The sequence below is a fragment of the Schistocerca gregaria genome, chromosome 4 (assembly GCF_023897955.1).
Source record: "Schistocerca gregaria isolate iqSchGreg1 chromosome 4, iqSchGreg1.2, whole genome shotgun sequence".
Taxonomy (NCBI): domain Eukaryota; kingdom Metazoa; phylum Arthropoda; class Insecta; order Orthoptera; family Acrididae; genus Schistocerca; species Schistocerca gregaria.
Window position 1 is genome coordinate 145102014 of NC_064923.1, and position 144179 is coordinate 145246192.

Below are 144179 nucleotides of genomic sequence, written 5' to 3' on the forward strand. Positions count from 1 at the left end.
AATCTTGTTTTTTCTGCCGGACACATTGTTGGAAGCGATCGATTTTACCGGGTTTTCTGTGATTGTTAGGGTATAAACAGATCCCAGTTGCGCTGTAGACGACACCCGACAAGAATCTCTATACTATTTTGGTACAGACGCTATGGGCCCTATGACCACAACATTTTGTTGTATACCTCGTATTGTTGTCACTCGCAAATAATGTGACAGCTCTAACCTGCAGAAGGGCACTAAGAGCCCGAAACCGGTAAAGAAATTAAATTTATTTTATGCAACCGTTTGCTTATTATTTCTTTGTATGCCACTACAGTTGCTGTCGATGTATAAAATACTAATTCCTGGGGTGTCTATGCTGCATAATTTCTTGCCACTCTGTAACGCAGTCCAAGTTGTTGCGTACGGCGTGATGTTCGCGATGGACGTCGGGAATGGAGAATCCAAACGTGCAATCGTCTCCTAAAATGTTTAATGCGATACGTGACGTCCGAACAGGTAATACAGTTTTGGAGATACCAGATCACGGCTCTTTTGACTCTGAAGTAGAAGATATAGATCATCCTGTGAACCGGTCAAACACTGACGGCCTGCACGGTGTAAGTCGGCAACACTACCTGTTGACTGCAATCGATCCCATGTGCGCATCAGTTCATTCTGACTCCGGAGACGACGTCGAGCAACGTTCCTGGTTAACAAGCCTTTTGCACATAATGTGACGATGCGGACGCGATCGGTGATTCCTACTGTCATTGCTGGTGTGGTGGATGTTCATTTTACACTGAAGCGCCAAAGAAACTGGTATAGGCACGGCGTACTCAGAGGTATGTAAGCAAACGATGCGGTCGGCAACGCCTATGTGAGACAACAAGTGCGTGGTGGCGTTGTTTTGGATCGGTTACTGCTACTACAATGGCAAGTTATCAAGATTTAAGTGAGTTTGAACGTGATGTTATAGTCGGCGTACGCCATCTCCGATGTAGTGATGAAGTGAGCTGCTGGGCCGTCAACATATGTCAGCGTGCGAACCATTCAAAGAAATATCATCGATATGGGCTTTCGGAGCCGAAGACCCACTCGTGTACCCTTCATGACTGCTCGACACAAAGCTTTACGCCTCTCCTGGGACCGTAAACACCAGCATTGTACTGTTGATGACTGGAAACATGTTACCTGGTCAGACGACTCTCGTTTCAAATTGTATCGAGCGGATGGACGTGTACAGATATGAAGATAACCTTCTGAATCAACTGTGCTGCTGCTACGGTCGCAGGTTCGAATCCTGCATCGGTCGTGGACGTGTGTGATGTCCTAGGTTTAAGTTGTTGTAAGTCTAAGGGATTGATGACCTCAGATTTTAAGTCCCATTATGCTTAGAGCCATTTTGAACCTCATGAGTCCATAGACTCTGCATATCAGCAGGGGACTGTTCAAGTTGCTGGAGGCTCTGTAATGGTGTGGGGCGTGTGCAGTTGGAGTGATATGGTACCCTTGACACGTAAGTAAGCATCCCTTCTGATAACTTGCATCCATTTATACACATTGTGCGTTTCGACTGACTTGAGAAATTCCAGCAGGACAATGCGACACCACACATGTCCAAAATTGGTGTAGAGGGGCTCCAGGAACTGAGTTCAAACACTTTCTCCGCCCACCAAATTTCACACACATGAGCATTATTTAGCATATCAGTGATACCTTGCAACGTGCTGTTCGAAAGAGATCTCCATCCTCTCGTACTCTTACGGATTTATGGACAGCCCTGCAGGATCCGTGGTGTCAATTCCTTCCAGCACTACTTCAGACATTAGTCGAGTCCATGCCACGTCGTGTTGCGGCACTTCTGAATGCTCGCGGGGGCCCCACACGATATTAGGCAGGTGTACCAATTTCTTTGGCTCTTTAGTGTAATATCATACAGACGTCTCTAATGTGTACCTGCTGGTGTGATACTTTAAACTGAAATGTTGGACTCCATTCGAGAATGGAGAACTGTCACGATATTTCGGCACAAAGTCTTTTGGCCATCTTCAGGTGAGTACAGCTGGACAAGTACTGGCGAATACGAGCTGAGCTCTGCTATTTAAAGCCAAATGGGGCTGCATTGCGCATGCCCTGCGCATGTACTGTTAGGCGTGCGCGTTCACAACTCCGTGCGCTGCGCCTGGCGCCCTCCGCGGTGAAAACTTGGCATTTCGATATCGGATCGATCTTCATCTTTATACGGTGATGGAATATATTCAAAGATTCGACACATTGCGTGAAAGAAGAGCTAGGCTGCTGAGCTCGTTGACATTTTTAGTAAGTTGTAGAGATAAAGGCATTATTCCTACTTTTGCCAGAATCGTGCATTTTTTAAATACTGCTGCTGCTAACAACATCAAACTTAAAGCAAGCATGGCATTGGTCAGAGAACGGATTCGTTTCAATCGGCGTGAATTAGATGCCGTATCAAAGGATATGTTCTATATACATCTGGAATTGGCAGCAAGATTATCTTCTCTGTCATGGGATTGGGTCGACGGTGTGACATGGGCTAAAGCAAATTGGAGCCACGACAAGGCTGTGACGAGGCAAACAGCCAAGATTAATAGACTTTCTACTCAAATGCAACAGGAAGCTCTTTGACGATCTGTTGTTAATTTGACAGGGAAAGATTTTGATGATGCGACTATGTCTGTGTTAGAAAAAGGCCTGAATTTTGCCCCCACACCTGTTTCACCGCCATTTGTAGACTTCGTCAGTGCCATTGAAGAAGCTGCACACCGTCTAGATACAGATAAAGCGTAGGAAGTCTGACGTGAGTCTTGTCGTGTGCTGACTAGAGGTGCACCTATGGAGAGTAATATCACACCTACGGAAAGGAGAGCTCTCCGTAATTTAAGAGCAGATGTGGGTACAGTTGTCTTCAAATCGGACAAAGGAAATTCTACGGTTCTTATGACAAAGGATTATTACGTCAATAAGATCAATGTTGTATTATGTGATTCCACCTATAACAAAATTGATAAGGACCCCACGAGCCGAGCTATGTAAAAACACAGCAGAACTCTTGTCAAATAGTTCTCTATCGAAGGAGGTCATCAAGAGATTGAAACCAGATAGTGCGGTTCCTCCCAGGCTATATGGACTGCCTAAGATCCATAAGGAAAACGTACCATTACGTCCGATCGTGAGCAACATTGGGGCAGCCACCTAAGACCTAGCTAAATTTCTGGCATCAATGCTTAAACCAGTTATAGGCAAATGCCCTCATCACATAACAAACTCTAGTGATTTTATCAGCCGTATTCAGTCTTTACAGCTGCAAAGTAACGACTTGCTGGTCATCCTGGACGTGGTTTCTCTCTTTACCAAGGTGCCTCTTGTAGGTTCATTGCACCTGATCGGTAACATGTTTGATACAGATATTACAACGTTGTTCGAGCATACTCTCTCTTCTACATATTTTACATTCAACAATGAATTTTATGAACAATCTGACGGTGTCGCCATGGGGAGTCCTTTGTCTCCCCTGGTGGCAAATCTTTTTATGGAAGATTCTGAAGAGAGAGCTCTCAACTCTGCTACTTTTAAACCGACAGTGTTATGGCGTTACGTGGATGACACCTTTATAGTATGGCCTCATGGTGTGGACCGTCTCCACGAATTTTTACATCATATGAATTCCATACATGAAAATATTAAGTTCACAATGGAAACTGAAAAAGATGGTTGTTTGCCATTTTTAGATGTTTTGGTACGGCGAAAGAAGGATGGCACACTTGGTCATTCGGTGTACAGGAAACAGACCCATACAGATTTGTATCTGCAAGCTACCAGTTGCCACCATCCGGCACAAACAAAGGGTGTCCTTAAAAGTTTAATCCACCGTGCCCATACAATTTCAGACGTCGACAGTCTTCAAGCGGAACTGAAACACCTGCAAAAAGTATTCCTGATGAATGGCCTTTCATCTAAGCAAGTGAATAGAGCTATGCAGTCCTACAAACGACGCAACAAGGAAGAAGAAGAGGTCTTCAGGTCAACGGTTTATCTACCTTTTAATGGGAACATCTCGTCACAGATAGGTAGAATATTGAGGAAGCATCAAGTTAGTCATATTTCGCCCTGCTCCTAAAATATCATCACTGGTGTGATCCGTTAAGGATGACCTGGGCCTACGTAAATCAGGTGTCTACAAGATTCCGTGTGATTGCGGCAAGTCATATATAGGGCAGACAACAAGAACAGTGCAGGAAAGTATTGTGGAACACCAGCGGCATACTCGCCTTCTACAACCCACCAAGTCCGCCATCGCTGAACATTGCGTTTCTACTGGCCATTCAATGAATTACTTTGATACAAAAATTGTGGCTCAAACATCAAATTTCTGGAGTTCAATTATAAATGAATCCATAGAAATAAAATTGTCAGACAGCGAGACTCTTATCAATCGAGATAGCGGTTACCAGTTAAATTCCGTTTGGAATCCCGTTGTAGAGAAACTTCGAGGTCAACGTAGTTATCGGTATAAAGATGAAGATCGATCCGATATCGAAATGCTAAATTTTCACCGCGGAGGGCGCCAGGCGCAGCGCACGGAGTTGTGAACGTGCACGCCTAGCAGTACATGCGCAGTACATGCACAATGCAGCCCCCTTTGGCTTTAAATAGCAGAGCTCAGCGCGTATTCGCTGCTACCCTACCTATCAACTCGTCCAAGTTCTGGTCAGCCTTCCGTCGCCTTACCGGAACTAAACCCTCCCCCTACTATCCTCTCCCCCATAATGATCACTCATTCATTGACACCCTTAGTAAGGCCAATCACTTTGCCTCCTACCTCTCCGATTTATTTTCCATCCCCGACGATCCCCAGTTCGATTACTCCCTCTTCCCGGATGTCCGCGATCAAACTGACACTGACACCTCTGTCCCTCCCCTAGCGCCTGGTTTCCAGTACTTGGACAACATTGCACACACAGAACTCAATGCCCCTATCACTACACAGGATCTTCTATATATTCATGGTGGTGTCTGTTTGTACTATATCGTGTCTCCATACCACTTTCGCGCAACGACGCTCTGAGCGTGTTTTTTAGGGAACTAGTTTGAACCTGGGACCTGTTGCTGGTAAGGAGACGCCAGACCACACATGACATGTAGAATTCAGAAGAGTTCAGTGAGACTAGCGATCATATAATCAAATGCTTAATGATCTCAGCGTCAGCTCCACAGCACTCCCTGTAAAAGAATCTTAATACTAACTAAATTTAGTGGAAAGGGTTCAAGGCTTTCCTATTTTTAGTTAGCAGCTAAATTAACGTCGAAAAATCAGTTAAGTTTAACATTGGTAACTTTATTCTACTCACAAAACATCATTTATAAATTGCACTATTGATAAAAGGAAATGTTTTAATACAGGATGGTAAAAACCAGCTGTGTTCAACAAAAATGTGAACGAATATTCCCTGAAAGGGTTTCCAAGTTCTACAATCGATCGAAGGATGACCTATGCCATATCACATCTATAATCTAGGTTTAATTTAAGTTTCACAAAAGAGAAAACTATCAAAATGGTCTACAGTGACCCTCAATTATCTTTAATTACTTATTTAACTTGTCGTAAATTACAGTGGCTGATGTGGCTTCTCAATAAATATATAAAAGAAAAATCATCGCGTTTCAGATCTTTTCTTCAAGTGGCAAATGTGAACACCATGAGTTTTAATTAACGATCGACACTAGTATTAAGCAAAAAGGGGGTGTAACAGATGAGACTTCTGCATTTATGAGTGAAGCCTTATGCGCTCAAAAATGCGGCATCGCGTGCGTTCGTTACCTTGTCGGTGTTTAGGCAGCGTCAGGGCGACAGCGGCCGCCGCACCAGCCATCCAGCTCGCGATCTCGAAACCAACTCTCTTATTACAATTTACCGAAGTTAGTTTAAAAAAACTATCTGGCTATGTATTCATCTCACCAATCATCGTCTCAATGTTAACCTTAAGCTCCGCCTACAAAAATTCTGTCTATCCAATGAGAAACGTTATACTTTTCGTGGTGGGGCAATGTTTTGAAAGTTTGAAACGTAACAGAGACGTTAAAAAGTCTCACGCTAAAACGTGCGGGTTGTGTAGTCATACAGGTAGTCTGGCGGTGTGGGTGTCCAGCCCCTCCCTTATCGTAGTGCCTTCTAGCTTAACATGGTTCTGCTCTCGGCTTCTGTCCTCATTTATCCCCTCCGAACTGCGTCGGTCTCACGGTGGGAAGGTACGACATGCCGTTTAGGCATTCTTGTGTTAGTCTGTGGTATTCCATTTACTCACTCATTACTCGTATTACTTTGGTTAATTTAATGTCACGATTTATTTGGAGCTATGTGACATACCACTGGATTTGCTTATCATGTTAGGGTTTTCATGTAAGGTGTTGGATTTGCCTGACACCTTATATATCACTACCCTTCTAACTTAAATTTTGCACTGAACTTAGACAATGACTGAATCGTTGTCTAAGTCAGTCAAAAATTATTCCGGTGTCTAAATTTTGTTGCCTACTGTTGAGCCACGTTATTCTGTTCTATTACTAATTTATATTTTTATATTCTTCCACATTATAATTAAAAATGACAAGATAAGAATATTTTTATACTATTATTAGTTTTTAATTATTTTCTTTCTTTATTTAAGTGTGAAGTTTGTTTTTTAAGAAGTTTGTTTTCGAAAGTGAGGAGTCTTTCACATCGATTTTCTTAGAAATATTGTTTTTATAAATGTAGTAATTAAGTAAAATCTGTTCCTAACACATTTTCTAAATATCATGTATAAGTAAAATGTTTTTGTTTCTAGACATGCATTTCAACATTGTTACACTAACAAATAAGAATTATTTCCAAGAATTGCTTTTACAAAGAAATATACATTCAAAAGTATTGAGATATTATCCTAACAAATGGTACAAATGTTTAAAAAAATTGCTTTGACAAAGAAATGTACATACACACATATTGAGGTATTATTCTAACAAATGGTACAAATGTTTAAGAAAGGGAAAACATCCAACAAGATAATTTTTTATTCCTTGTTTTTATAAGGAGAAATTAAGTAAAATATAATTATTCTTTTATTTTTATGAGGAGAAAATAAGTGGCGTATTGTTTCTTTATATACTGTCCATTTCAGAACTAATGACTTATTTTTATCGATAGTCTATTTTTTACTTAAGTCCATAGTCAATGACTGTTATTTTGTAGTTTATTAGCTGTCTGGTGTGCTTTACTTATTTGGTTTTTCACACGTTTCTTTTGCACAGTTCCTACATCACATAATTTGATTGCACACGTACACGCAATCCTATGAATGTTCAAGCATGAGGTTGGCGAATCTTTTTGCGCGAAGATGATGGACTTGAGCGAGATGGATGCGGCAAGTATTTGATGTACAACTTCGTTGGTCGTTCCTTGTTGGCTTTGCAAGTGTGTGTTGCTGTTGTGGAGGTCCCATAATGGAATGGAGCTATGAGTGCAGAATCTCGTGGTTTACTGGCTTTGTATGCGTGAAAGTCATCGTTATGTGTCGCTGAATGCGGTCGTTTTTCGTTTGTAATACTTCGCAGACGACTAGTTTACAATAGGATAGGGATTTTGGAAGGTATGTCGTCTATTCTTCACCCACCTTCTTTGTTAGTCTCAATCTTGCGAATCTTCAACTTCTGTTCTTCCCGCTTTTTCTCTGCTTCTTACTTGCTTCTTGGTTCTTCTCTGGGCAGGATATGGAAATATTTATTGATAACTAGTCGCTTTGAAGTTCTCCTCCTAGTAACAGTTTGATAAATTGTTTGGGCGCGTCATTTTTACTTTGCGGAAGTTCTTCTTCAGTTTCGTGCATCAGCGTGCTGTTTAATAGCAGTAGTGTGACTTTTACACATATTTTTTTTGCCAGCGGTGGCTTGCCCAAGCGGTCTTCTCGTCGGGCCGTTTTTTGCTCGCTCCGTTCATTCGGGGCTCGGAGACCCTTCCGACGTTCGCCGTCCCAACGCCGTCCCGCCGCGTCTCAGCAGGGGTCTTTCACTGTGCGGCGCGGCGTTCCATCCCAGCAAGGTTCCACCTAGCGGGCAAATGTATTGCCCACTTTCGCTACAAGGGCATTCTGTTAGTTTCGCTGTCCATTCCCTTCTCTCGACGCTCCTGCTATGTAGGAATCGTGTCTTGTTAATTACGTCCTTTTCTTTCTTGATACATCTTGCGTTTCAACTTGTGGGTCGTTGCATCTGGTCTTTGTTGGAGTTTTTACAATGGTTCTTACAAAAAGTTTTACTTATAATCATCTAACATATGTCTAGTATCTACTTGTTATACGCCTTCTTAAAAAGCTTTACAAATTTCAGCGCCCTTTCCATGTTACAATTCTAAGATATTTGGAGTCTTAAAGTCTACTCAAGAATCCTCAAATTCGTTTTTTATTTTTGTGTAGTGTCGTGGTGTATAGCATTTTAGTATTTCATGCTGTTAGACTATCTACGCTTTATCCCTTCACCTTAATCTATCGTACTATTGGTGTTATTATTGAAACTACTTTCTTTTTCCCGCCTTCCTCTCTCTTCATTCTTCTTTCTCCTGACGATCTTATCTGCAACATAATCTTGAAATATTGTGCTGATTATTTACCAATAATAAATTTAGTCTTCAAACTTTTTTATATGGCTCACATGGTGAAGTCCTAAGCTTCTGCCTGTTTTTGGGTTCATTAGTTCCACAGCATTATCATGAGCAATTCGGCTAATTATGACAGGTCCTTTGTATGCAGCGTAAAACTTATGTATTTTGTGTTTCTGTTTGCTGGAGAGATGGTGTGTTTTTACAAATACTTTCTGGCCTACTGAGAATGTTCTTTTAATTGCTGTTCTATCTCCTCTTTCTTTTCTTTTAATGGCTGCCTTTCTGATGTTGGAGAGTGCTGTTGCTATGATTTGTTTGTGCTGTCTATGTGGTACAATAGAAAATCTAACATTTTCTCTGGTTATGTTTGGGGTTCAATATTTTTATGTACAGTAACTGGAGGTAGTAGTGTAGTGCTATGTGGCATTTCATTTATTACTTCTTGAAAATCTTTAAGGTATATATCCCAAGTGTTGTGTCTTTTGCCTGCATATAATCGGCATAAAGTGCCTATGTCCTTCATAGATCGTTCTGCTGGATTTACGCTAGGTTTGTACTTAGTTATGTAGACGGGTTTTATTTTGTGTTGTTTTAACGTGTTCTGCCATTGCACTGATTTGTACTGTGGGCCATTATCGGAAATTATTCGTTCCACTCGACCTACTTGTCTGAGAAAATCTTGTCTAAATGCTTTCCTTATTGCTAGACCTGTTGCCCGTTTAATGGTGTCAAGGTAACATATTTAGAAGTAAGTTCCAAAACGACAAATATGAAAATATATCCAGTTTTGTGCGTGGGAGGGGCCCCATCAACTCTGTTGTAGCTATTTGTTTTAATCTTTTAGGGATTATGGGAAACATAGATGGTTTGGTTTGGAAAGTGACGTCTTTAGCCCTCATACATTTTTTGCATTTGACTAATACTGTTCTAATTCGTCTTTCCATATTAGGAAAATGGCTTGTTTGTTTTATTTTTAAAAAGCATTTCTTTGGTCCAAAGTGGCCACTACTGAAATGTGTATACCATATGTACTTATTAATAAGTTCATCTGCGATATAAATTAACCATTCATTCGTTGCAACATTTAGTCTAAAAAATAAAACATTGTTTTTTACGAGATAGTGCTGTCGAATGTCTGGAAAATCCTTACTTCTCCACTTGTGTTTGATTCCTAGTATTTCGGGATCCTTGTCCTGTTCTTTGCCTATGTTTTTCAATGCTGTCGTGATGTAGTTTTCGAAAGGTACTTCTTTCATGTAGTACATTGTAAACTGGTCTTCTGCTGCTTTCAAACCTATGTTTTTGGATGCACCCTGAGGACATCGTGATAAAGCATCTGCTAATACATTCGCTGGTCCTGGTATGTGTGTAATAGTGAAGTCAAATTCTTGTAGTATTAACATCCATCTGGCTAACCTCCCATGAGTTAGTTTGGCGGATAACAGAAATTCTAATGCTTTGTGGTCACTATATACTTTTGTTTTTCTTCCGAATAGGAAGTATCGAAAACGTTGGAAGCCCCATACAATGGCCAATGCTTCCAACTCTGTGACTGAATAGTTTTTCTCGCTTTTTGTGAGTACCTGACTGGCAAAGGCAATTGTCCTATATGATCTTAGCCCTGCCTGTTCGTATTCTTGGAATAAAACAACTCCTAAACCTGTTTTCGCGCTATCAGTGGCCATACAAAAATTTGTTGTTAGATCAGGATGTGCTAAAATTGGTGCTGTTGTTAGTGCGTTTTTCACTTTTAAAAATTCTTCATTGGCTTGTTGATCCCATACCCATGGCGTGTTTTTTCCAGTCAATGCACATAGGCGTGGTGTTGCGAGAGAGTCGATCCAAATAAATTTTTTATAGTATCCGGTGAGACCTAGAAATCCTCTGAGAGTTTTCTTATTATATGGAGTACAGAATTCTTTGATAGCCGTTAGTTTTTCTGGTTCGGGCATTACCCCTTTCTCGGAAACTATGTGTCCTAGAAATTGGACCTCTCGCCTTCCAAATTTGGATTTTGTTATATTTACTGTGACCCTATGCTCTTTCATGATCTGTAAAAACTGATTTAATGTGTCGTTGTGATGTTCCCAAGTGGGTTCTGCTATAATCACATCATCAACATAACAAGTAATTTTTTGTAAAATTTCAGGACTGAGTATAGTATTAAATCCCCTAATAAACGCTGCTGATGATATGTTTAAACCAAATGGAAATCGTTTAAACTGGTAACATCTACCGAATACGATAAATGCTGTAAATTTTCTACATTCTGGGGCCAATTCTATTTGCCAGAAACTACTCCGTAAATCAAGTGATGAAAATATATTAGCACTGTGGAAGTTTTGTATCAATTCCTCTAATTTTTCTGGGCGATCTGTCTCAGTGGTTATGATTGTATTGATCTGCCTGGAATCAAGCACTAACCTGATGCTCCCATCTCGTTTTTGTACAATATGGAGCGGGCTGTTATATGTGGAGATAGCTGGTTCAATAATATCGTCATCTAACATTTTGGCTATCTCCTGGAATACTTTATTCCTGTAGCTTAATGGGATTGTATAGGGTGGCACTCTAAATGGTTTGTGCTTTTTTACTTCAAACTTGTACTGAAAGTGCTTAATACTGCCAGCCTTAGGTAAAATACCTCTGCTTTATCTCGTAAAATATCCTCTAATTCTCTTTTACTGTGTTCCAGAATACCTTGAACTTCTTGTAATTTTTCGTCGATTTCTTTATGGACTTCTAACATGAGTTGAGGCGATTCCCCCTTTTGTGCATACCATTCTAATTCTTCATCCTCTTTATCTCGCATCATTCTTAATTGTTTGTTTGTAACTGGTTTTTCTTCTAATTTTAGCTTTTGCTCAAAAAGAAGTGTGATATTCCCGAATGTTACGCTACCTTTCCCTATATCTATTATCGCTCGTCTCTCATTTAAAAAATCTGCACTTATAATCAAATCTGCATTTAGTTTAGGTATAATCATGAAGTTGGCTTCGATCTTTTGACCTTGGCACGAAAGAGTTAACCTTGTTTGTCTCGTAACTTCGGCAGCATTGTTTCTAATAGGACCTCTTAATTTAATCTTACGTGCTATCAGGACTGGCAATTCCTCATTGGCGTTACACTGCATGAATAAATTTTCTGAGATCGCAGTCAGTTCACTTCCGCTATCAATTACAATATTGACTGGGATATTCTTTACCATGGCCTTCACAATTGGTTGAATTTGAAAGGGTTGGTTCTGTTCTTCTTCTTACATCAACGAATCCTCCACTGAATCATACATGAGTCTTTTTAGGAATTTCCCTTGTGAATTCGAACTTTCTGTAGGGTAATCTTCGACTGCTACTTCTCTCTCTTTTATTTCCTCTTCTCTACTTCTTCCTTCATTTACGCTATCTTTTACATCTTCTACTTTTTCCTCATCCTCGTCTATCTTCTCCTTCTCCATCGCTACTTCCACATAATCGCATCTAAATGCACTAATTATCGCTTCATAACTTCCTTCATTATATACGTTAGGTTGTGTGCCCACTCGTAACTTATTTTCAACTTCTGTCGACTGCGCATTATCCTCATTGAATTCGTTTTCCCTGGTTTTCATCTCAAATAGCTATGCAATACTCATTACTTCGTCCTTTCCTCCTACATTCGTTGTGCATGCCTCTGGTAATTCATCTTCCTCGTCAGTATTCTCCCAATTAATTTCGTCCCAACACGATATTTTTATTTTCTCTTCTTCGTTTTCATCTGGTCCCTGCGGATTTGTTTCTTCCTTCTTCTCTTCTCGTGATAAGATTTTTACTTCTCTGTTCAAGGTGCTGCAATTGTCCTGGGTCGGTGCGTCATTCTCTTTCGCATGGGCGCTTAGTTGTCAATCCGAACGTTTATCGGGTTTTGGTGGTCTTACCTCAACCTCTTCTATCTGCATTCGCTTTTCTTGTTCAGCTTGTTGATAGTGGTTTCAATGTTGATAATTTGTCGGTCTATTGGTTCTCCAGTACCCGTTCCGGTTGTCGTTATTCCCTCTGTAATAGTTGTTTCCGTTCCTGGGTGAATTATATTTATTGCCATATTCTCTTCTAAATCCATAACCGGTTCTTTGTTGAAATCTATTGTCGTTTCTTGGTGCGAAGTTATCACGTGGTTCGTAATTATTGTTTCTTCGTATTGTGTCTTGTGGATTCCACTGCTTTTTGCTTTCGTTTTCACGAACGCTTCGTCTTTTTCTTGCGTTATCTTCCGAAAATATGAACTCTAGTTCCCTTAGAATACCTTTAAATGCTTCGACGTCATTGCCTCGGCGACCTACTAATGATTGCTGGTATTTCAATGGTAACTTCATCGCGCATAATTTAATCAACTCTCCGTCACTGTATGGTACATCATAGCATTGATTTTTGTTTGCCATTACTTCGAAAAATTTCACGGGACTCTTCTCTCCTGAATCTTCAAAATATGGGTTCTGTATTAATCCGTACTTCACTCTGTTCTGTGCTTCGCTGGACCAATATCGTGAGAAAAACTTCTCTCTGAAATCTTCGTACGATCGGCATATCGCTGCAACATTCTGCATGGTTTATGCGACTGTTCCTGACATGTGTGCACATATAAAGTCTAATTTGTGTGCTAGCGTCCGGTGTTCTGGTAATCCTACTCGGAATTGATCAATAAAAGTTCTCCGATGTAATGAGTTTCCTTCGCGAAAGTGTTGAAATTTTCTGACTGTGAGGAAATGATCGTTGTCGTACTTGTCATAGTTCCATATGAAATTCTCGATTCTTCGCCACTTTTGTTTCTGATCATTTCTCCCGTCGTTCTTTCCGGTTGTGGTAGATCCATTGGATATTGTCAACTGTGACTTTCGCCTACCCGCGGTGCAGGCTGTCTGATTTCACGTATGTTACTTTCCGCCTGTGATTGGAATCGCAAATGCGTAATATCTCCGTTAATTGCTTGTTTTTCCGGTGCTGTTACAGATACGGATGTGGTTGCAGACTCAGTGCTTGTTCGATCTTGTTCAATACGCTCTTCAATGGTTTGCAACAACTCTGTTCGCAATTTCTGATATTGTCGCTTCGTTTGCGCTTCTATTTTAACTATGCGGTTATCATATCTTTCCAGCGCTGCTTTTGTTATACGTTTGTGTAACACACTGTTTTCAACAATATCACACACTGTACCTGCTGCTTGTCTAGTAATTACGTTTATCTGTTCCTTTAGTTTCTTGACTTCTCCCTGGGTGTTGTTACGTAATGTTTTGATCTCGTCCTGAATGTCATTACGCAATGTTTGTACGTCCGCTTGTACCTTGTCAATGTCGGTTCTCAATTGATTGTGACCTATTATTAAGTTTCCTATCACTTCTCGAGATTCTTTTGCCTCGTCTTCAATATGACTTAGGTGTAACTCAATTTTTTTGTTTTGTTCTTTAATATCACGCATTTGTCTCGTGGTTTCTGTATTCTGAATTTGAATTTGGTTCGCTATTTCTTTATTCTGCCTTGTCATGGTTTCCGTAATTTGTTGTAATATTTCTGCCAGATTGGTGGGTCCTATTGCCTTTCTTCCTACGTCCTACGCTCTGTGTTTTCGCCCAAGTATTGGTTCGCAACCGATTGCATTGAACTGTGCTGTGACACGTGTCTGCTCGCATTCCTTGTACTCTGTTGTGAGGGAGCTCTGATTACTTGTACTATGGGTTCTACGTATTCAATACGCAAGTTAAAATCCTCATCGACTGTCTCTCTACTTTCCTGCTCCTCTGTCGTACGCTGACCTAGGTTTTCTATGCCTCGACGTACATTATCCTCGTTATGGTGCGTTATATTTCCTATTTCTCGCGACACTGCATCGTCTGTTGTACTGTCCTCTATTCTCTGTGCATTTTCATGCTGGGTCTCTACCTCAATTCGGTCAAGGTCTCGATTTTCCATTGCTAATCTTTCCGAATCCCTTATTTTCTGTTTTAAAAGCAATTCACGCGCCCTACTTCGCGTCAAAATGCGCTCATACGATCTCACGCGTTTCATAAATTTTTTGTTCACAAGACTTGACACTACCAAGACTGACAATCCATTCACTTACTTGTTGGGACGGAACCAACTTGTCATCGATGTATCCGCCACCTGCGCGCTTGCATCGGAGAGAAAACTTAATTCTAACAATGTTCAAAACTCATAACTTAATTATGCTATTGTTTCTGCTAGACTCTTTTCTATTTTATACATTTTACTATCTATCACGGCAGCTACTGTTTTCGACTATGTAAAACTTTAAAAAAAAATTTTTTTTTCAACGAAAATTTATTAGCAGGATATTTTTCTGACCTACTTAGGCATGTCGTCGACCTTCAATCATGGTATTTTACCATCCTGGTAGGGTCGCCATTTTCTAAACATTCATGGTAGTGTCTGTTTGTACTATATCGTGTCTCCCTACCACTTTCGCGCAACGACGCTCTGAGCGTGTTTTTTAGGGAACTAGTTTGAACCTGGGACCTGTTGCTGGTAAGGAGACGCCAGACCACACATGACATGTAGAATTCAGAAGAGTTCAGTGAGACTAGCGATGATATAATCAAATGCTTAATGATCTCAGCGTCAGCTCCACAGCACTCCCTGTAAAAGAATCTTAATACTAACTAAATTTAGTGGAAAGGGTTCAAGGCTTTCCTATTTTTAGTTAGCTGCTAAAATAACGTCGAAAAATCAGTCAAGTTTACCATTGGTAACTTTATTCTACTCACAAAACATCATTTATAAATTGCACTATTGATAAAAGGAAATGTTTTAATACAGGATGGTAAAAACCAGCTGTGTTCAACAAAAATGTGAACGAATATTCCCTGAATGGGTGTCCAAGTTCTACAATCGATCGAAGGATGACCTATGCCATATCACATCTATAATCTAGGTTTAATTTAAGTTTCACAAAAGAGAAAACTATCAAAATGGTCTACAGTGACCCTCAATTATCTTTAATTACTTATTTAACTTGTCGTAAATTACAGTGGCTGATGTGGCTTCTCAATAACTATATAAAAGAAAAATCATCGCGTTTCAGATCTTTTCTTCAAGTGGCAAATGTGAACACCATGAGTTTTAATTAATGATCGACACAAGTATTAAGCAAAAAGGAGGTGTAACAGATGAGACTTCTGTAGTTCTGAGTGAAGCCTTATGCGCTCAAAAATGCGGCATCGCGTGCGTTCATTACCTTGTCGGTGTTTAGGCAGCGTCAGGGCGACAGCGGCCGCCGCACCAGCCATCCAGCTCGCGATCTCGGAAATAACTGTCTTATTACAATTTACCGATGTTAGTTTAAAAAAACTATCTGGCTATGATTTCATCTGACCAGTCAGGGTCTCAATGTTAACCTTAAGCTCCGCCTACAAAAATTCTGTCTATCCAATGAGAAACGTTATACTTTTCGTGGTGGGGCAATGTTTTGAAAGTTTGAAACGTAACAGAGACGCTAAAAAGTCTCACGCTAAAACCTGCAGCTGGTGTGGTCCTTTTAGCGTTATCGTGAGATCTATACTGTTCTTCTGGAGGGCTCTATCTTTTAACATGGGCTGGAGGATTGTCCTAATGTAACAGGCACGCTAAAAAGTCTCACGCTAAAACCTGCAGCTGGTGTGGTCCTTTTAGCGTTATCGTAAGATCTATACCGCTTTTCTGGAGGGCTCTAGCTTTTAACATGGGCGGGGGGGGGGGGGGGGGGGTGGTCCTTGACATACCTGAGACGCGAAAAAAGCCCCACGCTAAAACGTGCGGGTTGTGTAGTGGTACAGGTAGTCTGGCGGCGTGGGTGTCCAGCCCCTCCGTTATCGTAGGGCCTTCTAGCTTAGCACGGTTCTGCTCTCGGCTTCTGTCCTCATTTCTCCCCTCCGAACTGCGTCTGCCTCACGGTGGGAAGGTACGACATACATTTAGGCATTCTTGTGTTAGTCTGTGGTATTCCATTTGCTCACTCGTTACTCGTATTACTTTGGTTAATTTAATGTCACGATTTGTTCGGAGCTATGTGACATACTACTGGATTTTCTTATCATGTCAGGGTTTTCATGTAAGGTGTTGGATTTGCCTGACACCTTACAATCTCATTGCTACACTCTGCACCAAACACAACACCGCTCCTGGTCACGATCGTGTCACCTACCGTCACCTCTGTGAAGCTCCTGTCTCTTTCCTCTCCACCCTGGCCAGGCTCTACGATGTAGTCCTGTCCACCGGTTACTACCCCAACATGCGGAAAACCTCACGTATACTGATGTTCCTTAAACCTGGTAAACCGCCATCCGCCGTCTCCTCCTACCGTCCCATCAGCCTTACCGCGGTCTTCAGCAAGGTTCTGGAATCTATCCTCACCCGCTGCATCCACCAGCATCTCCGCCAGCACCGCCTCCTTCCCGTCACCCAGTGTGGCTTTCGGCCATCCTTCTTTTCTGACGACCTTCTCCTTCACCTCACTCATCTCCTTTCTGAACAACTTAATTCCCGTCGCTCAGCAATCTTCCTCTCCCTGGACCTTGAACGTGCTTATGACCGTGTATGGCATTCCGGTCTCCTCTTCAAGCTCCAAACCTTCGCCCTTCCCATTAATTACGTCCGTCTGATCGGCTCCTTTCTCTCCCGCCGTCCTTCCTACGTCACCATCCATAACACAGATTCCTACACCTTTTTTCCCTCCGCCAGTGTGCCCCAAGGCTCCGTCCTCTCCCCCCTTCTGAACCTTCTCCAGTTTGCCGATGATACCGCCTTCCTTGCCCTTGCTCTTGCCCCCACCCTGCAGCACTCCCAACACCTTCTCCAATTCCATCTTGACCGGTTCACCATTTGGTGCAACCAGTGGTTGCTCAAGGTCAATCCCTTCAAAACCCAGGCGATCATTGTAGGCAAAACCACCCCTTCCTTCCGCCTCCTTGATTTCTATCTCACCGTCTATGGCCATCTATCGCCCTCACCCCCACCCTCAAGTACCTTGGCGTCACCCTCGACCGTCGGCTCTCCTGGACCCCACATCTCCAGACAATCCAAGCCAAGGCACGCTCCCGTCTCCATCTCCTCAAGCTCCTGTCAGGTCGTACGTGAGGTCTGGACCCCTCCACCATACTCCACACCTATAAATCACTCATCCGCCCTATCCTTTGTTATGCCCATCTGGCCTGGATCTCCGCCCCCCTACGTTTTATAAATCCCTTCAAATCCTTGAACGCCATGCTCTCTGCCTCACCAATCACTTCCGTCTCCCCTCCCCCACATGGATCCTGTACGATCTCATTCCTTTCCCCCACCTCATCCTTTTCCTTGAAAGGATACAGATCCTGTACATTCCCGCAAACTCGACCCGCCTCACCCGCTTGTCTCGCCCATCCTCTCCCACCCCCGCCCCCCTGCCGCGCCTGTATTCCCACGTCCCACCTGGTCTCCATCTCTCCACTCTCCTTACCCTCTCCCAAGGTGGCTTCCAGCAGCTCCCCCTCCCTGATGATGTCCTCCTCCCCTCCATCTACCCCTCCTATCAACTTTGATCCTCCCTGCCCCCACTTCCTGTGGCCTCTCCTCTTGGCATCCTCCCTCCCTTCTCTTTCCTTTTCCCCCATCCCCTTCCTCCACCCCTCTTCCCCTTGGCTCCCCCTCTTCTACCCTCCCCCTGTCTCCCCTGCCCATGGCATCGTTTCTCCCTTCTCCCTCTCCCTCTCCCACCCATCCCCCCTCCTCCCCTCTTGGCAGGTCCCCAGACTCATACACAGTTAGTGAACATTCGCGCGGCGGAGATCAACGCCTCGTGTTTCTGTGTGTGCCGTCGTTTGTGCCTAAGTGGTTCAGTGTTATTCGTTTTGTGCACCTACGACAACTTTCGTCTATGTATGTGTTCCGGTGCCTAAACAACTTTGATCTTGGACTCTACGCCCATGAACGGCTCCATGTATTTTAAAAAGTGTTGTCCCCGTTTATATGTCCACCATCTATTCATCTCACATTGTCATCATTTCTGTCTTGTATGTTTCTCTGCGGCCGAAGAGCGGGGTAGTATGCTGCTGCAGGCCTGCCTGTAAACAGGTTTAAAATAACCATAAAGGAAAAAAAAGCGTATTCGCCAGTGCTTCTCCAGGTGTACTCACCTGAAGATGGCCAAAAGACTTTGTGCAGAAATATCGTGGCAAGATGTTACTGACTTACAGCAATTCTCCAGTGTTGTTATGGAATAAATAATTATTCCTTATTGTTTTGCAAACTACAAGAAAAACACCTTGTCTCAAACAACTTATATATGGCAGGCAGAATGCTAAGTTTTTATTAAAATGTATTTACGATAAATGGTATGCAGGTTTGTTGGAGCAGACCTCCGGGATGCCTGGTAACCCACACTTCCACACCCATAGCAATGGTCATGACGGTCGGCAGAAGGATTAAAGAGAATAATTCTAGAAACTCAGGAGAATTTTAAAACAAATTTGGTTCGCACATGGCATGATAACTAAACTGTCACAGTACTTCTAATAATAAGAACGGACTTGATAACTCTAGAACACTTCGAAGGATTTCAAAGAAGGAAGGCTCATATTTTTTTTAGTGCCTGACAGGCATTCGTGAGAGACCTAAAGCGTTCCTACATCTTGATCGTACGGTTCTAATGAGTTGTGTCTCCATTATTCAACATCGACACCGTACAGTACGTAATAATTTCCATAAAAGGGTAAAATGTCTCTGATTTCACAAACGGCGTTGACGTTGCTAAGACAACTTAGTGACAGTCGTAGCTTAATATTGAGTAATACTCACAACTCTGTACCAGACTAAGATTTGAATCCCAGTGTATGCAGTGGTACATGAATGCGAGTTTTCTATATACTTGAAGGACAAAGGTTCTATCTCCTTACTCGAAAACTGTTGCGTGCTAAACTGTTTCTATACTGTACGCAACACATAATGTAAAATTTGTTCATATCGTTCCGTATTCAGTGTTTTCTTAAGCACAGCAGGGGACCGAACATCAACTACGTGAAACACTACCATGCTGTAACACCACTTATATACTTCACTGTTGCCACCAAGCACGATGACTTGCAACTTTCTCCAGGCAGTGGCAAAATACAATGTCTGCCATCGGATTGCCAAAAGGTATAGTGTGATACATCACTCCAAATCACGCGTTTACAGTCACTCACTGTCCAGTGGCGTCTCTCTTTACGCCTCAAGCCTCGCTGACCACTGATTAGGGAAATGAGTGGCTTATGAAGTGCTGCTCGGTCACTGAACCCCATCGTTTGTAACTGGCTACGCACAGTCATTGTGCCTATTGGACAGCTGGTAGCACTTTGGAAATGATGAGTGACTACTTCCGCTGATAACTAATGTCTTACAACCGCCCTCCTCCATGGCCAATGGTCCCTGTCCATCCGGTAAAAAAGGTCTGCATGATCATGGTTTACCTGTCATTGTTCGACTACGGTTCCACTTCACAATAACACCACCAGCATTTGACTTTGGTAAAATTTATTATGGTTGATGTTCCTGACGAATCAGCTAGCTGAATGGTGTCAGGGAGCTGTGGCATTTAGGTTACTTGTATTATGAATCTAATTTCCAGAAAGATAAGTCACCTAAGTCGCAGGAGCGCTTTTATAAAGTTTGGAAGGTAGGAGACTAGATACTGGCCAAAATAAAGGTGTGAGGACCGGCCGTGAGCCGTGCATCGGTAGCTCAGATGGTAGAGCACTTGCCCGCGAAAGGCAAAGGTCCCGATTTTGAGTCTCGGCCGGGCACACAGTTTTAATCTGCCAGGAAGTTTCATATCAGCGCACACTCCGCTGCAGAGTGAAAATCTCATACTTCTGGTACTTTCTGTATTTAAATGGTGTAGTAGCAATTTAAAAGTCTACTGACAGATTTTGTGGATGTTGATCTATGCGCTGAATTTTAGTATACTTTTTATCGTGTTTTAAAATTCCTCCATGTCATGCCTGTGTATAAAGCATTACTATTTTGACATTCAACTTCGTATGCTCCTGATTCCTGGAATTGGTCCCTCTTGATTGTTTGTTGTCTTACGTTTAAATGGACGGTTTCCAAATTTTTGTAGGCTATGCTATTTGCTAGCCCTGGTTTTTTGGTAATTTTTGGCAGTCTGTGTGTTAATTTGTGTTAGTCATAGTGCACACTCTGAAACTTTTCTGTGGGATGTTGTCAGTGTGTTTGTGTATAGTACATGTTTAGTATTTGGGATTTTAGTGTTTTTCTGCATACTGGATAGGTTGAATGTGTTGAATTTGTTACACATTTCCGTTTAAATTTTTTGATTGCGTCTGTGTACTACATGTGTATCACAACCATTGTTCTTAGCTATTGGTATGATTTTACTTACTTCTTTTCATAGTTTCTCTTACTGAATGACATCCTGTTTATTCACTTTGCTCTATATAACTAACGAAAGTGAAGGTGTTACTGAGGTGTTTAAACAATTAAGTTCAGTTAATTAATTATTCAGTATTGAAGCTGTCAGTTGGTGGGAAGGGAATTCGAAATTCATCAACGAAGTTCGTCAAATAAACGTTTCACTGGCAGTAAACGAAGTTTAAACTGTAACTTAAGGTAATTTCTCCTGGACATATTCCTTTCCTCTCCGATTCTGCGTACAACCTCCTCATTCCTTACCTTATCAGTCCACCAAATTTTCAACATTCGTCTATAGCACCACATCTCAAATGCTTCGATTCTCTTCTATTCCGGTTTTCCCACAGTCCATGTTTCACTACCATACAATGCTGTACTCCAGACGTACATCCTCAGAAATTTCTTCCTCAAATTAAGGCCGGTATTTGATATTAGTAGACTTCTCTTGGCCAGAAATGCCTTTTTTGCCATAGCGAGTCTGCTTTTGATGTCCTCCTTGCTCCGTCCGTCATTGGTTATTTTACTGCCTAGGTAGCAGAATTCCTTAACTTCATTGACGTCGTGACCATCAATCCTGATGTTAAGTTTCTCGGTGTTCTCATTTCTACTACTTCTCATTACTTTCGTCTTTCTCCTATTTACTCTCGAACCATACTGTGTACTCATTAGACTATTCATTCCGTTCAGCAGATCATTTAATTCTTCTTCACTTTCACTCAGGATAGCAATGTCATCAGTGAATCGTATCATTGATATCCTTTCACCTTGTATTTTAATTCCACTCCTGAACCTTTCTTTTATTTCCGTAATTGCTTCCTCGATGTATAGATTGAAGAGTAGGGGCGAAAGGCTACAGACTTGTCTTACACCCTTCTTAATACCAGCACTTCGTTCTTGATCGTCCACTCTTATTATTCCCTCTTGGTTGTTGTACATATTGTATATGACCCGTCTCTCCCTATAGCTTACCCCTACTTTTTTCAGAATCTTGAACAGCTTGCACCATTTTATATTGTCGAACGCTTTTTCCAGGTCGACAAATCCTATGAACGTGTCTTGATTTTCTTTAGCCTTGCTTCCATTAGTAGCCGTAACGTCAGAATTGCCTCTCTCGTGCCTTTTCTTTTCCTAAAGCCAAACTGATCGTCACCTAGCGCATTCTCAATTTCCTTTTCCATTCTTCTGTAAATTATTCTTATAAGCAGCTTCGATGCCTGGCCTGTTAAGCTGATTGTGCGATAATTCTCGCACTTGTCAGCTCTTGCCGTCTTCGGAATTGTGTGGATGATGCTTTTCCGAAAGTCAGATGCTATGTCTCCAGACTCATATATTCTACACACCAACGTGAATAGTCGTTTTGTTGCCACTTCCCCTAATGATTTTAGAAATTCTGATGGTATGTTATCTATCCCTTCTGTCTTATTTGACCGTAAGTCCTCCAAAGCTCTTTTAAATTCCGATCCTAATACTGGATCCCCTATCTCTTCTAAATCGACTCCTGTTTCTTCTTCTATCACATCAGACAAATCTTCACCCTCATAGAGGCTTTCAATGTATTCTTTCCACCTATCTGCTCTCTCCTCTGCATTGAACAGTGGAATTCCCGTTGCTCTCTTAATGTTACCACCGTTGCTTTTAATGTCACGAAAGGTTGTTTTGACTTTCCTGTATGCCGAGTCTGTGCTTCCGAAATCATATCTTTTTCGATGTCTTCACATTTTTCCTGCAGCCATTTCGTCTTAGCTTCCCTGCCCTTCCTATTTATTTCATTCCTCAGCGACTTGTATTTCTGTATTCCTGATTTTCCCGCAACATGTTTGTACTTCCTCCTTTCATCAATCAACTGAAGTATTTCTTCTGTTACCCATGGTTTCTTCGCAGCTACCTTCTTTGTACCTATGTTTTCCTTCGCAACTTCCGTGGTGGCCCTTTTTAGAGACGTCCATTCCTCTTCAACTGTGTTGCCTACTGCGCTATTCCTGATTGCTGTATCTTCAAACGTATCTCGTCATTCCTTACAACTTCCGTATCCAACTTCTTAGCGTATTGATTCTTCCTGACTAATGTCTTGAACTTCAGCCTACTCTTCATCACTACTATATTGTGGTCTGAGTCTATATCTGCTCCTGGGTACGCCTTACAATCCAGTATCTGATTTCGGAATCTCTGTCTGACCATGATGTAATCTAATTGAAATCTTCCCGTATCTCCCGGCCTATTCCAAGTATACCTCCTCCTCTTGTGATTCTTGAACAGGGTATTCGCTTTTACTAGCTGAAACTTTTTACAGAACTCAATTAGTCTTTCTCCTGTTTCATTCCTTGTCCCAAGCCCATATTCTCCTGTAACCGTTTCTTCTACTTCTTCCCCTACAACTGCATTCCAGTCGCCCATGACTATTAGATTTTCGTCCCCCTTTACATACAGCATTACCCTTTCAGTATCCTCATACCCTTTCTCTATCTGTTCATCTTCAGCTTGCGACGTCGGCATGTATACCTGAACTATCGTTGTCGGTGTTGGTCTGCTGTCGATTCTGATTAGAATAACCCGGCCACTGAACTGTTCACAGTAACAGACCCTCTGCCCTACCTTCCTATTCATAACGAATCCTACACCTGTTATACCATTTTCTGCTGCTGTTGATATTACCCGATACTCATCTGACCAGAAATCCTTGTTTTCCTTCCACTTCACTTCACTGGCCCCTACTATATCTAGATTGAGCCTGGATAGATAAAATTTATTTTGAAACTGGAAGCCTGAGAAAAGAACTAGTGTTAAGCGTAGCTGAATCAGTATGATAGAAAAATAATACGTTCATTAAGATCAGCGTGCGAATTGAAATATTGTAAATAGCCTGCATTAGACTTCCACTGAAGGTAATACTTCATACATTTCACGAATACTGGCGCATTATACATTATTTAGATAAAACAATAATCCAAATTGGAATATGTGTCTAACTATTTGGTGCCAAAAGGACAAAATACATTTATAACCCCGTCAAATAGTACTGTAATGTTGACTTTAATATTCGCATGTGTTACGTGGAGTCCGTTCTGCATACTAACGAACTGTATAACTCTCTTGTTCTTATTATTGACGCTCCAGCGGTAACGATGTCACATACATCACCATAACAATGATAATGGCATGGAGTTTGACTGGTACCAAATAAAGGTTGTGTGTGTGAAATTCTATGGGGCTTAACTGCTAATGTCATCAGTCCCTAAGGTTACACACTGCTTAACCTAAATCATCCTAAAGACAAACACACACACCCATGCCCGAGGGAGGACTCGAATAAAGGTTAATTCGGTAGGATTTCGTAATTCTATACAAATATTACTTTCCTTAAATATTAGCGAGCTTGGGGATGTCGCGTGCATACGTACAGATAAACGCTGAAGAGATCCGAAGAAAGCCCTCAATGACCTAAATCGACAGTTAACTGTATTACATAGCAAGCGTGACTTTTAAAGAAGTTATGAGGGTCAGATGTTGGAGATGAAATAAAATTTGTGAATCGTAGAAGCAGCATTTCTTTACACCCTTACTGTATGACTTGATTCTCAGTGATGAAGCCTGATGTAAATGAGCCGAGCCACTATGCAAACACTGAAATTTCAGTTCACACAGTCTGCTCTTGATTTCAATGTAGGCAAGTTTCATTGCACTTTGCCGCCACAGGAGCACTGAAATGGTGTGGGCGGTGAACGGACCAGTGAATTCCGAGGAGCTGCTGGCTATTTGGCTGCGTGATAACGAACCGGAAGGGAAGGGCAGAGGGCAGAGGGCGGCGGCCAGGAAAAGCCTGCTGGATCGTGCCGCACCTGCTGATTCGCAGAACGGCTCGCTTCTGCTTTCCAGAGGCACAGGTTACCCATTGCAGTCGGAGTAACTGCACTGAAGAGAGAAACAACTTATATTTAGAATTTAGCGAAATGTCTGTTAAGGTACACTACCGGCCATTAAAATTGCTACACCACGAAGATGACGTGCTACAGACGCCAAATTTAACCGACAGAAAGAAGTTGCTGTGATATGCAAATTATCAGCTTTTCAGAGCATTCACACAAGGTGAATGTGGCGACACCTACAACGTGCTGACATGAGGAAAATTTCCAGCCGTTTTCTCATACACAAACAGCAGTTGACCGCCGTTTCCTGGTGAAACGTTGTTGTGATGCCTTGTGTAAGGAGGAGAAAAGCGTACCATCACGTTTCCGACTGTGATAAAGGTCGGATTGTAGCCTATCGCTATTGCGGTTTATCGTATCGCTACATTGCTGCTCGCGTTGGTCGCGATCCAATGACTGTTAGCAGAATATGGACTCGGTGGGTTCAGGAGGGTAATACGGAACGCCCTGCTGGATCCCAACGGCCTCGTATCAGTAGCAGTCGAGATGAATGGCATCTTATTCGCATGGCTGTAACGGATCGTACAGCCACGTCTCGATCCCTGAGCCAACAGATGGAGACGTCTGCAAGACAATAACCATCTGCTCGAACAGTTCTACGACGTTTGCAGCAGCATGGAGTATCAGCTCGGAGACCACGGCTGCGGTTACCCTTGACTCTACATCACAGGTAGGAGCGCCTGTGAGAATGCACTCAACGACGAACCTGAGTGCACGAATTGCGAAACGTTATTTTTTCGAATGAATCCAGGTTCTGTTTACAGCATAATGATGGTGGTATTCGTGTTTGGCGACATCGCGGTGAACGCACATTGGAAGCGTGTATTCGTCATCGCCATACTGGCATATCACCCGGCGTGATGTTATGGGGTGCCGTTGGTTACACGTCTCGGTAACCTTTTTGCTCGCATTGACGGCACTTTGAACAGTGGACGTTACATTTCAGATGTTTTACGACCCGTGGCTCTACCCTTCATTCGATCCCTGCAAATCCCTACATTTCAGCAGGATAATACACGACCGCATGTTTCAGGTTCTTACGGGCCTTTCTGGATACAGAAAATGTTCGACTGCTGCCCTGGCCAGCACATTCTCCAGATCTCTCACCAATTGAAAAGGTCAGGTCACTGGTGGCCGAGCAACTGGCTCGTCACAATACACCAGTCACTATTCTTGATGAACTGTGGTATCGTGTTGAAGCTGCATGGGCAGCTGTACCTGTACACGCCTACCAAACTCTGTTTGACTCAATGCCCAGGCGTATCAAAGCCGTTTTTACGGCCAGAGTTGGTTGTTCTGGGTATTGATTTCTCAGGATCTATGCACCCATATTGCGTGAAAATGTAATCACATGTCAGTTCTAGCATAATATATTTCTCCAATGAATACCCGTTTATCATCAGCATTTCTTCTTGGTGTAGCTATTTTAATGGCCAGTAGTGTAGTATACGAGTCAGTAGCTATTAGCTTTTATTTTTAAAGTTTCAGGCTGTTCTCCTTAAGAATACTAGTGTCGAGATGTTAGGGCAGAGTGAAGGTGTTCGACATATCAAACCTCTTTTGTGTGAGAGTTAAATGGTTACTGATCCACTATACTTATTGTCAATAGTCGGCAACTTTTGTTCATATTTTGTTGGTATCGATAATAATCAGAACTCTAAAAACCTGGTGTTTCAAGACAGCTACGGCACGTGCCACCGCAGCTAACAAGAAACGGTGAAATTGTTCCATCACTAAAGACTATAGGTTCTAATGAGTAGGATGACACTTCATGTAAGATTATGAAGACCATTATTACATTATATAGGTGTGGTCAATATCATGACGTACTGAAAGGCTCATTCGTGAAACCACTTTATGTTGACAATTACTGTCCAGTTTCTTTGCTACCAGTGTCACCAAGCGTTTTTGAGAAATAAATGTATAGGAGGGTAGTGGCACATCTTAATACACATAATTCGCTGTAACTCTCTCAGTTCTGTTTGAAGAAAGCAGTAGCCACTGAAAATGCAGGGTAGTCTTTTGTGTGTGAACCTATAGCAGGGCTAAACGGTACTCTGAAGGTAGTGCGTATTTCCTTTTATTGAAAAATTAATTTGATTGTGTGGACTTTTGCATAAGCTGGAACATTAAATTCAAAAATCTTCAAATATGTGTGAAATCTTGTGGGACTTAGCTGCTAAGGTCATCAGTCCCTAAGCTTACACACTACTTACATTATCCTAAGGGCGAACACATACACCCATGACGGAGGGAGGATTCGAACCCCCGCCGGGAGCAGCCGCAGAAAAATTAAGTGATCATGTAAAAAGTCGTCAGTGGTTCAATTCACTCTAGGAAAGTAAGAAGCAGAACGTTGTCCTCAAGTGTCAACAAACAGTGAAGAGATTTGAATCTACTTGGGGTCACGTAAAGTAACGGGAAGGAGGGGGCTGATGTCACAGGGCTCTGCTCTGTTTCCGTTTCTTTCCTCGATATACGTTAATGCTCTGGCACTGAACATGACAAATTACTCAATAGTTCTCATTCTAGATAACACAAGTAAACCTCTGTAGGGTAACAGGTATAAATGATGTAACTAACAGGGTAGTCAGTAACATCATCACGTGACTTGTAAAGAACAAGTTAACACTTATCTGCAACAAAACTCAATGCGTATCATGAAACTCTTGGAAAAGCGTAAATTTATAGTCCCATTCAGGTCAAAAAGTCGGTGAAGCCGAACAGTTTATGTTATTATGACTGATGGTAGGCCGCGCGGGATTAGCCGAGCGGTCTGAAGTGCTGCAGTCATGGGCTGTGCGGCTGGTCCCGGCGGAGATTCGAGTCCTCCCTCGGGCATAGGTGCGTGTGTTTGTCCTTAGGATAATTTAGGTTAAGTAGGGTGTAAGCTTAGGGACTGATGACCTCAGCAGTTAAGTCTCATAAGATTTCACATACACATTTTTTTGAACTGATGGTAAACAGAACGCTTTCATGTAAGTATCAAGTTCACGATATTTTGCAGCAACTGAATACTGCTGTCTTTACTATAAAAATTACTTACACTAACGCTCCATCTGAAACACTGAGTCTAGTTTACCTTGATTACTTTCCCTCTGTTATCTCGTACGATGTTGTACTTAGAGGCAGCTCTGTGCACTAACCGAGAATGTTCTGAACCCATAAGAGGACGAACTTAACGTATGCAGTTGTTCAGGTGTCTCTGAATTCTAACTCTGTCATGCAATTCATATGTTCCACATGGGATTTGTTGTTGACAATACTCACTCATTCAGGAGAAACAGCGACATTCAATTGACAGAGCACAAGATCGTAAAATGGTATTCACACAGACAATTCCACAAAAAATGTGTGTGCTATTCAGCTGATTTCTCTTTCAATAGGCTACCTGCAGAAGTGAAAAAAAGTGCGATCAACCGCAAATATTCATATTCAAGTTAAAGTGTTTCCTTGGGACACAATCCATCTGCTCTGTTCAAGAGTAGTTGAGAATTTTTCTTGGAATGTTTTATTTATTCGTATATTCACAGGATTTTTTGTTTTGTTAATTTTTTTACTGGTTTCGTTTGCAAATTTTCTAATCGGTGCTCTGTAAAATTTTCTCATAGGTGTTCTGTAAACTAAGTAGCGACTCGTTCTATGAGCCAGAAGCTTTGGCTCACACCGTCCCACATAAACTGATAAATATTCATAAACACGTGATATGATGCACTAAGAGAAATAGTGGACTAACCCCAACCTTCCTCCAACAAAGATAATCAAGGCAGAGCGATACTGGATTTTGCAGACATATCCTGTTCCTTACCAGATAATTGTATGTTACAAATTTTACCTTCTATCAGTATTGCATTTCTCGTAAGTGGATTATACATCCAAATTACATCTCGACCCTTAAAATTCACATTTTTATGTGGGTTAGTCCAATTTTTAATCACACGTAACGTTACTTTCAGCAAATACTCACTGTTGCAATAGGTGTACAGCCTCGTTCACAAAATGACTTCCATTTACTTTTGGATTCAGACGTATTTCAGATTGTGTACTTTGCAATCCGAGTATTAAAACATCGACATTGGAAAAGAAAGTAAAGTAACATACACGACACAAATGAGTAAGCAAACACAATGAGGAATGAAATACAAAGTACTCATTGAAATAACTGCAAAATAGCAATACTATTGTAGGGGAATAGGATCTATAGTTTGTTTACATCATTGAACAGCTATAAGAAACAGTGTCATGAAATAATGCAGTTACAACAACCACAAAAGTTTCCACAATCTATTATTGCAGATCAGAATCTTCACTATCAAGATAAGATACGAGCAACATATTTGCCGGCTTTGCAACAGCTGTCCTCAGTTTAAAAAAAAATCATGGTAAACTAATGGAATGAAGTCAAGCAGAGTCAGTAAACCTTTCTTCTTCAGTTCACTCATTGCACTACCTTCTGGATACAGCCGTTCCAACTCCTTTAAAAGAGTTGATGTCGTCTTCGTCACATTGGCTTTATTAAATACCTTACCTGTTTCATTGTAATATTTAAATAGTATATCAAAAAGCAGCTTTTCTACAAATCGTAGCCACTGGATACTAAGCCTCTCTACTTTGGTTTGATCAACCGATATTTTGCGGTTCCTAAAATTGCTTTCAAGCGTTTATGTTTTAAAAAAAGTCATCTTTACCCATGTGAACTACTTTGAAAGGCTTTTTCTTCCTAGTAGCCTCAATAATCTCTTTCCAGCGTTCCTGGAATGTAAACGTTTTTTAAATACATCTTTTGCTTTTCGATCAAGCCAAAATCTTAATCACAAGGTAAATACAAATGACCACTGACTAAAAAATTGTGATCAAATTCGTTTATTATGTAAATAGGATTGGGAACTATGTAGTGGCACGTAAGTGAGAGTTTAATATTCGTATTTCGATCTCCTCACTGATCCGAATACATAATTAACCGGGAAGATTTCACAAAAAGCTTCACATAGTACAACAAACATGAGGACCTCTAGATGCTATCGACTCGTTCCAAAGAAACATGCGAACATCATCATTCCTTACGTCATGTATAGTGAGGCAACAGGTCCACATTAGCGTTTTGTAATAGCATACTCCTGTTGTCAATACAGGTATAGGCAAAGTATTCATCAGGTCAAATGTTATAACTGTAGCATTGTCATTTGATTTAGCAAGCAAAGTATCGTTCTTCAAGCCTTTAGGTGCACACTCAGCTTTCCTCAAATGTTCGTCTTCCTGCGAGATGTTCGACCTGTCGTTTGGTAAGGCCATTATTTAAATCACTAAAGAATTACATTTCTTACATGAATTTTAAATAGGTGGATGGGAAGATGAATTAAACTGTTCATTGAAGGTTTTGCGAAATACACTCCTGGAAATGGAAAAAAGAACACATTGACACCGGTGTGTCAGACCCACCATACTTGCTCCGGACACTGCCAGAGGGCTGTACAAACAATGATCACACGCACGGCACAGCGGACACACCAGGAACCGCGGTGTTGCGGCAGCATTTGTGCACCGCCACCGTCAGTGTCAGCCAGTTTGCCGTCGCATACGGAGCTCCACCGCAGTCTTTAACACTGGTAGCATGCCGCGACAGCGTGGACGTGAACCGTATGTGCAGTTGACGGACTTTGAGTGAGGGCGTGTAGTGGGTATGCGGGAGGCCAGGTGGACGTACCGCCGAATTGCTCAACACGTGGGGCGTGGGATCTCTACAGTACATCGATGTTGTCACCAGTGGTCGGCGGAAGGTGCACGTGCCCGTCGACCTGGGACCGGACCGCAGCGACGCACGGATGCACGCCAAGACCGTAGGATCCTACGCAGTGCCGTAGGGGACCGCACCGCCACTTCCCAACAAATTAGGGACACTGTTGCTCCTGGGGTATCGGCGAGGACCATTCGCAACCGTCTCCATGAAGCTGGGCTATGGTCCCGCACACCGTTAGGCCGTCTTCCGCTCACGCCCCAACATCGTGCAGCCCGCCTCCAGTGGTGTCGCGACAGGCGTGAATGGAGGGACGAATGGAGACATGTCGTCTTCAGCGGTGAGAGTCGCTTCTGCCTTGGTGCCAATGATGGTCGTATGCGTGTTAGGCGCCGAGCAGGTGAGCGCCACAATCAGGACTGCAGACGACCTAGGCACACAGGGCCAACACCCGGCATCATGGTGTGGGGAGCGATCTCCTACACTGGCCGTACACCTCTGGTGATCGTCGAGGGGACACTGAATAGTGCACGGTACATCCAAACCGTCATCGAACCCATCGTTCTACCATTCCTAGACCGGCAAGGGAACTTGCTGTTTCAACAGGACAATGCACGTCCGCATGTATCCCGTGCCACCCAACATGCTCTAGAAGGTGTAAGTCAACTACCCTGGCCAGCAAGATCTCCGGATCTGTCCCCCATTGAGCATGTTTGGGACTGGATGAAGCGTCGTCTCACGCGGTCTGCACGTCCAGCACGAACGCTGGTCCAACTGAGGCGCCAGGTGGAAATGGCATGGCAAGCCGTTCCACAGGACTACATCCAGCATCTCTACGATCGTCTCGATGGGAGAATAGCAGCCTGCATTGCTGCGAAAGGTGGATATACACTGTACTAGTGCCGACATTGTGCATGCTATGTTGCCTGTGTCTATGTGCCTGTGGTTCTGTCAGTGTGATCATGTGATGTATCTAACCCCAGGAATGTGTCAATAAAGTTCCCCCTTCCTGGGACAATGAATTCACGGTGTTCTTATTTCAATTTCCGGGAGTGCATATGACCAGATTCTGGGTTCACTGTTTCTTTGCAATATAATGAATACATAATACTGATATTTAAATCAGGTGCCAACTACTTTATACTCGATTTGTGTATGGCTTAGTGACTTTCATACGCTGTAAATTTGTCCACAAAACACTTCACTTCAGCTACTTTATCTGACGGTGTTTGTTTGCAGATTCACATCGCCCTCGTCGGTCCAATAGAGCATTTGCGCTACCACCTTTGTTCTTCAATATTCTGTCTATTCGTCCTGCGGATACTGCAATTGTGCTCTCCTCAGCCTTATTTTTATTTCGGTCATTAAAAATTCGAAATTAAAGTGAGAAAAAAATTGACCTTCTACGCCAAGCCCTTTTCTACTGGCTTTAAATTCTATTTTTTCCTCATTGGCTCCTATACGTATTGTGCATTACCCGCACTTCTGCATAACATATACATTTTCTCATAAGGATTACAGCAATTGTCTTAAGGATTTCCTTCCATTACCAATCTCCCTCTGGTGACTTTACCTGTCTTTAATCCTAACAGACTGCCATCTTTCAGTTACCTAATTTTATTTAGCGCATTTCTGTACCTATTCTCGTTATTGACGTGGAAGTATGAGATATCAAGCTAGTTGTGGGATAAATCTAACATTTAAGTGCACTCGATAAATCCCGGATTGCATAAATGCTATTTTCAAAAATATGGCAAGTCTCCAGTCATATAAATTCTACACACTAACGTAAATAAACGTCTGAATGCCACTTTCCCCAATGAATTTAGAAAATCGGAACGAATGTTATTTATAACCTTACGTACTTGATTGTAGATCCTACAGAGCTCTATTAACCAGGACCGTAACATCATTTCACCTATCTCCTCCGTCTTCCTCCCATTTATAGGGAACCACAGTGAACTCCTCCCGCACATGCACTCTGCCCTGTGTGTAACAAAAATGGCTCTGAGCACTATGGGACTTAACATCTATGGTCATCAGTCCCCTAGAACGTAGAACTACTTAAACCTAACTAACCTAAGGACATCACACAACACCCAGTCATCACGAGGCAGAGAAAATCGCCGACCCCGCCGGGAATCAAACCCGGGAGCGGGCTGTGTGTAACAGAGGGACCTCTTTCGCACTTTTAGTGTTTATTACTCTCCTTTCAAATTCTCGCAAAGTGGTACTAGCAATCGTATTGGTTGAATTTTAACTGACTAAAAGCACGCTACAAATATAGTAATTAATACTTACATCAGTTATGACGATTATGACGATTACCAGAGATTACGCGACAGTTATCATTCTTTGATAGGAGTCTGTTCGTGAAGAAAACATCAGCATTTACTCTCAGATTGTAATAATTATCATAAAATATGTTGCCCAAAACTTCGAGCACGAAAAACTCTTAACTACGTGCGGGGGATTAAATAATAGTCTCGCCACTAAAAGTGGCCCTCTACCGCTTACGTAATACTTGACAGTGAATTGGTTGTGTATACACTAGTCGCTTGTATAGAATCAACGTAGTAATTTGGGTCAATGTGTGCACGTGGCAGTAGCGCGGAAACGAGCTACCGTATTTGGACGTTACCATGAGAGTGCCGAAATGTAGTTACTGTATTTGTTTGTGTGTCTACGTGGACTGTCCGACGTGAGTACAAATAATGGTGTATAACACGCTGCTATGTAAGGCAGATTAAAATCGTGGTGGCAAGACAAGTTAACTGTCATAGACTGGGGGAGGATCCTCAGCGACAGCCGGCTTAGGACGAGATGGGAATTGCAGCTGCAATTCCTTCTTAACCAGTTTCGGGCGAATACTACGAAGTGAATAAGATGAACACCTGTGGATAGTTACCACCACAAATGTGATTCCTCGGAGTGGCATAAAGATGCGCCAGCAGCGGTGGCCAAACGGTTCTAGGCGCTTTAGTCCGGAACCGCGCGATTGCTACGGTCGCAGGTTCGAATCCTGCCTAGGGCATGGATGTGTGTGATGTCCTTAGGTTAGTTAGGTTTAAGTAGTTCTAAGTTCCAGGTGACTGATGGCCTCCGAAGTTAAGTCCCATAGTGCTCAGAGCCATTTGAACCATCTGAACACAGAAACAGAACAGTAGCAGAGTGGAGGGGAAAATTATGAAAGGCAGCGACTGCACCTACGGCCCAAGGAGGCACTGTGTGCAAGGTATAGCTAAGGCCTAAAGTGTTTTTTCTGTGACACACTCGCTCAGTTTACCGTCAACATTATCCACTCTTCCAGAATGAGATTTTTCAGTCTGCAGCGGAGTGAGCGCTGATATGAAACTTCCTGGCAGATTAAAACAGTGTGCCGGACCGAGACTCGAATTCGGGATCTTTGCCTTTCGCGGGGAATTGCTCTACCAACTGAGCCACCCAAGCACGACTCACGCTCCGTCCTCACATCTCTACTTTTGCCAGTACCTCATCTCCTACTTTCCAAACTTTACAGAAGCTCTCCTGCAAACCTAGCAGAACTAGCACTCCTGAAAGAAAGGATATTGCGGAGACATGGCTTAGTCACAGCCTGGGGGATGTTTCCAGAATGAGATATTTCACTGTGCAGTGGAGTGTGCGCTGATATGAAACTTCTTGGCAGATTAAAACATTAAAACGGTGTGCCGGACCGAGACTTGACCTAGGGACCTTTGCCTTTCGCGGGCAAATTCTCTACCAAGTGAGCTACCCAAGCGCGGCGCGCTCCCCGTCCTCACAGCTCTACTTCTGCCAGTACCTCGTCTCCTACTTTCCAGACTTTACAGAAGCTCTCCTGCGAAACTCCTGAGTGAAAAATCTCATTCTGGAAACATCCCCCAGGCTGTGGCTAAGCCATGTCTCCGCAATATCCTTTCTTTCAGAAGTGCTAATTCTGCTAGGTTCGCAGGAGAGCTTCTGTAAGGTTTGGAAGGTAGGAGATGAGGTACTGGCAGAAGTAAAGCTGTGAGGACGGTCCGTCAGTCGTACTTGTGTAGCTCAGTTGGTAGACCACTTTCCCGGGAAAGACAGAGGTCCCGAGTTGAGTCTCGGTCCGGCACAATGTTTTAATCTGTCAGAAGTTTCATAATCACTCTGTTTATTTCAATGTACTCGATGACCAATTGTGGTCCTGTACTCTACATCTTGATGACGAGCGTACTGTGAGCACTCTGGTCTTCCTGGATACCACAGAATATCAAATGTCTCGTACTATTTGGAACGTCTTGTGAGATGTAGGAACCAACACCCCAAGAATATCGTAGCTTTACGTGACCAGATCAGCTTGAGCCGGATGTGACACACCTAAAGAAACTTCCTCACCGAATCAAGGGCGCAATAAGTGTTACACGTTATTGTTATGATTTCTGCGTATGGGAGGGGGGGGGGGGGCGGGGGAGAGGTGAATGCGTTGTAGTCCGCGGTTCCTTGCTGTATAATAATGGCGCAACCATGTGATATAATTTTCTTTTACAATGTTTTCCAACGAAGAAGCTTCGAATAATCTGTCTTTGTAAATTCTGGAAGAAACATGAGCTATCTTGACGAACCAGTGAACCGAGATAATGGACAAGCATAATACGAATTATGTGTCAGATATTTTCCACGAACAATACGAGACTGGAATAGAAGGGAGAACCGATAGAGGTACTCAGGGTACCCTCCGCCACACACCGTCAGGTGGCTTGCGGAGTATGGATGTAGATGTAGATGTAGATGTAGATGTTTTGTCATATTTATATCAAACGTAAGTATTTCGTCAAGACGCGCCGAGTAGCAGTGAGGTCTAAAGGCGCCTTGCCAAGGTTCGCTCAGCTGCCTCTGTCGTAGGTTCGAGTCCTCCCTCGGGCATGGGTGTGTGTGTTGCCCTCAGCGTAAGTTACTTTAAGTTAGATTAAGTAGTGTATAAGCCTAGGGACCGATGACTTCAGCAGTTTGGTCCCACAGAAACGTACTACAAATTTCCAAAATTTCTTTCGTCTACAAAATAGTTACATTCTTTATTCCAGAATGTTTTGTCACGGTGGAGCCAACTTGTGAAAACTGAATACCAGCTTGGAGAGATATTTGATTTCCAATATTTTCAGCAACATGCTACACTGCTACCCTGAAACGTCGAAGCGCTGTCGCCATTGATGTACGTTTTCAGGACTGTATTTTCGACAATTTGCTATTGATTCGTGATTGCGTAGCAAAGGGTCAGTCTTACGGACTTTTCTCTCCTCTATATATACATAAGAATCACCTCTATTAATAATCGAGCCTCCTCCCACAACTTTATCCATTTAATCTGATACCACACAGCGGTAGCGGATTACTAAAAATTTCTTGGAAATAGGCTTATTTCACATTGCCAGCGGGCGACGGTGGGTCCCAGGACTTGTCCTCGATAGAAAGTGTGTGGGATCAGTTTGGAATTTAGCTCCGTCTTAGTGCCAGTTGCAAGGATGTTAGGGACCTGCTGGCCTGAGGTGAGGATACGCTGGCTTTCTCATACATTTGCCAAGTGAATCCGGGCACTCTTGCAACTCAGAGTGAGTTAATCGTTATACTGAGAAGCAGACTCGTTCTACCAAGGTCCTTGAAATATGACTCTATTTTGTAATCAATAAAGTACCATCACGTATCCTCTCAACATGTTACGATACATGTCATTTCTTCCTTCCCCTCTTCTGGGTGCTTGATTACTAGCGTCTGCCATGGTAGTTTGGTACATCTTATAACACTTTTTTGTTTAGTTATGTATTTCTTTGATCAGTGTTATAACTTTGCAAAACAGGTCGGCATGTTCGCTGTAAAATATGTCTATAAACCTTTGTCTCCTTTAATGTAAGTTCTTTAGAATTTTGTATTAAATCCAAATGGAAATTCCTGTCATCACACTACAGATTTGATTCCATGTAAACAGTTTTCGATGAAAGGACATGCATAAGCTTAATATTTTCGACTGGCACTAGCGGTCACAAATTCTGTTGAAAGCCATCGAAAATTACTTGTGCAAGGGAGATTGGGAAGGGATGTGGAAGAACACACACACAGACCAACAAGGATGAATCCCTAGGGAAGGTGTGCATAGTACCCATAGTATGTCACTGGAAATATAATGTAATTACTAAACATTTTACATTAAAATGGGCGAAAACACTTTCTTCACGTACGCGTACACCATAATTACTTTACCATTGCTGTGGTACGTTATGAGGTTGTGAACCACTGAGGGCGACGGCGGGACGAAGCCTCTCCGTCGTTTCTAGGCTGAAGTTCGACAGATTAGTCAGGAAGAATCAATACGTAAAGAAGTGTGAAGCGGTAGTACTAAAGGTTGACGAGATATGCTTAACGTCCTCTGGGGCTGAAGATACAACAGTAAAGAATAGTCCCGTAGGCAGTACAGTTGGAGAGGTATGGACATCTCTCAAAAGGGCAATCAGAGAAGTTGGAAAGAAAATCTCACGTACAAAGATGGTAACTGTAAAGAAACCCTGGATAACAGAAAAAATACTTCCGCTGATCGATTAAAGAAGGAAGTAAAAAAAATGTTGTGGGAAATTTAGTAATACAGAAATACAATTTCCTGAGAAATGAAATAAATAGGGAATGCAGGAAAGCTAAGACAAATTGGACATATGAAAAATGTGTACAAATCGAAAAAGAAATGATAGTGGGAAGTACTGATTCAGCATATAGGAAATTCAAAACAACCTTTGGTGCAAAGAAACGCAACAGTGGTAACATTAAGAGTGCAGCAGGAATTCCATTGTCAAATGTAGAGGAGAGAGCGGATAGATGGAAGAATACACTGAAAGCCTCTCTGAGGGGGGAAGATTTGTATGATAAGATAGAAGAAGAAACAGGGATCGATTTAGAAGAGATAGGGGATCGAGTATTAGAATCAGAAGTTAAGAGAGCTTTGGAGGACTTAAGATCAAATAAGACAGAGGTGATCGATAACATTCCATCAGAATTTCTAAAATCAATAGGGGAAATGGCAAGAAAACGATTGTTCCCGTTGGTGTGTAGAATATATGAGTTTGGCAATATAGCGTACGACTTTCGAAGAAATATCATCCACAGTTCTGAAAACTGCAAGAGCTGACAAGTGCGAGAATTATCGTGAAATCAAATTAACAGCTCATGCATACAAGATGCTGACAAGAATAATATACAGAAGAAACGAAAAGACAATTGAGGATGTGCCAGACTACGATCACTTTGGTTTTAGGAAAGGTAAAGGCACCAGGGGGCCAATTATAACGTTGCGGTTTGTAATTGAATCAAGACTAAAGAAAAATCAAGACACGTTCATAGGATTTCTTGACCTAGAAAAAGCGTTCGACAATGTAAAAAGGTGCAAGGGTTTAGATATTCTGAGAAAATTAGTGGTAAGCTATATAGAGAGACGGGTAACACATAATATGTACAAAACCAAGAGGGAATGATAAGAGTGGACGATCAAGAACGAAATGCTTGGATTAAAAATGGTGTAAGACAGGGATGTACTCTTTCGCCCCTACTGTTCAATCTCCGCATCGAAGAAGCAATGATGGAATTAAAAGAAAGATTCAGGAGTGTAATTAAATTTAAAGGTGGAACGATATCAATGATACGAGTCTCTGATGGCATTGTTGTCTTGAGAGAAAGCGAAGAAGAATTACATGATGTGCTCAATGGAATGAAAAATCTAACGAGTACAGAATATGGATAAAGAGTAAATCGAAGAAAGACGCAAGTGATGAGAAGTAGCAGAAAAGAGAACAGCGAGAAACTTAACATCAGGATTGATGGTCACGAAGTAGATGAAGTTAAGGAGGTCAGCTACATAGGGAGAAAATTACTCAATGACGGACGGAGCAAGGAGAACATCAAAGGCAACTGGCACTTACAAAAAGGGCATTGCTTGCTAAGAGAAGTCTCATAGGTTCAAACATATACCTTAATTTGAGGAAGAAATTTCTAAGACTATACCTTTGGACCACAGCATAGTATGATAGTGAAACAGAGGACAGGATGATAGGACATCAATTGAGACATGAATGACTTCTGCGGCTGTAGAGGGAGCTGTAGAGGGCCAGACCAGCAGAGGAAGACAGAGATTGGAAGACATTTAGCAAATAGATGAGGACGTAAGTTGCAAGTGATTCTCTGAGATGAAGAGGTTGGCACAGAAGAGTAATTATTGGGGAGACTCATAAAACCAATGACCACCCCCCTTCCCCAAAAATAAAGGAAAGAAAAAAGACATGTGTCGCCAGCAATGTTTTTTTTTTTTTTTTTTTTTTTTTTTTTTTGACCTAGACGTCACTGCGAAAGTAGCAAGTTACACTACTGGCCATTAAAATTGCTACACCGCGAAGACATGCAGATGATAACAGGTATTCATAGGACAAATATACTATACTAGAACGGACATGTGTTGCATTTTCACGCAATTCGGGTGCATAGATCCTGAGAAATCAGTACACAGAACAACCACCTCTGACCGTAGTAACGGACTTGATACGCCTGGGCATTGAGTCAAACAGAGCTTGGATGGCTGGTACAGGTATAGCTGCCCATTCAGCTTCCACACGTTACCACAGTTCATCAAGAGTAGTGACTGGCGTATTGTGACGAGCCAGTTGTTCGGCCACCATTGGCCAGATGTTTTCAGTTGGTGAGAGATGTGGAGAATGTGCTGGCCAGGGCAGCAGTCGAACATTCTCTGTATCCAGAAAGGCCCTTACAAGACCTGCAACATGTGCTCGTGCATTATCCTGCTGAAATGTAGAGTTTCGCAGGGATCGATTGAAGGATAGAGCCACGGGTCGTAAAACATCTGAAATGTAACGTCCAGTGCTCAAAGGGCCTTCAATGCGAACAAGAGGTGACCGAGACGTGTAACCAAAGGCACCCCATACCATCACGCCGGGTGATAAGCTAGTATGGCGATGACGAATACACGCATCCAATGTGTGTTCACCGCGATGTCGCCAAACACGGATGCGACCATCACGATGCTGTAAACAGAACCTGGATTCATCCGAAAAAGTGACGTTTTCCATTCGTGACCCAGGTTCGTCGTTCAGTACATCATCGCAGGCGCTACTGTGTGTCAAGGGTAACCGCAGCCATGGTCTCTGAGCTGATAGTCCATGCTGCTGCAAACGTCGTCGAACTGTTCGTGCAGATGGTTGTTGCCTTGCAAACGTCCCCATCTGTTGACTCAGGGATCGAGACGTGACTGCAAGATCCGTTACAGCCATGCGGATAAGATGCCTGTCAGCTCGACTGCTAGGATACAAGGCCGTTGGGACCTGTCACGGCCCGCATATCGTGGTCGTGCGGTAGCGTTCTCGCTTCCCACGCCCGGGTTCCCGGGTTCGATTCCCGGCGGGGTCAGGGATTTTCTCTGCCTCGTGATTGCTGGGTGTTGTGTGATGCCCTTAGGTTAGTTAGGTTTAAGCAGTTCTAAGTTCTAGGGGCCTGATGACCTAAGGTGTTAAGTCCCATAGTGCTCAGAGCTATTTTTTGGATCCATCACGGCGTTCCGAATTACCCTCCTGAAACCACCGATTCCATATTCTGCTAACAGTGATTGGATCTCGACCAAGGCGAGCAGCAATGTCGCGATACGTTAAATCGCAATCGCGATAGGCTACAATCCGACCTTTATCAAAGTCGGAAACGTGATGCTACGCATTTCTCCTCCTTACACGAGGCATTACAACAACGTTTCACCAGGCAACTCCGGTCAACTGCTGTTTGTGTCTGAGAAATAGGTTGGAAACGTTCCTCATGTCAGCACGTTGTAGGTGTCGCCACCGGCGCCAACCGTGTGTAAATGATCTGAAAAGCATCTTCTTCCTGTCTGTTAAATTTCGCGTCTGTAGCACGTCTTCTTCGTGGTGTAGCAACTGTAATGGCCTATAGTGAACATATTAGCTCCTAAAAAATTTCAAATGATTCGGCAGGTTTCTTTCGTTAAAGAAAGGCAATAGTTGTTGTGCGTCCAAGGCATGATGTGCGAGGATATTCTAGCCGCCATTGCAGGAAGTACAGAAGACACAAACGCACTGCGTCATCCAAATCTAAAGGCTATCCATAGACGTAATACATGCGAAATGTGTAATAAAATTTGTTTTATATAGGAACGAACCTTCAGTGGCCGGCACTGAGGCACCACAACGAGATTTCAAGCTTGTGCAACTGCTAACATGTAGTCACATTGTCCTCGTAGCAAGCTTCTGCACCTGGTAATATGTAGTCACATTGTCTTCGTAGCTAATTTCTGCAGACGAAGTACAGCTTTAAGAAAAGAAGAAGAATAAAAAACTTTGAGTGTGAAAGGATTAATAAGTTTGAGCAGTCTGGAACATTATACGGAGAGACTTAATTTTCGCAATTTCTCGAACACGGCAGGCAGTCAAGTGTGTGCGCTGAAGCTCTCTGTCAATTAGGTGCGATCAGTTGGCGGGGCCGCCACTAGGCGCGCTGCTGCTGCGGCATAATGAGACACGGAGCAATTAGTGGCGCGGTCCGGGTCCCAACTTCTTCCAGCTGCGTGGCGGCGCTCGCCGCCTCGGCGGAGTTTTAATTCCCCCGGTCTCTTTTTCTGACTGACTCGTTCCGTCTGGCAGCATTTAGATAAGGAGCTTCTCACAGTTCTCGAATCTCCGGCAAACTGTCCCAGAAAGTGAGGTGCAGCAGAACAACTCGAAACTTTGGTGCCAGCCTTATCATCGCAGGATCGTTCTGATTTGATCACTACGTGTTTCACCTTGGTCCTCAATTTGTTTACGTCGCAGCCGTATAACAATTTTTCTGAGAGATGCTGATACCAGCAATGGTCATATTTAATCTGCAGAATTCGTTCAGTTTAATAAGAGAAAAAGACATCGCTGCCCAATCGAAATATAACAACTGTGAACTCAAATTGCTGCTTATTTAGTTCTCGCACATACTATAGTGACTGATCCTTGGGATACAGTATAATTTTCCTTAAATATTAGCAAAGGGAATTGTGTGGCATTTTACTGTAGCGTTTTTGTCATTGGGTGGAATACGTAAGTTTTTAATGGGTTCAAAAGTTATGCACTGTTAGCCATATACAACACTATATTTAAAAATTTTAGAACAATGTTTTACTTCAGTAAGGGGATATTTAAAGTATTTTTCATTCTGGTTTCAGATGTGTTTTTTATGTATTGCGTCGATATCTTATACATCATCTAGAGTTAAATCTGCTGTCACATTTTTCTTCTAACAGGAAATTCGTTGCAAATTCCATTGAAAATAAGTTATTTACTTTGTAAGATTCTATACAATCACATCACACTTCATTAAAGTGACAGTCATATATTTTCTCTTAAAAATGCTAATAATGATTACAAAAACACAACACATGTCTGAAACTAATTTTTCTTCTCCGATTTCAGTGCATGAAGTTCTTTCTGACATGGTGCGAAACTTCGCTTCCATCGTTGTCTCCCTCCACCAGTGCCATCCTACTTTAGCACAAAACAATTTTCAGCGATAAATTTGCATTCCACCTTCCCGGGCATCTTTTCTCCATCTACTTGACGTCCTGGTAGAATAGTTCTCCTTGTTCTTCACTGATATCACCTAGTTTGAAAGCGAAAAAAAAATCAGTATGAATGTACAAAATGAAGCTTCACAACTCTGCCAAATCTTACTTTCATAAACGTCAGAAACACTATTTTAACGAGGGTTTCATAATTGGGATGTTTGTTATATGAAGCACAAGCCATTTGTACATTCAAACAAATTGTCTTTTATTGAATTTTTGACTTGCGACCCCACAAAGATCTCGTGCTTCAGTTCTTCACAAGATACTTTGGAAAATCATGTTGCCAATTACCGAATGCTGTCACCATCTTATGGAAGAGCTTTAGTAAACTGTTTCATTAATCCAAATATGATGTGAAGAGGCAGTAAAAGTACCTTGCTTTGCTGAACAACTGGTTCACCAATTAGTCACCTTCCAATGCTTGCCTTCCGCTCGGCAGCACTACTCATACAGCATTTTTCTGGTAGCCGGGTTAATGACCAAGTAACATATCAACTGATTTAAAATACCCACGTAATGTACGATAACGTTTTACATGATTCACGTGTTATAACATAGCTTTTATATGTCAATAGGTCTCCTTTGGTGCACTGAATGTAAGGCATACCCTGTGTGGTGCCCAGGTTTAGTATTGATGACCATGCCTTATGCCAAAGTTCGCGTAGTAGATATTTTTCACGGACTGTTAGTGCAATACGTTTGGTTTATTCAGACACTGGCGGGCATTTATCTCTAAGAAACTGCAAAGCTACATTTAACAGCACAAATATAACACAGCAACACTAAAGCATGTCAACAATGGACTATAAAATTCCTACCTAACACCCAGCTCAGTGTGACAAGTATGGCCGCCCTCTCCATCTTATTAAAATAAAATTTCCCTTACATGCAATCAAATGACTGACTGTCGAGCTTAGGTTTAAATGCAAAAATGGAGTTTACTTGATTTGTGAGAAAAGCAGTACCTGATAGAAAAGATAGAAGCAGATCTGAAATCAGGGAAGAGAAGTAGTTCAGGAACAGTGCAGAATGCAAACAAGACAAACCATGCTGCATAGTGTTTGTTTGTTTGTGTGTGTGTGTGTGTGTGTGTGTGTGTGTGTGTGTGTGTGTGTGTGTGTGTGTGTATGTGTGTTTGTGTGTGTGAGAATTCCTAAGGGACCAAACTGTTGACGTCATCGGTCCCTAGACTCACACGCTACTCTAACTTATGCTGAGAACAACACAGACATCCATGCCCGGGGGAGGACTCCAACCTCCGACGGGAGGGGCCGCGCAATCCGTGACATGGCACCTCAAACCACGCTGTCAATCCGTGCGGCGCTGTATAGTGTAATAGTATTGATACTAAACTGTGGGTTTTATTCTGTCGCCGAAGGGTAATTATAGACTAACAGCACTAATGATCCATATGAAGTCTGTAGTATCAAACTTTTTTCTAACTTCCTATAGCAATGTACCTGTCACTTAACCATTTTTTTCTGCAACTGCTTTAATTTTTCTGTGACGTGATGGTATAATATTAGTAAAAGAAACTACAACATATGATGCCTGTTCTTGAATAATGAATTCCATTAATTTCATACTGAAACAACGCCTTGATCTGCCCTTCATGCCCAGAGTGATCGTTGAAAGAACATGCCAAGATTGTCCTCTGTTTCACCTCGCGGCCGGTCGTAGTTGAGTGTGTCGATCCCATCATGAAGACATAAACTTAAAACTCGATAACGGTGTCTATACGAAGATGATTACGTTAAGTGTGAAATCCACAAATGTATTCGTTTCCGAGCTATTTGTCATAACTGCTTAGTTACACAACTTAGTACCGATTGCACAATCTTTGTCAGTCACGTTAGACACTTCGGAGAACAATAAAATGAACACAGTTATTGCCTATAATGCACTCGTAATACTCACGCATTTCTTGCAACCTCAAAATGAATTTTACATTCGTGACATTTTGTTGATTTCACGCGCACTCCCGACTGTGACAACACACCGTTCTCTCATCTGTCCCTCGGTGACGGTCGTCAACTTCCCCATTTCTCCAGAGTGCGATCTTTAAAACTATCATGCCGGCGTCCCTTTTCGAGCTTTGTATCAGTGGAACTTCCAGCTGTGTATCAGTCTCTCATCATATGAACCCACCACAAGGGTTCACAGTAGCAGAGCACGAGCTTCTCACGTTTCAGTTTAACGAGCACAGTATTCCTTGTTTCGTAGTACTGTTGTGACGATAGAGTGCAATCGACCAGGCATTGCGTTCAGGGGCAAACTAAGGTCTTAATCCACCTTACTCCACATGTCACAAATTTGAAATAAAGTGCATTGATAAAAATATGGGGTGATAAGCATCTGAGTATATACGGTCATCCGCCTGAGAGCCATCTGGCGTATTGTATTTAGTTTCAGTAGATATTTGCAATTTCGTCTATGAAGTGTGCAGCTGGAATAATACCAAACACATACTCGTTATCACCTCTTTCATGGAATACCCGGTGCCGACGGAAAGCATCGGTTTGTTTCCCATTACAAACAAAAGTTTAAAGGGGAATTTTACATGTCCGTTCAATATAGCGGTCACAAATTAGTCTAGTGCGTTATTTGTTTTATCGATATTTATGAAGACAGACATCAAAACACTGAGCAGCGCTGATGCATGATGGCAGCAGTTTGTGTGTACCTCAGCAGCGCTGTTACTGCTGGAGTAATACTCATCCTGAGTGTTTTATTGTCCCTGTTCATAAATTTCGATTAAAAGAAATATCGCACTACACTAATTTGCGATCGCTCTATCGAATAGGCACGTAAAATTCCGCTTTACAACAATAATAGGCGCAACAAATTTTTGTTTAGCAGATAACAAACGGACGCTTTCCATCGGCACTGGGTATCACACGAAAGACGTGATAAATAGTTTTGTTTGGTCTGGCTATTGCTACACTCTCCAGAAACGGAATTTAATATATCTGCTCAAACTCAAGGGAAAGAACGTCTAACGTATCTAAGGAGGGAAGGCCGGGTCTACCAGATATACATTGCCACCGTGAATACTCAAAACTGAGTAACTCCTACGCAGTCAACAGAAGGAGAGAGGTGTTTTTTCAGGTGTTTCCATTTTTGTCAATAATATTTTATGAAACCATCTCTTCTACTGAACAAGGGCCCACAGCTCTCAAGGTATACGTTTTAGAAACCAAGTTTTCTCTCTTGGGTTGGACCGTGCTACCACCACTGGAAGTAGCCTATTTTACAATCCAGCATCAGCAGTTCCGGAGCACGTGTTCCATTATATGAGGTATGATAAGGTTTTCGGACCAGAGTACCTTACGTCAAATTTATTCGTGTACCGTTGTCCATCATTGCAGGAAATCTACAGCGTCATCACGAAATAGCACTGTATATTCCGTCAGCACTTGTCATACAAACTCTATGAAGAGTCTACAGAAATTTGGTACACTGTAACAAAAGTTTCTGTACGATTCGTTTCTTCACTGCATTTACAGTTACCGTCATTTCTCTTGAGATTCTGTTGTCCTTTTTTTCGGCCATCACGCACTTATGTTTTTCAGTATTTTACTTTCATTTTTCCTCGATCCATTTTCTCAACATATCACATATACTCTTCTACTGGATTGAAGGTTTGGGGAAGTAAGAGTCGCAACGGATCTCAGCTTCCCATTTCCGAAAAAATTCTTAATCTTAGTTACATTTTTACATTAAGATGAACATTCACTATATCACTGAATTCTAGTAGTTGCCTAGACACCTTAATTTTCCATTTTATCTATTTAGAACTGTCTTCATGCGTAATTCGTTCGGCGGAAAGCAATAAAAATTATTAGGGCCACAGATTAGACTACATTGATTATCTATCTTCCATGCTTTCCAACTTTAAGTTAACTAGCGAACCTAAAAACGAAACTGTTACTTTTACGGTTTATAAAATGCAGAAGGAAGCAATTCTATACTTGGATAGGACAGTAATTTTTAATTTCGAACCCTTTTATAAAAGATGGTCTTTAGTACCTTCATAGCATGATAATCATTCATGTATTGTGTGCGAGACAGAAACATTGAACTATAAAAAATTTAGTCGCCGTACATCTTCGATTTTGTATGTGCTTCCTCTGAAGTTCCCTTCGCTCGTGAACTTCACGACGGGGAGCGGAGCTTGGTTACCTCGCCCCAAGAAATCTTTCGCCTTTATTCCACTTACTCGTACGACGTCCAGAACACGTGTGTCTATCCAGGGTGCTCGGATCCAGCCTCCGTACAACGGATTCCGTCGAGCAGGAGGCTCGTCGAGTGTGGGGCGGACGACGAATGTGCTGCAAGGACTACCGAAAGCTTGCGCTACCGAACACTGTAGCATTCTGCAAAATTTATTTGCCGGTCGGCGCCCCAGAGCCAGGGACTTTTCCTTGCGAACGGTTCCCTTTTTTCAGCACTCTCGCATTTTAAGAGATTGGGTGCGCGCTTACCGTTCAGTGCGCAGCCGGGGGCACTACCGCGAGCGGAATATTAATCAAGGAGCCGGGCAGCGTCAGAGGCGTGAGAAAGCCGGCGGCTGCAGCGTAGTGGCCACTGCCTGCGCCGCGGGTCTGCCTAACCGGCTACTCCTGGCGCGAGACCCGCTTCTTCCACTGCCTTAAAGCTACCTCAGTAGTGCCGCTATATGTAATTCCACATCAGAAATAAACGTTTACGCAGCCACAGTTCTACAATATATTTGCTGGTAAAGAGAAGACCTGTCCTGGGTGGCAACATCGGCGTGTGGTATAAGGACGATGGGTAGTGCTACCCGACCACGATATCATTGCACTCGGCCTGCCATGGCAATTGCTGGAAGCATGTAAACAATTATTGTGGTGGCTAAGAAAAATTCATTGCACTGTAAATTCCTTTAGGAAATTGGTGCTTATACTATGAAGTGGTTTAGTCGACCGAAGGTCCCTCACTCCAAGGTGAAGTGCGATTGTGGTGGACTAATAACAACATATATTTCCGTATCCCTATAGGTGCAGTATTGTTTAAAGGCACATTTGCACGCTGAGCAGTTATTTAGGAAAAATTCGTAGTTATAAGTTGAAAAATAAAGATACATTAAAAAACCACATATGAAACCCACGGCTATGCAAGTATTGCCTGAAGCCGCTGGAAAACAGAGGAAGAATTACGATCGTCACATGACGAAAGTATAGGTGACTTTTGTGTGATAGGTCCTGTGCAGATCCATCGTGGGTGACACACCGCCATTAACTTTGTATTATTCAATATTTTATTCACCAGTTGCAATCACCGGCACTCGTAATCACACGATGTAAGTGTATTTTTAAACTAAGTTTCTATCTCTGAATATAATTATTACTAATCGATTTTTTTTCACTAGTTATTTGTAAGATGGTTGAGTGTCTTGGATTTGCAAAGCAAGGATCTGTAAATTGAAAACATGGTCTTCCAGCAGGAACCATCGACGTCTGCGTTTGCTGATCTCAAATACGAAGTCCTATATAAAAAATAGAAGATGAATCTGTAAGAGCGCGGTCATAATTAACATAACGGACAAAGATGCCTTGCCCAAGCACATAAAAAAGCAAACTTTGTAAGATATAAAACATAATTAATATTATATACTGTTATCTTTCTTCTGTGTGTGTAAATTTCAGATGTGAAAAAAACCATTTATAGTTATAGTTAACACTGCAAAATGCTAAAAGTCTGGATTCAGTAGCATACCAATTAAATGTAACCTGTCTGTTTTGTCTGTTAATATTCCTTTGCCATTAATACGGCAGAAACTGATTGTGTGGACTTAACAAAGTTCTAATTAAGCAAGTGGAGATGTTTGTTAATTGAATAACGTCAAGGAATCACCATCCTCCAAACACGGAGAAACTAATATTAATATTTTTCCATCATTCATTCACAGAAAGATACCAATTGAATGCACAATTTACCTAAATAATCTGCACATTATTTTAAAAATCAAATCAGTTGGCCTTCATTCAAGCTACATTGACTCTCTGATACATTATAACAAGTTTGTGCTGGCACATTTTACTAACAAAAATTTTAGAGAGAAAACAAAGAAGAAATATATAAAACAAAAGACATAAAAATAAGAGACATTCAAGAGAGATTAAAATTTCTGTCAGAAGTGGAATCTAAGGGACTGGGGTGGTGTTATGAGGTTGTTTATGTCCAAAGTGTCACATATCTTATTTTATGATGTAATATGCACATCCTAACAGTCATTATAGTCGCTTCTTGTGTTTCCACTTGATAAATGCAATATTCACTACTGTCAATAATTGTCCACCTAATTACTTCTTCTTTCCTTTTATTACGATGAGGGTACTTATTATTTTCTGCATCCCTGGGAGATCTGTAGCTGGCTTGTGACATGCAAGTTAACTTCGAAGAATCTTATTGGGAACTGAAAGTGGCCAACAAGCAGGTATAGGACAGGGAATTCACTGCGTCGATACCCACAAGCAGAGAAATGGGGCGGGCGGGGAAGGGCTGTTTTATTCAAAATGGTTCAAACGGCTCTGAGCACTATGGGACTGAACATCTGAGGTCGTTAGTCCCCTAGAACTTAGAACTGCTGAAACCTAACTAAACAAAGAATATCGCACACATCAATGCCCAAGGCAGGATTCGAACCTGCGACCGTAGCAATCGCGCGGTTCCAGACTGAAGCGCCTAGAACCGCTCGGCCCGGCGTTTTGTATAAATTTCAGTGTGTGAAGTGCTAGGAGGAATTCTTTTTAGAGAGATAAATATTCCGAAAAGCCGTGTGTAGCAATGAGCGATGCGGATGTGGGAGCAGCCTTCGTTGGCGATTGTGTCACAAAGGAATTTCCGTTTATATCTGAGTAACAAGGGCTCTGACAGGCTGACAATAACTATTTTGGTCGAAGGCGGTCTTTCCCGCCTGCATTTATCTGCAGTCCGTTTGGCTGGCCAGGTTTACAAACTTGTCATATACTGGGAGAGATTTTCTGCTTCCTTATCTGCGCCAGCCCACTATTGTTCAACCACGACGAAATCTTTGAGAGTATGATTTCGTTAAACTTTTTTGTACAAGCATTATTGGTCAGAATTCACAAGATCTGCTGTAACTGTCTGGCTAGATCCAGCTATGTTTCGAAGAGTAAAGGCAAAGGACTCAGGCTGCCGGGAGATCAATGAGTACATATTTACTCGAGGAGCGCGATCGAGAACACATTTCGCTTTAAGCAGCTCCAGATAAAGATGTCTCAATCTTAGAGGTGAGCACAGAGAATGATCTAGAATCAAAATTTCCATCTATTACTGTCACCTTCCACACTCCCACTCTTTCGGGGTGTAAAGCATGGGCTGTCTGTGCAATCACTCAGCCGAAGGGGATGTGTGGCTAGGTAATTTACTTCACGGTTCATTTGTGCTTCCTTAATGTTCGCCGACAGCTAGTTGCAACCATCATGCAATTTGCTAATTCTCTTGGAGTTCATACTTGAGTTTCAGGGGTCATTAAACCACAAACAATTTTCAGAGCCATTGGCTGTATCAGTAATAACATTGGCTGTATCAGTAATATTAGTAAACGTATTCAGTTGGTAATTCATTGTTTGATGTTTTATGACAGTAAACCTAATTGTTGTAGGGACTGCTAGTTTCCTTCGTAGTTAGATGAGAAACTCCGTTAATACATCCATTTGAGATATGGTACCTGTACTTCCGTGTTTAACTGGACCATCTCGTAGTTTTCCTTCAGTAAGACATTATCCGTTGTTCGACATTGTTTCTCTCAAATTTGCATTTACTGTAGTTCGCCAGGGTTCGGAATTCCTGTATCTTGTATGTATGCTAAACTGCTCAACAGACACCTCACAATGGGAACTGGAGAATACACCGATTGGTGATGTAGCTTAAGGTGCCAGCTATTTCCCAGTAAATACTTTCACACGAGTGGAGCCGTCGTACTGGAGATGTTATCCGCAAGAGCCATATGAGATCGCTACATCTACCTTTCTTGATTTTTTTTTTCATTTTTTGAGTCATCAGTCTTCTCACTGGTTTGATGCGGCCAATCACGAATTCCTCTCCTGTGCGAACCTTTTCATCTCAGAACAGCACTTGCGATCTACGTCCTCAATTACTTGCTGGATGTATTCCACCCTCAGTCTTCCTATACAGTTTTTGCCCACTGCAGATCATCCTCTCCCTTCTCCTTGTTACGGCTTTCACATATTCCTTTCCTCTGGGATTCTGCGCAGAATCTTCTCCTTTTCAGTCCACCTAATATTCAACATTCGTCTGTAGCACCGCACTTCAAATGCTCAGGGTCTCTTCTGTTCCGTTTCCCACAGTCCATGTTTCACTATTATGTAGTGCTGTGCTCCAAACGTACATTCTCAGAAATTTCTTCCTCAAATCAACACCTGTGTTTGACACTGGTAGACTTCTTATTGGCCAGGAATGCTCTTTTTGCCAGTGCTAGCCTGCTTTTGATGTCCGCCTTGCTCCGTTCGTCATGGGTCCATTAAAATAGGGCCACATTAAGAATGGTGAAGTAGTCTAGTGCGTGAAGCGTAATATTTCCCCGCGGTAGGCTTTGTGTTCGGTACTAGGTGCATGGTAATCTTTCTTAATTTTGTCGTTGTCAACGTACATTGCCGTAGAAGCCTGCTACTATCAATGAAGCCTAGTGTTTGCTAGCTTGGTTTATAGTTCCAAAATTAGTGACTTAATTTCTCATCCAAGTTTTTTTAAAAATTAAATGTCACTGTGACTTAAGAACAATTAACTTTACCAATGTTTCTATGACGATTATGACTCTAAAATAATGTGATAGCTGGGTGTTGTGTGCTGTCCTTAGATAATTTAGGTTTAGGTGGTTCTAAGTTCTAGGGGACTGATGACCATAGATGTTTAGTCCCTTAGTGCTCAAAGCCATTTGAACCATTTGAGCACTAAACATAGAAAAGTGCGAGGTCATCCACATGGGTGCTAAAAGAAATTCGATAAATTTTGGGTATACGATAAGTCGAAAAATCTAAGGGCTGTTAATTCGACTAAAAAACTAGGAACTACAATTACGATCAACTTCAATTGGAAAGACCACATAGATAATATTGTGGGGAAGACGAAACAAAGGCTGCGCTTTGTTGGCAGAACACTTAAAAGATGCGGCAAACCCACTAAAGAGACCAACATACGAGTAATAAACAACTTTTGCATACCTGTACGTCTTAAATATTAAATCACTTGGACTTTTTTCTTTTTCATACGGTTTGTATCCAACTTAGTGAAAGTGATTACAAGCTGTCTTTCATAATAGAGTAAAAACAAGGGAATAAAAATGGAAATTATTTAATACCGAGACAGAACACATGCCCCTCAGCTTACCGGCTTGCGATCCTACGTACTATGCTATCACGATGTTTTACAAGATGATATCATTTTAATATGTAGTAATCAAATGCATCTCGTCGAAGTTTCTCGAATGACGGCCCGCCAGGGTGAACCTCTTAGGGTAAAATCCTGCGAACCCTAAATTACTTTACCATTCAGTTCACTGTCCAGCACACATCCTCGATCCTACGCCTACCCTTACCAGAGTGCCTTTTCTGCCTTTAAAGTACATTTCTACGCGGCCTATGCTATGTATTTTTCAGAAGGTTGGTATTTCCTTGTTCATAATAGCGCAGAAATAGCTCCAATATCACACATTTATCCTTCATATTAGTCGTTTGCATATTGCTGCTTTTTTGTTGCTATAAATCATTCAATTCATATCAGGAAGGGTTCAGGGTAAGATAGCAGGGATCTTAGACCACATTATTATTGATTCCATTCTCCAATATCCATACTCGACCCCACGACTTTTCTCGTCACAATAATTGTTTTATCATCTACTTTCTCTGCTTTACCATTCTTTATAGCACATTCTGTTCCTTTCTCAGCCCACACTGTCACTGCTTTCTCCTTCTCATTTACAACTAGCTTCCGCTCTCAGGTAACAATGCGCATTACTTTGACTGGGGCGTCACTGTACCTAGCCACGGGAACATTTTATTAATGAACTTCAGTGCACAAAGTACGATGCAAATAACATACAGAAGTTCGTAGATCAGAACTGTTTCACGAGGGCTTTGCTATTCAGGGAGGGCTTACCTGGACAATGGGAATGGTATTCTGTTGCCACACGGTTCCCATGAAGTGTCGATCGGCATCGGAAACAGAGTCTCACCTTTTTCGCGGCTGTCCTACAACACGTCTGCTCCCTGACATCGCCAGTCTACCTACGACCTATTCACCTACCTCCAAAACCGCAGGCCTTTGTTCAGTAGCTGGCATCGGAGAATCACCTGCAATGTATTTTCCCACATTCACAACCCAACTAGCCTTGAAGGTGCGCTCCTCCTTCAGGAACGACTAAACGTCGTGTCTCTGTTGTGAAACCTGGTGTGGTCGAGTTTCTGGGATGCCTGTGACGGACGTTAACTCCATCTTCTCCAAGAAGTTTCAGCTTAATAGATTTTTTTCTAAGGTGGTACTTGCGCATCTGAAGACCCAAAATGCTTTACATGAAGAATCCTAGGGTTGACCATGGATCGAACTCAAGACCTTTGGATTCGTTGTCTGTTAAGTTACCACATTTTTATAGTTTATGGTTTTTAATTTTTTAAATTTTTTCAATCTGGAATCTGTTCAACTTAAAGTAAAGTCTTATGTAATGAAAATTATACTTCCTCTGTAATGAAACTAATTCGTTCTTTCATATAGGTATTTAAGTTAAGTCCTTTCTTCATGGATGGGAAACTCGCTGGAACACAGTGGTGTTTTGTGTTTAGAGCACAATATAGTTACAAAAATGGAACAAAAAATTGTCCTAATTACAAGAAGGTTTAAGTATGAATGTACGTAATTCCTTACATGTCTAAATTTGTATTTAGAAGTAGCAGGTACGAGATAAAACGTATGTAGGCGTTGTATGTGACGATAGTTCCTTTGTTGTCATTCCGTGTCTGTCGTTTTTTTTTTCATGTTTTCCCCTGTTGTTTTTACGTCAGATGAACAAATAGTAAAACTGTGTCTCTTGTCCATTTCACCTTAGCATTGGCCTAATTTTTTTAACACGAAAAAGGCTTATTTACAGTTCGCGATATAGATTCAGCTGCATAGAGTGATAGGTAAAGTATTTACGTGTACGCCGCTATGGAATGAGAACCACAAAATTGTATACCGATCTATGATCAAACATTTCAGCGTCTCGCAACATATATGTCTAGCTACTAATCAAATCAATATTGGAACATTAACTGTTCGTACCGTAATCTGTAAGAACATTTAAGTAATGGTCGTTCTTCGGTACTACAGCTTTACAAATAATATGAACAGGAGAGCACTCAGTTCATTTTACAATGAACAGAAAAATGCAGATGATTATAATTGTTAAGACTACTTTTAGGGTAATACAGACTCTTAAGAATAAAAAAAAAAACATTGGGCTGAGCAGTCAAAAACAAGAGAAACAAGTTTTCCTCCACTCAATCACAAAAGGGCCCCTTAAATTCCGTACGATAGGTTTCAAACAGTCCATTACCCACACATACATTCACAACTGAAGAAATCACTTTTAATAGAAAAGGGCCTGCCAACATTTCACATATTCACTTAATTTCCATTTCTCTCGGTGAATAACATGCCATTTCAATCTCGTGCATATGATTCTGCATGTCACGACCTGCGTTCGTTATCGAAAATGTGCTGACAGACTTATCACTGTGGTCAAATTTAAAGCTATCGTTGGTGGATCTGACTATACGGTCGCGATTGTCTTTATACACTGCGCGTATACTCTTCCCGCGGCATTGTCAGTTTGAATATCTAATGCACATAGTATCATTACTTTCCATTACGCAGTCGAAGTCTGCCTTCATTCGGTGGGCCCGAGGGTTTGTATGCCCTAGATGTAATATTTCGCTCGCCAGTCTTTCCTTGCAGCTCGTGAAACTCCATGGTATGTAAGACAGAGATTTGTGTAATACCACAGCCAGCCCGTCTTTTCATACGGTTTCTTTTTTGTTTTCTTTTTCTTTTTTTGCCGTATCTGTTTTGAACAAACTACTGTTGTTTTGTGTTTTCACCAAGAGCATTGTGAAGACGGTCTCAGAACTGTTGGTAGCGCTTTCACTTTCCACGGATCCTTCCATCATGGTACCTTCATCGGACATAGATCCGTTGCCACATGTGTTTTCTCCGTAATCAGAATACTTAGTTTCACTGTTTCTACAGACACTAACGCTTATTGTCATCTTCACATCCTCTTCCAGTTCCAGAGGCACAGTCTGCCGCTTCTGTGGCCGTACTTTGGCAGTGACGATGATAGCAGTAACGTCTATTAACGTACTTCGATCTTTTGCTGGACCGCTCTCCATTCCGTTCCCTCGCTCAGCGTCGGTAGTTTCAGCAAAGCTTACTGTCACCTTCGCATTCTCTTCCACTTCCACAGGCGCATTCCGGTTTTCCTCATCATGACTCATTAGTGATGCTGGTACCAGTCCTGTTGGATTACTACATTTATTGCTCCGTTCGGATCTATTGCTGGCCGAAGATAGAATCAATAACTTCCTCATTCAAATTTCTTCCACTGTCAAGCCCTGATGTACCCACTGAGGGATCATTCCACCCTGATTGAACAGTTGCGTGTGCCATTGCGTCAGGTCGACTTTTCTCAATACGCAGTTGTGCAGGGCTTTTATGGTCACAATTTGCCTCAGATGTTCAGTGGAATTGCATATTGGGGTATGTGCGATGCTGGTTTTCATACACTACATGTGGTCTATGGCCGCATGCAGTCACATCAGAGGTTATTTGTCTTCGTAATTCTACTTTAGCTGTTCTACTACCACTTAGTTTGCCATGCCAAAAGTTTTCTGACCACACTTCTCTGATACCGTAAACCGTCCCATATAAAACAAGCATTCTTCTGATCTATCCGAGGAGCACTTCGAACGGTAAGTTACAGACTCCCATAGATCGCTAAACGCCTGCCAACAGATCCATAATTATGCTTAAATTTTAGCTGACATTCGTGGTCATGACTAGTCGATTACAGGCGTCGCTATTTACACATTTGACAGACACACTGTTCACATTATTATAAGTTTAAATACCTACCACCTCCACATCAAGCAACTTAACATCATTAATCATCCATCTCTGGATAGCGACAGAAGCAGGTCTTTCGGCTTTCCATTAAAAATTGAATTTCAAGGTTTCCCTCCTAGGGGGAAGACATTGTATTCACAGTTCAACAGACACTTCCCTGCGGCAGAAAAGACACTCCGCAGTAAACAAACTCTCTGCTGCACACAGTTGCACAGGACATCCGCACGTGACGGCGGTCAAGCATGGACTTCTTTATTCGACATTTTTCGCATCAACAACCAGTGCTAAAGGTGAAAGGAAAGATAAAAGACGGAAGAAAATCCTAGGGTTGCACGAGGATCGAACCCGAGATCTTCGATTAGCAATCTGTCTCTTAACGACTTAAGCCCTAACTCAACGAGCCAGTGTGGAGGTGAATAAAAAAAACTCAGTATTCCTTAAACACTAGTCATTTGAATTATTTATTGTTAAGTCAGGCAGAAAATAGTTTTCACATGTGTATAACATTCGCCACACGCGCTCCTTTAAATGCGCTTGTCCTGGAGCCGTTATTATTGTGAAAGTGTGTCGTTGTTTGAATCATAAAAGTGAGTAGTGCAGTAGGCAACATACGGCACATGTCTTGTCCATCTTTGATATCTAGAATACCTGCTCTTACAGTGCTCGATGGGCTGACTGAAGAGAAACTTAAATAGCTTCAAAAGGCTGGAAAGTGATATTCCAATAAGCGCGAATCGTGATGGAAATTATATGCACCTACTTTTGTTCCTGAAACACGAACAGTTACGTAGATTAAATCACTTAAGGTAACACTTTGGCTTCTCTGGTATCACATGTAGGCCCTTGTTTTAAATAATACAAGACTGATCAGTAGGTTAAATTCACTTTTATGAAGAGTTAATTGTTTATTGATTGCCTCAAAGGAATGATACGTACGGTTTTCTTATTTAGTTTCGACTCACAAACCATGTTATTTTGTTACGATTGGTTTATTTAATTCGTGAGTAGTTTGAAAACTTTTCATTTCTAATGTGGTGTGCTATTATCTACACTAATCACTAATATTCATAGTGTCTATGTAAAATTCCCAATTTCAAATAGCTGATTTTTGATTATTCCTATGAAAGCCATATTGTACCATTGGCAAATGATTCATTGTTGCTTTGTAATGGTATAGGAATGGGTATCTGTACGCAAGTCACGAATCTTTGTTCTGGTATGGCTATGTCGCAGTGTGTTTTTCATTTTAGTTTGCTGAAGCGTCTAGTACAAAATTACATTGTCGTGTTAAGATCTTACAACGTCAGGTTATGGCATCACACTCACAGGTTCCTGTTATGTTGTCTGTCCCTATCGCCACCTAGCGCTCTGTCTCTTAATGATATCGCCTTTCCATTCTTTCCACACACGTAGAGTTTCTTATATCAATAACATTAGCAAGCAAACACGATTATTCTCTAGATCTAAAATTCACCATGTCCTAACCCAACGTATTGTCACACCCATCATCAGTAAAACCTGTTTTTGACAACTATCTCCAGAAGAGCAGAGATGTAGATGACTCCCAAGTATAAGAGACTCTCCCAAGATGCTGCTTACATTGCACCAATAGCTGTTCAGGGGACCTTGGTTGGAATATTTAGGGCTTCGACAGATCTTCATGGATATAAAGGCCAGAGGGTTCTAGATAGCAAGTGGAGTACTCACCATGGACCGTGCTCACACATCTTGCTTGGGATGACAGTCAATATTAGCTGGCGAATGTGATCTCCAAGAAAGGACTCACCGAGAAATAGGTCAAGAGTGCCTGCCCATTGTTCGATTCTAGACCGCGACTAGAGGATATTCCCCAAACAATAGTACTATCCTTAGAGAGATCTTCAACAAATTTGCTGCTCATTCGGTAGTATAATTCATGGAAGAGCAGAAAGATGCTCATTGGGAAACAATAATGTGGTTATGAAACAGACGAATAGATACAACTATATTTCGGCTGTTTGCCATAGTTATCACAAGACAACGTCTGCCTCATAGCTTCTTACACAGTAGCAGTTGCTGAACTATGGGGGCAGTTATGGGACTCCATAGGTCGTGGATTACTTGGGCGGCGAGCTGATCCTTTGTGAGACCAAGACCAGTGACATGCGACAGCTATTGACAGTTACCTCCTTCACATCAAGTTGCATGGTTCCCAAGTCCTTCTCACAAGGCATCGTAATAGGCATGAGGGATTCGGTTTTTCTGGATTTCCAAAGATCATCCGACTCACTACTATATTAAGCCTAATTTAGGGTATCAACCGATACTGGTAGGCAGGACACAGCGTTGTATCTTGGATGGATAGTTCTTGAAGCATTTCGAAGTAACTTCAAGCATTTCCCAGGGAAGTATGTTGAAACACTTGCTATTCATGTTTTGTGCTAATAGACTCGCACACAGTATTAATATTAACCTCAGAATTTTTGTAAATGATACAGTTTTCTGTAATGAAGTAATCTAAGAAAAATAGTCCAAATAGCCTGCGAGATAATAGTTTGACTGAAAGTAGCGCAAAAACTGGAAGTTTGCTTTAAATTTTGTTTAGAAATTTAAATTATGTACCTCACAGAACACAAAATCTTCCCTCAATATTGGTGAACCTCAGTATGAGCCTGTCAAGTAAAATACACTCCTGGAAATTGAAATAAGAACACCGTGAATTCATTGTCCCAGGAAGGGGAAACTTTATTGACACATTCCTGGGGTCAGATACATCACATGATCACACTGACAGAACCACAGGCACATAGACACAGCCAACAGAGCATGCACAATGTCGGCACTAGTACAGTGTATATCCACCTTTCGCAGCAATGCAGGCTGCTATTCTCCCATGGAGACGATCGTAGAGATGCTGGATGTAGTCCTGTGGAACGGCTTGCCATGCCATTTCCACCTGGCGCCTCAGTTGGACCAGCGTTCGTGCTGGACGTGCAGACCGCGTGAGACGACGCTTCATCCAGTCCCAAACATGCTCAATGGGGGACAGATCCGGAGATCTTGCTGGCCAGGATAGTTGACTTACACCTTCTAGAGCACGTTGGGTGGCACGGGATACATGCGGACGTGCATTGTCCTGTTGGAACAGCAAGTTCCCTTGCCGGTCTAGGAATGGTAGAACGATGGGTTCGATGACGGTTTGGATGTACCGTGCACTATTCAGTGTCCCCTCGACGATCACCAGAGGTGTACGGCCAGTGTAGGAGATCGCTCCCCACACCATGATGCCGGGTGTTGGCCCTGTGTGCCTTGGTCGTATGCAGTCCTGATTGTGGCGCTCACCTGCACGGCCCCAAACACGCATACGACCATCATTGGCACCAAGGCACAAGCGACTCTCATAGCTGAAGACGACACGTCTCCATTCGTCCCTCCATTCACGCCTGTCGCGACACCACTGGAGGCGAGCTGCACGATGTTGGGGCGTGAGCGGAAGACGGCCTAACGGTGTGCGGGACCGTAGCCCAGCTTCATGGAGACGGTTGCGAATGGTCCTCGCCGATACCCCAGGAGCAACAGTGTCCCAAATTTGCTGGTAAGTGGCGGTCTGGTCCCCTACGGCACTACGTAGGATCCTACGGTCTTGGCGTACATCCGTGCGTCGCTGCGGTCCGGTCCCAGGTCGACGGGCACGTGCACCTTCCGTCGACCACTGGCGACAACATCGATGTACTGTGGAGACCTCACGCCCCACGTGTTGAGCAATTCTGCGGTACGTCCACCTGGCCTCCCGCATGCCCACTATACGCCCTCGCTCAAAGTCCGTCAACTGCACATACGGTTCACGTCCACGCTGTCGCGGCATGCTACCAGTGTTAAAGACTGCGATGGAGCTCCGTATGCCACGGCAAACTGGCTGACACTGACGGTGGCGGTGCACAAATGTTGCGCAGCTAGCGCCATTCGACGGCCAACACCGCGGTTCCTGGTGTGTCCGCTGTGCCGTGCGTGTGATCATTGCTTGTACAGCCCTCTCGCAGTGTCCGGAGCAAGTATGGTGTGTCTGACACACCGGTGTCAATGTGTTCTTTTTTCCATTTCCAGGAGTGTATATACCTTGCCGCAACAACTGGTTTTAATATAAAAAGTAATGGACTACCAAGGTGCAGTTGTAGAGAAAGCAAGTTAATTAGTAGGATTCAAGCAAAATGCAAGTAGCATAAAAAGAAGGTAGATCTTCAAAAACTCCATGCACTACCAGTTAGAATATCGCTCATACGTATGAGTGATATTTAATTTATAAAAAGATAATCTGGACGCATAATCAAAGGCTCATTTCGTCTACTTCAGAGAAATATTGGAAAACCTGAACAAATGGCCATCTGAAGAAAGCCCACAAAATGCTTCGAAGATTACGAACGACGATTATGTGAGAACTGTAGGATGTACTACAGCCCTCTATTCATCTTTCTTGAGACAGGGTAGACGAGATTAGACTTATTGCAGCGAAAACAGAGCAATTTAATTCTTACCGTGCGCAGTGCACGAATGGAATAGGAAAAAGCTCCAATATTGAAAGCACCCAAGTCGTGCCTTTCGAAGGTGTTTGCCTTATCGTTGTACATGTAGCTGTACACTACATCACTTCCTACGTGATACTTTTTTTCCGCGAAAAGCAGCTAACCGTTCAAAAAACAAACTTACTCTACTATTCACTCATTTCTTTTCCCCATGGCAGCAATGGGAGAAGCACTTACGATTACATGAATGAACATGGCGTTTTACTTCTCATTTTCTTCTGGAAGGAAAGTTAACATACGGAATTCATCAGAGACACTTAGTTTCAGGTTGGCAGCCCAGGCAAGAGGTCTGTGCTAATTTCAGAAGAACAGGCAGCCGGCATTCCAGAGCGAGTTGTGGCCGCAGCTGTCGTCTGCAGCACTGCAGCCGCTGCGTCTGACAGTTTGGGCCACCTCGCTGGTCGGGTCTGGAAAGCTGGCGACCGCCTGTCTCGAAAGTCTGACTGCTCCGAGCCGCTGCTCCCAATTCTGTATTCACCGGAACTGCATCCAACACTTCACATTCGATGAACAACACCGATGTCCTCGAATGTTACAGCAAACTAACGAAAGAATGTCGCTGAAAGAAAAAATAAACGAAATAATTGGCGTAAATTATCAACATTATTATCATCATCTGCCTCAAACAGAATAAAAATACACATGTCACGCGGCTTTCGTACCTGGAGGGCGGCAGCAAGCGACGAAATAAAAACGATTCACTTTTACTACTGAGAGGTGGAAAGGGATATTGGACTATCGACAGAGGAGGCAAAGAAAAAGCGGGAATTCGTTGGTTCGAACTTGAAGGAAATCCCTGAGAGGAATTGGGAGTGCGATTTGACATTTTATGCATTAAAGATAAAGTTAAACCCTAACAAAAATAAATAATCAAAATTATTGTTAACAGTTATAGTCAGTCTGAATTTCCTTTCTTTGCTGTCGTGTTGTTGTTGTGGTCTTCAGTCCTGAGACTGGTTTGATGCAGCTCTCCATGCTACTCTATCCTGTGCAAGCTTCTTCATCTCCCTGTTCCTACTGCAGCCTACATCCTTCTGAATCTGCTTAGTGTATTCATCTTTTGGTCTCCCTCTACGATTTTTACCCTCCACGCTGCCCTCCAATACTACATTGATGACCCCTTGATGCCTCAGAACATGTCCTACCAACCGATCCTTTCTTCTGGTCAAGTTGAACCACAAACTTCTCTTTTCCCCAATCCTATTCAATACTTCCTCATTAGTTATGTGATCTACCCATCTAATCTTCAGCATTATACTGTAGCACCACTTTTCGAAAACTTCTATTCTCTTCTTGTCCAAACTATTTATCGTCCATGTTTCACTTCCATAAATGGCTACACTCCATACAAATACTTTCAGAAATGACTTCCTGACACTTAAATCTATATTCGATGTTAACAAATTTCTCTTGATCAGAAACGCTTTCCTTGCCATTGTCAGTCTACATTTTATATCCTCTCTGCTTTGACCATCATCTGTTATTTTGCTCCCCAAATAGCATAACTCCTTTAATACTTTAAGTGTCTCATTTCCGAATCTAATTCTCTCAGCATCACCCGACATAATTCGTCTACATTCCATTATCCTCGTTTTGCTTTTCTTGATGTTCATCTCATATCCTCCTTTCAAGACACGGTCCATTCCATTCAACTGAACTTCCAAGACCTTTGCTGCCTCTGACAGAATTACAATGTCATCGGCGAACCTCAAAGTTTTTGTTTCTTCTCCGTGGATTATAAAACCTACTCCGAATTTTTCTTTTTTTCCTTTACTGCTTGCTCAATATACAGATTGAATAACATCGGTGAGAGGCTACAACCCTGTCTTACTCACTTCCCAACCACTGCTTTCGTTTCATGTCCCTATACTCTTATAACTGCCATCTGGTTTCTGTACAAATTGTAAATAGCCTTTCGCTCCCTGTATTTTACCCCTGCCACCTTTAGAATTTGAAAGAGAGTATTCCAATCAACTTCGTCAAAAGCTTTCTCTAAGTCTACAAATGCTAGAAACATAGGTTTGCCTTTCCTTAATCTTTCTTCTAAGATAAGTCGTAAGAACAGTATTGCCTCACGTGTTCCAGTGTTTCCACGGAATCCAAACTGATCTTCCCCTACCAGTTTTTCCATTCGTCTGTAAAGAATTCGTGTTAGTATTTGGCAGCTGTGGCTGATTAAACTGATTGTTTGGTAATTTTCACATCTGTCAACACCTGCTTTCTTTGGGATTGGAATTATTATATTCTTCTTGAAGTCTGAGGGTATTTCGCCTGTTTCATACATCTTGCTCACCAGATGGTAGAGTTTTGTCAGGACTGGCTCTCTCAAGGCCATCAGTAGCTCCAATGGAATGTTGTCTACTCTAGAGGCCTTGTTTCCACTCAGGTCTTTCAGTGCTCTCTCAAACTCTTCACGCAGTATCGTATCTCCCATTTCATCCTCAACGACATTCTCTTCCATTTCCATAATATTGTCCTCAAGTACATCGCCCTTGTATAGACCCTCTATATACTCCTTCCACCTTTCTGCTTTCCCTTCTTTGCTTAGAACTGGGTTTCTAGCTGAGCTCTTGATGTTCATACAAGTGGTTCTCTTGTCTCTAAAGGTCTCTTCAGTTTTCCTGTAGGCAGTATCTATCTTACCCCTAGTGAGATAAGCCTCTACATCCTTACATTTGTCCTCTAGCCATCCCTGTTTAGCCATTTTGCAGTTACTGTCGATCTCATTTTTGAGACGTTTGTATTACTTTTTGCCTGCTTCACTTACTGCATTTTTGTATTTTATCCTTTCATCAATTAAATTCAATATTTCTTCTGTTACCCAAGCCGTCGTCTTTTTACTTACTTGATCCTCTGCTGCCTTCACTACTTCATCCCTCAAAGCCACCCATTCTTCTTCTACTGTATTTCTTTCCCCCATTCCTGTCAATTGTTCCCTTATGTTCTCCCTGAAACCCTGTACAACCTCTGGTTCTTTCAGTTTATCCAGGTCCCATCTCCTTAAATTCCCACCTTTTTGCAGTTTCTTGACGTAGTTACTAATAAAAATACAACGTTATTACTTCTCAAAATATTTATACTATTTTAATATGTATATATATATATATATATATATATATATATATATATATATATATATATATATATTGAGGTAAATACATTGTTTGTTCTCTGTAAAAATCTTTCCTTTGCTAACTATGCCTATCAATAGTTAATGCCTTCACGAGTTAGAATCTTTTATTTAGCTGGCAATATTGGCGCTCGCTGTATTGCAGTAGTTAGAGTAACGAAGATTTTGGTGAGGTAAGTGATTCGTGAAAGGTATAGGTTATGGTTAGTCAGGGCTATTCTTTGGCATGGATTATTGAAAGGCAGATTGCGTTTGGTTAAAATATTGTGTGTCTGAGTTCGTTGAGTTTTACTCGGTTGTTTCTGTATCACATAACGTAAGAGTTTTACCAGTTTTTGAAAGGGAAGTTTCAAAAGCTCAAAATCCCCGATCATGTGCAATATGCCGCCACCTCTTCTTTTGGCCCCGAACGCATTAGGAGTGATTTAAAATGGAATGATCATATAAAGTTGATCGTCGGTAAAGCAGAAGCCAGACTGAGATTCATTGGAAGAATCCTAAGGAAATGCAATCCGACAACAAAGGAAGTAGGTTACAGTACGCTTGTTCGCCCACTGCTTGAATACTGCTCAGCAGTGTGAGATCCGCACCAGATTGGGTTGATAGAAGAGATAGAGAAGATCCAACGGAGAGCAGCGCGCTTCGTTACAGGATCATTTAGTAATCGCGAAAGCGTTACGGAGATGATAGATAAACTCCAGTGGAAGACTGCAGGAGAGACGCTCAGTAGATCGGTACGGGCTTTTGTTAAAGTTTCGAGAACATACCTTCACCGAAGAGTCAAGCAGTATATTGCTCCCTCCTACGTATATCTCGCGAAGAGACCATGAGGATAAAATCAGAGAGATTAGAGCCCACACAGAAGAATACCGACAATCCTTCTTTCCACGTACAATACGAGACTGGAATAGAAGAGAGAACCGATAGAGGTACTCAGGGTACCCTCCGCCACACACCGTCAGGTGGCTTGCGGAGTATGGATGTAGATGTAGATGTAGATGTAGAACGCCATCCATTGCCTGCTACGCGTGGAATGTTTATTGCTGATCTGATGGCCGCATGTTGGGCCCTCTGCTTTTTTAAATGGTCCTCCCTTACCAGAGTATTATTATGTACTGACTCACTGAGTGGTCTTCAAGCTATCGCTTTGTGTTTTTCCATGACCCCTTGGTCTGTTAAATTCACGACCTTCTCGCCGATCTTGGCGTTGCCGCTTGCTCAGTTGATTCCCCTTGGGTTCCCAGCCATGTGTGTACCCTGGTAAATGAGCTTGCTAAACGTATGGCTACCTCCCCATTCTCCATGGGCGGGTTTGCAGCGTTACGTCAAATCCCTTTTTGCTGAATCGCGGGCCCCCTGTTGGGGAGATACTCGATGTGATAAACTTCCCTCAATCAAGAAAACTCACACCACGTGAAGATCCTCTCTCCGTGAAGCCCAGTGGAAATCTATGAATCTACCATCCTGTGCTGTCTTCGTACCGGAGACATACTATCCTTTATATTATGCAGTGAGTCACCTCTACCTTTGTACACTCCTGAAAATGGAAAAAAGAACACATTGACACCGGTGTGTCAGACCCACCATACTTGCTCCGGACACTGCGAGAGGGCTGTACAAGCAATGATCACACGCACGGCACAGTGGACACACCAGGAACCGCGGTGTTGGCTGTCGAATGGCGCTAGCTGCGCAGCATTTGTGCACCGCCGCCGTCAGTGTCAGCCAGTTTGCCGTGGCATACGGAGCTCCACCGCAGTCTTTAACACTGGTAGCATGCCGCGATAGCGTGGACGTGAACCGTATGTGCAGTTGACGGACTTTGAGCGAGGGCGTATAGTGGGTATGCGGGAGGCCGGGTGGACGTACCGCAGAATTGCTCAACACGTGGGGCGTGAGGTCTCCACAGTACATCGATGTTGTCGCCAGTGGTCGGCGGAAGGTGCACGTGCCCGTCGACCTGGGACCGGACCGCAGCGACGCACGGATGCACGCCAAGACCGTAGGATCCTACGCAGTGCCGTAGGGGACCGCACCGCCACTTCCCAGCAAATTAGGGACACTATTGCTCCTGGGGTATCGACGAGGAACATTCGCAACCGTCTCCATGAAGCTGGGCTACGGTCCCGCACACCGTTAGGCCGTCTTTCGCTCACGCCCCAACATCGTGCAGCCCGCCTCCAGTGGTGTCGCGACAGGCGTGAATGGAGGGACGAATGGAGACGTGTCGTCTTCAGCGATGAGTGTCGCTTCTGCCTTGGTGCCAATGATGGTCGTATGCGTGTTTGGCGCCGTGCAGGTGAGCACCACAATCAGGACTGCATACGACCGAGGCACAAAAGGCCAACACCCGGCATCATGGTGTGGGGAGCGATCTTCTACACTGGCCGTACACCTCTGGTGATCGTCGAGGGACACTGAATAGTGCACGGTACATCCAAACCGTCATCGAACCCATCGTTCTATCATTCCTAGACCGGCAAGGGAACTTGCTGTTCCAACAGGACACTGCACGTCCGCATGTATGCCGTGCCACCCAACGTGCTCTAGAAGGTGTAAGTCAACTACCCTGGCCACAAGATCTCCGGATCTGTCCCCCATTGAGCATGTTTGGGACTGGATGAAGCGTCGTCTCACGCGGTCTGCACGTCCAGCACGAACGGTGGTCGAACTGAGGCGCCAGGTGCAAATGGCATGGCAAGCCGTTCCACAGGACTACATCCAGCATCTCTACGATCGTCTCCATGGGAGAATAGCAGCCTGCATTGCTGCCAAAGGTGGATATACACTGTACTAGTGCCGACATTGTGCATGCTCTGTTGCCTGTGTCTATGTGCCTGTGGTTCTGTCAGTGTGATCATGTGATGTATCTGACCCCAGGAATGTGTCAATAAAGTTTCTCCTTCCTGGGACAATGAATTCATGGTGTTTTTATTTCAATTTCCAGGTGTGTAGTTGCGGGCCTGCACACATATTTTGTAGGACTGACTCCCCCTTTTGGTCTTCCGCATCAAATACATCCCCCCATCTTTCTTGCCCTGGGTGTTAGTGGACGACCCTTGCGTCGTTACATCTGTCCTCGGTTATCTTCATGAAAGTGGTCTGCCCTCTCAGGTTTAAGTACCGCAATTGTCCTCTTAAGAACATGCATTTCCCTCTGAAACCGGCATCTCTCTTTTAGCGTGGGAGTTGGTTGTGGAGGACTCGGCCTTACTTTCACAACAGCGAAGTTCTCTCCTATCCCCCACCCCCTGGTCTTTTTTACTTCTGTTGTCTTGTCTTTCCTTCCGTTTTCTTTTCCTCTTCTTGTGTTTCCTTCCCCTGCTGTGTCGCGGTCATGGTATGATGTGTGGATCAGGACGGTTCAGCAACAGTGCAGACTCCCCAACGCGTGTAGCTTCTCAGGAGCGCCCCTGCTCTCGCCCCCCCCCCCCCCCTTCCACCTCCTCCTGTTCTTTACTCTTCCTGCCATCCGGATGCTCTTTTTACCTCTTCGTCTGCCCGTTTTCATTCCTCTTGCTTCCTTGGTTTCTGCCACCTTGGATCATGGAACCCATTCCCTCCCCCAATCAACTAACCGGCCAACCAACCTATTATTTACAGAATCGAACTCCAGTGTATAAAAGAGCTTAGGTTTCTCATTAGTTTACAAATCAGTTAATTAGTTAAATATTCTCCATAAAGGAGAAGAGGTTAGTAAAAGTTTGAGATTAAGTTAAAGTCATTTGGAAGACGCTAATTGTTGTTGTTATTAGGCACTGGATTACTATCATCTGGGTAATTTTGCTCATTTTAAACAAAAACTAGTTTTGGCACATTTTAGTATTCGTCTCGTCACAACTTCTATGTATCATACAATGATAAAATTTGACAATTACATTCAGTGATGTATGTGGATACTGTGCGCAAAGTGTGTTGCGAATGGAGCTAATGGTGATGGAGGACTAAATTACTACATCACGCCTGATGAACAGTGACAATGTAGTAAGCGATAAACTTTTTTCGTTTGCTCAATTTGTGGAGGCGGCAGCGAGAATAAGTTTCTTAAATATTTGAGATTATGTGTAATCTTTTAGCATGTCACTAAACTCCCTCTCTTTCAAATGCTGAATGAATATGACCTTGGTATTTAGACGCGATCAGTTAAGTTGCCTCAAGATACATAAGCAGTTGCTAACTGTATAATACTTCTCTCGCTGTTATTTCATTTACTATCAAAAACAGTCTCATTCACAATTTATTTATTAGGGTGACCGGTTTCGATCACGACTGTGGTCATCTTCAGACAAATGAATAATGACGTCCTTCTGCTGGAGAATCAGTACTCCAGCAGAATGAGGTTCATACTCATTGGTCTGAAGATGACACAATAGTGATCGAAACCGGTCACCGTAATAAATAATTGTGATGAAGACTGTTTTTTATAGTAAATATTTGTAACACTTTGATCACTGTTCACTCAGACAACGTATTCAAAAGTAATTATTCTCTCACTGTGTTCAAACTTTAACATAAGAATATACCTCTTAATAAGTACCTGTACATTATCACAGAACTTTAAGTTTTAAAATTCTGTCAATAATTATGTGAAACTTCGTAAATAAAAGTTTTTGGGCCCTGGAAACAGTTTGATTGGCAACCTGCTGCCGGCACTAGCCGTTAAGTAATACAGAAAATGTTGCTAACTCAAGCAGGTACTTCAGACACGGTTTGCAAGTGGGGTGTTATCAATAACAGAGCACACCTTTCACAATTATCTCCCTGTGTAATTGAATCTGTATGAGCACTTAGTTAACAAGTTGATTTAGATAAAATTTCTAGTTAGTGTGAAGAATAGCAGCTAGCTCTAAATGTAGGAAAATGTAAGATCATGATTGCAAAAAACATACACGTAATGCTTCGATATAGCGTTAGTAGTGTCCTGATTAAACATAATCAGGTCGTTTAAATGTCTGAGCAAAACGGTACAAGGCGAAATGAAATGGAACGAGCATTTGAGGATTGTGGTAGGGAAGGCGAATGGTCAACTTAGCTAATTTATTGCCATTAATAAGATCAAGAATTTTTGTGTAGTTAGTTTGTGAAGAGAATAGGGCAATGATCCAACGGACTTGTATAATAAATCAGTGTCATTATGGTTTAAGATCTGAAGATGGTTCCAGAGGAACCGAAACCGGTCATGTAAATAAACATCTTTTCAAACAAGACGGATTATAAATAACATTACATTTGACGTAGTATGACTACATAAAATTCCTAGCGTAATTTATAATTTTCGATGATGAACATGCCAAATTGATAATGGTATCCCTATCATTATTTCTTTCGCAGAAGGCAGATTTTGTCTGACTTATGTTGACTTAGGTTATTCTCACCCAAGCTTATTTATTTTACTCATTTATTTGTTTAACCTGATCTGATTAGGACCAACACGCCCTCTCTTATATCGAATCAGGCTTACACACGTACAGTATCCATTACTTAATAGTTATACCAGAAATAGCAATTGTAATACAACTAGCATTAAAGTGGTTTGAGTATCTGCAGTGGTTATGTGAGTAAACAATACTGTTTATAAACTAACAATACTACCACAGCTACTACCATTAATGGTGAAAACAATAACAGTAATAATAATTATAATAACATTAGTAATAGTAATTATTTGTGACAATAAGTGGGACCTAAAAAAATAATGATAGTAGCAGATATAATAAGAATTTATAGGCGTACAGGATAGATGTTTTCTGATCTAGAGATTGCTGGAAGAAGGAAATTTAGTGACGCTACATTGCTTAATGTTACTGGACAATGAGTAAGATAAGGATGGAAAGAGGGAGATATACAAGGGTAACGGGTGCATACAGGAACAATGGTAATACTTACGATTGATTTAGTAGATATGTAACTAGCTGCCTGCTGAAGTCGGAGATGTTACTTAGTTCTCTAATATTATGCTGGAGGTTGTTACAGAGTCGGGTTCCTGCTTATTAGAAAGACTTCGATATCGTGGTTTAACGATGGAGTGGGATAACAGGATCTTGCTCTCTGAGAACGGGTGTTACTGACTTGTTCTTCAGACAAGATAGGGGAGGAGATAGGAAACACAGTGCTAAGGATACATGTTTTCTAATATAGAGATTGCTGGAAGAAGGAAATTTAGTGGCGCTACATTGTTTAATGTTACTGGAAAATGAGTAAGATAAGGATGGAAAGGAGGAGATATACAAGGGTAACGGGTGCATACAGGAACAATGGTAATACTTACGATTGATTTAGTAGATATGTAACTAGCTGCCTGCTGAAGTCGGAGATATTACTTAGTTCTCTAATATTATGCTGGAGGTTGTTACAGAGTCGGGTTCCTGCTTATTAGAAAGACTTCGATATCGTGGTTTCACGATGGAGTGCGATAACAGGATCTTGCTCTCATGAGAACGGGTGTTACTGACTTGTTCTTCAGACAAGATAGGGGAGGAGATAGGAAACACAGTGCTAATTTATAAGACGGAAGGGAAAGACACAGGATATGGAAATCTCTATATTTCTTTCCACGCAACCAAGATAGGTTTGCATATAATGATGAACTGTGATCAAAGAGTCGAATATCACAGATATAATGAAATCAGGCATTCATACTAAATTCCAGGCACCGTGAATTTCTTGAGAAAGGCATTCCTGGATAACAACGTTGTAGACAATAATTGGGAGCATAAGTGCTTTTATAAGTTTCTTTTTTTTAAGCGAAGCGGGAAGAGCTTTCTATATTTTTGTAGGACTTGGAGAGATACTAATACCTTATTGCACATTACAGTAACATGTTGAATCCAATTTAGATTTTCGTCTATTATCAACTCTGGACTCTTATGAAGGAGACAAGTTTATATTCTTCCCATTTAGGGCAAACATTATAGTAATTCCCAGTATTTCGGGTAAATAGGCTTGGGTTTTGGATGGGTTGAGCTTTAAACCTATACCCATCAGTTTTAATAGTGCACAAATGTTGGTACTGCGATTCTCGATAGTTGTCTTCAGGTTACATGTTCTACACTTAGATGATACTGGTGGTCCTCAGCGTACATGTGGCTTTTACAGTAGGGCAAAACTGATCGCACATCATTTACGAACAATGGAAAGAGTATTGGACCGAAGACGATAACCTAGGTGCTGGTGATACTGACTTGCTGAATAAATCACTTTTTTTTCTGAAACTATAATCATTTGTTTGTCAGCACATGTGCCTCACATCTACCGATTTCCGCCATATTCGGATAATTCCTTCGTGGTGCGCTGCATCTAAGTTTTTTCTGCGCTTAGAGTGTACTAGACACTAAATGTTGAATTATTGGCTTATAATTCGAAAATTGCATGTTAGTTATCATCCTTCTGGGCTCCACATCATACGTACAGCCAAGGTGCCTAATGACGTTTTTGCACAGACGCTAGGTGAGAAATCCTACTCATGGTGACAAATATGCAAACAGTTATCATAACAGCATTTTCGGGCTGACACACAGCTCAGAACATACGATTCGTTTGCTTAGCTTTATCTTATACTGGTTACTGTTTACCCAGAAACGGATGAAAGTACGTAGCTTCCCACACGTGCACTGGTTCATAGGATGAGCGCTGCGATCTATTAGGCTGACGTCAACGTGTCACGGACGCGCGGACAGCTGGGGCAGACGTGTGCGGTAACGGCCCGACCGACTCTAGTAGTCTCTTTGTGCGGAGTGTGGGTGGTGACAGTTGACAGTCGGATTGGCGGCGTCGTACCGACAGCACAGTGGAAGCGGACTGCCACAGGCGCATGGGAGCGTGTGCCGAACGCTACCACCCACACAAGGCAATTGCCAGTTGTCAGGTGCTTCTCTACCGCTCGCGGCAACATTCAGGTGCATCTAATCGGGAAACGTGCAACATAGGGGGTGCAGGATACCAATAAAGTAACCTCCCTCATTGACATTCTACGTGAATCGTTAGCTATGTAATCATAACATGTTACAGGAAGAGTACAAGATTTGAACTACTCACCGTTTTATTTGACATGATTCGATAAATGGACAGAAGGCACATTAAAATATTGAGGGAGAATAAGGGAACAAGTCTGTTTGCGTGGCCATTCTCCGCAGCAAGCACAGAAATTCATGTTTTGTAAATAAAACCGTTTTTTCTTGTTGCAACTGTAATTTGACATAAAAGTTTTCTGGGTATGGTACCGTGTCATATTGTATAAAACTATCGCTGCTGGAGAAAAAAAAAAAACGTTTCGGTCACGGTTACAGCGGCTTTCTTCTGGATCTACTGGTTGGCCAGTATAAATAAATCTATAAAACTACTAAACACACGAAGTAAACTGTTTGACACTCAAAAAGTAGCACATACCAAAACGAAACTGTATCGTCCTAAATCCCAATTCGAGTAAAGAAACGCGAAACGCTTGTGACAGATATTTTAAGTAAAGTTCAGTCTTCATAATAACACTTACGTCTCAATAACATAGGTGACAGGTTTTGGTTATATTTATATAAACATATTCAGACTTGTGAATTAATTTTAGAAAATGCTAGAGACCAATCTTAAAATAAAATGAAACGTGTCTAATGACGCTAAATTTTAACAAGATAAAATAAAACTTGTTACACCCGTGGCTTCCTTGGGGCATGGTAGGCGGAGCTCTCCTCAGCTGCTACGAAGTCAACTGATGGTTATGAGTGCTGAGCATGAGCTCAAATACGCAGAGGCTCCACCTACTTCCTCTCACACTACTGCACAACTGCCAATCAGCGTTCATAATATGACGCTATCTTCAAAGTATAAAAGTACGCAGTGCACGAAAGACATAAAATTGGTTCCACCTACCATCCCCCAAGGACCCATGGATGTAATAAGTTTTATTTTATCTTGTTAAAATTTTGGCGTCATTAGACAGTTTTCATTTTATTTTAAGATTGGCCTCTAGTATTTTCTAAAATTAAATCACAGGTCTGAAGATGGTTATAAAAATAAAACCGAAACCAGTCACCTATGATATTGAGATATAAGTGTTGTGATCAAGACTGAACTTTAGTTAATATATAAAACTCTGTTGATCACTGTTTCCAAAAATGTTTACCAAAGTTTGTAACAGAAATGAATTACGTGTAATTCCGTAGACTTCCGCGGCCAGAGTCGGGTGACATTAAAGTTTTCTGGGTATGTTACCACGTCATAATATATAAAACTACTGCTCTTGGAGAAAAATCAACGTTTCGCCCACGGTTGAAGCGGTCTTCTTCTGGGTCTACTGGTTGTTGATAAATTTGTTGTCTCCGGTAACACTTCCTTTTATTCTTTCCCGTACAACCGCATTCTAATCGCCCATGACTATTACACTTTCATGTCCTCTTTCGTACTGAGTACTCGTTCGGTATCTAATATACTTCCTCTATCTCTTCATCCTCTGCTTGCGACGGTGGCATGTATACCTGAATTGTTATTGTCGGTGCTAATCTGCTGTCAATTCTGATAACAATCCTATCACTTAAATGTTCACAGTAGCTCTCTGTCCTGTCTTAGTGGTTCATAAGAAATCCTGGTTTGCTTTACGGATACATATGGCTGAGGCTAATATAACGGAAGTAAAAAGTGTTCCTCCATGTCCTTTCACAATTCTTTTAATTAATTTGCGAAATTGCGACAGTGCATATTGACACAGTAGCAAACAAGTCTCTTTCTAATAAAGTGCATCAATCAATTCCTGATGGTTTTGCTTACCACGATCGGAAGAGTATCTTCGGTCTCCCTTTATTTGCCATCGTTCTTCAGACTCGTAAGTTCCCTGCCAGTCGAATGACCACGCCGGAAACCTGAGCTGTGTGTCTTTATTCTCATTTTATATACAACTGATAGCACAAGATACGCATATACCTGTAACAGCCTGTCCCAAATATGGAATGAGTGTGGGCGTATTTAGAAAGGCATGCAACTAGCCAAATTCAGGTGGAAGCTCTTTGAAGTAACATCTTGGGAGGGGACCTAAATGTTATTTTCGAATCTAGCGCTGTTTCCGACAGGTTATCGCGACACTATCTGACCAACACTTTGCAACTCGTCTCTAGGTGTGAAATCGTGTGATCAATTTGGGGCGCCGTCTTCAAAATTTCAGTCGTTGAACGGAGTGAAAAGTTTTAGGCCAAAAGTACTGGGAATTTCTTCTTCTGTATTTTGACTTCAGGAAAAGGCTCCTCCTTCTGAAAAAAAAAACGATTGCTAATTGTTCAGTGTGCCCCCGCCAAATATGTCAGGCTCTGTACGCGCAAATGGGGGCCTTTAACTTCGGAGGAGAGAGAAATCACCGGGGCGCGAATTAGGCTAGTTGCAGCAATCAGTCGTTGTTACTTGATCAACTTAGTACTAACATTTTTGGATGGAAATTAGTTCCATTTCGAATTAGAGTTCTTTTCAATATGAAACTCCGTCATTAGGCTCACTGCGGAATTATCGCTAGTGATCGTTTCAGTATCGTTTTATGTAAATTCAAATGAAACCGAATTCAGTGTGTAATCGATGCTGTGCACTACATGTATCGTGTGTCCAATTAACGTAAATGATTCTTTTCACTGTGTGTTCGGAGCTGGCTTTGATGATTCATTTGGTAACGGAAAGTGGCGAACTTTGATTTCAAACCTTTGTGTGCGAGTAATTTGTAAGTTCATTCTCCGTTTCCTTAGTTCATTTATCTTTGCTGAATTATAATGATCGGCATCATTTGTCCGGAAGGAACAAAATAACTGGTACGTTTATATGTGTTCCATTTAAATGCACTTTCAGGAATTCGGTACATATGTTAAATAAATGTTAATAATGCTGCTACCTAGTTCGTTAAACTGACCTCAACTTGCAACAAAGCGCAGTACCCTACATCCCCTAATCTTTGACCACAAGTACCCTCTGAGAGTAAACTACCTAGTGTGGATAGTAAAGTGGAAACCGTGATCAGTCGTTCTTGAGATCTGTAATGAAAGTCATAGTGCAGTTTTCTCTTTAGATTACACGCTAGGGCTAGTAATCAATAAATATTCACGGAATTTCAAACCCTATGCACTCAGAGCCAAATGTGTAATGTTAAGCACACTATTTTGCTACAGACAGCGCTCAGCTACCTAAAGTTGATTATAGCTGAACTGTACTTGTACTCAGTCTACAAAATACTCTTTTAGCATGAAACAGAAAACAAATTCCTCTTGCTGTCGTCACATAACAAAGACATTACGCATTAACTTTACAGATAGTGCAGTTTTTAAGAAGAGTTCCTAGATAACAGAACGCAGCATGTCATTCTTAATGGAGAGAAGTCTTCCGAAGGAAAAGTGATTTCAGGTGTGCCGCAGGGGTGTGCCGTAGGACTGTTGCTATTCACAGTATACAAATGGTTCAGTGTATGAAGATAACTGCATGTCCCTTGCAATGGTCGAGACGTTGCCCAAGCGTACGATCTGGAACGCCACACCTCATTACCTATACTATTTTTCAAGAGGAAAATTCCCTTATTGCCGAAGTCTGGCGAGTTACGGTTGTAGCCTTTGCGCTAGAAGTAGGACTGAGTGTCAGAACAGTGCTCTCTGTACATTTGTGCCATTATTTGATGAATTTCTGTTACCTGCAGTCCTTCCGCAATGAGAGAAGCCCACTGCACATCTTTCCTCTTCTTCTGCGGCTTCCATTTCTCTGTTTCCAGCACCACTGGGTGCAGTGGATGGTCGTCGCGTGCATGTAGTCTCTCTGTCGTCACTTGGGTCAGACTCCGTCTGGCGGCGAGTTGGGGACCCCAGTGCTCTTATAGAGACCACACACTTCATCCACTGGCGATCGCATTACGAACACTTCGTCGGGTTTCATTTAACAGCTTGCGGCTCGTTTACTTTTGAATGCATCTTATACCACCCTCAATGACCGTCATATTACTCTGTTACCTACTCATAAGGACTATACCGATTATTTACATCAGTTCTCGTATAAGGATGGTGCCAGGTATTATTATTCCAAAATACCATCAATAGTCCTGTTAATTCACAACTGAAATTTTCAACCCTCGTCTCCTACATTTAATGGTTTTGTGTGGGTCATATTTTACTGTGATAAGCAAACACAGGGCAGATTTTTTCTTAAAGATTTCACAGTTATTCCATATACCTTCAATTCCACCGGACATGACATAATTGTAATCAGAAAACACGTAGAATTATTTCTCTCAAAGTAATGATAGCAACAACAATAATGAAATCGCAGTCTTCAGCTCATGATGGCAATATTTGCCCAAACCCTTACAGTAACTCTAAAATTACGTTGCAGATTTAATATTCTTGACAACAAGTTACAGCATCTTAAGAAGATAGAAAGCGCTTGCCGTGCATCGTGTACCGTGATTTCTCAAATGACACAAAGAAAATAGGGTAACAAATACACCACACGTCTACGCCGATTAAATATATTATCATTTAAGTGGATCCCTACTTTATTCGTTAGTGTGAGCACGTCTGTTTTACGAATAATTTTTAGTACATAATATTGTTATTTCTGCCGCTGTGATTGACATTTGACTCTACAAATCACCAGACACCACTGTATAATGTTGTCAAGCGGCATACACAGGATGATTTTTTCCACCGAGTACAAAACCTAATGATTGATAAATGAGAGGATACAGAGCAAAAAAGGTGTAATGAACTTATGTCCGGAAATGCATGATTTCCATGCTAGAGACCATATATTCAGTCGTACATTGTTACAGAGACTGCGGTCTAATACGTGCTGTACCATGCAGCTATAGTTATAGTATGTGTTGAAACCGGTTTCCATGTGCCTTAAAGCAAGCGCTTACGCGCTATAGTATGCCTGATAGGTTCACATCGGCCTGGCTGCTGCCGAAGAGTCTCAAAGGCAGCATGAATGCGATGCTCGAGTGTCTCCACATCTGGATGGCCTCAAAACGAGAAATCGCACGAGTTGAGATTCCGTGAACGAGCACCCCATGCAACTGGACCCGCTCGTCGGATCCATTGACCAGGGAAGATACGAAGACAGGATCGAGATGTGTCCCGGCGCTAATGGTGACGTGGGCTCGAGCACCACCATATACCAGCCGCATAACCCTTCGAATCATCAATGGCACTTCTCCCAGCAGGAGAGACAAAGTCATCCACAAGAAACTCTGTTAGGCGATGTGGAAGGAAGATTGGTTCCAAAATACGGTCGCCCTTTATCTTGGCCCACACATTCCGGCTGCACCGATGTTGATGATTCGCTGTCACCATGCCTTGCGTGTTCTGCATACTATCCCACAGATGATTGTTACCATATCTGAAGAAAGCGCGTAAAGGTGGCTTAATCTGTGAATAGGAGGGTTGACACAAACAGCAGAATCGTGGTTGCGTGGTGAAGAAGCCAGTGACGAAACTCATCCCGATGTGGAAAGTCTGTGGCTTGTAAGCACTGCACACTCTGTAAGTGGTAAGGGTAGTAACAATTGCCATGGAGAACGTTCCACGCGGTCCTCAGGCTTCCTGACACCTATATCGCCTTGCACAGTGTTAATCACATTTTCTTTGAAACTTGGTGCCCCAACATTTCGAGTATATGCTTCATGATTTCCTGCTTCCTGAAATGACCTTTTGTAAGACAAACGGCGAAATACTTTTGCAAACATTGCATGCTGTGGTTATTGTCGGCCAGGATACGCCTGCTGATACAACCTCGCTGCCCGCCGCCAGTTGCCACTTGCCTTTCCGTGATGAAATACGCTGTCGGCAAGCTCTCGATTCGAATGCGGAACCAGTGTGTCCTACGCTGTGACGCATCCACTACAAGTTGAGACAGAAAGGGAAGTGAGTCGGACACAACATTGCCAATTGCTACGGCAGGAGAGGGCTCTAGGGTATGACATATGAGGAACAGTACCACCCTCTAGGAGAAGACCGTGTATACTGCAACTGCGGTTGCATGGTACAGCGCGTATCAGACCGCAGTCTCTGTAATAAAGTATGATTGAATAAATGGTCTCTAATCTAGAAACCGTTCATAGCCGGACATAAGCTCATTAGATATTTTCTGTTCTGTATCCTCTCATCGATTAATTCCTAGAGTTGGTAAACGGAAAAAAAAATCATCCCGTATAAAACAAATGCGTTACTCGCCCAGCATCGCCCAGCAACGAGACCCAAATATTATTTTGAAATATTACAAGAAATACATTTTGAGTGAATTATCTTTTACTTAAGCGAGATCTTTTACCACAGGTTTGTGAACTGTAAATGTGCATAAATAGCTTATATTTGACTGCCAGAAAGACCACGACTGGATAACTGCAGGCTGTCATGATATGAAACTATATTTCCCAGATTGCATTTAATTTTCTCGTCGATACCTAACTGACAGCACTAATAACCTAGTTATTATGATTGAAAAACGCCTAACTCCACGCGTTCTGTGTGCTGTGGAAAACTAGAAGATAAAGAGTTTTGTACGTTTTAGTGTCTACAGAACTTCCTTCTGTGTGCAAAGTGTTTCTTTCCTTCGTTTTTTTTTTTTTTTTTTACTCGACGAAGCAAATTGTAGTAAAATTGGACTCAACTATACTTTCACGAATTAAAATTTCTCCAAAAAACAATACGATATATGAGTGGTAGCTACCGTTCAAGCTAGGTTATTTAAAGTTGAACATAAACGACAGGAGGTAGCATTTAAGTGCCTAACTAACACTTTTCTACGAATAACACAAATTACGATCTTTCAGACAATTACTACATGTAGTTATAATGATATGATACTTGTCACATGTCTTTTCCTTAGGACGCTAAACATTGTAGTTTTCGCTAGTTCGTGGCAAATACTAAGAAATACAGTACTAGTGCAAGATGTTACAAGTAATTTTAGGCAAAAAATATTATCTCCTTGGAGGTGGTTTATGCCTCTTAACACGTTGCCATTTTCTGGACTACAGTGATACTCAGTCCTCTCACGTAATAAAGATAATTAAAATTCTTAAAGCGTTATTCTCATCCTTTCCTTCAGATTTTTCTGGGTCAGCGCCAGTTCATGCGAGTTCGAGGTACGCAGTTGGGAATGTATGTGAGCCTAGTCACACAAAATTCCTAGCAAATGTAAATGAAAAATAAACCTTAATCTTTTTTCATTTAATGCTGCATCTTTGTTAGTATGGATGCGTCCCTCCCAACATTTAGGACAGCGTAAGGAAATGCAAAACTGCGAGAGATTGAAAAGTTACATTTTAAACAGCTCTTTCATTTCACTCGAAATTTTGTTCTCTTTTAATTACTAGATAATCTGTGCATATATTTCATAGAATATTCTGTAATCTGTGTCGATAGGTCTTACGGGCTCTTTGAGCTATCTCTCTATGAAATACTGGTCTAACTAAGTTTTTCACCATTGATGAGCATTGCTAATTTCAGCCAATCAGGTGCGAGAGTGACTGAGTGGGCCACGAGGCCGACGAAATTTGAATAGACTGGACTGGTGTTCTGGACCCGGCGGCCTTTAGTTATAAGCCGATAGGCGCTGGTGTTCCCAGTTAGAGATTTGGTGAAATCATTGCAGCTATTTATAGTGCTTATTAATGCACGACGAGTAGGGCTTTTTAATCGGGAAATACCAGTAGTTGCAAACTTGAATTGCTGCTATTTCACGTACTAATTTGGTGATGAATTTTGAGTGTTTCCTTGTATTCAGTCGCTTGATATTACAAAAACTGAAAGCTGGAAGATGTACACATGATCATGCCACAGTGGTTTAGTCTAATCCATTATGTATTCAACTTAGTCGTCCGCTCTTGCCCTTCATGTTATTTAACCCACTATTGGAATATGTATCTAGGAAACTTGCATTTTTGTGATTGCTACAAAATTCTATTCATGTTCATGTGTAATGTAACATCTTCATGGTGAACATCTACTGTGTGATCATTTTGAGGTTAATTCTAAGCGTTGATGTAGCATTCTTGTTACTGTTGTAAGCAATCCTCAGTAATTTAATTAATTTTCATATATAATATTGGAGTATATGTTTACCACGCCGTCTGTTGCCAGTATTCAGTCTACATGTTCGCTGATTATCTATGAAACAGAATTTTGAATACTTCAATCAGATACAGTTTCCCCCACGAATTAGTGATAAATTTTGTTCTCTCTACACGTATAATTTCCTGGTTTGGAAGGTGGGTACCTCTGATGATGCTGGGACGGAATTTTGAAGACAGATTTTTGTAAAATATACCTAACTGTTCTCATACAGTCATTAGTGGAGAATGTGGTGGTAATGCCTTCAGATTCTGTAATAGTTATGCAGATTTTCTTGTCGGGCTTCATTACTGAATCACCTTTGTTTGGTGTTTAGTGTGCTACATTACTTTTAGATTAAGACTATTGTGATGACAGTCAAGCGAAAGCATTGCTGTTTAGCTACAAGTAACCACATTACGCTCTGTAATTTTGAGAAGATGTTTAGAGTGTTTACACAATGTTTTATCTTTAATTCCACAAGAACGTTATTTCTCAGTTACGCCGCAGAACTTCTGGATTTGTGTTTTACTTTGTTTACTTCTTTTGGTTAATTCGCAGTCAAATAGTGTTTCACGTTGATTACGGGCTCATGAATATTCATATTATAGAGCCTCAACAATATAGCTTCAGTCTAACTGTTCATAGATTGTAGGAAAATAACAACTTAGCACACAGCTTGCAAGATGGATACTTGTCCTTCACTTTCGACTGCCCAAATAAGCTGCTTTAGATTTCTCCTTCACACACATGTACTAAATGGAAAAACAACATCACTTATTGCAAGTTCATTAATTACATATCATCCCTATGTTATTTAAATTCCTTTCTTGATTTATGAAAGAGTTAAATTAGAGCTTTAAACAGATAAAATACCAAACTTGGAACGGTAGTTAGCATTTCAATATATGAAATTTCTAATAACCTTAATATAGAGAGATTGCTGGATTTTTCTGTTGGAAATTCAGGCGTTGTCTTAAATGATGTATGTTTCAGTCTGAGGTTCAAAAAGTCAGGGAAGCTGATCAGGTAATTTCTGCAGTTTTTTTGCAATACCCCTTCGTTTCAGATTTTGGGTAAGGCACTGCGTCCATCAAAGAGATCTAACGCGTCCAACTTCTGATTGAATGTTGGATAAGTAGTTCATACCTAACTTAATTTTTTTAATTACTGGACTGAGAATATATGACCTCATCAACAAATATTTAGCACAAATCTATTACAACCAGTGAAGGCTAGACTCGATTCTACCATAATACACAAACATATTACAAATTCTTCCTTCTAATTTCTGTTAAATTCACTGTGGGTAGGCCTACATAGCACAAAAATGATAATATGGCAAGAACACATTTTTTTAACTATTGTTCGGCAATTTATTTATTTTGTGACATAGTTTTCACATTATTAGCCCACTGTTTAACAGTAATGGCAAAGATGTGTATCCCATGGACGAATGTAAATGGCAAAGAATTTACCACCACAAAATAAATTAAGTTTTAATCCAAACAAATTATAAAATGCGTGTACATACATATGTATGTAAGTATGTTTGTATGTATGTTCCATATCACTTCCTAAATCATTGGCCAGACTTGGACCAAACTTGGCACACTTATGATTTACTGACTGGAAACAGTCACACTGCCGATAAGAACTACCTACTTAGCAAAGGGGTTAGATATGGGTGAAAAAGCAGTGTAGTCCATGACGCGCGACTACCTATACTTTATTCATCGAGTATTTGAGAATGAGAGCACATAGTAACATGCAACAAACTTTACACACAATTTCAAACCTTTACTAAACTTTTTCTCGCTGGAAACATCCACAAAATTATTAAAGGCAAAAAGTTTACCGCTTACTACATTTTCGCTGTTCGTGTAGTGAAACTGCCGCATGGAGCACTTTACGTCTCTGCTAGCAGCTGCATTCAGAGCACATTTTTCAGACAGTATTCACATGTACTATTGAATGTGCCTCGAATAATATGTCACTGTTGGACGCATAGTTCAGAAGACATGAGGTCAAATACTGAGATGCGTGAAAAACTTTCGCATCATGCATAACATTCCAATTGATTACATTTCTGCTCATATCATATTTGTAGGCAATATCGGATTATATTGTACCTGCAAAATGATTGAGCTCTGGCTGGCTCATGCTATGTGCTGTGCTCTGTATTATACCTTTGTTGCGATTCTTTGTTTAGTCTCTCGCGGTTATCGCTATTATGCTGCTATCCTCTCCTTCCGCATCTGGCAGCAGCGGTGTGTATCGATCACCTCGGACTATCTTTGACCTGGCGCATACAGTTTCCGGCTGGGCAGTGTGCGACCAGTAGGTCGGCCGGCGTGTAGCAGCGTGGAATCTACGGTGGAGTGTAGTTTGGCAGGCACCATGACGTGTTGGAGTGTGTGGTGCTGTTCCCGTTGCTAAGAGGTCCGTGGCTCACAGACCCTGGACACGAAAGTTGAGTTTCGATTTCACCTACCAGCAAGTCAAGACTGTTGACATTGTGTCGATTGGAGTTCGTTGTCGGCTGTTGGAATATTCCAGAGAGCAACAACGTCGTTTTCAAGTTGGAAAATTCTAGGAACCCTCCAGTGGAGTTCACTGTCTTTGGTAATTTGAATTGATGTACACCAGCGGAATCTTCTGCCTTGTAGCCGTTAATATTCCGGTTACCTGACCTGGCCGTTGACGTAAATTCCTAGCAGTGCAGATTCCTCATCGTGTTGTTGCTGTCTAGCAGGGTGTGTAGTTTGATAGCTCCATGTATGATTGGTCGTGGGCACCAATATCTCCTACGTTGTTCCGTTGAACTCCCTGTTGTGCCCTGGTCGGGTGAAGTGGAACATATCTAGTCGGTGGGTCCGTTGATTGTCGTCGTTTCGTGAATGGTTGGCCCAACTGCCTGTCCCACCTATGCGAGTGCTGGTGTTTGAATTTCAGGTCGATTCTCGAATATCAGAGCGCCCTTGGGTGTACTGCCCCGTGTTTAATTTGATTTATTTGTACTTGTAATTATATGGCTTCTACCTGATTTTTTAAAATTAGTTTTGTTTTGCTCTTAGGGCCTTCAGTCTAGTTTAAGGATATGTTTCACGTAAGACCTTGCTTTTATAAAGGTTTTAATGTTGTTGAATTTTAAGTCTTGGGCCTTCAGCCGATTTTGAGTTGGTTTCTAAGGCCTTCAACCTAAACTACAGAACTGTTTCACCTAAGATCTTTGGTACTTAAAAAATTAATGTTATGGAGTTTTAAGTGTTAGGCCTTCAGCCGATTTGTATTTAACTTGTTACTTCAGCCTTACTAAAGAACTGTTTTAAGATAAGGCTTGCCTTTTAAATTTCTGATCATGCTTGCATTTTTAGTTATTGACCTTCAGCCGTTTTTAAATTAAAGTGGCTTTTAGCTGGTAATTAAGTCCCAAAGATTAAAGCTGTGTGTTTAAAAGAAAAAAAATGGGATCTTGTAATGTTCGATCAAATAATAAAGTTGTATGTTCGGGTGTAACTGACAGACCCTTGTTTTGGCCCCTTTCCACTATTTATATTATTTGTCCTGTCCTCCGAGTTAAGTAGCGCGTTTCAATAATGTCATTGTACGACACGTTGTTCAGGAGATACGGCATCTTAAAGACTAGGGGAAGAGGTGATCTAAATACTTAGGGGGAGAAGGAAATGGACAAATGAGGGGAGAGAAGACTGTGGAATCAGTGGGGGCAGCAGCAGGTGGACAGAAAGACGGAGGAAGGAACAGATGAATAGAGAGGGGCAGGAGGAGATGGACAGATTGTGACAGGTGGAGGAGGTGAGGAGGTGGACAAGGAGAGGGGATGGAGGAAAGGTGGAGATGGAGAGCGAAATGGGAAGGAGGTGGCCTAATAGAAAACTGGAATAAGTATATAATTGGGCAACAATGGGTATTTAGTTGGTGCTAAATAGCACTTCCTAAATCATAGCACTTTACAATAAGAAAATAAAAGGCAAAGGTCCCGAGTTCGAGTCTCGGTCGGGCACACAGTTTTAATCTGCCAGGAAGTTTCAAGAAAATAACTTTCAAATATATTTGTGGTGGGACGCAATTAGACAAAATTTTCAATGAGTTGACAGTCAAGTTTAGCAGTGCCAAGAATTGGACAATAACTAAAGTACTTTGCTTGTTAAGTTCCTCTTTGGTATGTTTCTGGTAAGGCCTCTTGATTTCCACTATCTCAAGCAATAACAATTGTTGCCTATTGTGAGGAGAGTTCAGTTTTTCTTCATGTACCAGATACCGTGTCGGGTTCATAGACGGTGCTGTGGAAAGTTGGACTCTGTTTACAGCAATTCCAACTTTCGTGATGTTCTGACGTCCGAATCGCACTGTTTGTACCTGTTTCTCCCACGTAATATGATCCCTTTGAGACTGGTCTTCAGCCTGCACTTCATTGGTGTCAGTTTGTTGAGCATGGGACTCCCCAACAGGCGACTGTTACATTTTTCCATTTTCACCCAACGACATCGCCCATAAGGATTGCTGTGAGCATAGGTTCATCGGAAGTGGTCCGCGCGTCAATGAAAATGTGTCGCCTGGTCGAAAAAAACAGTTTTCTTTTTACGCGAGGTTGATGGTAGTGTCTGGATATGCAGTCATTCAGGGACGAATGTACATAAAGTTAGAAACAAAGACAGCAAATTTTTCAATGATCGTAATACTGCAGATGTTAATCTGAGTTAGCATAATCCACCCCCTCCTATCTAATTTTCATACCATTATTTTCTGTTCGTTAAATAGCCAATTTTGTATTAATGTCAGAATTTTACCTCAAATCCCAGTGGTTTTAAATTCTAACGCTTTAGTAAACGGAAATTAATGTTTCACATTTAACACTGTGATAGTACTATAACCTTTGTGGTACAAAGAATATAAAAGTTTTCAAACCATGTAAATAAACATTAATTCGGCCTGTACAAATAAATACAACAAGACAGCAGCAGGAACCCAACAATCACGTACGTCATCGAATTATTGCACTTCGTATCCTAGACACCATTTAACTCTTAGCAAGACGTTTCATACAGTTCCCCACAGTCCTTTAATGTACAAAGTAATAGCATATGGACTATCAGACCAACTGTGTGATAGGATTGAAGAGTTTGTAGATAACAGAACACAGCATGTCCTTCTCAATGGAGAGAAGTCTTTCGAAGTAAGAGTGATTTCAGGTGTGTCGCAGGGGAGTTTCATAAGACCGTTGATATTCACAATATACATAAATGACCTTGTGGATGACATCGGAAGTTCACTGAGGCTGTTTGCGGATGATGCTGTAGTATATAGAGGGGTTGTAACAATGGAAAATTGTACTGAAATGCAGGAGGATCTGCAACGAATTGACTCATGGTTCAGGGAATGACAATTGAGTCTCAATGTAGACAAGTGTAATACGCTGCGAATACACAGAAAGAAAGATCCTTTATCATTTAGCTACACTATAGTAGCTCAGGAACTGGAAACAGTTAATTCCATAAATTATCTGGGAGGAGGCATTACGAGTGATTTAAAATGGAATGACCATATAAAATTAATAATCGGTAAAGCAGATGCCGGGCTGAGATTCATTGGAAGAATCCTATGGAAATGCAGTCCGAAAACAAAGGAAGTAGGTTACAATACACTTGTTCCCCCACTGCTTCAATACTGCTCACCGGTGTGGGATCCGTACCTGATTAGGTTGATAGAAGATATAGTGAAGATCCAACGGAGAGCAGCGCGCTTCGATACAGGATCATTTAGTAATCGCAAAAGCGTTACGGACATGATAGATGAACTCCAGTGGAAGACTCTGCAAGAGAGACGCTCAGTAGCTCGGTAAGTCTGAAAGTAGGCTGTTTAGGTTTTTATATTGGTAACGCCACGTAGCGCTCTGTATAAAAATCACTGGCTGTGCTGTGTGCAGTCTGTGGCTGGTTTGCATTGTTGTTCGCTATTGTAGTGTTGGGCAGCTGGATGTGAACTGCGCGTAGCGTTGTGCAGTTGGAGGTGAGCCGCCAGCAGTGGTGGATGTGGGGAGAGAGATGGCGGAGTTTTAAATTTGTAAGACTGGATGTCATGAACTGCTATATACATTATGACTTTTGAACACTATTGACTTTGAATCTTTTATTTAGCTGGCAGTGGTGGCGCTCGCTGTATTGCAGTAGTTCGAGTAACGAAGATTTTTGGTGAGGTAAACGAGTTGTGAAACGTATAGGTTAATGTTAGTCAGGGCCATTTTTTGTAGGGATTTTTGAAAGTCAGATTGCATTGCGCTAAAAAATATTGTGTGTCAGTTTAAGCACAGTCATGTATAAATTGTTCTAAGGTGCGTTTCAAGGCCTTTTGTTGAAGATTCGAGAACATACCTTCACCAAGGAATCAAGCAGTATATTGCTCCCTCCTACGTATACTTCGCGAAGAGACCATGGTGATAAAATCAGAGAGATTAGACTCCACACAGTCCACACAGAGGCACACCGACTATCTTTCTTTCCACGAACAGTACGAGACTGGAATAGAGGGGAGAACCGATACAGGTACTCAAGGTACCCTCCGCCACACACCGTCAGGTGGCTTGCGGAGTATGGATTTAGATGTAGATTTAGATGTAGAAAATGTCATTGGAGGCTTTATTAATTGGACCATTCCTCTTCTAAAAACGATTTTACTACCATTAAAAATTTACAGTTACATTTGTGTCATCATCAGGTATCACGTCTCTTTCCTCCTTAAAATACAGATGTATGGTTTACATTATCCTGCGTCACTATAACTACAGTTACGTATTCTTTTGCCGCAACTGCCAAGCCACATCAGCCAAATGTGTTGGAACGGACAAAGAGTTATTTATCAGTCTTCCCGGGAATCACAGATGCAGAGCTTACAATGCTCGGCAGTAGGAGCTTCAAACACACAGGAGTTTCAGCAATCCACTAAAACCTAATGACATCCACGTAATCAACGAAAGTGATGTCGGAACCTGTGCGAGCTGTTTGCGGCTCTGCGCCTGCGCTGCTTTAGTAGTCTGTAGTGCGGTTGGCCACAGAGCTCTAATAACGCAGGCTCTCAACGGCTTTGCATAGCGTAACTCGCCGTGGGGAAGCTGCGCTCGGCTTCCTCTCTATACCACAGCCTGCAACTCCACCCGCACTCCATCGTCTCCGGTAGGCGATTGCTTTGCAGAGGTCTTAACCAAACTGAAACCACAAAAAGTTTCTGAAAACGAGACGAATCAAGCGAAAAGACATCGCGGAAAAATTCGTCGCTGTTAGGCTCTCACATCTGTATTACCAAACGTCTAAAATCACCGCTTATAGTAGCAAGTTGAAAGGTCTCTGTTGGATTCCTTTCATGTTAATTTCTTAAAACTGTTGCCATTTACGGCATACATTCCACTTCTAAATTTACTGTGGTGTTTCTGACTATCTGGGAGGAGACTGAGCAGTGGAACGTGTTACTTTTATACATAAACAAGAACGATCTATCGCACTATTACACTTTAAAACACAGTTTATATGTAATTAATATTAACAGCCTTATACGGAACCTACATCCGCTTTCTTTTATATACTGTATATGATAAGATACCGTCATCCTCCTTCCCTTCTGTGTGAAAGCATGAATAAGCAAATGTGTTTCTAGTTGCACGCTTGATGGTAGCAGTCAAGCCTGTCTGCTACAGAACAGTAGAACCAATGTCGGAAATGCTAGCTATGCTTTCTAAAAGCAAAGAGGTTTCTATTCTTAGTATGGTCCTGTCCGTCCCTTGTCATGTTGGTATAGGAAGCTGCCTCTCTGGTCACTTCCGTTTGTATCTGTGACGCATCCTCGGTAGGGGCCCATGGCAGTCGGTCCGCAGTGGGCGTCTGAAGTGGTAAAACATCTAGGGCTAAGCGCTTCTCTGCTAAGTCTGTAGGACAATGGATTTCATAAGTTCAGCCTAATTTAAAATTTAATCACCTTAATTTCAGGTTTAGATGTAAAATATCTTATGTCATGTTAAATTGCAACACAGTGTAATTCGAGTGTGAACTTCAGGATATCTTCCAGTAGTTGCTTTGTCACTATTTTGTGAGTAAAGTGGAACCACGTGATGATGACCCGTAACTATAACTAAGATCATCAATCTTAAATGCGTATGTGCATGAGATTATAATGTCTCGTCTTGAAAATATTTTCCAATATAGCAACTTTTCTTTATGTTCAACCCACATTGGGTGTATTTTCTGAGACCAGTACCACGTGCATATACAAATGTTTGACCCATCAGGTTAATAGTAAGACGATAGTAACTAGTTCGAGGTTTTTCTTTTGTAAATTGCGTTTCGATATAATTTATTTTAATTATCAAAATTATTGTTGAGTTAAGACTCTTTGTGTAAACCAAGTTGACCATGTGGAGCATGTGGTGTAATCATCAAAGTAGCCCTCAGCTATTCTTTTCGGGAAGATTTCAAAGAGAGTTAGTATGAATTTAGTATACCAGTGTTGGTAATTTATTGACGGACATAATTGCGCTATGAACATAACTTCTATGGGTGAAAATTGAATGGGTGGTTGTGGTTAATTTCCTCTTGCATATGTTTCAACGTTCTTCGTGTGTTATTTCATGAATGGAGTGTTGCATGCAGTTTCCCAATCTTGGGTCCATATTTGATGTATTCGGTAAGATTATAAACTCACATTTTCACAATCCTAAATAAGGCACCAGTTATATATATATATATATATATATATATATATATATATATATATATATATATATATATATATATATATATATCGTAAGATGACTGTTAAAAGGTTATAATTAATTTTAGTTGGGTTGGGAATTTGGTAATCTAGACTGCATACCTGGTGAAACAGTTGCTCAGTAATGTAAGGTTAACTTCCCCAGATACCTGACAGCCTTTAACCCGCTTTTATTGTCTTGAATATCAGCACCGCGTTCAGAACAACTTAATGCATCCACATTACAAAGTTGCTTTTCAAAGACTGCCAGAAGTAACAAACATATTTTTTTTCCGTCTGTCATAGATTAGCTTGTTTCATAAGTTAGTAGCGTTTTTGTTTAGGATGCTGAAAATCCGATTAGCATGGCTTTATCTATCGGTTGTCACTTTTATTTGTAATACACTGTTGGTAATTAAATTTACATATTGTCATTTGTTCATTCGCAGATAACGAGTGGAGCTGTGAACGGTAGAAAATGGAGTGCCAAGTGGAGAATTTTTAACATTTCCGACATACTCTTCGGTTTGAGTGCAATAGACAAGTGACAGCAACGGAAGCAGCTAGGAACATTAGCGTCGTGTTTGGGAATAATGCCGCTTGACAGAGCATGGTAAGAAAATAGTTTTCTCGTTTTAGGGAGGATCGACTTGACATTAGTCTCCACGTTCAAGAAGACGTTCGGAGTTTGATGAAGACGTTTTAAAAGCATTAATCAACAACTATACAGGTCAGTTCACTTGGACAGACACAACGAACGCAATAAAATTTCCTCGTATTTGTTAGCGCGTCAACCTAAAGTGTGTCCTTGGCGTTTGGTTGGTCTACTATCTCCTTCAATTTCATCCTGAACTGCCAATGTCTCGCAGATTTCGTCCTCATATAGTGCCTGTGGCGGTGACAACGCTGTTCACAAACTACTGCTATGCGGCGATTTTACTGTTGCCCTGCCCTGTGTTTACGTTAGAGATGAGAACGCACTTTGACTCCTTCAAACGATTGCCACCTGTGTCTCAACAGCTGGAAACTGGGAATATATTACAGGGAGCTCTTTTCAAAGATTCATTTAATTTTATTTCAAATTTAATGTTTTCAAGAACTCATAGAACACGTAGAAGGCGAACAAAGTGAAACTTGCCACGAAAATATTTCATAGACCTTAAGGAAACCATCTCTCTTTAATTCTTGCACATCCAGGCTAAACTGAGTTGAACTGCCTTTCGTAATATAGGTGGAATATTTTCTGGGGCAGTTTTGTTCTACCCAGCCTGGATTCACATGCATAAACATTGCCAGTAATAAATATTATTGATGAAAGATGAAGTGGAATTTGTGGCCTGTTTAGTTTCAAAAACACAGACTATGATACCAAGAAGCCAACAGCTACAGGCCTAAATTTCGAGAACGGTTTGAAATGGAACACAAATGTGTGAATTCAGTAAAAGAAACGAACTAAATCCCTGCACTGAGTGATGAATGATGGAAATGGAAAGAGGAAGGAATGACCACTTGAAGCAGAATGAGACAGAGGGGGAAACGAGACTGACCTGAAGGGGGTGGGAACACAGAATAGTTCTCCTGTTCATTTTACTGAACTGCTCTTTCGGCCTTCTCCATCGCGAATGACCCTACTCCATTTTGCGTAGCTGTGTGCTAGTGATGCAGCATTTCGCTCCTGTCTTATTACGTCCTATGCTTATTTCCAAACAGCACTGAATGTAAAACCTCTGTCAAAGCTAACGACATTTGGCGTCACATATCTGTCTGCCTGACGTAAGGCTTGCCAAGAAATGACAGAACTCAGACGTGCCTAGCTCATGGTTATCCTTCGAAATGCACAAAAGATTTGGTGTTTTAACAGGTGGTCGGATGATGCTTATGATTTTGTTCTCTAGAGCTAGATAAATTCTTGCAGACAATGCACCAGCTCTTTTTTTGTTCTTGGCCCTTCATCTTCGTTCCCACAGCACCTGTTACACCTGTTCCAAGAAAAGGTCTTCTCCAGACGTTCCAGCTTCACCAATATGTTGTCTTAACACATACAGGCTTCACATCGTGCATCGACAGCCTCTGAAAATCTGATTCTTGGATGAAGGGAGGTCGTCACAGGCAGATAAAAACTTCCCAGCAATATACAACCTGCTTAGCACCGTGTTGGTCCACCTTAGGAAAGCAGTATACCAGGAACCTGCGAGTTACGGATTACAAAAAGCCGTCGTTGGTTTCCAGACGTATAAGGTACCCGATCTCCATGCACAGATCACATAGCTCATGGAGTTCACGTAAATTACTAGTTGGCAGTTTCTAGGCGCATAGCTGACTCCCTATAGCGTCCTAATTGTATTCTATCAGGTTTATATCAAGCGAATTTTTTGGCACTATTGTGCTTCCTAAACCTTAGAAACACTTTTATGGCGTTGTAAGTTGGACAGTTATCTTGCTGAAAAATGCCATCGCCAGTGGGAGAAGACATCAGTTTAATGGATGAGACATCAATTCTACGGGAAGCAGATGGTCTGTAATAACAGTCACATATTCCACAGCTGCTATGATGCCTTAGATTATTACCACATGTCCCACAGGAGCCCAGGCGAATGTCTATCTTAGCGTAATGCTGCCCCGCCGTGTCTTACGTCTGTGGCACAGTGCAGGTGTCGAGCAACAATTCACGTGGATGACGGTATATCGGAACATGATTAACAACAAGAAACATCATCCTACAAGCGTCCATTGATCAAAAGTCCAGTTTTAATATGCCTGTGCCCATTGCAGTCGCAACTGACAATGAGGCTGCGTCAACATGGGAATATGTAGGGGTGGTCTGTTGTGAAGGATGATGATCTTCAATGTGGGCTGAACTATGTACTCTAAAAAGTGTGTACCTGCGTCAGGATTGTACTCTGTTGTCATACCTTCCGCAGATCGCTGCCTATCGTGCTTTACAGAGGTGGGAAGCTTCGAACCTATACTTTCTTTAATGAGCTTTCCGTTCGCAAGCGATTTGTCTGCTCCTCTATCATTTCAGATGTAGCCAGCCGGTCAGTCGACAGAGTACGGGAAGCTCCTTCTGGGGTGTCAGGCCATGACAATAAGCTATATGTGACAATACTTGTGTCACTGAATTCTCTTCATTTGCGGCTGGTATCTTTGCAAGAATTATTCTCCACTCTTCTCTATTCCCCACATATTCTTTCTTTACTGCGTCTCGTAACCGAAATGTCACCAGGTGCCGAGCAGTGGTCAAAAAGTTTTGCTTCATCAGTGTAGATACGTGCAAGCATGTTCGTTCGTACGCTACATTAAAGAATTTTAATTGGTGTCTTCTGCGTGGGAACATTCAGTAACGAGAGGTAATTTCAGTTTTTAATATCCATGGTGAACTAGCTTTTTTTTAAAAAAAAATGTTGTTTAACAGATCGAGTAATTCGTCGAGGGAGAATCTCCCATGTTGCCACACCGTTAGTGTCTCGATTAGGTAACTGCAAAAATGTTTCAGAGGCGCGGTGCTGTCTTTAGTATGATTTCTTCAAATCCCTCCATGCAGAATGCAGTAGTACCATTCTCCCACCATGCATTGGAGTAGTATTTACATATTTCCTGTAACTTATAAGATGCAGCTTGGGGTAATCAAATACAAAATGGTGACCATTTCAAAAACTTCCCATAATTTCCACAAACCATCGATACTGTGAAAGGTGGCTACACTGAGTCACAGTGCCAAAGACTGCGCCAAAGATTGTTATTCCGCCCCTTCCACTGGTGCAGTAGTAGTTGAGAGGATGTCGAGGGCAGTTGTTTTGTTGGGCGAGAGAGTAGATGCTGTTCGGTTGGTGTAATGTATAGATTGAAGAAGTTACAATTGTCAGAGTGTATTTGAGGAGATGGGCTTTTAGTTTATGATGCTGGTGTAATGGAAAATTTCCGTCAATATATAATGAGGTAAAAAGGTATTACAGTTTTCTTTCATTACAATGCCTCTTGCTCACAGGTACAATCAACAAGGGATCTGGCTCGTGTTCATTTATTAGACTTGTAGCTCTGGTTTCTATGTGCAATTATATTATTTCTGGTTTTTCGATTAGTTCATTGGAAATTGTCTTTAAAATATTTTGTCGTATTGAGAAAGAACCGAGCCAGATACATATACGTTGAGTCACACTACCACACACAGAACAGTTACACTTGGGCTTTGTTGTTTCGTATATTTTATAGTTGCTGGGGACTTAATTAATCAATTGTATTAATGGAAATTCCTTGTCATTCTTTATTTTTATTTTATGCAGACAGATTGCGTGCTAATACTACTCAGGGCCAACCGGTTACGAGACTTCGTAACCGGTCACACGGCTACTAAAAATGTTTGCATTTATTCATTAATATTTTTAATTAAGCCCCCTAATGCAACTGTCTCAATCACATTAATATTAATCTCTTCCTTTTATCAGTAGCCTACATACTATCCTCTTATCACATGTAGTATCACAAATGAAGCTAGCAGTGTACAACAACGTTACATCGTCCGTAACATTCATTTTTCATATCTTCAGGTAAAATCTGTTGTTTCCCGCCACGCTATAAGCTGGTAGTTGCATTAATAATACCACATATGATCTGAAGATGTTAGTCATCACTTTATAAAAGTACTTAAATGGGATTGAGACAATATATAGAAGATGTGTGAAAATTTTAAAAAGCTTTATATAAAACTTTTAATATGTTTATAATTTTACTCCTATTTTAGATTATTTGCTTCCAATAGCATTCTCCTATTCTGGAAACGTGAAATATATGTAGTTAGCAAGGCTGCTAACGATAGTACGTAAGGTATACACCATAGAAGGAATATATAAAACAGACAATAAGAAGCAAATTGCTAATTAAGTAAATGCATATCCTAGCAGTGTCAGATAACAGAACGATTAACACTGTTTGCAAACTGTTCCGAAAACCGAATAAAAATAAGAGACGACAGAATCCAATGGTATAATAAATTATTAGAAAAACTATTTGCTTGTTGAGCGCTATGCTGTCACAAAAAACATCATTAAGAATAACAGCTCTGCAAAAACCTGGCCAGATCGAAAGATACTGTGCAATTCAAAAGACAGTTTACTCTACAGAAACGTTTGCTTCAGAATATTCCTCACCTTCATCATTGTTCGTCGGTGTTCCATTCGCGGAGAGGTGAACGAAAAGAAGCCACAGCCACTAGGCCGAGGCTCCAGACGAAATGTTGGGGTTGGGGCCTACTCACGAGAAGAATACGGCCAATGCCGTAACTCATGATTATTAAAATTATTCCGGGCGCTGTAGCGCTTCACTGTATAGAATACTTTATTTATAAATTCTACCATGACTCTATTTCCCAGAAATTTCGCTCTGTGGAAGAGGAGCAAAATAAGCGAACTTGTGGCTCGGCTTATCGTACACTCCTGGAAATTGAAATAAGAACACCGTGAATTCATTGTCCCAGGAAGGGGAAACTTTATTGACACGTTCCTGGGTTCAGATACATCACATGATCATACTGACAACCACAGGCACATAGACACAGGCAACAGAGCATGCACAATGTCGGCACTAGTACAGTGTACATCCACCTTTCGCAGCAATGCAGGCTGCTATTCTCCCATGGAGACGATCGTAGAGATGCTGGATGTAGTCCTGTGGAACGGCTTGCCATGCCATTTCCACCTGGTGCCTCAGTTGGACCAGCGTTCGTGCTGGACGTACAGACCGCGTGCGACGGCGCTTCATCCAGTCCCAAACATGCTCAATGGGGGACAGATCCGGAGATCTTGCTGGCCAGGGTAGTTGACTTACACCTTCTAGAGCACGTTGGGTGGCATGGGATACATGCGGACGTGCATTGTCCTGCTGGAACAGCAAGTTCCCTTGCCGGTCTATGAATGGTAGAACAATGGGTTCGATGACGGTTTGATGTACCGTGCACTATTCAGTGTCCCCTCGACGATCACCAGAGGTGTACGGCCAGTGTAGGAGATCGCTCCCCACACCATGATGCCGGGTGTTGGCCCTGTGTGCCTCGGTCGTATGCAGTCCTGATTGTGGCGCCACCTGTACGGCGCCAAACACGCATACGACCATCATTGGCACCAAGGCAGAGGCGACTCTCATCGCTGAAGACGACACGTCTCCATTCGTCCCTCCAATCACGCCTGTAGCGACACCACTGGAGGCGGGCTGCACGATGTTGGGGCGTGAGCGGAAGACGGCCTAACGGTGTGCGGGACCGTAGCCCAGCTTCATGGAGACGGTTGCGAATGGTCCTCGCCGATACCCCAGGAGCAACAGTGTCCCTAATTTGCTGGGTAGTGGCGGTGCGGTCCCCTACGGCACTGCGTAGGATCCTACGGTCTTGGCGTGCATCCGTGCGTCGCTGCGGTCCGGTCCCAGGTCGACGGGCACATGCACCTTCCGCCGACCACTGGCGACAACATCGATGTACTGTGGAGACCTCACGCCCCACGTGTTGAGCAATTCGGCGGTACGTCCACCTGGCCTCCCGCATGCCCACTATACGCCCTCGCTCAAAGACCGTCAACTGCACATACGGTTCACGTCCACGCTGTCGCGGCATGCTACCAGTGTTAAAGACTGCGATGGAGCTCCGTATGCCACGGCAAACTGGCTGACACTGACGGCGGCGGTGCACAAATGCTGCCATTCGACGGCCAACACCGCGGTTCCTGGTGTGTCCGCTGTGAGTGCGTGTGATCATTGCTTGTACGGCCCTCTCGCAGTGTCCGGAGCAAGTGTGGTGGGTCTGACACACCGGTGTCAATGTGTTCTTTTTTTCATTTCCAGGAGTGTAGATACTCGACCGTTTCTGAGTAAACGACCGTCAAGGTTTAGGCTAGCGCCAGGACACATTGCTGTTGCACCCAGTGGTCGAAACCCAATTGTTGCTTTTATTTTATTTTACTTTTTTCATATATCCGCCCATGTCCACAGAAGGTTACTATACGAATGTTTCTTATCAAATGACATTAATTATAAAATAACAGCTAGGTTTAGAATATACGTTATACATTTATTATTTTCAGATGTTGCACTCTTTTTAAATGATACTGTTCTTATGTTTCTCAGTCGGATCTTTATTCCACAGGAAGAGTTGTTTGTGGGATGTTACCGATCGTAGAAACATTCGAAGCAAAGAAATTCCGAACACCACAAGCGCGGGGCAAAGGCAGCTTTGTCACAATGACATATCTTCGTATTAATCTCATTGGGGAAAGAAAAAAATTTCCATCGTTGGCAATAATTTCGCGAAAAATCATGCATAACGCATTACTTTACCGAAAACTGGCGCTTGCAGTTGATTATGAATCAATATATACTACGAAAGTTCCACGGAAAACAGTTTCAAATAATTTTTTCATTAGTTACTTTAATTTTTTTTTTGAATTTACATTAGTAAACGAATAAGGACAACGTTATTTCAACATACACTGGAAAACATTCGTGTAATAATCTTGTACGCACAGGGCTAGATAAATGGAAAACAAAAATAAAAAGTATAATATTGTACTATTTACACATTAAAAGGCACGTAAAGTATCCCGAAAACTTTGACCGTCGTTTTCTCAGAAGTGGTTGAGTGTGTAGAGATAAGCCGAGAAACATTTGATGCTCTTCCACTGAGCGAAGTTTCTGGGATATCGGGTTATGGCACTAGCGTATTCTCCTCGCCAGTCGCAATGTTCCCAGTGCCTCTCCTTCAGTGAGGCCTCAAGCTGGCAGAAGGCAACAAAATATTAGTGGATGTCTCCAAACAAAAGACAAATAATACTCCATAGTACCACTGGATTCACCACTCCAAAGAAAATACTTTGCGAGGCGACGGCTGTGGACGCAGCGCTTGGGTCAAACTGCACCCTCTAGAGCGGGCCCGAGACACTCATTATTCAGTAACGAGGTTTAGAGATAAACACAGAGAGAATGTGTCTGTCGTAATCGTTCCAAGAACCAATAAAGGCCTCGTAGCTCAAAAGAAACAACATATCCGGACCACAATCAAGAAGTCTGCCTAACTACACAGCTTACAGAACCGCAGCGGCAGGATGAGGAAAGGTACATTGCCGCGAAAATACGCTAACCTCCAGGGCTGATAAACAACAGATTCACTGATTCATACCCATAAACAGGATAAAAAATGTTGCTTTCGGGGATAATTGGAATGGAATCTCTTTCTCTTGTTTCCTTGTTAAAGCAACTTTAGGGCCGCCAACTGTATCTTACAGATGCCGCAAACGGGATTCTTAGTAGAAGAATCGGATTCAATTCATTGACAAGAGGAGAGTTCTGTATCCACAAAATAACGATTATTTACTCTACTTCTCAAAAGAGATGCACTTTGGAACAAATATGAGCTGTGTTGCAGCTTGCGTTGATGCAGGTGGTAGGTTAACATCATGTAGTAGAGATAGTGCCGTCTCGTTTTTTCTTGTGTCTATGGCGCCACTAAATTTGCGAGCGTTGTCTGTCCGCGAGTGGCAGCAGCAGTGGTTATCGATATCTAGTACAGCGGTACTATCTTTGGAGGGACGTCAAGTGTTTTCCGGGTAGGAGTGTGTCGGAGAGTTCGGTTGGGACAGAGCAGGAGTGAGGTCCGGCAGCGCCAGGACATTCCACGACTGCCGGCGGCATGCAAGCACTGCCGGATCGAGGGGCTGTATTTGCGAGGGACACAACCTACAACCTGGTTGTCCACTGGACCGAGGACGTTGGAGCTGTGTGAATATTAACCCAGCAGTGAAACCTACAGTACTTTGAGATCACGCCATTTGTTCGCTCGTTCCTGCTCGTAGGGTCCATGTTTTGATTCTGACACATATATGCCACTTTGACAGGTTATGCAGTGCAGTTTAAATTGGCTGTATAGCCGCAACTGTATAGTAATGAAAACCCTGAAATAAAAGAATATTCTAATCGAGATTACGACGGCCGGGAAATCCGATTTCTGACATTCAAGGGAATTTATTTGGGCTGTGGACCCCATTGAAACTAAGCGATTAGAAAATGAAAAGATTCAGAGTCAGTAGAAGGCAACTGGTGTATGTGTAACTTAGATTTTCTAGGATTTTTTGAGCAGTGGATCATTAGAGAACCATCGATTAACACAGGAGAGGAGATAGCAGCCTGCTCTGGAGAGCAGTTATTCTGCTGCATCAAAGGAAAATTTAGGGGAGACTCTAGAACAACTCCCTGACAGAGCTGCAGACCATTAAATTTATAGGGAACGGCGAGGTGTCCAGTTTAACCTTTACCAGCTGAGTGCCTGTCACATGTATTTGTGGCCAGGGTATGTATTTATTCCATTCCCTTAGGCCATGTCCCTTTTCTCCATCTCTTTGTCGATCTCCTCACTTTCCTTCTCCCCTTACTCTTCTCCCCCTCCCTCCCCCACTCCTGGGCCTTGTCCACCAATTCAGCCCCCTAATGTCTACCTCCTTCTGTACCTCTTTCTGTCCATCTGTTCGTCCCTACTCCCTGTGTCCATCAGGAACTGACCCCTCTGGCCATTTACTCCTTCCCCCTCTCTCAACATTCTCCATCCACACCCCTCTGGGTCCAACTCCTCCTGTCCCTCTACTCCACTCCCCTCATCTCCTCCTCTCCCTTTCGTGCTCAGCACCTCTTCCCTTTGTTTGCTTTGTTCATTTTCTTCTCCCCATCTCTCTGCCCTTCTCCTACAGTGCCTTTCTGTCTCCTTCTCATCCCTGCAGTTGTCAATTTCCCTCATACCCTCGTTCACCTCCTCCTACCTCCTCCAACCTCTCTGTCTCTCCATATCTTGCCCTCCACTTATATTTCCATGTTATCACCCCCAGCTCAAACGGAGGGTGTTGCTTCTTTGCTCACTGTAAATTTTTCCAGACAGTAAAATGCATACTGCATTTGGTAGAAACCGATCCAGAGGTTTAAGAGGAGCTTTTCAGACGTAGCGTTACCAAAGTACGCACATGGCACATATATTTCATTTATGTTTACCATATTTCACACTTATTTTTATATGAATTCCACCTGTACTTGTACGAATTTCTTTTTGGCTTTTCGACTTCTATTACGTTCTATCTCCTGAATAATGTGCCACACAATGACATAATTTTGCAGCTGCATTCAGTTGTATACTTTTATTCTATCTGTGGAAAGTGTTGCGAACGTAGTGAGTGGCAGTGGCGTAATACAATAAAACGTTATGCATGATAGGGCATTTTTTCACACATGTCATTGCATATGACGTCAGATTGCCCGAACTATGTGTCGTACAATGATATAATTTCGTATGTACATTCAGCGGGACATGCGGATACTGTGTTGTAATTTTGTTGTTACACGCAAAGAAGAAATAGATTTAAATGTCGTGTAAAGTGCGGCAAATATACTGCGTGCACAACGAGATTACGGTAAGGGATAATATTTTTTCTTTTCATCATTTTGGTGGGATTGCCAGGAAGAAAGAGGTTCTCAAAGGTCTGAAATTAGTGTAAATTCTGTTGAAAGTTGATAACTGCTCTCATTTTCTGATACTGGACGAATGAAGCCTGCAAAATCGCGCCTCTTGAGGTACACTATGATGTCACCCTCGTCGCCACCCCTATGACAAGAATATAATTCTTACGCTACTGCGGCCTTTGCAGACAGTAAATGATGCGTGTACCAAGTTTGGTTGAAATGTGTCCCGTGGTATGGGAGGAGATGTGGAATATACACACATACACACATTTTATAATATATCTTGATTCAGTGCTAGCCACGGCTATTTCTCTCACAGACTCACAAACTGCACTCATCGAGAAAGACGTAAATCGAAATAAAACTCTGTCTCGTCTTGCGACTCTTCATCAATTCAATTTTTATAGCTCGGTCTTCGAAGACAATGTCAGCATTTACAACTTGAGGCGTAGAGAAACTTCACGGTTTCTGTTTTACAGCCCTTAGCACAGCATAGTTCCGACGATGACCTGCAGCCGGATAGAGAGAGAGGGAGTACGGGCTATATTTTAGTAAGCGCGATGGCAGCGAAGGCGTATAAAGAGGGGCGGTGCTGCTGCAAGAGGGTGTAACAGAGAGGCGGGTCGCCCCCCCCCCCCCCCTATCTCCGGCAGCCCCCCGGGCTCAGGGAGGACGCCGCTCACATTCAGCCGGCGATCTGCGAGAGCGCGCTCACTAATCACGTTAATTGAGGGCTGCAACACTCTTTTGTTTAATTAGTCCCCGGATAATGTCGTAAACCAGCGATCCCGCCGAGTGTACCAATTTGCTGCGCAACTCCTTTCATTCCGAGGATCCAAATAAGAAGGACGCCGCCGCCCGGAGAGCTTTCTTTTAAGGAGATTGCCTCGCTCTGGGCATCTTCACTAATGTCCGCAATCTAGACGGCTTACGGGCTCCCTTCCTCGAAATCCGCACCGCCGCCCCAAAAATTTTTCATTGGGCCGCTGTTCCGCTGAATGTCTCTTCTAAATAAGGCAGTTTGTCGCCCTTCAGTTCGTCGCTGCCCTCCAGTGTCTTTGCATAACTAATGAAGTTTCCTTTTTAACGTCAGTCTCGAACAAAATTATGCAATTTATCTTTATAAAGTAGTATGAAATTCACTCAGAGTACAGTACCCTATGCTCTTCTTGTATTGTACCCTTCTCTCTCAATGTCGTTACTGCGTCAAGTCTGTTTAGTTATTACCGTCTCACTTTTTCTATTATTCCTTATTTACATACAACATTTCGTAGGGAAGTAAGACATTGATAGTAAACGGTTAGGACAGGAAGAGAACAGAAACTTTTCAGCTGTGGTGCTAGAGAAGAATAGTGAAGATTTGATTGATTGTCGTCATAACCAACGAAGAGGTACAGAATAGAATAGGTAAGGATACAATTTTTGTGGCATAACTTGGCTAACAGAAGGTATCGGATGAAAGTACACATATTTAAACATTACTTAATACGCCATGTGTGCGGAAAGTTGCGTCCGATCGGTCTCGAAATGGAAACTACTGTGAAAATCCAAAATGTTTCATTCGAAACAGTTACCTGTACCACCATTTCTTTGGTTTACATAACTGCCGCTTTGAATTAGACAATTGCCGTAGCGTTGTACCTGCTTTCCGATACAAGATAGAAAGCAGCCGCCTGTGCTTTCCGCCAGTTCTCTACGCTGGTCTACAGACCACTAAAAGGGGCAAAACCTACATCTACATCTACATTCATACTCCGCAAGCCACCTGACGGTGTGTGGCGGAGGGTACCTTGAGTACCTCTATCGGTTCTCCCTTCTATTCCAGTCTCGCATTGTTCGTGGAAAGAAGGATTGTCGGTATGCCTCTGTGTGGGCTCTAATCTCTCTGACTTTATCCTCATGGTCTCTTCGCAAGATATACGCAGGAGGGAGCAAAACACTGCTTGACTCCTCGGTAAAGGTATGTTCTCGAAACTTTAACAAAAGCCCGTACCGATATACTGAGCGTCTCTCCTGCAGTCTTCCACTGGAGTTTATCTATCATCTCAGTAACCCTTTCGCGATTACTAAATGATCCTGAAACGAAACACGCTGCTCTCCGTTGGATCTTCTCTATCTCATCTATCAACCCTATCTGGTACGGATCCCACACTCTTGAGCAGTATGCAAGCAGTGGGCGAACAAGCGTACTGTAACCTATTCCTTTGTTTTCGGATTGCATTTCCTTAGGATTCTTCCAATGAATCTCAGTCTGGCATCTACTTTACCGACGATCACCTTTATATGATCATTCCATTTTAAATCACTCCTAATGCCTTCTCCCAGCTAATTTAAGAAATTAACTGCTTCTAGTTGCTGACCTGCTATATTGTAGCTAAATGATAAGGGATCTTTCTTTCCATGTATTCGCAGCACATTCCACTTGTCTACATTGGGATTCAATTGCCATTCCCTGCACCATGCGTCAGTTCGCTGCAGATCCTCCTGCAATTTCAGTACAATTTTCCATTGTTACACCCTCTCGATATACCACAGCATCATCCGCAAAAAGCCTCAGTGAACTTCCGATGACATCCACAAGATCATTTATGTATATTGTGAATAGCAACGGTCCTACGACACTCCCCTGCGGCACACCTGAAATCACTCTTACTTCGGAAGAATGATATGCTGCGTTCTGTTATCTAGGAACTCTTCAATCCAATCACACAATTGGTCTGATAGTCCATATGCTCTTTCTTTGTTCATTAAACGACTGTGGGGAAGTGTGTCGAAGGCCTTGCGGAAGTCAAGAAACACGGCATCTACCTGGGAACCCGTGTTTATGGCCCTCTGAGTCTCGAGGACGAATAGCGGGAGCTGGATTTCACACCATCGTCTTTTTCGAAACCCATGCTGATTCCTACAGAGTAGATTTCTAGTCTCCAGAAAAGTCATTATACTCGAACATTATACGTGTTCCAAAATTCTACAACTGATCAACGTTAGATATATAGGTCTATAGTTCTGCACATATGTTCGACGTCCCTTCTTGAAAACGGGGATGACCTGTGCCCTTTTCCAATCCTTTGGAACGCTACGCTCTTCTAGAGACCGACGGTACGCTGCTTCAAGAAGGGGGGGGGGGGGGGGGTGCAAGTTCCTTTGCGTAGTCTGTGTAAAATCGAACTGGTATCCCATCAGGTCCAGCGGCCTTTCGTCTTTTGAGCGATTTTAATTGTTTCTCTATCCCTCTGTCGTCTGTTTGGATATCTACCATTTTGTCATCTGTGCGACAACCTAGAAAAGGAACTACAGTGCAGTCATCCTCTGTGAAACAGCTTTGGAAAAAGATATTTAGTATTTCGGCCTTTACTCTGTCATTCTGTGTTTCAGTACCATTTTGGTCACAGTGTGTCTGGACATGTTGTTTTGATCCACCTACCGCTTTGACATGAGACCAAAATTTCTTAGGATTTTCTGCCAAGTCAGTACATAGATCTTTTCTTTCAGATTCATTGAACGCCTGTCGCACAGCCCTCCCTACACTACATTTCGCTTCGCGTCATTTTTGTTTGTCTGCAATGCTTTGGCTATGTTTATGCTTGCTGTGAAGTTCCCTTTGCTTCCGCTGCAGTTTTCTAACTCGGTTGTTGTACCAGGGTGGCTTCATAGCAAGTGCTTCATGTCAGCAGCGACGAAACTCACCGCTACCCACTTACGTGATGCATTGTGGTCCATCAAACGTCTTCCCATCGAAAACGCTGCAGAAGCATCTTCATTCCCTCTGCAGACCGCGACCGAGAATTGCTATGAAGAAGGAAATCATTAAATATTTTCTTATATGGGCTGCATGACTTCAGGTGACATCAGACGACATCAGGCCCTCATACTTGGCGGGAGACATTATTCATCTTGTCATCTTGACGTGCTGACTGTGCGATCAAATCTGGAAAGAGCTAAATGACACAATCGGTGGGCACACTAGAGAAAATGCCTAACACGTGTGAGCAGAGCTTTATGGGATTTTCACTGTGGTTTCCGTTTCCCGCACGATCGGATGTTACTGTCTGAGTAGCCCTCGTACTCACTCGTAATTTGGTAGTTCAAGGAAGAAGGACGGTAGAGGGGAGGGGGCAGGAGGGTGCTAAAACATGTAGAAGGATGCCAAGGAATGACTATAAAAGCAAGTTCAAACTGATGTAGGTTGCCGTAGTTATTTTATTCTGTACATTTTTCAGGTTCTTTGGGACCATTAGAACCAAAGCCATTTGGTCATGGAATGATGCAGTCCGTAGTTTACAGAATGTTGACCAGAAAGTCTATAATCAAAAGAAACACAGTAATTGAGGAAGCTCGAGAAAATTGTGAGAACATTTACAAATAATAAAACATTACAGAGAACAGCAACAGCTACTGCGAGGAAAACTAATGTACGAATAGCAATCACAACTAAATCTTTCAACCTAGATTAGAAAACGGGTTTTATCACACACTTTTTTCATTTACACTGGAAGCAGCAGAGTGCTATACATATTCTATACAAAGCTTAAGGAAATTTTATCCAAGTGTAAAATGATTTCTTTCGTCTACTGTCGACTGAATGAATGTTGCAATTTCTGCTAAACGAAAATCAAAGTATTTTATAACAGACCGTGGCACGATTCAAACATTCGCAGCTTGCATGGATTTACAAATTAGATTCATGGAAGCAACTGAACATGGAAGAGGAAAATTATTTGACAGAGTAATAGCCTGAGGACCTAATGGGGACGTATCGTATGGACATGTGGTAGAACTAGCTATTCCTCTAAAAATATTGTGTCTGAAATACTTGGGCTAGCAGGACTGAGCGGATGCGTTTATGTTTGTGAAAAGAGGCCCAAATAAGTTACTGTCAGTTGCACTCAACATATAAACATTATTTCTTAAAACACACAATCACACAAGCAAGAATAAAAACTCTCAAGGTATTAACGAAAGACCACCTTTGAGTTAATTTAAATCGGCTAAAGGCCACATCGAAAATCTAAGGCACAAAGCCGAAGAAAGGAACTGAGGTACAGGAGTTCTTCTTGAGGTTTAACCTCTTCAGAAAATTTTTCTTTATGTTCAATATAAATGCACTGAACGCCTTAACTTGAATTTTTTCCCATATAACTCGGCTGATTGCGACACATTAATCAAGAACAATGTTACGGCTTAAGGCCAAGACAAAGATTTCCAGGGTTAATTTAAAAAGGCTGAAAACTCGGCTGAAGGCCGCATATCAAAAAACAATTTAACCTAGAAAGAAGGGTTTTCAATTTGAGAAAGCTGAAGGCCTTATCTTAAAATATTTCGTGTAATACTCGGCTGAAAGTGTCATACTAAAGAATAACAATCCTATGACCTAAGGGCAAGACAGAGATTTAGAATATTTAATTTAAGAGAGATTATAACTAGTCTGAAGGTCATATACTAAACAAGAAACAATTTTTCTTACGACTTAAGGCCTAAGAAAAAAAGCCTTGCAATTTTAATAAGCTAAAACTCAGCTGAAGGCCACACAGAGTACTTAAGACTAAAAGGCAAATCACTATGTACAACACAAGTAGCGGCGCTCAGAAGGCTCGAAGAATCATCTTGGGAACGTAACACTAAAGCATGTTTAGGTGAGACAGGCAGACAGACCAACAACCTCTTAATCGGAAGGCGACCCAAGTCAGCCGACGAACCAACCAAAAAGATCAGTTCTGCACAATCCGACCAGCAAAACGACAACAAGATTTCGATAGAACAGAGTTCTGTATACTGGTGTCCAATTCATCCAAGTCAGAATAAACGCCCAAAACTACCAACATCAGTTCAGCTGTCGAACTACACGCCGTGCTGGACACAATCAACAAGATGAGGAAAATACACTGCCGAAACCGACATCAACGGCCAGGGCAGGTAACTGGAACGTCAACGGCCACAAGGCAGAACATACCGCTGGTACACTTCGTAAATGAAGGAATGAATTAAAATAAGTTAAAAACCACACTAGAAGAAGGCTACGATTCTAGCCGACTTCAATGCACACGCATTTTTGCTCTCGGGAATCTCCCAGAAAGCAACAACCAAGATCAAATAAAAAGATGTGATAGCAGTTGAGGCTTGATAGTAGGTTAAGTGAGCACTCAACTTTAGTGTCCAGGATAGGTGGGCGACGAACTTTTTAACCCTCGCAAGAAGTGCCTCACAACTCCAACTGCGCGTGCACGCCGCCAGTGGCTCCGGCCTGACTACGTTTCATGGAGAATTCAGCGGTGCTATCCCCCAAACCGACCGATTGGCATACACAGCACACCCGGAAATATATCCGCTACACGAAAGATAGTACAGCAGTACTAGTATCGATACATGCTGCAGCTGCCACTCATGGAGAGAAGAGAGCAACGTTATGCCAGAAACCGACACTACTGGACTGCAACCAATGACAAAAAAACAAGGCACGAAGCGAGCCAGCCACAGCTCAGTGTTGTAAATCACTGCAGTTTCGTTGGACGTTCCAATCATTGTGGTGTACCCAAGTACTCTTGGCATTAACGCGCAACATAATTACATTACATGTAGTTCCCTGAGAACCTTAAACTACTGAAAATGGTTTCGGCCAGAGAATATGGCGTTTCATGCTGTAAAATGGCGAAGGAGCAGATATTTACAAGTGTCAGGTCTTCCTCTTGAAACGACAATCAGTTACTGCTGTGAATGTGCCTGAAACGAAACTGAATTCTAACGGTCAACGTGAAACTTCTTTATTTTATTCTGAAACTGAAGTAGCTGCGTGGAACTGTACTTACCGTCTCCTTACTTATTTTTATTATCACAATGACCTACATAATTTACGCTTAAAAAGACGGTTCAAACTTATCCTACTCAATTATTACCCACAATATACAAAGTTCAACGCAATCTGACTGCTCAAAAGTGACAACCTGACTTCAAATAATTAGCAGAGAAGAATGGCCCTCAACTGGAAGAATTCCTAACAGTAACCCGTACATTTCACCAGTCACTTACCTCACAGAAAATCTTCATAACATGAACTACAACAATTACAGCAAGCTGCAACTACAGCCAGCTAATTAAAAATATTGTTACTACTAGTAGGCATATGGTTAGCAAAAGAAAGATTTTTGTTGAAGAACTAACAATGTATTCAAAGAGTTTACCTTATGAGACATCCAGTTCTTAAAATTATATAATTGTCAATAATTCCGCTTCCCAAACACCACCAACTACATCCATCATCATCTCACAAAGCATGTCCAACCAACACTAAATCTCCATCAAGGATACACATACAAACCGCCCGCTCGCGTAATGGTAACACTACTAACTGCTATCTGCAAGTCCGTTCAGCCAGAGAGTCTCTTACCGAGGGCGCAGAGCTCTGTCAGTGATATTAATACAGTCTACAGCGATGCCAACATACAAACAATATAAACAGGTTACTTACAAGGTTCAATTGACAGGAAAACAAGCGTAACCATTGCCTAAAAATTAAATACATTATCAATACGAATATCTTTGAACGTGTCACCACAATACGGGTTGATAAATCTGAACATCAAAGTGAACGATTTTTACAGAGAATGGGGAATTCACATAGTTTTTATGACGCACTCAGTGACATAGTTGTTAGAGTAAAGAACTAGAACAGTGTTCTGCTCATGGGTGATTTTAATGCCAAGATTGGAAATCAGACAGAAGGGTATGAAAAGGTTATGGATAAATTTGGAGAGGATATGGAGGCCAACAGGAATGGGAAACAACTATTGGATTTCTGTGCCAGTATGGGCTTAGTAATCACAAACTCATTTTTTAAACATAAGAACATTCACCGGCATACTTGGGAAGGCAGGGGAACCAGATCTGTCATTGACTATTTAGTAACAGATCAGGGATTCAGGAAGGCTGTGAGGGACACACGTGTATTCAGGGGATTCTTTGATGACACTGAGCACTATTTAATCTGCAGTGTAAGTGATATTGTGAGGCCGAAAGTGCAGCAGGTCAGGTCCATATGTAGGAGGATAAGAGTGGAGAAACTTCAGGATAAGGAAATCAGGCACCAGTACATAACAGTGATCTCAGAAAGCTACCAGTTAGTTGAAGGTAGGCAATTACAGTCATTGGAAAAGGAATGGACAAGGTACAGGACACAGTACTACAAGTCGCTAAAGAATGTCTTGGAACAGTAGTGTGTAAACGTAAGATGAAGCAAACAGCTTGGTGGAATGACACAGTCAAGGCAGCCTGTAAAAGGAAATAGATGGCGTATCAAAAATGGCTACATACTAGAACTCAGGTAGACAGAGAAAGGTATGTTGAAGAAAGAAACAAATCCAAACAGATAATTGCAGCATCCAAGAAAAAATCTTGGAAAGACTTTGGAAACAGGTTGGAGACTTTGGGTCAAGCTGCTGGAAAACCATTCTGGAGTGTAATTAGCAGTATTAGCAGTATTATAGACAGGTCAGCAAAACTGCTGGTGAATCCTGTTGATGCCTTGGGCAGATGGAGAGAATATTTTGATGAGTTGCTCAGTGTAGGTGAAAATACGATGAGTAATGTTTCAGATTTCGATGTACAATGGGATAGGAATGATGATGGAAATAGGATCACATTTGAGGAAGTGGAGAAAATGGTCAATATATTGCAGTGCAATAAAGCGGCTGGGGTGGATGAAATTAAGTCGGAACTCATGAGATACAGTGGAATGTCAGGCCTTAAATGGCTACACAGGATAATTCAAATGGCGTGGGAGTCGGGACAGGTTCCATCAGACTGGACGAAAGCAGTAATAACACCAATCCTTAAACAGGGAAACAGAAAAGATTGTAACAACTACAGAGGTATCTCTTTAATCAGCGTTTTGGGTAAAATCTTCTGAGGTATTGTTGAAAGGAAAGTGCGAGTATTAGTTGAGGAGAAATTGGATGAAAATCAGGGACGGTTTAGGCCTCTTAGACGTTGTCAGGGCCAGATTTTTAGCTTACGGCAAATAATGGAGAAGTGTTACGAGTGGAACAGGGAATTGTATCTATGCTTTATAGATCTAGAAAAGGCATATGACCGGATTACTAGAAGGAAGTTATTGTCTGCTCTACGAGTTTATGGAATAGGAGGCAAACTTTTGCAAGCAATTGAAGGTCTTCACATAGATAGTCAGGCAGCAGATAGAGTTGACGGTAAATTGAGTTCACGGTTGAGAGTAGTTTCAGGTGTAAGACTAGGCTGCAATCTGTCTCCACTGTTGTTCATATATTTGTGGATCATATGTTGAAAACAATAAACTGGCTGGGTTAGATTAAGATATGTGAACACAAAATAAGCAGTCTCGCATATGCAGATGGCTTAGTTGTGATGGCAGATTCTATTGAAAGTTTGCAAAGTAATATTTCAGAGCTAGATCAGAAATGTAAGGACTATGGTATGAAGATTAACATCTCCAAAACGAAAATAATGGTAGTGGGAAAGAGATGTAAACGTATTGAGTGCCAAATAGGAGGAACAAAGGTAGAACAGGTGGACGGATTCAAGTACTTAGGATGCATAGTTTCACAGGATGGCAACATAGTGAAAGAACTGGAAGCGAGGTGTATCAAAGCTTATGCAGTGAGCGCTCAGCTACGATCTACTCTCTTCCGCAAGAAGGGAGTCAGTACCAAGACTAAGTTATCTGTGCACCGTTCAATCTTTCGACCAACTTTATTGTATGGGAGCGAAAGCTGGGTTGATTCAGGTTACCTTATCAATAAGGTTGAGGTTACGGATATGAAAGTAGCTAGGATGAATGCAGGTACTAGTAGATGGGAACAATGGCAGGAGGGTGTCCACAGCAAGGAAATCAAAGAACAATTGGGAATGAACTCTGTTGATGTAGCAGTCAGGGCGAACAGGCTTAGATGGTGGGGTCATGTTACACGCATGGGAGAAGCAAGGTTACCCAAGAGACTCATGTGTTCAGCAGTAGAGGGCAGGAGGGGTATACCAAGGAGAAAATACCTGGATTCGGTTAAGAATGTTTTTGAAGTAATAGGCTTAACATCAGAAGAGGCATCAATATTAGCACTGAATAGGGGATAATGGAGGAATTTTATAAGGGATACTATGCTCCAGACTGAACGTTGAAAGGCATAATTAGTCTTAAATGATGATGATGATGGGGAATTCTGATAAAACTTCAGAGTAAATGTTTGTACAAATATCTGTGAGGTATGTTGAACACATATGTTACGGACATATGTGACTCGAGCGCGTGTACGTAGGCATGTGCATAGGCATAAAGCTAGTACTGCATTAGCTGAATACGTAAAATTTCGTTATTTGCTATCTTTTCTAGCGTTGTAGCTGTAACAGCCAGCACGTAGTGCTCAGCAATCAGATACATGAAGAGAGACAACATATTTGAACGACGCAATGCTAGGCGAAACGTATTGGTCCTTAACTCAATATTCACTTATAAATTTCAGTGCAGCTTCTGAGGTGATATTTAGATAACGTTAGCGCTAATACAACGAGCCACTTTCTACGTATTAGTTTTTTTAGATTCATGACACTTTTCCAATTTTTCTCTGTCTTCGATGTCGTTCGTTGGTATCAATTACTTTGGTATTGATTACTGACGCAATGCGGTTTGATATGATAGTGAACATTATGAAGACCCCGCTCACTTTAAACAATAGATTGTGCTAACACTTTAAATCCCTTTCCTTTTCACCAAATCAATGAAAAATTCAAGTCTGAAAAACAATCCACAAGAAAACCAGTCAAATACGACCTGTTATAGATTTCCAGTTCATATTGTTTTTAATTGTATTTTGCAATTTGAAGAACTTTATGATTTACAGACAAGAGTTGCTAATAAAAAGTTTTTGCTTAACAACGAATTTTGGTCCACAGACCATCATCAGGTTCATGAAAACAATTCCAACATCATACTAGTCGATAATATCAACAGCATTAACTTATAAAATCCGTGAATTCGTCGCTGTTGTCAAATAGTAAAATATTATGTCATGGATCATAAAAAAGTAACGAACATTGGACTCACTAACGAATGAGGGCACTGTTTTGCACATTGTTATGATTTCAGACTCATATAATCATTTACATCGCACTAGACATAAAATCAAGTCTGTTCAATAACAAAAGCTACACTACCGTCACTGTTACGATATAGTAAAATAATACATCGTCAGCCATGAAATTGTGTCAGACATTGATGAATCAGTATAGTGTTTAGTATGGCCCATTCAAGAATGAGTGCACATTTTGGACCAGTCATAGATGATGAACTGTTTCGCACATTTTGACACTGATAGTGTCATATTTTTCTATTTGGCACCATTGATGAATTCGAGTGCTTTTGATTGAGCACCATTGATTTCATTGAATTAGTATGATGTAAACGTTTTTATGAACTGATGATAGTCTGTGGACAGAAACTGCTTGTCGAACAAATAAATTTTCTCTTCAGGGTTTGGCGGTATACCATGACGATCTCGAAATATTTACGAGCTGTGGAGCATACCATTCTTAAAAGGCGTTGCACTACCATTACTATTACGATCCAGATGCTCCTGTAATAAACAATTGTTGTTGTTGTTGTTGTGGTGTTCAGTCCAGAGACTGGTTTGATGGAGCTCTCCACGCTACTCTACCCTGTGCTAGCTTGTTCATCTTCCAGTACCTACTGCAACCTGCAGCCTACTGAATCGGCTTAGTGTATTCATGTCTTGGTCTCCCTCTAGGGTTTTTACCCTCCACGCTCCCCTCCAATACTAAACTGGTGATCCCTTGATGCCTCAGAACATGTCCTATCAGCCGATCCCTTCTTCTAGTCAAGTTGTTCCCCAAATTTCTCTTCTCCACATTTCTATTCAGTCCCTCCGCATTAGTTATGTGATCTACTCATCTAATCTTCAGCATTCTTCTGTAGCATACATTTCGAAAGCTTCTATTCTCTTCTTGTACAAACTACTGGTCGTCAACATTTCACTTCCAAACATGGCCACACTCCATACAAATACCTTCAGAAACGACTTCCTGACACTTAAATCTATACTCAATGTTAAATTTCTCATCTTCAGAAACGCTTTCCTTACCATTGCCAGTCTACATTTTATATCATCTCTACTTCGACCATCATCAGTTATTTTGATCGACAAATAGCAAAACTCATTTACTACTTTAAGAGTATCATTTCCTAAACCAATGCATCACCCTATTGCATCACCCTATTTAATTTGACTACATTCCATTATCCTCGTTTTGCTTTTGTTGATGTTCATCTTATATCCTCCTTTCAAGACACTGTCCACTCCGTTCAGCTGCTCTTCCAGGTCCTTTGTGTCTCTGATAGAATTACAATGTCATCTGTTAGATCTCTTCCATAATAGTTAAGCTCGCTGTTGTTTTGTCTCAACGTCTCGTTAGAATGTTTCTGATAATAAGTGACACCGAGGTAGAAAAAGAGTTTCGTTTCGTTATTTTCAACTCTGTATAAAGAGTATTGGCATTATTGCCTTTGTGCTGATGCTCTGTACGAATCGAAATGTAAACTGACTCGATCGAGTTTTCTTTTGGAACGTAGAGTTGGTAGTCTACTAACTCCGTTTTTTCCGCACAGAGAGGTAAAGCGTAACGGAAAGACAGGTGCCTTGTTTAGGGTAATTACGTTAGTCTGACCGGGATATGGTGAGTCCATTTGGAATACTGCTTCCCTCCACACCACTACTTTTAATGGGCAAGCTAGCTGTAGGTGGTTAGTACTACATTCTTCGTGTGGACTTTGGGTAAAGCAGAAGTGGTTGCAATTCTCGTATCAATGTGCACAATGAAGGTATTAGAATGTTTTTAGATAAGTTAACATATTAATACTTTTTTGCAGCCCTAAAATATTATTACAGGTTTCATTTGTTGAAATAATGTGATACTGCTTTCGAGCGAGTTCTTGTGATTTTCACAGGAATGTTTTGGGTTCAAACCATTTGGTTATGCGATTTTCAGCACACAGAGGAATCGTCTTTTGTCTTATTGTAAATTCTTTGCTACCATATGGAATAATATAAAATATATTTTGTGAGTCAGCGAACTTAGAAAGATGTGCCTATGTGTCTACTCCATATCAACATGGGTAGTGTAGAGACCATGTGGATAGAGCTGGAAAGTTGTTAATAATCTCTCAATTGTCGATGTGTGTGTAAGGTACATCTTTTATATTACTTTGAGCTGAAACTTTTAGCAGTTTCTTGTCGTGTTTCATTCATATCTAGTCACACGTCCATCAAACAGTGTGTAGGCTGCTACAGTGCTATATAATGAAAAGATTTCAGTCTTCTGAGTCTGTCTAATACCTACATGCATGGTAAATTGCTGTTCAGTTCCGAAACCTGGAGTATAACTGAATCGGTCGGTGGAAAAAGGAACTATGTCACTTTTTCTTACTTTTCAGGACAGACAAAAAACTGTCTTGTTGTTAAACTATTTGGCAGATTGCTTGCAAATTTACGACGTTTGTTGCACGCTAATCATACATTCTGTGATTAAAAATAATTTTCGTGTATTCTAAAAGGTATCTTCTGATTAAAAAATTGAAAATTTATAACATAGTTCCTCTCCCCCATCAACAAGAACATTTAGCACTTTTTGTGAGTATAACCCAATCAAAATTACGCATCTCTGGTCTAAAACTCAAATTTATTGACTAATTAATGGAAAATTATCTTCAACTGAAAGTGGAAGCTACTAATTCATAGAATTGAAAGTTTTGATTAGTTCATAATTTATCACAGTGAGTTATCACTTGTAGTAGGCCATTTCAATATCTCCTCATAAAAAATCTCAGTGTCGTCCTATCCAGATGTACTTAGCCAGTTTCTTAATATCTTCAATTTTATTTTTATTGTTTCTAACCTTTTTTCCATCACGTAGCCATGGCAACCAAATCTGAAACGAAGCAAGTTTTCAGTTTTTGCAAGATTACTGGAGTGACTGACACAGATGTTTAAGAAAGGGTAGGCAGTCACGACTCCCGGCTTCGTTGCTTCATAACGAAAAGCTTTGACTATTGACGCAGAAAAATTTTGTTTTGGTTGATGAGGCGTCTTGAGATGTGCCGTTTTCCTAAACTGTAGTTTTTTTTTTTAATGATGAGGCCACCATGTGTCAAAGTCCATTTTGTCTTCAGTTTCCACCATAACGACTGTACCGTCAGAAATACTTTTTGCTATGATTTTCACATACCCTTTAGGGGTGTAAACTCTGTCACATTTCCGTATTTGTCTCTTCAGTAATGCGGTGTGCAGCCAATCTGTGGATGGTTTTTAATATGGTTTTCCATCTGCCTCGGCGAATGCGGGCTGGTTGTCCTTATTCCGCCTCACTTATACTACGTCGGCGATTGCTGCCCAAACACTGTCTCCATTGACTCTTACACCATAATTACTCTACCACGCAAACACTTTGGGCTACACTCGTCTGGTGTAAGACGTTCCCGGCTGCGGGAGGGGTGGGGGGTGGGAGGGGGGCTGAATCGCACAATAACACTGGTTTAGGTGTGGGGCAGCGGTGAGTAGACTGCTGTAGCCTGTTGTGGGGTTGTGAACCACTGAGGGCTACGGCGGGAACGAAGCCTCTCCGTCGTTTCTAGGTCCCCAGTTCATTACAATACAATGCAGTACAATACGGCATTAATTTAATTTTAACCAGGTGCTCCGTCTGAGGACAGGTGTACTTCAATAACATTCTTCGATAAATAGTTTTCACTGTAGTGGTACAGGAATGAACAGACCTCATTCGCTACCTGTTTCGCTTCACCTTCATGATTCAAGCACACCGTGAAACGCCTGGAATTTAAATGCAGAAGCAGTTAATCGACAGCTGACGCAAATTGAATGTTTCCTGCACTGCAATGTTTGGCACATGAAAGTTTTGCATCAGGTCGAGAGTTAGTCCAGGCCCATACATTCTGGCTCTGTAATTTTAATGACTTTATAAAATGTGCTGCTTCGTCGCCTGTGCATATCCACCTCAAGTTGTGAACTTCGCAACTTAGTGTAAATTTACTCACATTTGCCTCATACATCGATTAGAGGACGACCGAAAGGAAAACTGTAATTTTCACGAAAATGTTTTCTATAAAAACAGTATTCTTCATTTATTTCTGGATACATCGAAAGGAACATTTCGTGTATAGTTTTCAGATCCAAACGTGCATCTAGGTATTACATTTCCTTCCCAATGTACAGAGTTTCTTTGAGTGGAAAAGACTTGATGTGCGTGTCTTTCAAATTTGTTACGTTTTATGAAATTTCCTTTGTGCATGGATTTGTTCCATGCATGTCCTTTGCTATTTGACATTTAACTAGTAACTGACAAATACGAAAAAACACCTTTCTGTAACACAGCATGAAGACTGAGATAAGAATGTTTGTTGGCACGAACTCTTCTACCACAGACAATGCCATGGTAAACAATGGAATGTTATTCCTTGATGCTATCGATGCCACTGACAACTTCCCTTGGCCTTTTTTACGTAACGTCACCTGCCACATTTAACCCTTGTAGATAAATACTCTCACTATTTTTTTCCGTGCTTAAAAAGTGTGAAAGCATCTCGATGCGAACATCCTCACTGATACATTGGAAACATTCCATGTGGCATCTGGAATTTATTAAGTAATATCAAAGCATGTAGCAGATGCTATGGAATTTATATTACACTGAACTTGTGGAATGGGTAAATGTCAGTACTTATACCTTACTTGCAATAAGCACGACAGAGTTTCCAGGATTTACTTTCCCACTGTAGTCAGTGCATGGCAACCTGTGAACTCTAGCCTTCTTGATTTCCTTCCTCTTGTGCTCACTTTCATTTCGCTTTTGTTTGGGAGACATTTCGAAATATGGAATTCAATAACTTACAGCAACAATCAACAATAAGCATGACACATAACGAAGTTGGAGCAAAGTTAATGGTTTGTTCCGCTTTCTACGCCTGCGTGCTACAAGCCACCGTGACTAGTTTGAAGATGGCACAGTGCAACATCACGGATAGTACAGTCTGCTGGAGGGACGCGACGTCCGGCGGAGAAATGAATTAAGTCACTGACTTGATTCCTTTCTCCTCAGCAAGTAATAAACCGACCTCGTCTTATTCTCACAGGAAGAAGCCAAACATAGTTCATTTCATGACAGTAAGGTACGTCTTGTCTGTTTGATACACTCATGCAAAAAGTGGAAATCACCAAAAAGTGACTTAGTTCCTTTCTCCAGCGACCGATGCAACTACGTTTTCCGTACTTCACGTAAGAACAGTCACACGTCCTTCTGACGGTGTGTAGACCCTTGTAATGCTGGCTAATGCTTAGAACTCAGTTTGCCGAGTTTCTCTAATTAACTACACTGATGGTAAATTTTTATTCAGTTCAGAACTGTGAAGTTTAACTTTGTGAAGTTGAACACTTGTACCATCAACTGTCAATCAGACAGTGCATAAACACCCGTAATGGTGTTTAATGACACGAAATCAGTTTTCGGAGTGTGTCTCATACCTGTGCGTATGCCACGTACTTTTGTGATTTGTGAATTAATCAGCACTTGGGCACCTTTCCCGCGAGCAGCACAGTTCCGATTCTGTATCATGCTCATTGTGGTGTTAGAATGATCCATTGCTGCAGGAGAGAAGTCCTTCGTGAGTGGTACGTCGAATGCACACATGTATGAAGGTGGTCTTTTTGCGTATCATTACCGTGTGCTCCATGCATCCATCCTATATCCCTTGATGCAAATTACATTCTCACAGTAACGTACGTATAAGAAAGTATTATCCTCTGTGAAAAAGTTAATTGAATTTTTTTGACAAATATAGGGTCCAGTGTCGTTACATTATTGGTATCCTAAGACTACCATTTCACTAACCTCTATAAAATACCCTCTCCAGTCTCATAATATGAACCATAATTTGAAGTTAGATATTGGCTTTGTTAATACCACATGGTCATGATCATAGAATACCTCAGGACAACCCTTAGTTGTTACGAGCAACTAATAAATTGTTTTCCATGGCTTGCCAGCAATGAAATTCACTTGTCTCATCAATGAATTATGGGTATGCGTGCCCCTCTCAGTATCAGTGAGTTCAGACCTGAACCCAATGAAGCACCTCTGAGGTGACTTCAGACCCGAGTGCCCAGCATCACTACTTCCTCTGGTTTCGGCCCTTCAATAGTAATAGTCTGCCATTTCACCACAGACATTCATACATCTCAATGGAAGTCTCATAGTACAAGCCGCCAAACACGACACACCTTATGTTAATGTCCACTAATCGGTGTCCTTATGCATTTTATTAGACAGTGGAGTTACTCGATTAGTTATGTAAGAGTGGATCCAATTCATGCATTAAGCCACCAGTTTTGAAAGAGTTCAGAATTATACAGACATTTCCTGCAAGTTTGAGATGCACAGCGTTTGTAGTAACATACTGCTGGGAGGAGGAGGGGGGGGGGGCGAATTGTACACCTGGAAAGTCAACGTCGATTTTGATCCTATGACGGGTGAATCGAACAGGCAATCATGCCACAAAGGTACGTTTTTGCTTCCTACAACCAACTGATCGAGATTAAAGGGGACAATTGTGGCGTTAGGAGCGGCGGGTTGGTATTTCGAAGAATTGACACACAATGTGTAATTTGGACGTGCTGCGTCAGTTCTGCAAGTGCTGGTATCAATGGTCGCGTGAACATGCTCACACCCACAGCTAAGTTTCTGGACGTCCATGCAGCACAGACGCCCACCGGTATCGTCGTTTTGTAAGAGCAGCAGTCGCAGATCGTACAGCTACCACAGCACAGATGGGAGGGCTTGTGAGCCCAGATGTGACACCACAAACTGTTGTGAACCAATTATCAGAAGTGGGACCAACGACAGGCACACCTTTAGCCAGTCTTCCACTCAGACACCAGCATCGAAATACCCGGCTCGACTGGTGCCATCGGAGAACCACTTGGAAGATAGAATGGCGCCTCGTGATCTTTAGAGACAAAAGCATATTCTGCCTGCACACAAGTGAGAATCGCTTGCGCATACGATGCAGACCTGGTGAGCGCTGTATCGTAGACTGCGTTCGTCCAAGGCACACTAGCCCAAGCCCAGATCTTACGGTGTGGCTTGTGATAAGCAACAACCCTCGTTCACCTTCTGTGTTTCTGGAGAGGACGCTTATCAGCACTTGGTAAGAGCACAATGTTGATAGCCCCGTTCTTTTGCCGTTCTTGCAGTAGGAAGGTGACGTGCTGTTCCGACTCGCCCACACACCCCATGAAGCTCAACATGCTCTGCAAGACGTGCAGCAAGTTCCCTGGCCAGTACTCGTCTCCAATAGAGTATGTATGGAATATAATGGGATGAGAAGTTACTCGTCAGCCAACAACAGAACTACGTCAACAGATCCAGCAGGCGAGGCATAGCTTATCCCAGGACAGACGCCAGAGTCAGCGCCTGCATTGGCGCCCGTGGAGACGGCAGCAAGTACTGATATGGGTGTTACAGCATGCGTCGAAACCTAGTTCTGCAGAACCGTTTGTTCTGTTGGTCTGTAAATGTAATCATTTCATGTACTCCATATGCACTGGTGCAACAATAAATATTGAACGAATTGGAAACCTCTAAAAGGTTCTACTAATTTTGCTTTGGGCAGTGTACGAGGGCTATTCGGAAAGCGAGGAACGATAGGTCGTGAAATGGAAAGCACTTTGAAAATCAGATGAGGCTTTTCACAGATGTTTTGGGCAGTGTCTCTAGTACGCCCATCAATCGCATCAAGACGCTGTATTTAGTTGTGAGCGCACTGTGAGCGAGTAAAGGTGCCTAGAACAGCAGTTTCTCCCACCGAGTAGGAGGGCCTGCTGAGAGGCTTCGCCTTAATGAATGCAGCCCACCTAACTCAACTGCACGTACTTACTTCTTCACGGCAATTCTCATCCGCACTCTGCAGGGGCAGTGAAGACGCTACAGCAGCCGTTTCGATGGGAAGTGTTCGCTCACCCACAACACAGCCCAAACTGGCTCATCCTGAGTATCATCTCTGCTCACATGAAACGCTGGAGGCGAAGGCAACACTTGGGCGCAGGCTACGCGCTACAAACCAGCATAGACAATTATCAGAAAGCACAGGCGGCTGCCTTCTATGACGATTGTTTGAAAATTTGGTATAACGCTCCATCAAATGTCTAAGTCGATGCGGCTATACAGAGAAGTACGTGGAAGGTGTAGCTAAATGTGCAGAGAAAACAGTTTAAGTGTGATGCAACTTTGCAACTCACATCGAGGAAAATTATACTGCCAGGAACTATTTAAAGACCGGCCGCGGTGGTCTCGCGGTTAAGGCGCTCAGTCTGCAACCGCGCGACTGCTACGCTCACAAGTTCGAATCCTGCCTGGGGCATGGATGTGTGTGATGTCCTTAGGTTAGTTAGGTTTAAGTAGTTCTAAGTTCTAGGGGACTGATGACCACAGATGTTGAGTCCCATAGTGTTCACAGCCATTTGAACCATTTTTTTAACTACTTAAAGATAAAAATATTATCCTGAACGACATGCATCAGCAAGTTGTTTTGTCAAATTTAAATTAAGGCGCATAAGGGATGATTATACTCACTGTTTTGATCTCACCCACATTAACTAAATTTGGTCAACCAAATTTAATCAATAATTATAAATTGTTCATCCATATCAACAGACCTGGCATTCTGAAGGATCACTATTGAAAATTAGAAACTGTTTATGCCTACATCAATCTGTTTCCAACACCTAATAGCATTTCTCAAATTGCCTTTCGACTGGTGAAATGAGAAGCAATTCAGGCAGAACGGAATGTTATTTCTGAGTTCTCTGAGGAACAGGACGTGCTAAGCTGTCGCTACTATACAGAGTGGAGGAAAACACTTAGTTATAAGGTCAAGCCAGAGTAGGGGACAACGAATCCAACAAATCGATCCGCATACCTATTATCTATAAAGGCATCATTGTTGAAGTGCGTCAGTCAGCTACGAAAGAGCGGAAATGTGCAATTTTGCTCATACCGGCTGTGCTGAAGAGAGCAGTTGCTAATTGAACTGGTTAAAGATAGTGATTTCAACTAAACAATCAAAGCAATGCAAACTTTAGATTGCTATAAATTGCAGACTACTGCAGAATTTAATTTGTGTGGTATTTTCTAGGTAACGGAAGTGGAAGTGAGTGTTTGACGTCATGGGCCGGGACGCCCCATACGGGGCAGGTTCGGCCGCATTGATGCAGGTGTTAGTACATTCGCCGCCACATTGCGAGACCTGTGCGTCGGATGATAATGAAATGATGATGAAGAAAAGACAACACCCATTTCCTGAGAGGAGAAAATCCCCGACCCAGTCGGAAATCCAACCCGCGCCCGTAGGACGGCAATCCGTCACGTTGATGACTCAGCTATCGGGGCGGACATTTCCTAGGTAAAGCTTGACTATTAAGTCACAACTCTAGAATATTGTGATGCCTTTAATTTGTCAAACGTACTATAGAACCAGCAGTGCAGTGTGATATTCGACAAGTCGCCCTCCAAGGTGCATCATTATTAAGGATCAAATCTCAGGGTCGCGTGTTTTAGTTTTTGACAACGCACAGACGCTTGAATGAACTTTTATTCTAACAACTACGGTAGTTAAGTAAGTGTGAACTATACAGTGATGAACAAAAAACTTAAATCGAATTTGAACAAGATTTTCTGAAGTCACTTTGCAGCAAATGCTCCAAATCCCTGATTCCAGCACCGTTACATAGATGACATCATCGAAGAAATGACTGAGTAATCGTCCTCAAAATTCCTTGTATTTTCCGAATTACTTTTTCGGCCTCAAAAACTCATACGATCAGCTGCTCACAGGTGTTGTGTTCCGCGAGAATGCCGCTGATTGCCTGCCGTTTTCTGGCCTTAGCTCCACATAGGTGCGATTCCTGCCTGTTTTTATATGATACATTCTGCTCATTTAACGACCGCTGTCCTACTCTGGCCTTATCAGGTCGTTTTTCTTCACCTGCGTAACAATTTAGGAATCTATCGTTAGTAAGATTTCAGCCATGATAATTTGTAAGGAATTGAGATTTTGTTACTGTTGCTGCCAAAATGGCTTTGTGCTTTAGATTGATGCTGTCATCAAAGCAATTAATTTGCGGACTTATAATCTTTCTGTATACAGTTGAGCACAAATTACGTGTCGCGCACATGAAAATTTCTATGTCAGTCGCGTTCACTAGAAATATTTTAACGCATTTACAGAAGCGTGGCGCATCGTCGTAAGAGTAGCGTTTTCTATCGGAATGAATAATCAGAGAAAAGTTGGACTTGCGGTGCGGGGTCTGGATTTTGATGATCCATAAGATCACGACTTACAAATAACCAACTTTCTTGTAACTGATCTCACTGCAAAGTACTGACCACTGTTGTATACCTGGAGCTTCAAGTTACTACGGAATAAGGCCGCTTAGCCCGCATCTCGTGGTCGTGCGATAGCGTTCTCGCTTCCCGCGCCCGGGTTCCCGGGTTCGATTCCCGGCGCGGCCAGGGATTTTCTCTGCCTTGTGATGACTGGGTGTTGTGTGATGTCCTTAGGTTAGTTAGGTTTAAGTAGTTCTAAGTTCTATGGGACTGATGACCACAGATGTTAAGTCCCATAGTGCTCACAGGCATTAAGGCCGCTTATGACTATCAAACTAATAGCAATAGTAATCATTGTAAATAATCTTTTCTTATAGTTTTTGACACGGTGAACGGAAAAAAGACTTGTTAATAATTACAGATTTTTTGGTCATCAGTCTACTGACTGGTTTCATGCGGCCCGCCACGAATTCCTTTCCTGTGCTAACCTCTTCATCTCATAGTAGCACTTGCAACCTACGTCCTCAATTACAGATACGTGATGCCTATTGTAGGATTGAAGGAAGACATTGAAGCAGTTCAAAGACGGGCCGCTAGATTTAAGACCCGTAGGTTCGAACAGCATTCAAGCATTACGGAGATGGATGGACAACATGGTTGTGGAGTAACAGCGACTGATATAAAATTAACTTAGTATTAAGAAAACTGTCTTAATTGTGCTTTTTTATTTATTTAGTAACTACCGGTTTCAGCCCATCGCAGGGACTATCTTCAGGGCGAACATACCGCTGGTCGACTGCTAGTGGCGTCACGTGTACTAAGGTGCGCCAGGAGACTGGCTTCGGGAACTCAAATGGGAATTCCTGGAGGGAAGGCGACGTTCTTTCCTATAAACGCCGTTTGTAGCTCACTGCCGAACCGTTCTACTGCCTCGAACATACATTGTACGTAAGGACCACGAAGATAAGATACGAGAAATTAGGGTTCATACGACGACATATAGACAGTAGTTATTCCCTAGCTCTATTTGCGAGTGGAATATGAAAGACAATAACTAGTGGTGGTACAGAGCACCTTCCATCCCGCACCGTACGTTGGCTTGTGGGGTAATTATGCAGATGCGCATGTAGATGTAGATACACAGCGCATCAAATTAACACGTGTTTAGACAACAAAGAGATTATATCTCATACACAATTACAGCGCATGTTTTGCATCTAGAAACGTTTTATAGCAGTAAAATGTCTGTTGTACACTAAAAATGAGTCGTCGTACTTTTATGTGAAACACAACCCGCAGAGAATTCGCCTACACATCTGTGCACTGGTTCTAGACTCAGAGGTGGTCGATTGGACTCGAGACGTTGAGAAAAATTTGCACCACTAGTACACACATGAAAAAAGTTTTGCATCACCCCGGTTCCCAGAACTCCTGAAGATAGACGTTAGCTGTGAATATTGTATCACAGACAAAGTCACTTTTACTATTCAGTTTAGAATCCTGCCTCGGGCATGAATGTGTGTGATGTCCTTAGGTATTTCTGAGTTCTAGGGGACATAACCTCCGATGTTAAGTCCCATAGTGCTTAGAGCCATTTGAACCATTATTTTTACTGTTCAGAGATGTCACTAAATCTGCCCAAATATGTAAACAATCATACATGAGCAGCTCCTATTGGAATGAGAGGGTCCGACAGCCGATCAGTTCCAGTCATTCCACAAGGAAGGACGAACACGGATCGTGTGTAATTCAACCATGCTTAAACTGTCAATACCGCGGTTCAATCGCGTCCGAATTATTACTTTGTGCCAGGAAGGAGGGCTCTCAGCAAGGGAAGTGTCTAGGCGTCTCGGAGTGAACCAAAACGATGTTTGTCGGACATGCAGTAGATACAGAGAGACAGGAACTGTCGATGACATGCCTCGCTCAGGCCGCCCAAAGGCTACTACTGCAGTGGAAGGCCGATACCTACGGATTAATTCACGGAGGAACCCTGACAGCAACACCACCGTGTTGAATAATGCTTTTCGTGCAGCTACAGGACGTCGTGTTACGACTCAAACTGCTCGCAATAGTTTGCATGATGCCCCACTTCACTGCCGGCGTCCATGGCGACCTCCATCTTTGCAACCACGACACCATGCAGTGCGGTAGAGATGGGCCCAACAACACGGCCAATGGACCTTTCAGGAATGGCAACACATTCTCTTCATCGATGAGTGTCTAATATGCCTTCAACCAGACAATCGTCGAAGCCTTGTTTGGAGGCAACCTGCTCGGGTTGAACGCCTTAAACACACTGTCCAGTGTCCGCAGCTCGTGGTCGTGCGGTAGCGTTCTCGCTTCCTACGCCCGGGTTCCCGGGTTCCATTTCCGGCGGGGTCAGGTATTTTCTGTGCCTCATGATGACTGGGTGTTGCGTGATGTCCTTAGGTTAGTTAGGTTTAAGTTGTTCCAAGTTATAGGGGACTGATGACCATAGATGTTAAGTCTCATAGTCCTCAGAGCCCTTTGAACCAATTTTGAACACTATCCAGTGAGTGGAGCCAGGTGAAGGTTCCCTGTTGTTGTGGAGCCCGCGTACGCCGATGGTGGTCGTAGAAGACGCCGTGACGGCTGTATGATACGTGAAATCCATCCTCCGATCGATAGTGTAACTATATCGGCAGCGTACTGGCGAGGCAGTCGTCTTCATGGACGACAATTCGCGCCTCCACCGGGCACATCTTGTGAATTACTTCCTCCAGGATACCGAAATCGCTCGACTAGAGCCACCATGTTCTCCAGACATGGCCGGCTGATGTAGCCCAGCCATTCTAGGCTCTTCAGTCTGGAACCGCGCGACCGCTACGGTCGCAGGTTCGATTCCTGCCTCTGCATGTGTGTGATGTTCGTAGGTGAGTTAGGTTTATGTATTTCTGAGTGCTAGGGAACTGATGACCTACCCGCTACGGTCGCAGGTTCGATTCCTGCCTCTGGCATGGATGTGTGTGATGTCCGTAGGTAAGTTAGGTTTGTGTATTTCTGAGTGCTAGGGAACTGATGACCTCAGATGTTAAGTCCCATAGTGCTCGGAACCATTTGAACCTTCTCCAGACATGAACACTATTGAACATTACCTGGATAGATTGAAAAGGGCTGTTTGTGGACGACGTGACCCACCAAACACTGTGAGGGATCTACGCCGAATCGCAGCTGAGGTGTGGAACAATCTGGACCAACAGTGCCTTGTCGAACTTCTGGATAGTATGCCAACACGAATGCAGATATGCATAAACCCAAGAGGACGTGCTACTAGGTGTTAGAGGTACCGGTGTGTACAGCAATCTGGACTATCTCCTCTGAAGGCGTCTCTGTATGGTGGTACAACACGCAATGTGAGTTTTTCGTGAACAAAAAAAGGGCAGAAATGACATTATGCTGATCTCTATTTCAATTTTCTGTACAGGTTCCGGAACTCTCAGAACCGAGGTGATGCTAAACTTTTTTGATGTGTATATTTGGCGACCCGGAGCTGTTGTAATGGTGATACGTACTTTCTGGTTAGCAGACTTTGCACTAATTTTCTGTACTAAATTCCAGGTCTGTCTACGTCTCATGGAGTGACAGAATGTGATACTGGTGACGGTGATCTGTTCGTCTTATGCGGCCTAGGGCCCTTTCCATACAATTCGAGAGACGGTGCTCGGTACGATAACTGGGTTACTCCTTCACCCTTCTATCATCGTCACACAACCAAAACATGGCACCACAAAAGTTACAATAACCTGCACTCAACAAATTCACTTAAGACACAACTCTCACACGACGTGAGGAAAGGTACCAGTGTGTGAAGTGGGAAAAGAAAAAAAATCGAATGGGGGTTGGAACTTATCAGAATCAATTTCGTGTTACATACAGACTTCCTGGAACCACTTTATGCTCCATTTGAGACATACCCGTAAAGCGTTGTGAAACAAGCCAGTCCTGAGTTACTCTTTTTCCCTATCACTTTTGGCCACCAAAGAACCACATTACAATTTCCATTCCTTCTTATTTGCACTTTCCTTTTCTTCCAACATTCTTTCATCTTTACACCGTATCAATTATTCTATCTTCACAACCACTTCACCTCTGTGCTCTCATTTTAATGAACTTTCTCCCACTGACTATCCTCAAAAAATGATGGAAGGAAAAACTAGATAGGTTTCTTTATTTTCGCTGTTCAGCGGTAAAACTGTCACATGAAGCATGACATTTTAATATAAGCCTTCTGTACTACTAACTGTATTCTCAACAAATTTTGCATGCAGTGTTCACATATGCCACTGAATGTACAGGCAAAGTTATATCATTGTCCGACACATATTTCGGGATAACTAACGTCATCAACACTGAGATGTGTGAGAAACTGCAGTAATATACATGACATTTTAATTGATTATTTCTTTGTTACCACCTCTACTGACATCACATTTCGCAGACAGAAACCACATATACCACTGACTGTACTTACAAAATTATCTCATTGTACTGCACGTACTTCAGGAGATACGCCATCATAGACATTAGGCCGCATAAAAGTGAAACTCCAGGGCGAAACTCCCTATAGATACAGGTAAAACATGCGTAAAATAGGCGCGAAAAATAATAAATAAGTGTGAAACATTTTTGATGTGTGTGTACGGTGGCAAAGCCACAGGTAAAAAGCTCATCGTAAACTGCTCGAAAGATTTCAACTAAATTTTGTACACAGATGCGATCTGGAAAGAATTAGTGAGTGTAAGAATAACCAGCACCTTATTGGGATATGGGTCATAATCTGGTGAGAGAAGACGTTAGGAGGAAATTAACTGTCATAGGGATGGAAGGAGCAAATTGGCACAGTTAGGTGGTGGAGGAGATGGATAGGAGAGGTGGAAGAAATGGGCAGAAGGTGTGGAGAAAAGAAGATGGGCGGGGAAAGTTAAGAGGAGAGGACGAAGTGGAGGAAGGGATAGGTAGAGAGAAAGAGAGGCCGACTCAACAGGAGAGGGGAAGGAGGAAACCTATACAGAAAGGAAAGAGGAGGAAGTGGGCAGGGAAAGGGAGGAGAAGGAGATGATAGGAGAGTGAGTAAAGGGGGAGATGAATAGAGAGAGGGGGGAGGATGAGATGAATAAAGGGAAGGGGGAGGAGATGTAATTAGAGGGGATGGGGGAGGTGGGCAGAGAGTTAATGGCGCACGAGAGTGGGAAGGGAAGGAGGGAATGGACTAGTAGAAGACATACCTGGGCCAAATTGAATACTCACCTAGCTTTAATTTTATTTTTTCATTCCTTCTTAATTTCTAGCCGTCTTTGCTCAAATTTTCCTCGTGATTCCAGTCTCTAAAATTTCGATTTTGTCTCATTTGTAATTCACTACCGGCTTATAATTCATTACTTCTGACATGCTCTTTTCATTGGCCATAATGTTTCTAACTTGCTAATCCCTTACTCATTTGTACGTTCTTTGATTTATGGCTAGGTTTTCTAACCCATTTTCCTGACATACCTCTCCTTGATATTATCTGGTCACTGTAAGTATATAAAAGAGATTGGTGGTTTTTTATGTTACTGATCAATTTGGATTTCTCTCCAGAGATTAATAAGAATGTGGTATTGGCTACCCATTCCAAGAGATTGTAATTTTTTCTAGATCTGCTGTTTCTAGTTTGTACAGAAAAACCGTCTGCAAATGGTAGGTAGTTCGGTTCGGTATACACTGTATTTATTAGAAGGTTTATTGATTATTGTCGAAACGTTTTAACTTATTTCATCGGAAATTCTTAAAAAATTTATTCTAATTCATATCTAAAGAGGGCTGCAGAAACGTCTTCGACATGACACATTCGTCACACACCTGTATCTTTATCTGTAATACATCTCTATCCGTATTAACTGAGGATATCTATTTTTAATATATGAATGGACACAATTGCTCATTCACAGAAATACATAGCGAAGGATACCAACTTCGCCGCCAGCACAACAAGTACTAAGTATTTACAAATAATACAAAACAGAAGTGAAATAATACTGTGTTGATACCCAAGTTTCCACACAAATCATTCACTATTTGACCGTAGCCATAGCTTTTTGCTTGAAAGATTTACGAACAAAGTGAAACTCACGTAACGCTATGCACAGAAGCTGGTTGAAATTCTAAACAGATTTTTGTGGAAAATTTAAGATTATATCGAAGAGATAGGTGAATGGGAACTTGTAATGGTATATTTGTCGCAGTACATAAGAAACTCAAAACTGGATTCTTCTACCGACCACCAGACTCATCTCCAGATGTAACCGAAATTTTCGGAGGAAAGTTCAGTTCACTAGTATAGAAGCTCCTAAACTATACTGTTATCAACTGAGATAAATGTCCCAAAATGAAATGCGAAAATTATAGTATGGTAAGGAGTGTGTGTGTGACAAGACACCTTAAGAAACGTTACTAAATTCCCCTTGTGAGAACTACGTAGAACAGATACTTCAGTAACCTTCTCACCGTGGAGATAAACTTGATATAATGGCAACAGAGGAGTGACCAGAAGACAAGTAGTCAGTCTCTATTCATTCTCCTACTGAATAAATGGTCTACCACAAGCTGCTACAACTATCAAATTAGTGCTCTAACATCCTACCAAAGAAAAATTTTCCTCTACGTCTCGAACTAGCGTTTGGAGCAGTAATCAGCCGTCGTGAACTGAGCCTCAACATACGACAAGTAATTAAGAAAGCGCTAGAACTCTGTGATCCTGTGTTCCTCTTCTTCCTTGAATGCAGGAAAGTCTTTGCCTGTGTTGTGAACAGAATTGTTGCAGGTGCTTGCTAAAATCGGTGTTCCATGACACGTGACATCATTGATCAGAAGTCTACACAATATTCACCTCACAGCTGTGAAGACAAGTGTCACTTTTCTTCAGGCTGTCAGACGGTGTGAGACATGGTTGTTTCCTATCCCGCCCATAATTGTCCAACACGTATGCAGAAGATTTCATTACGAATATTTTTTACGTCTCGACTAAAGGCACCTCTATTGTCCGTAGGACTATTAACAGCCTCCGACTTGCTGATGAAACCGTGGTATTAGCCAGAAGCAAAGAGGAAGTTCCTGAGCTCTTAACAAAAGTTAAGGACGTCAGTGTACCACACGGACTAGACATCGATGTCACCAAATCCCAACTCGTGCTAACTGATCGGGGAGCAGAGATCCAACTCAGAGATCGATTACAGAAGCCAGAAGTCGCAGATTCTTTCAACTATCTTGGGTCAAGTGACACGGGATGACGCGAAGGTGAGATAAGAAAACGGTTAAGGCGAGGATGGATAGATCGGTAAAAAAACCTTGTCACGGGTACAATCGAAGGTACTCTCTGTCATACACTTCACAGTGGTTTATTGGCAAAGTGGCCGAACAAATTTTCCCTCATTGAGTTGATTCATTTTGATAGGGTGTCTAAGGTATGACTAGCGCTTCACCTTCTGTAAACGGGAAGACGCACCACTCCACAGTTTACGAGTACAGTGGCTAGTATTCGAAGTTCAGAAATGGCTCTGAGCAATACGGGACTCAACATCTGTGGTCATCAGTCCCCTAGAACTTAGAACTACTTAAACCTAACTAACCTACCGACATGACACACAACCATGCCCGAGGCAGGATTCGAACTTGCGACCGGAGCGGTCACGCGGTTCCAGACAGAAGCGCCTAGAACCGCACTTCCACACCGGCGGGCGACGCGAAGTTCATACGGTTCCGTTGTGAGTACACAGTGCTTCAAAATCCATGTTAAACACTTCTTGAGGTTGTAGGCCAAGTTTTGCAAAGGAACCCATGTCTGGAAACGTTATATGACAATGCTACATATCGTCAAAGTTACAGGGGCCGTCGTCTGTAAACGTATGTACACCGAAGAGCCAAAGAAACTGTTACACGTGCCTAATATTTTGTATGACACCCGCTATCACACAGAAGTGCATCAACACGACGTGGTATGGACTCGACTGATGTGTGAAGTTGTGTTGGAGGGATATGACACCATGAATCCTGCGGGGCTGTCCATAAATCCGTAAGAGGTTATGCTTACGTACGTGTCACCTGTCAGAGTCGTACCTACACGTATCACCGGTCCCATATCACTTAAACTGCACACGCCCCACACAATGACAGAGCCTCCACCAGCTTGAACAGCTGAACTGCAGGGTGATGGATTCATGAGGTTGTCTCCGTACCCGTCTACGTCCATCTACTCGATACAATTTGAAACGAGACCCCTACGATCAAGAAACATGTTTCCAGAAATGAACAGCCGAAAGTTGGTATCGACGGGCCCAGGCGACGCGTAAGGCTTTGTATCGTGCAGTCATTGAGGTTACACGAGTGAGACCTCGGCTCCGAAAGCCCTTATCCATGATGTTTCGTTGAATGGTTCGTACACTGACACGTTGATGGCCCAACATTGAAATCACGTTGCCGAAAGGTAGCACTTCTGTCACGTTGAACGAAGTTCTTCAGTTGTCGTTGTCCCGTTGTTGCAGGATGTTTTTCCGGTCTGAGCAATGTTTGAGATTGGAAGTTTTACAATATTCCTAATAGCCACAGTACACTCGTGAAATGCTCGTACGGGAAAATCTCCGTTCATCGCTGCCTCGGAGATATAGCCTCCCATCGGTCGTGCGCCGACTATAACAACACGGTCAAACTCACTTAAATCTAGATAACCTGCCATTGTAGCAGCAGTAACCGATCTAACGACTGCGCCACACCCCTGTTGTCTTATATAAGCGTTGCCGACTGCAGTGCCGATTTCTGACTGTTTACATATCTCTGTATTTGAATATGCATGCCTATACCAGCTTCTTTCGCGCTTCAGTGTATATAAATCGTAATTCCATGATGATGCTACAAGCTTTCTAGGATCGTGGAGTAGGGTAAATGTATCAATTTGTGGTGAGAGTCCCCGAACTGTGAAAAGAATTATAATAAGTTGTTCTAATACATCGGACAGTGGAATACATGCACTGGTACTGTGGTTGCTCAGACTGTAGAGTAGGCAACTGTCACAGGTGGTGGTACGGACGAAAAAAAAATTACTAGTAAACGTGGGCTCTAAAATGCTTATCTGAGGAGCTGTGAGCACTCATATTCATCTTAGCTACTGTAAAACACATCTCCTCTACCAAACAAGTGATCATGGTTATTAAGATATCCATTTTAGACTCCTTATTTACTAGTCACTTCGTCTTGTTTTGGTCCATACCAGCATCTCTGAAAGTAGCCTACCATATAATCGTAGCAGCAAGAGTACATGTAGTCCACTTTGAGAGGTATCAGAGCGGTTTTCGATTGTCTCATTCCTGTCCGGTACGGGGAACCTCACGTCAAACTGATACATTTATCCTTCTCCATCACCTAGAAAATTTTCTAACTTCATGACGGAATCACCCTATATATTCATATATTTATAGGCTCCGGAGCTTATGACTCTCTGTACTGTCGTTGGATAACGTTTCCGGTCATGTTTTTGTAAGTAAAACTTGGTCTACTAAGTCCCCTCTACAAACTTTAGCAGTGTGTAACACGAATTTTCAAACACTCTTTGGACGTACATTCAAATGTGGATTAAAGCACAGCCGTGGTGTCGAGCGTCCAGAATAGATATAATTTTAAAATAAAGGGTTTTGCGCGAAGGTGGAGCCACAGTCGGCGCATTGTTTCCTGCAGAAACGAAACACTCAGAAAATGGTCAAAATGTGTATCACTGGATGACTAGATATGATTCCGACCAGTTAGGATTGCTGAGGCCACCTCGCGGCTTTTTCGGATCGATCGTTGTAGACGAGAGATCCGCTACGAGGGATTCCGTGCGTGAAAACAGCCCCTTGCGGCGGCACAGGGGCAGTAACTGGGGGCGGCAAGGGGTTTCGCCGTGGTTTGCAGCCCGGAGGCGGGATAAAAGGCGGCCGGCCGCCCCCGGGGAGTGCGGGGACCGCGGATTTATGCCGCCTCCCTCGGCCCCGGCGGAATTTGCGCGTGGCCGTATAAACAAACGTAAAATGCTTTTCCCCCCTAAATCTTCAGCGTTCGACGTCAAAGTGGGTTTTTCAGCCTTCCCGAGCAAGCGCTCGAGTAGAAAAAAAAGGAGGTCTGTGATTAATTTCGGCCGGCTGCTCCTCTTAGAGGCGCGGCGTCGTAAATTCTGTTTACTTGATCGCCGTCGCTGCAATTCACCTGGGCGTGAAAAGAAACCGTGGGGGGAGCACCACTTTAGACAAGGAACACCCGTGGCGTGGCAGTCTGCGGGCTCGCTGTTCAGCGTCGCTTCCGAACGGTATAATTAGTGGAGAGAAATTCATGCGGGGGTCTCATAAATCTTAATGAAACGTACCATGCAACCCTTGTTAACAACTCGCTCCGTGGTGCACTTGATGATACGTATCTACCCTAGATATATGAGTGGACTGATTCATTACCGTCTATTATTTATTACTCTTCTCCAGAGAGACATGCTCATAAAGCGTAACACGCGACGCTCTAGCTTGCGAGATAGGGAGATGAGTTAGGCCAGGATCCGAGCTCTGCGACGTAGACTGATATGTGAGATCCACGAACAAAAGTAACTTTCGTGTGATGTGTGTCAGCAAAGTCAAAAGTTACACAGAAGTCACGGTGGTTCATGGTGAAAGATTACCGTCAAATCACCTTGCCTAGGGACGCCAGATGAAAGTTGATTTCGTCAAGCCCCGAATGAAAACTTCACAAGGGATAACTGGGGAGGGGAGCTTGAGAGCGGTACCTATAGAGCGTGCACTTTCTGTACGTTACTAGGCAAAGGGCTGGAGGGCTCACACGCTGATGTGTGGGTGCCTGCATTATATATCTTTTATTTTAAATAAATTCCTTTAACTTGACATCTTTGTGAGGTTTAAGGTATGTTAAAGATTGATGACAATTGATTACCTATTTATTTTAAACATTATCACTCGTCTTCACAGCGATTGCAGCAATCGTTTCAGTTTACAGATATTACAATTTTACATCTTATAGCTCGGGTATATTATGTAGTAATCTGCACGCACATTTCTACGGGTAAGACGGAATTGCGTTGGCCAAATATATACCACCAAAGTCTCCCAATATTTTACATAGGACATTCACTATGTGAGGAGGATAATGGGCCAACTGGGGACCAGATAGATTAACACAGGGGGTAAAATTTCCGAAATTAAACGAGCACATTCGTTTCCTTACACAATCCGAAGCTGGAAATAAAAGAATTAGTACAAATATTCAAATACCTCTCTTCCATGCGTGAACATTGAGACAGACGCACTGAGGGCACGTCTGCTCACTTACCCGTCTTCTGTAACTCTCTCAGAATATGGCGGACACCCGGAGGTCTTCCTGGGTGCTCGGTGGAGGGGGTGGTCGAACCACAACCTCTCCACCTAAAATCTTGTGACACTGGAAAGTCTTGGACTTTTACCTGCCTGTGCTGTCTCTCTGATCCCCTACCCAGGAGTGAGGTTCGCACTACTATACTACAGAACTAATTCCCAACTAAGATTTGGCCACGCTTTACGGAAAGGTGTGAGGAGGATTAGGACAGTTCATGTGCAGATTCACACTCACGTACAAGATATGCATAATACACGACACATATAAATACATATGTATTCATAAATTTCGGACGTATTATAATATTTGAGAGTTGTAGCATCGCATTTTAATACCTGAATAGTGCAAAAACGCGTAGTCTCCTTCTGCCGCCGAGCAGTGTGTCAGCAGTGCGCAAGTAGCAGCATTACTGCATTTACTAGGCTATCTTGTATTTTAATAACCCTTTAAATTTTGTGTCGCTTTGTTTGCGCTCTTTGTTGATTAGTTCATACGTTCTTTGCGCAACAGTTTTTAACATGGATAGGGTCTGCAACTGCTGTGTTCGGATGCAGGCTGAGTTGGCATCCCTTCGCTCCCAGCTTCAGGCAGTGTTGGCTTCGGTGACACAGCTTGAGGCTGTTGCCAATGGGCATCACTGTGGGGGTCCGGGTGGGGGTTTGTCGGGGACGGCCAGGTCGTCCAACACATCCTCCGATCGGACTACGACTGTGGTTGCCCGGGATACTGCCTGCATTGAGGCTGATCCCTCACCTGTGGTAGAGTGGGAGGTCGTCTCAAGGTGTGGCAGGGGGCGAAAGACATTCCGGAGGGCTGAACGGAAGGCCTCTCCGGTTTGTCTGACGAACTGGTTTCAGGCACTGTCTCAGGCTGATACTGATCTTCGGCCTGACATGGCTGCTTGTCCTGTTCCGGAGGTTGCCCCTCAGTCTGCAAGATCCGGGAGGTCGCAGAGGGTGGGCTTACTGGTAGTTGGGAACTCCAACGTCAGGCACGTAATGGGGTCTCTTAGGGATATGGCAGCAAGAGACGGGAAGAAAACCAATGTGCACTCCGTGTGCATACCCGGGGGAGTCATTCCAGATGTGGAAAGGGTCCTTCCGGATGCCATGAAGGGTACAGGGTGCACCCATCTGCAGGTGGTCGCTCATGTCGGCATCAACGATGTGAGTCGCTATGGATCGGAGAAAATCCTCTCTGGCTTCCGGCGGCTATAAATTTGGTGAACACTGCCAGTCTCGCTGGCGGGATGAAAGCAGAGCTCACCATCTGCAGCATCGTCGACAGGACTGACTGTGGAACTTTGGTACAGAGCGGAGTGGAGGGTCTGAATCAGAGGCTGAAACGGTTCTGCGACCATGTGGGCTGCAGATTCCTCAACTTGCACCATAGGGTGGTGGGGTTTCTGGTTCCGCTGGATAGGTCAGGAGTCCACTACACGCAACAAGCGGCTAAACGGGCAGCAGGGGTTATGTGGCGTGGGCTGAGCGGTTTTTTAGGTTAGATGGCCTCGGGCAAGTACAGAAAGGACAACGGCCTCAACGGGTGCGGGGCAAAGTCAGGACATTCGGGGACCAAGCAGCAATCGGTATTGTAATTGTAAACTGTCGAAGCTGCGTTGGTAAAGTACCGGAACTTCAAGCGCTGATAGAAAGCACCGAAGCTGAAGTCGTTGTAGGTACAGAAAGCTGGCTGAAGCGAGAGATAAATTCGGCCGAAATTTTTACAAAGGTACAGACGGTTTTAGAAAGGATAGATTGCATGCAACCGGTGGTGGAGTGTTCGTCGCTGTAGGTAGTAGTTTATCCTGTAGTGAAGTAGAAGTGGATAGTTCCTGTGAATTATTATGGGTGGAGGTTACACTCAACAACCGAGCTAGGTTAATAATTGGCTCACTTTACCGACCTCCCTTCTCAGCAGCATTAGTGGTAGAACAACTGAGAGAATATTTGAAATACCTTTCACATAAATTTTCTCAGCATGTTATAGTCTTAGGTGGAGATTTCAATTTACCAGATATAGACTGGGACACTCAGATGTTTAGGACGGGTGGTAGGGACAGAGCATCGAGTGACATTATACTGAGTGCACTATCCGAAAATTACCTCGAGCAATGAAACAGAGAACCGTCTCCTGGAGATAACATCTTGGACCTACTGATAACAAACAGACCCGAACTTTTCGACTCTGTATGTGCAGAACAGGGAATCAGTGATCATAAGGCCGTTGCAGCATCCCTGAATATGGAAGTTAATAGGAATATAAAAAACAGGGAGGTAGGTTTATCTGTTTAGCAAGTGTAATAAGGCAGATTTCAGACTACCTAACAGATCAAAACGAAAATTTCTGTTCCGACACTGACAATGTTGAGTGTTTATGGAAAAAGTTCAAGGCAATCGTAAAATGCGTTTTAGACAGGTACGTGCCGATGAAAACTGTGAGGGACGGGAAAAACCCACCGTGGTACAACAACAAAGTAGGAAACTACTGCGAAAGCAAAGAGAGCTTCACTCCAAGTTTAAATGCAGCCAAAACCTCTCAGACAAAAAGAAGCTAAACGATGTTAGAGTTAGCGTAAGGACGGCTATGCGTGAAGCGTTCAGTGAATTCGAAAGTAAAATTCTATGTACCGACTTGACAGAAAATCCTAGGAGGTTTTGGTCTTACGTTAAATCAGTAAGTGGCTCGAAACAGCATATCCAGACACTCCGGGATGATAATGGCATTGAAACAGAGGATGACACGCGTAAAGCTGAAATATTAAACACCTTTTTCCAAAGTTGTTTCACAGAGGAAGACCGCACTATAGTTCCTTCTCTAAATCCTCGCATAAACGAAAAAATGGCTGACATCAAAATAAGTGTCCAAGGAATAGAAAAGCCACTGGAATCACTCAAAAGAGGAAAGTCCACTGGACCTGGCGGGATACCAATTCGATTCTACACTGAGTACGCGAAAGAACTTGCCCTCCTTCTAACAGCCGTGTACAGCAAGTCTCTAGAGGAACGGAAGGTTCCAAATGATTGGAAAAGAGCACAGGTAGTCCCAGTCCTCAAGAAGGGTCGTCGAGCAGATGCGCAAAAATATAGACCTATATCCCCGACATCGATCTGTTGTAGAATTTTAGAACATGTTTTTTGCCCGAGTATCATGTCGTTTTTGGAAACCCAGAATCTACTCTGTAGGAATCAACATGGATTCCGGAAACAGCGATCGTGTGAGACCCAACTCGCTTTATTTGTTCATGAGACCCACAAAATATTAGATACAGGCTCCCAGGTAGATGTTATTTTTCTTGACTTCCGGAAGGCGTTCGATACAGTTCCGCACTGTCGCCTGATAAACAAAGTAAGAGCCTACGGAATATCAGACCAGCTGTATGGCTAGATTGAAGAGTTTTTAGCTAACAGAAGACAGCATGTTGTTATCAATGGTGAGACGTCTACAGACGTTAAAGTAACCTCTGGCGTGCCACAGGGGAGTGTTATGGGACCATTGCTTTTCACAATATACATAAATGACCTAGTAGATAGTGTCGGAAGTTCCATGTGGCTTTTCGCGGATGATGCTGTAGTATACAGAGAAGTTGCAGCATTAGAAAATTGTAGCGAAATGCAGGAAGATCTGCAGCGGATAGGCACTTGGTGCAGGGAGTGGCAGCTGATCCTTAACATAGACAAATGTAATGTATTGCAAATACATAGAAAGAAGGATCCTTTATTGTATGATTATATGATTGCGGAACAAACACTGGTAGCAGTTACTTCTGTAAAATATCTGGGAGTATGCGTGTGGAACGATTTGAAGTGGAATGATCACAAAAAATTAATTGTTGGTAAGGCGGGTACCAGGTTAAGATTGATTGGGAGAGTCCTTAGAAAATGTAGTCCATCAACAAAGGAGGTGGCTTACAAAACACTCGTTCGACCTATACTTGAGTATTGCTCATCAGTGTGGGATCCGTACCAGATCGGGTTGACGGAGGAGATAGAGAATATCCAAAGAAGAGCGGCGCGTTTCGTCACAGGGCTGTTTGTAAACCGTGATAGCGTTACGGAGATGTTTAACAAACTCAAGTGGCAGAGACTGCAAGAGAGGCGCTCTGCATCGCGTCGCGGTGTAGCTTGCTCCGCCACACACAGTTGGGTGGCTTGCGGAGTATAAATGTAGATCTAGATGCAGATGTAGACGTATTATGAAGCCTGACACATTTCTTTCCATCCGTCCACATGGGGTCTGTTGCACCCACGGCCGACCGCGTCGTGTAATAAAGTTGGCGGCGGAGCCACCTCTGTATTTCGTGGTGGGAGCGAGCAGCGAAACCTGCTGCTTATGGAGCGGAAACAAGTGTTTCAATGGCATATATATTAAAGGCGGCAGGACGTGGTTCATAATAAGGTGTGTAATCACCCCGAAATGCAGTTAACTCTCCACAGTCAACTCCCATGTTAGTTATAAGACTGGGAAAGAGTTCCATATGAGGTTCCCGAGCCTCCGATACGCTCAGATCAGCAAGCCCACCGTAACTGCCATCAACACAGGTGACGTGATACAAACACGCCCACTCTCAACTTGCACACAAACTTCTAACGGTAGCACACCAGCACCGTCCTCTGTGCAAGCAGACTAACATTTCTGCTACTGGAGAGTCACACAATGCCAGCCACTGGCAAAACACAGGAAGTATTACCAGTCTAGCAAACCCAGCCAAATACTTCCACACTTGGCACATTCCTCCGTCCCCCCCCCCCCCACCCCCCACCGCCCCACCGCTCCATTCACCAATCTGCTGGAAAGAACCAGCGCGGACCTGTGAACCCAGCTTAATCTGAGAAAGGTGGGCCCTGATTTACTTGCGCATTTGTAGGTCACTTGAGGAAACGCTAACGGTTTTGGGAAACATTTAATCTGAAATTGATCGTTAAAACTTGGCCACAACTTCTTGGTTACCCATTCAGAGACCTTACTGACACCCAAAAATTTATAATAAATGCTTTCTCGCCAGCTCGTTCGGTATTTGTCTGTCGATTCACATTGTATCACATACTTTCTCTCTTATGGGCCTCTTTTAGCCAACCTCCATTAAGGAACCACCTGTTGAGCTTTTCTTTGTTCAGGTAAGAGTTCTTTAGCAGACAACAAGTTTCACCTTATAGTATCTGCATAGCAGCCCAGGAGAAGACTAAGCGGTTGCGGACTGATGGCTTTGATGACGTGCGATGTTAAACACCACGGTTAACCAAGGAGCGACCGATTCCACCGACCCCGTCCACTGCTGTGATAGGGTATCGTGGCTGACCTATAAATGTGCCCCGTGTAGGATGGATTAAGATAAAAACATATTCTTATGCTGGAAACTAAGGGCACTAAATGAGATCGCCTTTTTAATCATTAAAGTCTGTGAATGTTCACAAATACGAAAAATCCCCTGTAAACTTTGGATAACAACTTGAGTAGTCCCAATTCTGTTGGGTAATAACCATACTAAATGGGTAAATGCATCTATGCAAAGCCAAAATATTCCTCTTTCCTATTTTCGACTTAGAGAATAAACCAACAAAATCTGCTTACGTTTTTTACTTCTTTATTGATTAGATGGCTACATATACAACCTTAGTATTATGGGGTTGTTTACTGACAGTCCACACAATAAAACTGGATTTTCTTTTACGGATTTCCTTTACCATGCCCTACCATATGAACTGCTGCCGGATCTTCTCATGTGTCATCGTCACAGGCGATAAATTATGGGTTCACCACTTCGAAACGGAAACAAAGAGGCAATCCAGGGGGTGGCATCAAATCACCTTAACTAGGAATAACAATTTCAATGTCACACTCTCAGCCGCTAAAGTCATGGCGAAGCTTTTCTGTGACTCTGTTCGATGTCCTCCCTCATGGTGCAACGATAAATTCTGAAGTCAATTACATTACCCTAAGGTAGTTGAAGAAATGACTTCTGCGTGTTCGCCGCCACAAAAATGCAACCGAACTTTTCTCCATGACAACGCAAGACATCAAAGGAGAGGAGTTCAATAAACCTCATTTTCTGTTCTTATCCTCCACCCTCAGCCCGGATCTCGCGCCTTCCGACTTCCATCCGTTTCGATCACCGAAGGATGCACTCCGGGGGAAGCAGTAGAAGCATAGAAGCATGATGGTGAGGTTATTGAAGCAGCAAACTTTGAATCCGTCGTTGACCACAGCATACAGCACTCCCCAGTAAGGTGGCGTAAGTTCTTCTCATTGAACGGAGATTATATTGAAAAGTAACGTTTTACAGAGAAAATCTGGTATATTGAAATCCTGAATAAACCGAACGTGCTTACAGAAAAAAAAATATGTAGCAATCCTCTTATAACTATTAACAATTAGCTTCGATTTTGAAGGACCTTCGATGTTTGTTATCTGAATACTGCCGTAAAAAGGCACCTTGGTACAACAATCGCAGGCCATACCCGCACATACAAGGCACATGAAAGTACCACAGAAACTAACCTGAAACAGATGAATAACTGAAGCAGAAATCAACCATGTCTTATCCTATCAATAATAATAAGCTTACATGGTGCATACAACCAGTACAACAGCATCGTTTATCATAAAATATAAAATCATCTAGCAAACTGACTGTCCAACTGGTAACACAAACTGGTAGAAAATCTATATCCTATACCGCGAACATAATACACTGTGGGGAGAAAATTGCACATCATCAGCTATTAACATACTTCAGGAATATACACTCCTGGAAATTGAAATAAGAACAACGTGAATTCATTGTCCCAGGAAGGGGAAACTTTATTGACACATTCCTGGGGTCAGATACATCACATGATCACACCGACAGAACCACAGGCACATAGACACAGGCAACAGAACATGCACAATGTCGGCACTAGTACAGCGTATATCCACCTTTCGCAGCAATGAAGGCTGCTATTCTCCCATGGAGACGATCGTAGAGATGCTGGATGTAGTCCTGTGGAACGGCTTGCCATGCCATTTCCACCTGGCGCCTCAGTTGGACCAGCGTTCGTGCTGGACGTGCAGACCGCGTGAGACGACGCTTCATCCAGTCCCAAACATGCTCAATGGGGGACAGATCCGAAGATCTTGCTGGCCAGGGTAGTTGACTTACACCTCCTAGAGCACGTTGGGTCGCACGGGATACATGATGACTTGAATTGTCCTGTTTGAACAGCAAGTTCCCTTGCCGGTCTAGGAATGGTAGAACGATGGGTTCGATGACGGTTTGGATGTACCGTTTACTATTCAGTGTCCCCTCGACGATCACCAGATGCCGGGTGTTGGCCCTGTGTGCCTCGGTCGTATGCAGTCCTGATTGTGGCGCTCACCTGCACGGCGCCAAACACGCATACGACCATCATTGGCACCAAGGCAGAAGCGACTCTCATCGCTGAAGACGACACGTCTCCATTCGTCCCTCCATTCACGCCTGTCGCGACACCACTGGAGGCGGGCTGCACGATGTTGGGGCGTGAGCGGAAGACGGCCTAACGGTGTGCGGGACCGTAGCCCAGCCTCATGGAGACGGTTGCGAATGGTCCTCGCCGATAACCCAGGAGCAACAGTGTCCCTAATTTGCTGGGAAGTGGCGGTGCGGTCCCCTACGGCACTGCGTAGGATCCTACGGTCTAGGCGTGCATCCGTGCGTCGCTGCGGGCCGGTCCCAGGTCGACGGGCACGTGCACCTTCCGCCGACCACTGGCGACAACATCGATGTACTGTGGAGACCTCACGCCCCACGTGTTGAGCAATTCGGCGGTACGTCCACCCGGCCTCCCGCATGCCTACTATACGCCCTCGCTCAAAGTCCGTCAACTGCACATACGGTTCACGTCCACGCTGTCGCGGCATGCTACCAGTGTTAAAGAGTGCGATGGAGCTCCGTATGCCACGGCAAACTGGCTGACACTGACGGCGGCGGTGCACAAATGCTGCGCAGCTAGCGCCATTCGACGGCCAACACCGCAGTTCCTGGTGTGTCCGCTGTGCCGTGGGTGTGATCATTGCTTGTACAGCCCTCTCGCAGTGTCCGGAGAAAGTATGGTGGGTCTGACACACCGGTGTCAGTGTGTTCTTTTTTCCATTTCCAGGAGTGTATGTCTTTGTCGCTTTTAACAGACACCAGGCTTCAGTTGTGGTTACGTTTATCAGGTACACAGTACTCGTATAATTAACCCCATGTGTCTCTCATACAAGTAATACCGACACACTCCAACTAAAATAAATAAGAAACAGGTTCCAGAACGAAGTCTGTTCAGCTCAGCAGGCCCACAATAACAATAGTGTATGGACGTAATCTCAGACAAAGACGCGGTCAAATTCGTACCGATGGCCGTCCGGCACGCTCATCACCGCGTCAGTCTTCTGCGGCGCGGTTCTTTCCGTCCCTTTACAACGAACCTGCACCTACCTGTGAACATTGTCTCAGCATATCATCAGTAGGGAAGCCGAGTTAAACCTACTGTACTTCGACGTGAACCAGGCTGCAATTTAAGTAACTAATCTTCGTTTCGGGAGATAGTTTTCACACAAATGAAAGGTTGGCAATTTTGTCCTCAATTAATATATTCTGAAACGTAGGTGAACAAATATCACTGCTAAGTCCGTGCTAGTCTTAACACAGTCACTCATAATCCCTTTCACTCCCGTTAGATGGTTTATGGTGTGCATTTCCTGAAAACATAGTAGCTACAAAAATACTGATTGTTCTTTATTGATAATGCTCGCCAAATATTAATTCTGTCGGTACCAAATGAGGCCACCGTTTTTTAGCCACCGACCTGCTCAATACGCTACGCGGAATATATGTCTTTTTTGGTCACAAAATTCACTTAAAATTTCCGAATTTTCTACACGCCCATCAGAATAATTATGCCGCCACTTTCCATTCTTTTGATGTATGAAACACTGCTAGATCCGGCAACTTATAGTTTCCATCGGAACTACTACTACACACGTCCGAACTGTTTCATGGCTACGTTCCCACTTCTCTAGAACACTCTAAGTCTTCTCTACCAGCAGAGAAAGGCGCGCGAAGAATTTTGCTTTACCATTGGTCAGTTTACTCAGCAACCAATAGCAAAACAACCTTCTCCCGCGTCAGTCCGCGCTTTGCATCCATAACCAATCGCAAAATAGTAAACCTAACGACTGCACTTTTTACCGACGTAATTATCTAATATGTTGAAGTTTTGCTTATGCATAAAGTTATTTACTATTGTTATTTATATCTGAACTAACTTTCCCTTTACCATAAACTTACTTTACAAACCTATTCTACAAAAATCCCCTTTCTCCACATCCACACTTTTTTGAAATGTTCTTACACTAATCCCCACTACATAACTCGTCAAACAATTATCTTCATATTAACCTTAAACCACACTCACGCATCCTTCATACTGCTAAAACACATTTATAACATTTTACCTACACAAAAAGACATAATAACACTTTATGAAAATATTAGAACAATTTATGAAAAACATTCTATTACTTTAGTGCACTCTACGGGGCACAATTGAAACTAAAATCACAGTTTCCCTATCCAATACAGTACTCTATCGACCGATACATAAACTACGTGCGCGTCCAGTCTCGCGTCACCATCCGTCACTATCCAGCTCTGAGACACATCTCCCACTTAACCGTCTCCAAGGCAGGATCGGTATACGGCGCTACGCCTCAAGTCCCCTCTCTCAGCTTCTACACCGGCATATCAAACAGTTCTTCCGCAAGAGACTGATGCCAGCGGTAAATTACAAAAGTAATCGCAACATACGAAACTTGGGGAAAACACTATAACACTTGGTACAATACAAAGTAAATAGGGGTTTTACAAGGGGCGTTCAATAAGCAACCCAGTTATTTCGGCCAATTTCAGTCGAAAGAACTGTTATGGGACATCTTAGAATACTCCCTTTGGAGGCCCTATAGTGTTATAGAGTTCCGACAGGTGGCGGCGCTACACGAAGCCTTCATAGCATATGTAACGTAGGTGCGTTCCATACAGAGAACTGTCATTGAGTTTCTTTTGGCGGAGAATCAGAGCATTCGTAGATATTCGAAGGCGCTTGCAGAACGTCTTCGGAGACCCGCCACTGAACGAACACACGCTAAGTCTTTGCACGAGACGTCTGTCACCTTCGCGACAAGGCCGCGCAAAGCCGTCCATCTCCCGTGTTCAAGCCAGTCGCACACAGCTGTGACTCCTGCAATGTTGGAACGTGCGGACACATTCATTCGAGGTGATCGACTGATAACAATGAAACACCTTGTTGAACAGCTGGGCGTCTTTGTTGTTACTGGTAACATGGTCATGCAATAGCTGGGGTACTCAAAGTTTTGCCTGAAATGCCTGGGCTAGCAGGACAGAGCGGATTAGGTTGTGGAAAGGGGCGAAAATGAGTTGGTGTCAGCTGCACTCAACATACACACTTTATTTATCAACACACAGTATTACAACAAGGATGCAAAACACTCAAAACTCTAATCGATATCCTTTGATTAACTTTAGATCGGCTGAATGCCACATTCAAAATTCAAGACAAAAAGCTTAAGCAAAATAAAAAAACAAGGTTCTTCTGTAGGTTTCACCCAAGAATATTTTCTAAATCTTCGAGATAATCGGCTGAAGGCCTTAGCTATTTCATTTTAATGGAACGAGGCTGGAGGTCGCATATTAAGAAATGAGGTGAGTTTCAGTCAAGAGGCAGATGGCCGTATCTCAAAACATTTCATATAAAATACAGAATAACAATCTCATGCTTTAAGGGCAAACCAAGGACATTTTTTTAAGAGATATTATTACTCGGCTGAAGGCCACATATCAAGAAAATATGTTTTACTGCTTAAGGCTAGAAAGAGTTTCAATCTAAAAAGCAGAAGGCTTGATCTTAAAACCTCTCCAGTAAAATTAGGCTGAAGGCCCCATATAAAAATATAACAATCTCATGCCTTAAGGACAAGACAAGAACATTAATTTAAGAGATACTGATACTCAGATGAAGGCAACATCAACCAAATAACTGACGTCCAAACAGGGAAATTAGTACATAACACACAATGAACGGGGCTCAGAAGTTTCCAACGGGTCGGCCTGGGATTGTAACATTAACGCCCGTTTAGGTGAGACAGGCAGCCTATACAATGACTTCTTAATCTAGACGCAGCCAAACCGACAGACAGCCGACCGACCAATCAGCCATATCGGTTCCCCTCCATGCAACCAGCAAAACGACCACAAGAATACTGGCGCCCATAGCGACCTACATCACCTCCGCTGTCAAACTACACGCCGCGCTGGATAGCAACGAGGAAAATACACTGCCTAAAATTACGTCAACGATCAGGCAGGTAACCGGAATGCCAATGGCCACAAGGCATAAAATGCCGCTGGTGAACTTCCATAAGAGGGAATAAATGAAGTTAAATTTCATAGTAAGACGGCTGGAGTCTTAGCCGAGTTAAATACACACACGTTGTTGCTCGCGGGAATGTCCCAAAACTGACAACTAGAGTCAAACGAAGAAATGTAAACAGTTGAGGCTCGAGAAGTGAGGACTCAACTTTCATGTCCAAGATCGGTGGGCGACGAACTTCGCAGCACTCGCAAGCAGCACCTCACACTCCAAACGCGCGTGCACGTCGCCAGCAGCTCCAGCCCGACTCTGCGTAACGTGGGCTTGCCTGCTGCTCCACGCCATCTGACTGACTGGACTGCTGGTCCGTCTGCGACTGCTGCTCCGTCGCGACTGCCCTGCTGGTGCGTCTCCCACTCAGTACCCGGCACACGACGACCCGAAAATACTATCGGTGGCTCCAGAGATGGTACGACAGTGCGCTTATCGATACGCGCTGCTGCTGCCACTCACAGACAAGTAGGGCAGGAAGTTAGTGACGCCAGTTAACGGAATAAGGAAACGAGGCGGTGCTACCGTAATAGAAGATGAAAAACAATTAATGAGATGAACACGAGCCGTGCACGGCTCAGTGTCCGGGCTGGGTTCCTCGCCGTGTAACAGAGGTCCGTAAATAGCAATCAAGGAGCACCTATGTTGAACTGCTTGCGCGTTACGAGTCTGATCATGACAATTTTTTCTCCAACACAGTCACACTCTGCGACGACGACCAGTAGAGTGGTACCATGTGGGTGCATAGACCCTCCCTGCAAGGTGCGTCAGATTATCGCATTGAACGGAGATTACGTGAAAAATAGGTCTCTGTAAGCAAAAGTTTCGGGAATAATATGGTATATTGGAATCCTGAATAAAACCAACCTGGTATGAGGAAAAAATGTGTTGAACTACTTGTTGAACTCCCCTAGTAGCAATTTTTTCAAATGTAACATGAGCGGTCCTTCAATTCCTCTGATTCCTGATCTTTGACCTTCTGTAACCTCAGTTATAAGGTTGTGGCTCTTCATTGCCTTACCTAATGCAAGCAGGAAATATATTTAGATTTTTTTGTCTCCCACTTTAATAAATGGCGGTACTGCAAATCAGTATATGAGGAAATGACAATGTACTTCAAATGTATTCTGAACACGGAAACACTACATAAATGATAAATACTACAATAAATGAGGGAGAAAAAGAGAAACCGTTCTTCTACCAGAATAGTATGGTGACAACATTTACGTATTAATTTGTATCTAATACATCTGTCAACTGTAAGAAGTGTTTTTTTTTTTTCTTTGGATACGTATCGAACTGTACAGACACTATAGAACATAGACACTGCCCTGTTGTACTACAGATATCTATCTTAAAAGCAAAGCTGTGTGGTGTGGAGGGTACATTAAATAATCTTTGTCGTGTAGAAGAGTATGAAAAATATTTTGGCGGTCAGCTAGAAAGCGGTGGAGAACATGCTGACCATAATTT